The sequence below is a fragment of the Schistocerca cancellata genome, chromosome 3, assembly GCF_023864275.1.
Source record: "Schistocerca cancellata isolate TAMUIC-IGC-003103 chromosome 3, iqSchCanc2.1, whole genome shotgun sequence".
NCBI lineage: Eukaryota > Metazoa > Arthropoda > Insecta > Orthoptera > Acrididae > Schistocerca > Schistocerca cancellata.
In genome coordinates this window covers 388,655,369-388,785,912 of record NC_064628.1, presented here as the reverse complement: position 1 = coordinate 388,785,912, position 130,544 = coordinate 388,655,369, and the positions used below count along the sequence as shown (strand labels likewise).

Here is a 130,544-nt window from a genome sequence, read left to right as displayed (position 1 = left end):
GGTGAACCTACAAAAGTAATAAAAAATGATTACATGCAAGTACTTGTAAAATACTGATGAAACCACTACATTACTGAGAGAGAAAATGATTTACTGTATCACTTAGAACCATCAGGAGACACAAGACTCCGTTCTCATCTGTTTTCATTTTCAAGTGACAGCAACTATTGAATGCTAATGGTAGTTCCACAGGGTACAAACAATGATATAGGCCTACTTAAAACAAACAGTACTTTGTATGTCATGGGGAAAATCTTTTGCAGAACTGGAAGACTGATTCTTTATCTGTGTATTGCAGAAAGCTTCTGATAAAACATCTTGTGAAACACCATTTGGCAAGCTACTACCTTTACTCCTTTCATTATTCACTCTCACAAGTTGAATAGACCACTATGAAACTATACGAAGCTACAGATATTAATATGAATGTTTTTTACATCCCAAGAATTTTTTTGGACTGAAATAACTTTGTCCGACCGGAGTGGCCGAGCGGTTAAAGGCGCTACAGTCTGGAACCGCATGACCGCTACGGTCGCAGGTTCGAATCCTGCCTCGGGCATGGATGTGTGTGATGTCCTTAGGTTAGTTAGGTTTAAGTAGTTCTACGTTCTAGGGGACTTATGACCACAGCAAGTGAGTCCCATAGTGCTCAGAGCCATTTTTTTTTTTTAAATTACTTTTCTCCTTTCCAAATGCCAGAAGACTGTAGAAGATTGTTTCCCATGTGCTTCTTTGAGAGCTCTAATAATAATAATAATAATAATAATAATAATAATAATAATAATAATAATAATAGGCCTCCGGTATGTTCTGCCAGTCGTAAAAGGCGACGAAAAGAACAAACCACTAATATGGCTAACCTCCCTTTTAGTGTGATTACTTGGTTCGGGACAGAACTAAAGAAGCCTCGAGCAAGCGCCTTCATGGTTGGGGACGACGCTTGAACCCTATGCCTGCCCACAATGGTAACGAAACTGCTAGCCAACTGGAAAATGATTTAAATCCAAATAGAGGTGTTTTGCAGGATATACTTCCTGCAACCACCCTGGAAGGAAAAGAAAGACAGAGGATGAGATGGTCAGATGAAGTTAATCGACACCTCATGTTCTGTTATTACCAAGCAACAAACCTAGGAACCAACACAACTGGATACAGATCACAAGTATACACAACATTTATTACCAGATACCCAGAATTAAAATTTTTAACAGAAAGACGACTAGCTGATCAGATCCGTGTAATAATAAAAAATAACAGGATACCCCAGTCAGAATTAGAAAACATCAAACAACAAGTACAATACTGGAACAAAATAATGCGCAATCAGAAGAAGAAGAAGAAAATACAATAATGGACTCACACATCCCAGAGCAAACAAAAAAAGAACAACACGCATCAATTAAACAATCAGAGGAAAACAAAATCTTAAGATAGCCACCAGAACAAGCACAAATAGAACACGAAGTGACACACATGTTAGATGTAGAAGAGAAATTTCAGCTGACATATATAGAATACAAAGACACAAATACTGACATTAGACCATTCTTGCATAGACCGCCAAATAACCCACAAGTCGAAACAACAATAAAAACTATCAACACAATCATACACAACAAAATAAATGAAAACACAACTATGGAAGAGTTACAACTACTGGTTTATATAGGAGCACTCACTACACTAAATATACACACTAGGCAGAGATCACACCCAACCAACACACAGAAGAAACCTACAAAACCAGCATGGCAACACAGGCTACAGATCAAAATAGAAAAACTGAGAAAAGACATCGGACAGCTAACACAATTTATAAGAAATGAAATGTCAGAAAAAAATAACGAAAAAGGTTAGGTAAAATCTCACAACAAGAAGCGATAGAGCAATTAGATGAAAAGAAGCAGAAATTACAAGCCTGGGCCAAACGACTTAGAAGATACAAAAAAAGTGAAAATAGAAGGGAACAAAACCAAACATTCAACACAAACCAAAAGAAATTTTACCGGACAATAGATAACACATACATTAAAATAGACAATCCACCAAGCATAACAGACATGGAACACTTCTGGAGCAACATATGGTCAAACCCGGAACAACATAACAGACATGCACGATGGATACAAGCAGAAACAGACACATACAAGATGATACCACAAATGCCTGAAGTGATAATTGTGCAACATGAAGTCACCCGAGCAATTAATTCTACACACAATTGGAAAGCCCCTGGAAAAGATAAAATAGCAAATTTATGGCTAAAGAAGTTCACCTCAACACATTCACATCTAACTAATTTATTTAACAGTTACATTGCAGACCCATACACATTCCCTGATACACTTTCGCAAGGAATAACTTACCTGGAACCTAAAGATCAAGCAGACACAGCAAACCCAGCATAATATCGCCCCATAACATGCCTACCCTAATTCAGGAGTTAACCTTTCCTCCAAACCTCTCTCCCAATCCGAAACCTCTGTCCTATCCAAAGGCCTCACCTTCAGCCCCATTCCCAGATTCAACCAAACAGCCCTCGTCAAAGATTTACTGTCCTACACCCGTACTCTCTGCTGGAAGTATCACTTTGCCATGAAGAAAAATGATCCTAATCCTACTCCTAATGATCCAACTCCCCAAGACACTATCCAATTTGAACCATGCCTGGAACAGTTCCGTCCTCCGTCACAGCAGGACCCACCTCCTCTTCCTCAAAATCACGCTCTCCTAACCTTCCAGGAATTTCTGACTTCCAGCCTTGCCTCTCAATCCTTCTTAAAAACCTTAATCCTACTCCCAACATCACCACTGCAGAAGCCCAGGCTATCCATGATCTGAAGGCTGACCGATCTATCGTCATCCTTCCGGCGGACAAGGGTTCCACGACCATGGTACTTGATCGTCGGGAGTATGTGGCTGAGGGACTGCATCAGCTTTCAGACAACACCACATTCAAAGTTTGCCAAGGTAATCCCATTCCTGATGTCCAGGCGGAGCTTCAAGGAATCTTCAGAACCTTAGGCCCCCTACAAAACCTTTAACCTGACTCCATCAACCTCCTGACCCCACCAACACCCCGCACCCCTACCTTCTACCTTCTTCCCAAAATTCACAAACCCAATCATCCCGGCCGCCCCATTGTAGCTGGTTACCAAGCCCCCACAGAACATATCTCTGCCTACGTAGATCAACACCTTTAACCCATTACATGCAGTCTCCCATCCTTCATCAAAGACACCAACCACTTTCTCGAACGCCTGGAATCCTTACCCAATCTGTTACCCCCGGAAACCATCCTTGTAACCATTGATGCCACTTCCTTATACACAAATATTCCGCATCTCCAGGGCCTCGCTGCGATGGAGCACTTCCTTTCACGCCGATCACCTGCCACCCTACCTAAAACCTCTTTCCTCATTACCTTAGCCAGCTTCATCCTGACCCACAACTTCTTCACTTTTGAAGGCCAGACATACCAACAATTAAAGGGAACAGCCATGGGTACCAGGATGGCCCCTCGTACGCCAACCTATTCATGGGTCGCTTAGAGGAAGCCTTCTTGGTTACCCAGGCCTGCCAACCCAAAGTTTGGTACAGATTTATTGATGACATTTTCATGATCTGGACTCACAGTGAAGAAGAACTCCAGAATTTCCTCTCCAACCTCAACTCCTTTGGTTCCATCAGATTCACCTGGTCCTACTCCAAATCCCATGCCACTTTCCTTGATGTTGACCTCCACCTGTCCAATGGCCAGCTTCACACGTCCGTCCACATCAAACCCACCAACAAGCAACAGTACCTCCATTATGACAGCTGCCACCCATTCCACATCAAACGGTCCCTTCCCTACAGCCTAGGTCTTCGTGGCAAACGAATCTGCTCCAGTCCGGAATCCTTGAACCATTACACCCACAACCTGAAAACAGCTTTTGCATCCCGTAACTACCCTCCCGACCTGGTACAGGAGCAAATAACCAGAGCCACTTCCTCATCCCCTGAAACCCGGAACCTTCCACAGAAGAACCCCAAAAGTGCCCCACTTGTGACAGGATACTTTCCGGGACTGGATCAGATTCTGAATGTGGCTCTCCAGCAGGGATACGACTTCCTCAAATCCTGCCCTGAAATGAGATCCATCCTTCATGAAATCCTCCCCACTCCACCAAGAGTGTCTTTCCGCCGTCCACCTAACCTTCATAACCTCTTAGTTCATCCCTCTAGCTCCTACCCTTGTAACCGCCCCCGGTGTAAAACCTGTCCCATGCACCCTCCCACCACCACCTACTCCAGTCCTGTAACCCGGAAGGTGTACACAATCAAAGGCAGAGCCACGTGTGAAAGCACCCATGTGATTTACCAACTGACCTGCCTACACTGTGACGCATTCTATGTGAGAATGACCAGCAACAAACTGTCCATTCACATGAATGGACACAGGCAGACAGTGTTTGTTGGTAATGAGGATCACCCTGTGGCTAAACATGCCTTGGTGCACGGCCAGCACATCTTGGCACAGTGTTACACCGTCCGGGTTATCTGGATACTTCCCACTAACACCAACCTATCTGAACTCCGGAGATGGGAACTTGCTCTTCAATATATCCTCTCTTCCCGTTATCCACCAGGCCTCAATCTCCACTAATTTCAAGATGCCGCCACTCATATCTCACCTGTCATTCAACCTCATCTTTGCCTCTGCATTTCCGCCTCTACTAACATCTCTGCCCTGCCTCTGTATTGTATTTGTATTTGTATTTATTTATTTATCCTGTGGATCAGATATTGTACAAAGTACAAATGATATAGGACAAGTCATTTTTCTTAACAAATATCATTTAAAAAATGTACACAGAATTGTTCATTGATGAATATAGTAACTTCACATACAGAGAATACAAACAATTTACATGGGGAACTAAGAAACATGTAGGCAATGTAGTGCTACTTTAAATTTACACAAATAATCACTGAGATTACAGAATAGATAAAATGTCAACTGGAAACACAACAGAAGGACAATGTCATTTAAAACCACATTAAACATGAAATTAACATTGAGATTTCACAGACAATTAAGTTTTAATACTAATAGAATGTGTACTTGTACATAAAAAAAGCGAGTTGAAAAATTTTGGGAAGTGAAACTGAAACATAGTTGCGTATAGTAGAAATTAGGTTATTATTTTACCTACAGAATGTTTTACTCTAATCACAGTATTTTACAAAGGAACTGTATAATTTTTCATTTCCAGGAATTCTTGTACTGAATAGAAACAGTGCTTATTTTTAAATATTGGATCTGGAGCAGTTTTTATTTGTTCTGGAATTTTATTGTGTAATACGACACCCAGATGAGTTATATATTTTTAGTATGATGATGTCCTTGAAAAAATTTGATGGATATTAGATTGCCCTCTGGTATAATGAGCGTGTATATCATGTCGGCTTGTGTCTGTGTATGTGTGGATGGATATGTGTGTGTGTGTGTGTGTGTGTGTGTGTGTGTGTGTGTGTGTGTGCGCGCGCGAGTGTATACGCGTCCTTTTTTCCCCCTAAGGTAAGTCTTTCTGCTCCCGGGATTGGAATGACTCCTTACCCTCTCCCTTAAAACCCACATCCTTTCGTCTTTCCCTCTCCTTCCCTCTTTCTTGACGAAGCAACCGCGGGTTGCAAAAGCTAGAATTTTGTGTGTATGTTTGTGTTTGTTCGTGTGTGTATCGACGTGCCAGCGCTTTCGTTTGGTAAGTCACATCATCTTTGTTTTTAGATATAAATTATTTAACAGTTACATTGCAGACCCATACACATTCCCTGATACACTTACTCATGGAATAACTTATTTGAAACCTAAAGATCAAGCAGACACAGCAAACTCAGCTAAATATCGCCCCATAACGTGCCTTCCAACAATATACAAAATATTAATTTCAGTCATTAGACAGATATTAATGACACATACAACACAGAACAAAATTGTAAATGAAGAACAAAAAGGCTGTTGCAAAGGAGCACGAGGATGTAAAGAGCAACTGATAATAGACGCAGAGGTGACATATCAAGCTAAAACTAACAAAGGTCGCTGCACTACACATACATTGATTACCAAAAAGCTTTTGATAGTGTACCCCACTCATGGTTACTACAAATATTGGAAATATACAAAGTAGATCCTAAATTGATACAGTTCCTAAACATAGTAATGAAATATTGGAAAACCACACTTAATATACAAACAAATTCAAATAATATCACATCACAGCCAATACAGATTAAACGTGGAATATACCAAGGAGACTCATTAAGTCCTTTTTGGTTCTGCCTTGCTCTGAACCCACTATCCAACATTCTACATAATACAAATTATGGATACAATATTACTGGAACATACCAACACAAAATCACACATTTGCTATACATGGATGACCTAAAACTACTGGCAGCAACAAATCAACAACTCGACCAATTACTAAAGATAACAGAAGTATTCAGCAATGATACAAATATGGCTTTTGGAACAGACAAATGTAAGAAAAATAGCATAGTCAAGGGAAAACACACTAAACAAGAAGATTACATATTGGATAACCACAGTGACTGCATAGAAGGGATGGAAAAAACAGATGCCTATAAATATCTAGGATACAGACAAAAAATAGGAATAGATAATACAAATATTAAAGAAGAACTAAAAGAGAAATATAGACAAAGACTAACAAAAATACTAAAAACAGAACTGACGGCAAGAAACAAGACAAAAGCTATAAATACCTATGCCATACCAATATTTACCTGCTCATTTGGAGTAGTGAAATGGAGTAACACAGACCTAGAAGCACTCAATACACTTACACGATCACAATGCCACAAATATAGAATACATCACATACATTCAGCAACAGAGAGATTCACATTAAGCAGAAAGGAAGGAGGAAGAGGATTTATCGACATAAAAAACCTACATTATGGACAGGTAGACAATTTAAGAAAATTCTTTCTAGAACGAGCAGAAACTAGCAAAATACACAAAGCAATCACTCATATAAATACATCGGCTACACCATTGCAATTTCATAACCACTTCTACAACCCTTTAGATCACATAACATCAGCAGATACGAAGAAAGTAAATTGGAAAAAGAAAACACTACATGGCAAGCACCCATATCATCTAACACAGCCACACATCGCTCAAGATGCATCCAACACATGGCTACGAAAAGGCAATATATACAGTGAGACGGAAGGATTCATGATTGCAATACAGGATCAAACAATAAACACCAGATGTTACAGCAAGCATATTATTAAAGATCCCAATACCACAACAGATAACACAACTAATCGAAATATCCATACCCAATACAACAAATACACAGAAGAAAACAGGAGAAAAAATTGAAAAATACATCCAAATGACTGAGGAAGTCAAGAACATGTGGCATCAGGATAAAGTTGACATTATACCAATTATACTATCAACTACAGGAGTCATACCACACAATATCCACCAGTACATCAATGCAAAACAGCTCCATCCAAACATATATATACAACTACAGAAATCTGTAATTATTGATACATGTTCAATTACCCGAAAGTTCCTAAGTGCAATGTAACATATAACATACAGTCATACCACACAATATCCACCAGTACATCAATGCAAAACAGCTCCATCCAAACGTATATATACAACTACAGAAATCTGTAATTATTGATACATGTTCAATTACCCGAAAGTTCCTAAGTGCAATGTAACATATACCGTACAGTTAAAAGGATGTCACGCTTGATCAAGGTCCCCGTCACTTTCCAGTTTTAACCAGACATAACGTCTGAGAAAGGAAAGAGGTAATAATAATAATTTTCAGTAACTGTTTTACAGTTGGGAATGTATTTCCAGATTACTTCTTACTTTGGAGCTACATAGATCATAATCACTGTTCGGATAGGTCCTTGATTGATGCAACCTGCCAAACCCTCTTGCTTTTCTTTGTTTTCCCTAGTTACTTGTTAGATTTCTTCCATGACAAATGTCCTCCTCTGCATTTGTACTTACTGTCTACCACATTGTGTTTCAATAATATGTAAAATACACAAAAGAAGGGAAAGGCAATCATGCAACATAGCTTGAGGATAAATGAATATATGCTCAGGTCAGAAACATCACGGGTTTTCTTGTGTGATTTGCTGTTTGTTTGATATGACACAAGATCATCATGTCAGTTGAAAATTATGAGTTGCATCTAAATGGCAGCCTCCAAAATTACTACCATGTTGGTAACATAGTATTACATTTCCCCTCTGCTATAATGCACAATACCACTTTAAATCTCTTCCATCTGTGTTTTGGTTTAAGAATGGTGTGTCCACATGTTTGAACTGTGATGTACTATCTTGTGGAATTCCAGTAACCACCTTGCTTCGTATTATGCCTCTCTGTTAACCACTGAATTGCTTGTGACACATATGTGTACTGATTTACACATGCTGTCATAACTATGTACATGTTATGCAGCAAGGGTCAATAGTGCCAGTGACTGAATGTTGTGGGTTTAGGTTTACGATAGAATAGAATCTGTATTGTCACATGGCATGTTATATACAATCATTTGATTGAAACATTGGTGACTCATCAGTGAATAATTCTACGCCTGTCTAAATATACCTTAAAACAAGATACATTAAAATAAATCATATGGATGCTCCCAGAAGCATAATTACATGTTGGATTCCTTTCTGTTTCTTAAAATTTTCCACAGTGGTTTAAAATGTTTCTTTTTAAGAATTTTCATGTTTGTTTCTCTAGTTTATAAATATGGACATACTTCAGAAGAGCACATACTTCTGTAAAAGTATATAGTCTGCTTGTGTCTGTGTATATGCGGATGGATATGTGTGTGTGTGTGTGTGTGTGTGTGAGTGTATACCTGTCCTTGTTTCCCACTAAGGTAAGTCTTTCTGCTCCCGGGATTGGAATGACTCCTTACCCCTCCCTTAAAACCCAAATCCTTTTGTCTTTCCCTCTCCTTCCCTCTTTCCTGACGAGGCAACCGTTGGTTGCGAAAGCTAGAATTTTGTGTGTATGTTTGTGTTTGTTTGTGTGTCTGTCGACCTGCCAGCACTTTTGTTTGGTAAGTCTCATCATCTTTCTTTTTATATATATATATATATATATATATATATATATATATATATATATATATATATATATATATATGTCTGTGTATGTGTGGATGGATACATGTGTGTGTGCGAGTGTATACCTGTCCCTTTTTCCCCCTAAGGTAAGTCTTTCCGCTCCCGGGATTGGAATGACTCCTTACCCTCTCCCTTAAAACCCATATCCTTTTGTCTTTCCTTCTCCTTCCCTCTTTCCTGACGAGGCAACCGTTGGTTGCGAAAGCTTGGATTTCGTGTGTATGTTTGTGTTTGTTTGTGTGTCTGTCGACCTGCCAGCACTTTCATTTGGTAAGTCACATCATCTTTGTTTTTAAATATATATATATATATATATATATATATATATATATATGTGTGAATGATGAGTTCAAATTAAGGGAAACATTCCACGTGGGAAAAATATATTTAAAAAGAAAGATGATGAGACTTACCAAACAAAAGCGCTGGCAGGTCGGTAGACACACAAACATACACACAAAATTCTAGCTTTCGCAACCAACGGTTGCCTCATCAGGAAAGAGGAAAGGAGAAGGAAAGACAAAAGGATATGGGTTTTAAGGGAGAGGGTAAGGAGTCATTCCAATCCCGAGAGCGGAAAGACTTACCTTAGGGGGAAAAAAGGACAGGTATACACTCGCACACACGCACATATCCATCCGCATATACACAGACACAAGCAGACATTTGTAAAGGCAAAGAGTTTGGGCAGAGATGTCAGTTGGGGCGGAAGTACAGAGGCAAATATGATGTTGAGAGACAGGTGAGGTATGAGCGGCGGCAAATTGAAATTAGAAATTAGCGGAGATTGAGGCCTGGCGGATAGCGAGAAGAGAGGATATGCTGAAGGGCAAGTTCCCATCTCCGGAGTTCTGACAGGTTGGTGTTAGTGGGAAGTATCCAGATAACCCGGACGGTGTAACACTGTGCCAAGATGTGCTGGCCGTGCACCAAGGCATGTTTAGCCACAGGGTGATCCTTATTACCAACAAACACTGTCTGCCTGTGTCCATTCATGCGAATGGACAGTTTGTTGCTGGTCATTCCAACATAGAACGCTTCACAGTGTAGGCAGGTCAGTTGGTAAATCACGTGGATGCTTTCACACGTGGCTCTGCCTTTGATCATGTACACCTTCCGGGTTACAGGACTTGAATAGGTGGTGGTGGGAGGGTGCATGGGACAGGTTTTACACCGGGGGCGGTTACAAGGGTAGGAGCCAGAGGGTAGGGAAGGTGGTTTGGGGATTTCATAGGGATGAACCAAGCGGTTACGAAGGTGAGGTGGACGGCGGAAAGACACTCTTGGTGGAGTGGGGAGGATTTCATGAAGGATGGATCTCATTTCAGGGCAGGATTTGAGGAAGTCGTATCCCTTGTGGAGAGCCACATTCAGAATCTGATCCAGTCCCGGAAAGTATCCTGTCACAAGTGGGGCACTTTTGGGGTTCTTCTGTGGAAGGTTCCGGGTTTCAGGGGATGAGGAAGTGGCTCTGGTTATTTGCTCCTGTACCAGGTCGGGAGGGTAGTTACGGGATGCAAAAGCTGTTTTCAGGTTGTGGGTGTAATGGTTCAAGGATTCCGGACTGGAGCAGATTCGTTTGCCACGAAGACCTAGGCTGTAGGGAAGGGACCGTTTGATGTGGAATGGGTGGCAGCTGTCATAATGGAGGTACTGTTGCTTGTTGGTGGGTTTGATGTGGACGGACGTGTGAAGCTGGCCATTGGACAGGTGGAGGTCAATGTCAAGGAAAGTGTCATGGGATTTAGAGTAGGACTAGGTGAATCTGATGGAACCAAAGGAGTTGAGGTTGGAGAGGAAATTCTGGAGTTCTTCTTCACTGTGAGTCCAGATCATGAAAATGTCATCAACAAATCTGTACCAAACTTTGGGTTGGCAGGCCTGGGTAACCAAGAAGGCTTCCTCTAAGCGACCCATGAATAGGTTGGTGTACGAGGGGGCCATCCTGGTACCCATGGCTGTTCCCTTTAATTGTTGGAATGTCTGGCCTTCAAAAGTCAAGAAGTTGTAGGTCAGGATGAAGCTGGCTAAGGTAATGAGGAAAGAGGTTTTAGGTAGGGCGGCAGGTGATCGGCGTGAAAGGAAGTGCTCCATCGCAGCGAGGCCCTGGACATGCGGAATATTTGTGTATAAGGAAGTGGCATCAATGGTTACAAGGATGGTTTCCGGGGGTAACAGACTGGGTAGGGATTCCAGGCGTTCGAGAAAGTGGTTGGTGTCTTTGATGAAGGATGGGAGACTGCATGTAATGGGTTGAAGGTGTTGATCTACGTAGGCAGAGATGCGTTCTGTGGGGGCTTGGTAACGAGCTACAATGGGACGGCCGGGATGATTGGGTTTGTGAATTTTGGGAAGAAGGTAGAAGGTAGGGGTGCGGTGTGTTGGTGGGGTCAGGAGGTTGATGGAGTCAGGTGAAAGATTTTGTAGGGGGCCTAAGGTTCTGAGGATTCCATGAAGCTCCGCCTGGACATCAGGAATGGGATTACCTTGGCAAACTTTGTAAGTAGTGTTGTCTGAAAGCTGACGCAGTCCCTCAGCCACATACTCCCGACGATCAAGTACCACGGTCGTGGAACCCTTGTCCGCCGGAAGGATGACGATAGATCGGTCAGCCTTCAGATCACGGATAGCCTGGGCTTCAGCCGTGGTGATGTTGGGAGTAGGATTAAGGTTTTTTAAGAAGGATTGAGAGGCAAGGCTGGAAGTCAGAAATTCCTGGAAGGTTAGGAGAGGGTGATTTTGAGGAAGAGGAGGTGGGTCCCGCTGTGACGGAGGACGGAACTGTTCCAGGCATGGTTCAATTTGGATAGTGTCTTGGGGAGTTAGAGCATTAGGAGTAGGATTAGGATCATTTTTCTTCGTGGCAAAGTGATATTTCCAGCAGAGAGTACGGATGTAGGACAGTAAATCTTTGACGAGGGCTGTTTGGTTAAATCTGGGAGTGGGGCTGAAGGTGAGGCCCTTGGATAGGACAGAGGTTTCGGATTGGGAGAGATTTTTGGAGGAAAGGTTATCTACTGAATTGGGGTGTTGTGGTTCCAGATTGTGTTGATTGGAATTTTGAGGTTTTGGAGGGAGTGGAGCTGGAAGTGGGAGATTGAGTAGATGGGAGAGACTGGGTTTGTGTGCAATGAGAGGAGGTTGAGGTTTGCTGGAAAGGTTGTGAAGGGTGAGTGAGTTGCCTTTCCGGAGGTGGGAAACCAGGAGATTGGATAGTTTTTTAAGGTGGAGGGTGGCATGCTGTTCTAATTTGCAGTTGGCCTGTAGGAGGATGTTCTGAACAACCGGTGTGGATGTGGGAGAGGAAAGATTGAGGACTTTTATTAAGGATAGGAGTTGATGGGTGTGTTGATTGTCTGAGTGGATGTGTAGGTGAAGGATTAGGTGGGTGAGGGCAATGGATTGTTCGGTTTGGAACTGGTATAGGGACTGATGGAAAGAAGGGTTGCAGCCAGAGATGGGAACTTTAAGTGTGAGGCCTTTGGGGGTGATGCCAAATGTCAGACAAGCCTGAGAAAGGGGCATCTTAAGACCAAGAAAATCTTTGTTCATTTTTCCAGTGCTTGCCTTTCAGGAGTGAAAATGTTGAAGATGAGGTGTGTTGGTAAATAAGTGTCAGAAAATTTCCTATCTGCTATCACTCCACTTCAAAAATTTACGTACTGATGAGAACCTTCTGCTGTTCAGAGGCTGCTTTGATTTCAAGCAGTATATTTTGTTGTAAAGAAGTCAGTTTGGAATAAAAGATGTTTGTTCTCTGTCATTGTAAAACAAGGCTTCTTAGTTCATTTGCTTGTGATGACTTATATAGTTACTATAGAAACTCATTTAGAAAAATTAGTTACAAAATTATTTAAAAAATTTAATGTGGTAACCACACTTTTCGAAACTTAATTTTGAATGAGTACACATACTGTATTTTAGCAAGTGGTATATAATTTCAGATCCAGTGCAGTACTAACTATTATTTGAGAAATTCAAGTGAGCCATCACAAAGAATGAGCGAAGTCAAGAGATCGGAAGAATAAAAACTTGATATGGAGGGCGCTTTTCAATCATTGTTGAATCATCTTGAAAAGAAAGCCACATTGTGGGAAGATGTGTCATTTACAGCAATAAAAACAAGCAGAAGGAGTCATGGTATTGTTGTAATCAATATGATGTGGGAATACATTGTGTACCATATTTCAAAATGTACCATTCGTGAAATAATTTAAGAGGGTGGTTTGAAAAGTTCTTGGAATGGAATAAAAAAAAAGTAATTACATAACTAAAACTTTTTTTATCTTTCAATGTAGTCTCCTTGTAGATTAATGCACTTGGTCCAACACTGTTCCAATGCCTTGATTCCATCTTGAAAATGAGTTCCCTGCAGGCCTGCAAAATAGTTGTCAACTCCAGCTATAAATTCCTTGTTTGAAATGAATCTTCATGCACCAAGAAAAATTTTCAGTTTTGGGAAGAGATGGAAGTCTGACAGAGCCATATCAGGTGAATAAGGTGGGTGTGGCAACAATTCATACCTTAGTTCATGTAATTTTGCCATGACGACAGCACACGTTTTTGATCCAGCGTCAAGAGGTGCAGCCCTCACCTTGCAGATAATTTTTTTATTTCTAATTCTTCACTTAAAATGTGATATACCCTTTCAGATGACATCTGGCAAGCATGAGCAATTTCATGCACTTTCAGTCGGCGATCCTCTATAACCATTTTGTGCATTTAAGCAATGATTTCTGGAGCAGTGTCACATCTTGGCTGACCACTGTGCATATCATCATCTAAGCTCTCCCAACCAAATTTAAATTCATTTGTCCACTTGGCAACAGTTGAATGTGAAGGAGCAGAGTCCCCCAGTGAATTCTGGAAATCAGCATGAATGTCCTTTGCTTTCATACCTTTCTTTATGAAGTACTTAATCACTGCTTGAATCTTGATTTTTTTTTTTCCCCATCTTCACGAATCACTACATGGGAACAAAAACTGAGCCAAGTCACCGCCACAGCTCTCTTCCAAGAGCACTGATGTGGCACGTGTTTACAGTCCAATGAATATCACGTGAACAACTCATTGCGTGCGCGCTGACCTCTCGTGGTGATTACGAGAACTTTTCAAACCACCCTCGTACGAAATATAACTTTTTATTTCAGTGTAAAATTTTGTTAACATTGATAAACAGGTGCATAGACATACCAGTGAAGAGAATTTAGTGTGAATAACCAGCACAGCTGAGACAGGCATAAGGTGAGCCATGCTACATAGAGCAGGCACACCATTGGCATGATCTCAGCAGTGAAAATCTCTGCTCACGTATTCCATATACGTGCATATAGGGTATAGTTTACTAGGCACCAGTATGGAACTGTATAGAAGGCATTCTGGGGAAAAAAAATTGTGAGAGAGTAAAGGCTGCAACAGGCAAGTGGGATGAAAATAGGGATGTCTGCTTGTGTCTCTGTATATGTGTGGATGGATGTGTGTGTGTGTGTGTGTGCGCGCGAGTGTATACCCGTCCTTTTTTCCCCCTAAGGTAAGTCTTTCCGCTCCCGGGACTGGAATGACTCCTTACCCTCTCCCTTAAAACCCACATCCTTTTGTCTTTCCCTCTCCTTCCCTCTTTCCTGATGAGGCAACAGTTTGTTGCGAAAGCTAGAATTTTGTGTGTATGTTTGTGTTCGTTTGTGTGTCTGTCGACCAGCCAGCACTTTCATTTGGTAAGTCACATCATCTTTGTTTTTAGGTATATTAATAGATATATGGTCATACATAAAATTATTTTCTTCAATAAATTTTTATATTTTCATTTCTCTCCATGGAGCTTACATAATTTATCATTTTTGCTAGCAAGAGCCATTTGTTGTTTCAGAAATGAAGAACAATGTAAATTTAACCACATGTCTAATGACATCACAAAGGAGTTGACAGACACATCACTGAAGTGTAATAAGAGCAACTTTCAATCACCAACTATCCCCAAAGCTAAAACAACATTTACTTAAAGATTTAACTAAACCAGGACCTTTGACTTCATATACTCCAGTACAAAAGTTAGAATACAGATTCAGAAACTGAGAGAAAACACTTCCCAAAGCACAAAGAAGTAAGTAGTCTTATGTAACACAACCACTAACACTTAGTGAGAACTTCCAAGGTTACAGGCGATTAAGCAAATGTTCAACTAGTAAAGAAAGAACTTATTGAACTCAAAAAGTCTCTACAATCCAACCCAGAATTATTTTCTCTATTTATGATTGATGAATTGGAGGCAGCCCTTAGCCACACAAATGTAGAAAAGCTGCAGATGGAGCTGGACGTCAGCATGAATTTTTTGTGCACAGTGGAGTTACAATGCGAAAGGGGCTAGTTGCCCTTTTCAACAAAATTCTTGACACTGGAACATTAGCAGCAAAATTTAAGAGAACAGTCAGGGGAAAAAAGGAGCAGCTGCAGAATACTTTTGCCCAGTATCTCTATTTAGCTATGCTTACAAACTCTTGGGGGAACAATGATATTAAAATCAAATACAAGATCAAGTTAATTCTGTGGAACCATCTGAACAAGAGGAATTTAAATGTTGTAGAGCTGCTGCGAGCAAGTGCTCTCCTTGACTATTCATGTAGTAGCAACTAGAAGAAACTCAAGACTGGTGCAGTTTTCACTGACCTAATTTCATGGTGCGGTATGAAGGTCTAATATTAAAATGTCTGAAAACAGTACCTTGCAAAACTCTAGATAACCTCTTAAGCAACATATTGAGTGATTGGCAGTTTAAAGTACACCAAGGCGGAAAGAAGAGCTGATCATGTGTACTGAATGATGGCTTCCCCTGAGGCTCTGTTTTTGGCCTGGTGTTATTCAATATCTCAATTCAGTTCAATTTAGTCTCTTTATTCATCCATTAACAATATACATTGTATGGATGTAGTCAATTATAATATAATTTCTAAAATTTTATTTGTTTCAAAAACTTGGATAATCAATACAAATATTTTATATCAGTATATTATAAATAATATTACTTTTCCGTATTCAGATATTCTTCAATGTTATAAAAACTATGGTTAGTAAAATTGTTTAAGATCTACCTTGAATTTATGAAATTCTTTAATTTTGTTTATTATAGCAGGCAATGCACTAAAAGTATTTTAGGCTGGTAATTTACACTTTTTCGGTAGAATGCTTCTTTTTGGGTGTTTCTGTGAAAATCATTTCTGTTCCTCATTTTATTTATTTATTTATTCCATATGATCTAATGATACACAGTGTGTTGCAGATGTCAGAAAATATCAATTAACATTGTTAACATATATTAACATACAGTATCCTAATGTATTATATTGCAAAGATTGGTTAGGTTTACTTCACTCAAATTGCTCAATGTTTTCAATTTAACACAAATAGTAAGATTTCTGTTCCAAGTATTCATTTATAGAGTAAAAACAGTGACACAACTACTATGACTTCACGGCTTTGCTAAATTTTATATTGTCGTCGATGGACTTGATACTAGTGGGAAGATTATTGAACAATTGGAGGCCCATGTGGAAAGCTCCCTTTTTACACAGTTGAGTGTTTGTACGTAAAACATGTAGATTAGAGTTTTTCCTGGTGTTGTGTTTATGTATTTCATTATTTTTACGACTCTGGAGTCATTTGGCACTATGTGGTTTCTGAAAAATTTTAGTCTCGAGAATGTATAGGCAAGGCAGTGTAAGGATTTCCAACTTTCTGAAGCTGGGTTTGCAGGAGTCTCTTGGTTTGCTCCCAGTAATAATCCTTGCTCTCTTCTGTATTTTGAATGTGCTCAGGGCAGTTGGAGAATTTCCCCAGAATATCACACCATATTTTAGGTGGGCTTATATGTAAGTACACTCAATGCATAACAGCCAGTACTAATTGTGGCATTACATTTTCCTGTATGTGTATTCCATTTCAGGTTATCTTGAACCCACAGACCCAGGAATTTGAAAACAGTGTCAGTATCTATTGGCTGATTATTTATAGTGACAAGTGGCTGAGAAGAATTTGTATTTTGGGTTGTGTGAAAGTTCATGTAAGATGTCTTTTTGGTGTTGGTAGTTAATCTGTTGATTTTAGCCCAGTTGCTGAGTTGTTCAGTGGCCAAGTTTACAGCTTTTTGCACAGCCTTTGTATTCTCCCCTTTGAGGAGTACAGTTTTGTCATCAGCAAATATTGTTTTGTGTGCATCTACATTCAGGCTCAAGTCATTAATATACAGGAGGCAAAGTAGAGGTCCCAATACTGAGCCCTGTGGTACATCTTGCTTTACAGTTTTATTAATTGATAAAATTTTGGTTATTGAGTTGGTTTGGCTATTAGTGTATTTCATGCTGACTCTCTGCATCCAATTGGTTAGGAGTGAACCAATCCAATTGTTTGCAATTCCTCTGATACCATAGTGTTCTATTTTTTTCCAGCAATATTTTGTGGTCAATAGTGTCAAAAGCCCTTGACAGATCCAGAAATATGCCTGTTATGGGTTGTTTTTTATCTAATAGATCTAATAGTATATTTATGCAATCATATACTGCAGTTTCAGTAGATTTGTTGCTTCTGAACCCATGTTGAGCTGTTGTTGTTGTTGTTGTTGTGGTCTTCAGTCCTGAGACTGGTTTGATGCAGCTCTCCATGCTACTCTATCCTGTGCAAGCTTCATCATCTCCCAGGAACTACTGCAACCTACATCCTTCTGAATCTGCTTAGTGTATTCATCCCTTGGTCTCGCTCTACGATTTTTACCCTCCACGCTGCCCTCCAATACTAAATTGGTGATTCCTTGATGCCCCAGAACATGTCCTACCAACCGGTCCCTTCTTCTGGTCAAGTTGTGCCACAAACTTCTCTTCTCCCCAATCCTATTCAATACTTCCTCATTAGTTATGTGATCTACCCATCTAATCTTCAGCATTCTTCTGTAGCACCACATTTCGAAAGCTTCTATTCTCTTCTTGTCCAAACTATTTACCGTCCATGTTTCACTTCCATATATGGCTACACTCCATACAAATACTTTCAGAAATGACTTCCTGACACTTAAATCTATACTCGATGTTAACAAATTTCTCTAATTCAGAAACGCTTTCCTTGCCAATGCCAGTCTACATTTTATATCCTCTCTACTTCGACCAACATCGGTTATTTTGCTCCCCAAATAGCAAAACTCCTTTACTACTTTAAGTGTCTCATTTCCTAATCTAATACCCTCAACATCACCCGACTTAATTCGACTACATTCCATTATCTTCGTTTTGCTTTTGTTGATGTTCATCTTATATCCTCCCTTCAAGACACTATCCATTCTGTTCAACTGCTCTAAGTCCTTTGCTGTCTCTGACAGAATTACAATGTCATCAGCGAACCTCAACGTTTTTATTTCTTCTCCATGGATTTTAATACCTACTCCGAATTTTTCTTTTGTTTCCTTTACTGCTTGCTCAATATACAGATTGAATAAAATCGGGGAGAGGCTACAACCCTGTCTTACTCCCTTCCCAACCACTGCTTCCCTTTCATGTCCCTCGACTCTTATAACTGCCATCTGGTTTCTGTACAAATTGTAATTAGCCTTTCGCTCCCTGTATTTTACCCCTGCCACCTTTAGAATTTGAAAGAGAGTATTCCAGTCAACATTGTCAAAAGCTTTCTCAAAGTCTACAAATGCTAGAAACGTAGGTTTGCCTTTCCTTAATCTTTCTTCTAAGGTAAGTCGTAAGGTCAGTATTGCCTCACGTGTTCCAGTATTTCTACAGAATCCAAACTGATCTTCCCCGAGGTCAGCTTCTACTAGTTTTTCCATTCGTCTGTAAAGAATTCGTGTTAGTATTTTGCAGCTGTGGCTTATTAAACTGATTGTTCAGTAATTTTCACATCTGTCAACACCTGCTTTCTTTGGGATTGGAATTATCATATTCTTCTTGAAGTCTGAGGGTATTTTGCCTGTTTCATACATCTTGCTCACCAGATGGTAGAGTTTTGTCAGGACTGGCTCTCCCAAGGCCGTCAGTAGTTCCAATGGAATGTTGTCTACTCCGGGGGCCTTGTTTCGACTCAGGTATTTCAGTGCTCTGTCAAACTCTTCACGCAGTATCGTATCACCCATTTCATCTTCATCTACATCCTCTTCCGTTTCCATAATATTGTCCTGAAGTACATCACCCTTGTATAGACCCTCTATATACTCCTTCCACCTTTCTGCTTTCCCTTCTTTGCTTAGAACAGGGTTTCCATCTGAGCTCTTGATGTTCATACAAGTGGTTCTCTTATCTACAAAGGTCTCTTTAATTTTCCTGTAGGCAGTATCTATCTTACCCCTAGTGAGATAAGCCTCAACATCCTTACATTTGTCCTCTAGCCATCCCTGCTTAGCCATTTTGCACTTCCTGTCGATCTCATTTTTGAGACGTTTGTATTCCTTTTTGCCTGCTTCATTTACTGCATTTTTATATTTTCTCCTTTATCAATTAAATTCAATATTTCTTCTGTTACCCAAGGATTTCTACTAGCCCTTGTCTTTTTACCTACTTGATCCTCTGCTGCCTTCACTACTTCATCCCTCAAAGCTACCCATTCTTCTTCTACTGTATTTCTTTCCCCCATTCCTGTCAATTGTTCCCTTATGCTCTCCCTGAAACTCTGTACAACCTCTGGTTCTTTCAGTTTATCCAGGTCCCATCTCCTTAAATTCCCACCTTTTTGCAGTTTCTTCAGTTTTAATCTACAGGTCATAACCAATAGATTGTGGTCAGAGTCCACATCTGCCCCTGGAAATGTCTTAAAATTTAAAACCTGGTTCCTAAATCTGTGTCTTACCATTATATAATCTATCTGATACCTTTTAGTATCTCCAGGGTTCTTCCATGTATACAACCTTCTATCATGATTCTTAAACCAAGTGTTAGCTATGATTAAGTTGTGCTCTGTGCAAAATTCTACCAGGCGGCTTCCTCTTTCATTTCTTAGCCCCAATCCATATTCACCTACTACGTTTCCTTCTCTCCCTTTTCCTACACTCGAATTCCAGTCACCCATGACTATTAAATTTTCATCTCCCTTCACTATCTGAATAATTTCTTTTATTTCATCATACATTTCTTCAATTTCTTTGTCATCTGCAGAGCTAGTTGGCATATAAATGGGTTTCGTATCTATCTTGGCCACAATAATGCGTTCACTATGCTGTTTATAGTAGCTTAACCGCATTCCTATTTTCCTATTCATTATTAAATCTACTCCTGCATTACCCCTATTTGACTTTGTGTTTATAACCCTGTAGTCACCTGACCAAAAGTCTTGTTCCTCCTGCCACCGAACTTCACTAATTCCCACTATATCTAACTTTAACCTATCCATTTCCCTTTTCAAATTTTCTAACCTACCTGCCCGATTAAGGGATCTGACATTCCACGCTCCGATCCGTAGAACGCCAGTTTTCTTTCTCCTGATAATGACATCCTCTTGAGTAGTCCCCACCCGGAGATCCGAATGGGGGACTATTTTACCTCCGGAATATTTTACCCAAGAGGGTGCCATCATCATTTAATCATACAGTAAAGCTGCATGCCCTCGGGAAAAATTACGGCCGTAGTTTCCCCTTGCTTTCAGCCGTTCGCAGTACCACCACAAGGTCAGATCAGTCAATCATCCAGACTGTTGCCCTTGCAACTACTGAAAAGGCTGCTGCCCCTCTTCAGTAACCACACGTTTGTCTGGCCTCTCAACAGATACCCCTCCGTTGTGGTTGTACCTACGGTACGGCTATCTGTATCGCTGAGGCACGCAAGCCTCCCCACCAACGGCAAGGTCCATGGTTCATGGTTCATGTTGAGCTAAACTTAGTAAATCATTTTTTTTTTTTTTTTTCAATGAAGTCCATTAGTTTTTTGTACATTATTTCTTCAAAAACTTTAGAAAAGCAAGATGAGGTTGAGATAGGCCTGTAGTTATTCTTTATTACCACCTTCTTTGAAGACAAGAATTACTTCAGGAAGTTTCAGAGCTTCAGGGAAAGTACCTACCTGGAAAGAACAGTCACAGAGGTGAGTTAATGGTACAGCAATTGTGTATACACAATTTTTGATTACAGCTGCTGGGATACCATCAATTACAGCTGAATATGAATTTTTGAACTCTCATTTTCAGTGACTTTGGTTATGAACATGATTATTTTATGTTGAAAATTCCTGGTGAGTTTTCAGAAAGCAGACACATTCATAGATGTGTTAGCTTCCTAAGAGTCATTATTTTAAATTCTTTAAATATTTCCCTTTATCAAACTCTACAGGGAGCCCCTATCATTACTCTAATAGACCTTTTTTGAAGTCTGAAAGCTTGTTTTGCCATACATGTACTTCCCCAGATCACACCATATCTAAGCAAACTGTTCATATAAGCAAAATGGGCACACAGCAATGATTCAGTGTTGCAAAATTCCCAAAGCATTCTTAGCACATAGCAGCATTTACTTAGTTTTTTACTCAAAACTTCTAGATGCTTTTCCCATATCAAGTGCTCATCCACCCATATAGCTAGGAATTTTGTGCATGGAGCTTTTGCAATAACATAGTTCCCTAACTCAGCTTTTGGTCTTCTTCTAGCTTTACTTTTAATATTACTGAAATTCATCAATACCGTTTCATACTTATTTATGATCAAAGCATTATCGCTAAACCGTTTTACCATCTCATTTATTGGCCTAGAGACGCTCTGCTGTAGATTATACTCAGTGTATCCTTTTATAAAAATGCTAGTGTCATCAGCAAACATCACCGTTTCTGCAACTGTCAGATGGTTTGGTAAATCGTTTATATATACACAAGAACAACAGTGGGTCTAACATGGGACCCTGGGGCACACCATAGCTAGTTTTTTTGAAATCTGAAAGATACTCTTTGCCTTCATGACTTATTTGTACTTTTTGTTGTCTAACGAGGAGAGAAGAAATGAACCATTTGAAGGCAAATCCCTGGACCCCATAAAATTTTAGTTTCATAAGCAACACGTCATGGCTGACTAGATCAAATCCTTTAGATAAATCTAAGAATATGCCACAGCTTAATTTATTCTTGTCCAAGGCATTTAGGACCATTTTCATGAATAGGAAGACTGCTGTTTCTGTGGATCTATCCTTTCTAAACCCATTTTGAGCATTAGTCAGTATTTTATTTTTATTCAGGAAGTCAGCTAGCCTTTCATACATTACTCTTTCAATTACTTTAGAGAAACCTGACAATAATGAAACTGGCCTGTAATTATTAATGTCAGTTGTACTATCCTTTTTGTGAAGCGGGTTTATTGTGGAGAGTTTTAGTTTTGGTGGGAACACCCCTGTCCTGAAAGAAGTATTAATAATGTCAGTTAGGTGAGTATCTATAGTGGTAGAACTATGTTTGATTACCTTGTCTGGAATTCCATCAATACCAAAAGACATTTAATTTTTTAGTTTATTGATACCATTTCTAATTTCACATTCTGTTACTGGGTACAGAAACATAGTCTTTTTACAAGTTGGTACTTTTATGTTTTTGTTGTTTGAATTGCACAGACTTTTAATCAGGTTCGGTGCTATGTTCACATAATGTTCATTGAGTATATTGGCTATCTGTTGAGCATATTCTATCACTTTACCCTCACTTTTAATTTTGAAATTATTGGTCTTGGTTTTACATTTTCCTATCCTATTGTTTATAACCTTCCAAATTGATTTTGATTTATTGCTTCCCTTGTTAACGTTTGAATCATTGCTTAGCCTTTTCGCTGCCTGTAAAACTTTCCTGTGGACCCTTCTATATTTCCTATAGTATGGTTTTATTGTTGTATTTATTTTAGCATGTTTGCTTAAGTTTCTAAGGCTGATTTTTAATCCCTTGTGTTACCCATGTGTTTGACTCCTCACTGCCTTTAATTTTTTAAAATGGGAATGCTGCATCATGGCAATATTTATAATCAGTGAGAAAACTGTCATACTTTTTGTGTACATCATCAGTTTGTTCTATGCCCCACTGCACCCTTTTTAGCATACCATTAAAAACCCTTATGTTGTTTGCATTAATAAATCATCTTTGTACGTATTTTTTAGTGACTGTGCATTTCTTATGGTTCTCATTCCTTATCATCATTTTTAAAGCCAGTCTATAGGGCAGACCTTCTGAACTTGAGCTGCCAGAAATTCCAATATGCAGATGATATTGTAGTATGATATCAGAGTCAAGATCTTTCTGAATGTGAAGAACACCTTACAAACAGCCTCACTAAACTCTTCAATATTTTAAGACATGATAACTTAGACTTAATATTTCTTTTCCACCTCTCTAATTATTTAGCATCAGCACATAGTTTGGCCCTCTTGGCATTGTCAAATACAATGATAAGCCAAAATATCTTGGTATCACTTTAGACAGAATGCTGGCATATCATAAACTTCTTTCCAGCACAGCTAATAAGTTACAAACATAAGTAAAGATTGTGAGCAAGTTAGTAGGTAGTATATGGGAGTAAATACAGACCATCCACAGGGTGAAACTCTCTACAGCAGAATATTTTGCATCAGTTTGGCTCCGCAGTGCTATGTGAAGATAGTTGATGTTCATTTGAATGCAGCCACGAGAACCATTAATGGTGCAGTAAGATCTACACTTATGTGCTAGCTATCAATACTATTAGACATCTGTCCATTTCACCTTCAGCACCAGGTGGCTTTCTACAACCTTTGCCAGCAAACATCTAAAAATAAATCAACCTTAGTCACAAAGATGTACTGTCAATGCCTAGCAAGCATCTCAAAACCAGAATCCAAATGCTCTCTACTAGATCCAACAGGGACGCTGAATGGAAACATAACAAGTCACGAAAACCCAGAACCATGAACGTATTAAGAATCTACATGTTTAGTTCCTTCACCATCTTAGGGAGGAGTGGATACAGCTTAACAGATACTGGACTGGAGAAGGTATGTGCAAATACAGTATCATATATACAAGTCAGGCTCTTGCACTGTTAGTACTTCTGACTGTGTTGTTATTCAGACAATGAGTCACACTGTGAGAGTGTTGTAACAGGTGTTTCCTTGGTGATATGCATGAAACATCTGATAGGGTACTCTACTGGATTGAGTCTTCTGACATTTGTGTGTAGTCTGTACAGTTCAATGTTTATACAGTGTAAATAATTGCACATGTGTACTTTGTAAAATATCTTCCACTCCATTAATCTGTCTGGTACAGCAACTGCATTTACAACCAAAACTGTTTCTAATTCAAACGTGTATTTTTTTATTTTAATGTGTATTGAAATTGTTGTAGTAACTGATACAGATGATGATGATGATGATGATGATGATGATGATGATGATGATAAATGAATCAAACTGCACTTTAAATTAGGGAGTATGATCCAGGATGAAATTATTTTTTGTTTTATGATACTTCTGGTGCAACTGAAATGTTATTATGAATAGAAAACATGAAGTTCTCTCATGGACTTTATTTACAGAAAAATCAAACTTATTTATTACACAACAATATAAGCTTTTATTCTGGTCTGCAATATTACCTTAATTTTTGAAAAAAATGTTACATGTTGTCAGATCAAGAGAAACTAATACAAATAAACAGTAGTGTGATAAGATGTTAACAGTTATCTACACTGCCTCTCAATGTATACAATGAATACTATGAAAGTACCACTAATTACATGCAGAAGGTTCAGTATTTGGTGGATCCATCACCATGAGCACATCAATACGGCCATCTTCAGGTTTCTGGCGGACATTAAGAGAGCATTTGTTGCTTATTGCTCTTTTCTCTCGCTGGTCAGCCTACAAAAATAATATAAAATATGAGTATATATAAGTTCTAGTAAAATACTGATGAAACCAGCTTATAATTGAGAGAACTGTTATGAAACAGTTGAGACTCTATTCTCTACTGTTTTTATTTGTAAGCAACAGTAACCACTGAATACATAATGGTAGTTCCATCATTTTTACAATGGAAATAACACTGTCAGAAGGTACAACTACTGTTTAATTCTGTAGCCATTCTAGGGAAGGCAGATGTGTTTGATGTACTACGGGTAACATAAGCAGCGGCATATACAAAATACAGATGTATGACATTATGCGTGAATTTCCCAAATGATCATAAATTAATTCCAACAGTGTAAGAAAGTAGCCATAAACTGCAACTCTGTACAAGGCACAAACAACAATGTATCTAAAGGGATCCAACTTCCTAGTGTCACATTATCATCATAAAGTTGCTTCAGCATGTCATATCTTGTGAATTACTTGCACATGACTGAAATCCTGATACTTCTTGTTGAATGACACAAACTGCCAGATAAAATAATGTGTGAAACAATATATATCAGTAATCAACCTTTGATAAAGGACTGTCACAAGATGTCCTCAGTGCAATATGAATAATGAACAGAGTAAATATAATTACTTACCAAATAATTGAGACATTTGAAAACAAGATTAAGAATGTAATCAGTCAGGATAATGTAGCCATGGAGGCATGTGTATGTAAGTGAATTGTGTTTATTTGTCTCATAATGAACATAATCTAAGTCACTTGATGCGGGTACGGGAGACATGTCAAATTGTGGTAAAATTTCACCATAAACAAAGAACAGCTGATTTTAACAGACAGCATAATAATAATAATAATAATAATAATATACAATTTTGCTATACATACATACATACAATAAAATCTAAGATTTAATTACCCCTTGCTCAAATGATCATTTCATCCTCTATGAATTATTTTATTGAATAGTACCATTTCTCCCACAGAATCTGCTGTAGCCTCATTTTTAACACTTCTGGCTTCATATTAAATATATTTTTGCTCATTAACTTGTTGTATATTGTCATCCCCATATAATGTGGGGTCCATGCATATAATTTCATCTGGTGTATGGGTAACATAAAATTATTTTTATTTCTTGTGTTATATGTATGGCTAAAATGATCCTCCTCAAAAAAATTTTTGTCTGCTATGTAGGAAGATTATAATTTCAGAAATGTATATGGAGGGAACAGTTAGGATTTGCAGTTTCTGAAATAATGGGCGATAAGACTCTGTTTGCTGTCCAGTACACATATATCGGACAAATTTTTTTTGCAATTTCAGTATTCGAGATACACTACTTGGACTTCCCCAGAAAATTATCCCATGTCTAATGACAGATTCAAAATAGCTATGATAAGCAATTTTTCATGCACCCAAGTCAGTGGAATTTGCTAGTATTCGTATTTCAAATGCGAAACTGCTTAGTTTATTTGATAGGAAGTCAAAATGTGTATTCCAGCTTAAGTTCCTGTCCACATTTAGTCCCAGGAATTTGACTGTGTCAACTTCTTTCATAGGTTGATTATTATGTTGTAATTTAAGTTCCACACATTTCGAAAGTTTGGTTTTGAAATATACCACATTGATTTTTGCAATGTTCATTTAACTGGAGCCAGTTTTCTAAGGTATTCAGTGTGCTTACAATGGAGCTCAGAATTTTTCCTGCATCATCATCTTCAGTTAAAACAGGAGTATTGTCTGCAAACAGAACAGATGGGGAATTTATATTTATGGGTAAGTCATTTACATAGAATAGGAACAGGATTGGCCCCAAAATGGAGCCTTGAGGCACATCTTGTGATACTGTACTCCATTTAGAATAATAGTTTACTGCATCTGAGGTGATAGTTACCCTTAGTTTTCTGTTGTGTAAGTATGACGTTAGCCAATCTAGGGCATTGTGCTCAATCCCTAATTTGTAGGTAAGCAAGTCATGGTTCACATAGTCAAATGCTTTTGTGAGATAGCAGAAGATGACTGCAACTTTACTGCTCTGATCCAATCATTTGCCTATCTTTTCAACAAAGTTGTCCACTACATGCAAAGTGTTTTTACTTGGCTGAAATCCAAATTGGTTACTTATAATAATATCATTTTTTCACAATAATGTTTTTGATCTGTTTTGCAGCGACTTTCTCTAACACTTTTGACAGTGTTGGAAGAATAGAAATAGGTTGATAGTTTCCCATGTCTTCCCTCGCCCCTTTTTTGAACAGAGGTCTGACTTCGGCATATTTCAAAACAGTGGGAAAGCATCCCTGTTCAAAAGAATGGTTGAATATTTTAGTTAGGGGAGGTGCTATTTTGCCACACACTGCTTCAATCACTTTAGTGGGTATCCCATCCCACCCAGCAGAGTTTTTAATTTTTAATGATAATATAACATACTCCACATCCTTTATTGGGACTTTTTTTAAAATCTGTAAGATACTGTACTCAACACCCTTGAAGAAGAATCCTGCCTAAAGTTAACAATATTCATATTCTTATCATATCTGTGCTTATCAAAGACTCAAAAGTTCAACCATTTGGTGAAGTGTTACTTTTACTCCTTCCATTATTCACACTCACAATTATGATAGAGCACTATTAAAGCATATGAAGACACAAAATTTATTTAATAGGAATATTTGTAAGACCCTAATACTTTCTTCAAGTTTAAATTATTTCTCTCTTTTTCCATGCCAAAAGAGTATGGAGTATTGATTAACATGTGTTTTTCTTAGAGCTCCAGCAATAATAATGATTTCAATAGTTATTTTAGTTAGGACTATTTCAATCATTACTTAAATTACTACTTACTTTGGGGCTATGTAGGTTGCAGCTACTGCTCTGATCCATTCTTGATTCCTACAACCTGCCAGTTGTAAGGTTACTGTACTAAGCTACGTGTTTCTTTGGAGTTCTTTGGATTACGTTTAGAGTGAAGTTGAGTCTAGCAGCTAGCATGTTGTCTGGAGCAGTCTTATAGTTAGAACACAAGTATTGTACTGTACAATCACAATATCAGAATTTCCACCAACCAGCTTTTATTCCGCTTCTCCAAGACGGGATACACCAAGACAATGAATGAATTAGGAATCAGTAAGATCACACTTAACCACAGAACACATTACAGCTCAATCTAACAGTTGAGCATACAATAACACAAACATTTGTCTGGCCAAAGGCCTGGCACGCCAGCTTATACAAAGCTGTTTTGCATGTGCCACAGCACTTGCTGTGCCGCCTCTGGCAATGCAAGGTGGCCTCTTCAGGCCGGCTGTGGAGGCATGCACAGATTGATTACGCACACTCACTCCTGTCCCCCTTGGGGAAAAGTGTCCACTGTGGAGATATATGAGCCTTCATCGGATAGGGACAACAGCTGGAGCAGATGTCATGTCATCACAGGAGAATATTGTGTGAAATGACTTAGATGTGAAGATGTGCAGTGCTCACTCCCCCAAGAGAGACCATAAGGGAGAAATGGTGATGGAGGGACTGGAACTGTGTCAACAAATGGGCAGGCACTTGGCAATGGAAGTGCCAGAGAAGACAGTGGAGGCAGTAGCAACAGGGGCTATGAAGACGGTGGCCTGGCACTGGCTACTCTGCCTGGTTGCAGCAGCATCCAGACCAAAGATGACGCAGGAGCTGTATGGGGCATGGGCTGCGTTATGAGGGCCGGTGCTGATGATGGAGGCAGTCATGGGAGAGTAGGGCTCTCTGGCCCATGGTCGATCACTTGTAAGCAGAGCTGGTTGTCGTGTCATGACATAGATCCATCAAAAATGCACATGATGCAGAAGCAGCAGCCTCAGCAGTGATGGGTGACCACTGGTATCCACTTAGGACAGCGCCCAAACCCTTAGGACCAGGCAGCGGAGCCTGGAAGGAATCGTGAGACGGGTAGTTGGAAGTTGGCCAGAGCAGATGGAGCACTGTACTGGGCTGCCAGCCACGAAGCAGCTCTGTTGGGCTATGACTGCTAACTGGAGTCAATCAGTAGAAACACGAGAAGCTATCAAGAGCTTCCTCAGAGAAGACAGATCTATTTTTTCATCTGGGTTTTGAACATATGGACCAGCTGCACCGCTTGGCTGAGGATAAAGCGAGGGGCCGTAACATGCCAGATGCTACTCTTTGTACAAAAATCTTCAAAATCTTGAGTCATAAAATGTGGACCATCATCCACCATGATGTACACGGCAATCTTTCTTAGCAAAAAATCTTTGACAGGGCCATGGCCACAGACGCTATGGATGTGGACGAGCAACAAAAATGTAAGGGAATTTTGGGAAAGCTTCAACTACCACAAGTTAAAAGGAGTTCAGGATGCGCCTGGAAAATTGAGGTACTAGAGGGGGGGCATGCGGGGGGTGGGGGGAGGGGTAGCAGACCACAGGGAAAGAGAGGCCCATCTTGCTACTTGATGGGTGACACAACACGTGTCATCTCATTGTCAATACACGGCCATAACATGTGGTGGCAGCCCAGCAATTTTGTACGAGAAACAACCCAGTGGTTCAGATGGAGAAGGCGGATGACATCCCACTGCAATGTGGATGTGATCACAACCCTAGTTCTGTACAAAATATAGCAAAAATAAATAAGACTATGATCACCTGTAAGACACCTTTTTTTTGTCTGGTGCGTCACATGATCGCCATTCCAACTGAAAATTATGATTCATCTTTTGGATCTGCTGCTCTTTTCTTTCTTTCTGTGTTTGTAGTTATTATTGAATGTGGGTTCTGCCTTTTATGCAAAAACACTGTTTTTTCTTGTTACCCAAACATGTTTTGCTGATCTGTGTCATCATCAGTTTTGTTTATTGAAAACTGAAAAAGTGAATACATTTTAGGGTGTAACTGATCGAACAAAGTGAGACTGAAAGAAAGTTTTCATTCACCTTTGTTCTTACCAATATTTTACATTATATGGTTTCGCAGGACCATCTGTATGATGCCCTACACTGACAGCTTGTCATCTGCAAACCAAATTATGTAAATGTGAATTTCATCAGTGAGTTAACAAAAACCAAGGGATGTGTTAACTTGCTGATGAAATTTGTATTTACATTGTTTGTTTGCAGATTACAAGCTATCAGCGCAGGACACCTTACAGATGGTCTTCCAAAAACATATAATGTAAAATCGCAGGAAGAACAAAAACAAATGAAAACCTACTTTAGGTCTCACTTTGTTAGATCAGTTACATCCTAAAATATGTTTACTTTTTATAGTTTTCGATAAACAAAATCCACTACCGCTGGCACAAAGAAGCCAAACATGTTTGGGTAACAAGAAAAGGCAGAACCTATATCCTATAATTCTCTAATGATCACCATGTTGGTAACATAATTTCACACATCCGCCACTCTCTCTCTCATCTCATACCATTTGACTATAAATTTCTGTTGATCCACCTGTTCATAGTTTTAGAAGGGTGGTTCACACTTATTGAGCACCCAGTATATCATGAACAGCAGCGGCTCTACCATACCACCTAGAGGAACTCCAGATGACACCTTAACGTCTGATGATGCCTCTCCATTCTTGTTATGTAAGAGTGGTCAATAGCACTAACAACATGAATGTAAGATACATACATACATTTCAATGTTTTATTGCAACACAAAAACTCAAAGCGGCCTGTAACACTCCATGTAGTTGTTACTCATACTCATAATTAATCAATGATTATAATAAGTGGGTTTGAATTTCTCTAATAGTTGAACTAGAGAAATTAAATCTCATGCAGAGGGCTGGTAAGACATCAGTTTTTCTTGTGTAACATTTGCAAGTGGTATAAGGCAAAGGATGTGGTAGAAGGATGATAGAGGTAAACAATGCATTTTCCTCCACCCTACATGGTAGCCAGCTGAGTACAAATGTTGAATAATTCAGCTTCTATAACTATCCAAAACATTTGCTAATGAAATAGGTGGTATATTAAATCATGCATCCTGTCAACATAATCATCTCTAGTGTCAGTCCATAGAGGTGTTGGAGCAGATGTGTAGAACATATCTGGTTACATACCTTTGAAATGTATTGTTCTTTAAACTGCAACATTTCCTGCAAGGCCTCCTTCATGCTCTGTGTGTGCTCAAAGGCCTCAAAAGCCGCAGATGCTTGTCGTCGTTGTTCTGCCTTCAGTTCTGCAACCTGCAAGGCGAATGAAATGGTCCAAAAAAATAGGTCTGAATTTCTCTAATATAAAAAAACAGAGAAATTACATCTTGTACAGAGTGCTACTACTTTTCTCATTCAACATTTGACAGTGGAACAAAGAAAAGTACATGGTAGGGAGATGACATTGGTAAATAACGTATCCTCTCCCATACTATAAGGCTTGTCAGTTACTTTCATGCTCCATGGATCATTTGCACTGCATTAATTGTAATGATGTGAAAGGAGCCATTATACATTCATATTACACATTCATATGTAAATATGGCTACATGCTGGCCATTTACAAGTTTTCTTTTTAACTACAGATGTTAATCAGTAATTTCTACCACCACATTTTACAATAACAGAAATTCTTCTACAGCTCACAAGGAGTCACCAAGGATAAACTTTTTCAGTTTGATTTCAAATTTAACTTTGCTGTCTGTCAGACATTTTATATCAATGGGTAGATGATTAAAAATTTTGGCAACAGCATTATACAAATCCTTTTTGCACTTCAGATATTACCAATGTGGAGTAATTTCATTTTTTTTCTGCATTGTAGTTATATACATTGTTGTTCCCTTTGAAGTGCAGTGGACTGTTTACAACAAACTTCACGAGGCACTAAATATACTGTGAAGCAGTAACCAAAACTCCTTAAACAGCTGTTTTAAGGATGGTTTTTGGTGAGCACCACATATTATTCTTACAGCACATTTCTGAGCAATTTAGACATACCTTAAAATGTGTTACTCCGGAACATTATCCAATACATTATTGAAGTAGAATATGGAAGATATGCCAACTTATTGATTTGTTTGCCCCAAGATTTGCAATAATTCTAAGTGTAAACATGACTGAACTGAGTTGTTTGAGGAGTTCCATGATGTCCCCCCCCCCCCCCCCCCCCCCCTTGAAATGCTCATCAATATGGACAACAAAACTTTTTTGAAGTTTCAAATTTAGTTATTATTTCCTCACCATATATTACACATATCATTTGTGCAGTACTTATCACTAGATGTGCAGACCTGAATATGTTGTTTCTTTTTGAAAATGAGTATGGAAATGTTTGCAGATAGCCACAGAACAATACTTTCAAGAACATTATAGTATTTACTATTTCTTCTGTTGGTGTATGTATGTACTAGTGTCATCTGCAAAATAATTAATTTTGCTTGTTGTATATTAGATAGAAAGTCGTTTACATACACTCCTGGAAACTGAAATAAGAACACCGTGAATTCATTGTCCCAGGACGGGGAAACTTTATTGACACATTCCTGGGGTCAGATACATCACATGATCACACTGACAGAACCACAGGCACATAGACACAGGCAACAGAGCATGCACAATGTCGGCACTAGTACAGTGTATATCCACCTTTCGCAGCAATGCAGGCTGCTATTCTCCCATGGAGACGATCGTAGAGATGCTGGATGTAGTCCTGTGGAACCGCTTGCCATGCCATTTCCACCTGGTGCCTCAGTTGGACCAGTGTTCGTGCTGGACGTGCAGACCGCGTGAGACGACGCTTCATCCAGTCCCAAACATGCTCAATGGGGGACAGATCCGGAGATCTTGCTGGCCAGGGTAGTTGACTTACACCTTCTAGAGCACGTTGGGTGGCACGGGATACATGCGGACGTGCATTGTCCTGTTGGAACAGCAAGTTCCCTTGCCGGTCTAGGAATGGTAGAACGATGGGTTCGATGACGGTTTGGATGTACCGTGCACTATTCAGTGTCCCCTCGACGATCACCAGTGGTGTACGGCCAGTGTAGGAGATCGCTCCCCACACCATGATGCCGGGTGTTGGCCCTGTGTGCCTCGGTCGTATGCAGTCCTGATTGTGGCACTCACCTGCACGGCACCAAACACGCATACGACCATCATTGGCACCAAGGCAGAAGCGCCTCTCATCGCTGAAGACAACACGTCTCCATTCGTCCCTCCATTCACGCCTGTCGCGACACCACTGGAGGCGGGCTGCACGATGTTGGGGCGTGAGCGGAAGACGGCCTAACGGTGTGCGGGACCGTAGCCCAGCTTCATGGAGACGGTTGCGAATGGTCCTCGCCGATACCCCAGGAGCAACAGCGTCCCTAATTTGCTGGGAAGTGGCGGTGCGGTCCCCTACGGCACTGCGTAGGATCCTACGGTCTTGGCGTGCATCCGTGCGTCGCTGCGGTCCGGTCCCAGGTCGACGGGCACGTGCACCTTCCGCCGACCACTGGCGACAACATCGATGTACTGTGGAGACCTCACGCCCCACGTGTTGAGCAATTCGGCGGTACGTCCACCCGGCCTCCCGCATGCCCACTATACGCCCTCGCTCAAAGTCTGTCAACTGCACATACGGTTCACGTCCACGCTGTCGCGGCATGCTACCAGTGTTAAAGACTGCGATGGAGCTCCGTATGCCACGGCAAACTGGCTGACACTGACGGCGGCGGTGCACAAATGCTGCGCAGCTAGCGCCATTCGACGGCCAACACCGCGGTTCCTGGTGTGTCCGCTGTGCCGTGCGTGTGATCATTGCTTGTACAGCCCTCTCGCAGTGTCCGGAGCAAGTATGGTGGGTCTGACACACTGGTGTCAATGTGTTCTTTTTTCCATTTCCAGGAGTGTATATGAGAAATAATACCAGACTTGAGATTGAGACTTATGGAGCTGAGAAAGTTATTTCACCTATGAGAAGAATTTCCCCTGCTTATATTTTTTGAATTATTAAGTGCAACTCTTTGCATTCTTTTGATTACATATGACAACATCCATTTGTTGGCTACACCATCAAATCAATAAAACATAGGTTTATCTCACAGAGCACTGTGATTCACAGAAAATACAAAAAATTGCTATTTTGTTATTTAATGATTGTAAATTTTGTTGAGTGAATGTGCAAATGCCATTCTCAGGTGAGCAACTTGTTTTAAATTAAAACTGCAATTTACAAAAGATATTATTGTTCCTCAGGCATGAAACTATTCTAGAATGCATCACTCAAAAATTTTGGAAAATGATATCTACGGTTAAATGATCAGTAGTTACTGACATATCTCTTATCATGTTTCTTATAGAGGGATTTGACAATGGCTTATTTCAATATCTCCAGAAAAATGCCCAAGTTAGTGATGCATTAAACACTTCACTTCAGAAAAGTCAGCATGGCTGCAGGTGTGACTGATTTGGTGTCTGTGTGGTTGTGTATGTGAATGTGTTTACTGTTGCTAGAAAAAGAGTGAGAGCCCAAACGATAGTGTAGATACTGTATTCTGTTGAGTGCTTCTATGTGCCACACATCAGTCAGCTATAAGTGATTGGTTGCCTTTCCTTCATTTCATGTATTATTCCATCCAGGAATTTCCATTGTTGTTATATTTTGACAACAAAAGTCCGTTAAATTCTGAGAATGGCATTGTAAGCTGAAAACTGGTTAAATAAATAAATTAATGCCATAGAACATACACAAAACAGTAACTGTTTATAAGGCTTACTTACGCAGCTAACATTCATCTGGTGAAATTGAGTATTGCAAAGTGCAGAATGATCATGATTATCTGGCTGAGGATTATCAGGTTTGTGTATTATCCGTGCATAGTTTGGTGATTGTTAAAAAATTAAGCCTAACATAGTCCGTAATTATTACAATGAATATTTTTGTTAAGAATGTAAGAGATTCAAGTTTCACCATCAGAAGATAATGTGGACCTGTCCCATTCTTGGACATCGCTGAAGTATTTTTACAGTGTTTCTCATTTCATCTTCAGATAAATGGAGGGACTCTACCCTTTGCAACGTGTCCATGGCCAAATTACAGTCTATGTGTTTGCCTAGTCCTTCCCCTAAAAACTGAAGGTTGATGATTTTCAACTCACTTAAAGCTGTTAGTAAAAGAAACTGATTCAAGTTATCTTCTGAAACAGTCCCCATCAGAATTCTTGTTCTGTTTTGACACAAAATGAAGGCAAACTGTTAAACAGGAGGAGTGCACTGTTTATCATAATTTTCCAGCTGGCAACACGTCTCTATAATGTTATATAGCTCCTAAAAAGTATAACTGATATTGAATATAGACCTGTAGTATATTTTTGTTGTTGTTGAAGTTACAGATGGTTTACATGTTCCAGGAAGATGGCAAGTAAATGCAAATGTGTTGTTCTAACATTCAAGAAGAATTTAGAAGTTATACAAAACTTAGAAAAGTGAGAATCTGCAATATAACTTTGCCAAAATTAAGGAATAGGCATACAAACAGAGAGAAAATAAAAAGACAATCTGTTAAGTTCTGAAACCAAAGCTGAAAGCCAAACAGGACCCATCACAGTATACAGGCCAGCAAAGTTCATCTTTACATGCAACTTGTGATTCAAGTAGAAGAGACCTCCATGTAAAGTCTGATGGTAATAGAGAAAGGAAAAGAGGTCCATAAAACTCTAAATACTCAAGGAGAATTTAACAGTTCATCAGGATGGCTTGCTATATTTAATGAACATCACTACAGGATTTGAGAAATTGCTGTTCAGGCTGAGAAACTTGGTGCTGACAAAATGCAGCTAATACTTTTTGAAGCAAATTCTACAATTACATCGAACATAACAGATTTCTCCCAGAACAGATTTGCAAGTGATGAAACTTTACTTTACTGGAAGGACGTGCCTGCAAACTTTAGCTTCCCAGACTGATGCTCATGTTAACTGAGGATTTTTTCTATCAGTACAGTCTTGGTTGCACATTAACATGAATAATTAGGAGCTTGCTACATTCATATTATGTGATACAGTTAAATAACAAATAAATCATTTGGTTCTGCTAAATTCATCAGTAGAGTAATAATTGGCTGCCAATAAATTCCTTAGGGTTTTCTTAAATTGTGCTTTATTACTGGCTAAACTTCTTATGGTTGCTGGAAAGTGCTTGAAAAAGTATACTCTTAAATAATAGACACCTTTCTGGACCAAACTGAGTGACCTGAAGTCTTACATTGCTTGTAATTATTCCATAAAATGCTGATTTAAAGAGAGAGATATACACCTGTGAGTAATTTTGTTAAGGACTGCACCAAAATATTCACAATCACTTGTGAGGTAGAATAATTCTGCGAAGAGTTACAGGAAACATTACTAAAAAATAATAATGGAGCATTTTCAAAGCAAAAGTGGGACAATGGGAAATTTTGGGCAGGATAATTAACAGATATGATAAAGGTCTTGCATTATCAAAATTTGCCAAAAATAAATACTTTTGTAGTTGGCACTTCCTTCCAGAAGAAAACAAATGGAAATAGAAATGAAAATAACTATATTTTATATGACACTAAGAAAACCGTATAAGATGGGCCTAAACAACTTAGGAATTTTAGGTGCTCAGAGCCTGGCAATGTTAACAACGATAGAAAAAACTTACTCATTACAAGAAATTTAAGAAGTGTATGCTATGATAATTTATTCCATAATTTGGAAGCACCAAATTCAGCATCTTGGGAGCAGAAAGATTATACTTACTTAAGCAAGAGGGATTCCCGTGTGGGGTTGCTAGTCCCCCATCGGGCGCCTCCCCGGGTGGTGGATTGGGGAATGCTCTCCAGATATGGGGGGTACCGAGGAAATAAAATACCCGGGGTGGACCAAAACTAGCACGGGTAGGGAAGACTCGTTAAGCCATGGTGAAGGCAAATCCCTAGGGGTAGAGTACCCCAAAATCAAGACTCCTGGTCCTCCAGGTTGGGGGTTGTGCAGAGGGCTACCAACCCACTCATGTAAAACAATGGCCGGTCAGGACACTCAAGGTATGCCTCGGAAACAGGACAGAATTTACTGGAACAGAAATTGGCAAAGTTACAAGGATTTCTCTTTTGGTTCGTGGAATGTCGGAAGTCTATACCGCCCAGGAAGCGCACAAATACTAATAAACGAACTAGGAAAATACAAGGTACAACTGGTAGCGCTCCAAGAAATAAGATGGCAGGGAACGGGATCAATGAAAATAGGAGACGGGACAATAATGTATGGAGACTGCGGTCAGCGCCATGAATTTGGAACGGGCTTTTACATTCATAAAACAGCAATTGACACAATAAAGGAATTCAAATCAATTAATAACCGAATATCACACATTACAATTCAGGCTCAGTGGTTTGATATTACATTTATAAATGTTCATGCACCCACAGAAGATAAGGAAGATGACGTGAAAGAAGAATTTTATAGTCAACTGGAACAGACATATAATTCAATAAGCAGACATAATGTAACAATAGTGTTAGGAAACTTTAATGCCAAAGTAGGAAAAGAAGAAATCTACAAACCAACCATTGGGAATTACAGCTTACATGATGAAGGTTCAGAGAATGGTGTGTGACTCATAAACTTTGCAATGGCAAATGGCCTCACATTAAGCAGCACAAAATTCCAACACAAACGCATTCATTTAGGGACATGGATATCACCAGATGGAAAAGTAGTGAACCAGATTGACCATGTCGCCATCCAAAGACGATTTCAAAACAGTATTAAAGACGTTAGAACTTTTAGGGGAGCAGATTGTGAGACATCATATGTTAATCATAGCTCAAATGAAAATAAAGCTAAAAAAGAAACAAAGTACAAATAGGGTTGAAATTAAAAGGTACGATATAGAAAATCTGGCAGAAGGAAAAATAAAAGAAAACTTTAGGAAAGAAATGGAAATTAACATATCGGAATCTAGACTGACACATAGTGACCAGCAAGACGTGGAAAGTAGATGGAGACACCTCAGAAACAGTATTCAAGATGTAGCTTCCAAAACTATAGGTAAAAGAAAACGAACTAACAAAATCTGGTTTAATATAAAGTGCCAAGAAAGAGTACTGGAGAGGCAAAATGCGAGGAAGGCATGGTTACAAGACATGGACAATATTACACTAAAGGAGAGATACTATAAAATCCGCAAGGAAACACAACGAACTCTAAGACAAGAGAAGAGAAAACACTACAACAACATGGTAAGAGAAGCGGAGGATGATTTCAAGCATCACAGAGCAAGGCAGATGTACCAGAATATAAAAAAGTCCTTGGGAAAATTCACTAAAAGGGAACAGTTTATAAAGGACCATAATGGGAAAACACTTACAAACAAGAATGACATACAATAAACATGGAAGACATACTTTACACAGCTGCTCAACTGCAATGATCCACAATATTACTTTACATTTGAAGAACCAGATACAGTTGATATACAAGTCACCACACCATCAGTAAATGAAATAAGACAAACAATAAAGAAATTAAAGAACAACAAGGCCTGTGGGGAAGACCAGGTATATGCTGAGCTTTTAAAAAATGGAGGACCACAATTGGAAATAGAACTACATTCCTTAATTGAAACAATTTGGGAGACAGAAAACATACCGGCCGATTGGAAAACTGCAATTATATGCCCCATCTTTAAGAAGAATGATCCCCTTGTCTGTGATAACTACAGAGGAATTGCCCTACTCGATGTCACGTATAAAATTTTGTCGATGTGTATACTACACAGACTGATTCCCATAACCGAAGAACTGATTGGGGACTACCAATGTGGTTTCCGCACTAACAGATCCATTTTGGATCACTTATTCACATTGAGACAAATAACTGAGAAGGCATGGGAATTTAATGTAGATATCCATATTCTATTTATAGACTTCAAGAAGGCCTATGATAGCATACACCGACAGACACTCTTAAACACCATGAAAGAATTAAAATTAATCAAATTAGTTAAAATGTGTTTGGAAGAAACCATATGCAAAGTTAAGACACCTGCAGGAGAGACTGAAAATTTTAAGGTGTACACTGGACTGAGACAAGGGGATGCCATCTCACCTATTCTATTTAATATTATCTTAGAGAAGATTGATAGAGAATTCACCAAAACTAATCCACAAGGGATCCAACTGCAGGGACAGAACATTACTAGACTTGCTTATGCAGATGATGTAGCCTTAATAAGCACTTCAAAAGCTGAATTAATCAGGATGATGCAAAATTATTACAAAATAGCTGAGAAAGCTGGACTTCATGTGAATGAAGAAAAGACAGAATATCTAGTCATAAGTAAAAAACTCCAAAAGAATACACCACTGACCGTAAATGGCCTCACTTTCAAGGCAGTTGACCACTTCAAGTACTTAGGGAGTCTTTTTAGCAGAGACAATAGAGCAGAAATAGAAATAGATGCCCGTCTAGCAGCAGCTAATAGAACTTTTTACAGCTGTATCAAAATTTTAAGGATGAGATCACTTAGTACTGAATTCAAAATCCGCTTTTATCAGTCAACTATTGTACCAGTAGCATTATATGGATGTGAAGCTATTACATTCAGGAAAAAAGATGAAGAAAAACTGTTGATATTGGAAAGAAAAATACTAAGAAAAATATTTGGACCAATCTTCGATGAAAATGTCATGGAGTGGAGGATAAGGAAAAATGAAGAACTATGGGAGCTGTACAAACATAGTACCATTGTGGAAATGTTAAAGAAGAGAAGACTGAACTGGGCTGGTCATGTAGCAAGGATGCCGGAGAACAGACTACCCAAAATAGCATCCACTAAGAAATTAGAAGGAAAGAGAAGAAGAGGAAAACCTCGAATTAGGTGGATGGAGAATATCCGGGAAGATGCAGCTAGGATGGGCATCAACTCTGATTGGACAACAATTTCCCTGGATAGAAATAATTGGAAGAGGCTCGTAGAGCAGGTGTATGGTCGATAAGGCCTTAGCCACGTGTAAAGTAAAGTAAAGAAAAAAGTAAGCAAGAGGGATTTTTTAACAAAGGTATTAGGCAAACAGTAATACAGTTTTATCTGTAATTACTGGAATTGAAATAAGATCCAGGTGGTTGAAGATAACTATTAAAAAGAAGGCATGACCTTCAAAGAAATACAGAACTGTCTTCAAGAGGGATCGAGAAACTACAATGAATTTTGATTTGATGGAACAACGGTACGAAACGATCTAAAGGAAGAACTGTCTCACAAATTACACTGGAACAAAACTAAAGGTCGAACTTTAAGGCATAAAAACCACTGAAAATTTATGAATGGAAAAATAAAGGGGGGGGGGAGGGGGGGGGGTCAGCACAGGCAAATAAAGCCATGGGAAACACCTTGAAACAGTCATAGCCGCAAGGCAAAACACAGTGTAGAGCTACATGTATGTTGAATGAACCTGCATCTAGAGGATCGAAACAGACAAGAATAATTTGCATGAGCAGAAGGGGAGCGATCCAGAACCAGTATTGTCATACCAAGCTCTATGCACAGTAACAAGAAAAAGAAGTACATAAATTTAAATTTGAATAGATGTATTGAATATTGAAGGTCTGTTTATATTAGTGACAGTTAAAATTCATTAAGGACATGTCTACTTTCCAATTTATTTTCAATCACTCTTTCAAAATTTTCCTCTTTATTATTTAAGCAGCAAATTTTTATTCAGTTTTCCAATATATATATATATATATATATATATATATATATATATATATATATATATGGGTTTTAAGGGAGAGGGTAAGGAGTCATTTCAATCCCGGGAGTGGAAAGACTTACCTTAGGGGGAAAAAAGGACAGGTATATACTCGCGCGCACACACACACACACACACACACACACACACACACACACACACACACACATATCCATCCACAAATATACAGACACAAGCAGACATTTGTAAAGGCAAAGACTTTGGGCAGAGACGTCAGTCGAGGCAGAAGTACAGAGGCAAAGATGTTGTTGAAAGACAGGTGAGGTATCAGCGGCGGGAGATTGAGGCCTGGCGGATAACGAGAAGAGAGGATATACTGAAGGGCAAGTTCCCATCTCCGGAGTTCTGACAGGTTGGTGTTAGTGGGAAGTATCCAGATAACCCGAATGATGTAACACTGTGCCACGATGTGCTGGCCGTGCACCAAGGCATGTTTAGCCACAGGGTGATCCTCATTACCAACAAACACTGTCTGCCTGCGTCCATTCATGCGAATGGACCAGCAACAAACTGTTGTTACACTTTCCACCTTCTAATACCATGTCACCCGCACAACATCCCCACAATGACCCCATTAAGTTTTATCTACATTCCCTCTGCAAGCATGCCTTCGCCCTAGCCAGATTACGCTCCCATATTTTATTTACTCAGGCTTGTCTGACATTTGGCATTACCCCCAAAGGCCTCACACTTAAAGTTCCCATCTCTGGCTGCAACCCTTCATTCCATCAGTCCCTATACCAGTTCCAAACTGAACAATCCATTGCCCTCACCCACCTAATCCTTCACCTACACATCAACTCAGCCAATGAACACACCTGTCAACTCGTATCCTTAATAAAAGTCCTCAATCTTTCCTCTCCCACATCCACACCGGCTGTTCAGAGCATCCTCCTACAGGTCAACCACAAATTAGAACAGCATGCCACCCTCCACGTCAAAAAACTATCCAATCTCCTGGTTTCCCACCTCTGGAAAGGCAACTCACTCACCCTTCACAACGTTTCCAGCAAACCTCAACTTCCTCTCATTGCACACAAACCCAGTCTCTCCCATCTATTCAATCTCCCACTTCCAGCTCCACTCCCCCCAAAACCTCAAAATTCTAATCAACACAATTTGGAACCACAACACCCTAATTCAGTAGTTAACCTTTCCTCCAAACCTCTCTCCCAATCCGAAACCTCTGTCCTATCCAAAGGCCTCAACTTCAGCCCTACTCCCAGATTCAACCAAACAGCCCTCGTCAAAGATTTACTGTCTTACACTCGTACTCTCTGCTGGAAATATCACTTTGCCACGAAGAAAAATGATCCTAATCCTACTCCTAATGATCCAGCTCCCCAAGACACTATCCAAATTGAACCATGCCTGGAACAGTTCCGTCCTCCGTCACAGCGGGACCCACCTCCTCTTCCTCAAAATCACCCTCTCCTAACCTTCCAGGAATTTCTGACTTCCAGCCTTGCCTCTCAATCCTTCTTACAAAACCTTAATCCTACTCCCAACATCACCACTGCTGAAGCCCAGGCTATCCGTGATCTGAAGGTTGTCCGAGCCATCGTCATTCTTCCGGCAGACAAGGGTTCCACGACCGTGGTACTTGATCGTCTGGAGTATGTGGCTGAGGGACTGCAGGCAGAGCTTCAAGGAATCCTCAGAACCTTAGACCCCCTACAAAACCTTTCACCTGACTCCATCAACCTCCTGACCCCACTGACACCCCACACCCCTACCTTCCACCTTCTTCCTAAAATTCACAAACCCGATCATCCCGGCCGCCCCATTGTAGCTGGTTACCAAGCCCCCACAGAACGTATCTCTGCCTACGTAGATCAACACCTTCAACCCATTACATGTAGTCTCCCATCCTTCATCAAAGACACCAACCACTTTCTTGAATGCCTGGAATCCTTACCCAATCTGTTACCCCCGGAAACCGTCCTTGTAATCATTGATGCCACTTCCTTATACAATAATATTCCACACATCCAGGGCCTTGCTGCGATGGAGCACTTCCTTTCACGCCAATCTCCTGCCACCCTACCTAAACCCTCTTTCCTCATTACCTTAGCCAGCTTCATCCTGACACACAACTTCTTCACTTTCGAAGGCCTGACATACCAACAATTAAAGGGGACAGCCATGGGTACCAAGATGGCCCCCTCGTACGCCAACCTATTTATGGGTCGCTTAAAGGAAGCCTTCTTGGTTACCCAGGCCTGCCAACCCATAGTTTGGTACAGATTTATTGATGCCATCTTCATGACCTGGACTCACAGTGAAGAAGAATTCCAGAATTTCCTCTCCAACCTCAACTCATTTGGTTCCATCAGATTCACCTGGTCCTACTCCAAATCCCATGCCACTTTCCTTGACATTGACCTCCATCTGTCCAATGGTCAGCTTCACACGTCCGTCCACATCAAACCCACCAAAAAGCCACCCATTCCACATCAAACAGTCCCTTCCCTACAACCTAGGTCTTCATGGCAAACGAATCTGCTCCAGTCCGGAATCCCTGACCCATTACACCAACAACCTGAAAACAGCTTTCGCATCCTGCAACTACCCTCCTGACCTGGTACAGAAGCAAATTACTAGAGCCACTACCTCATCCCCTCAAACCCAGAACCTCCCACAGAAGAACCACAAAAGTGCCCCACTTGTGACAGGATACTTTCCAGGACTGGATCAGACTCTGAATGTGGCTCTCCAGCAGGGATACGACTTCCTCAAATCCTGCCCTGAAATGAGATCCATCCTTCATGAAATCCTCCCCACTCCACCAAGAGTGTCTTTCCGCCGTCCACCTCACCTTCGTAACTTCTTGGTTCATCCCTATGAAATCCCCAAACCACCTTCCCTACCCTCTGGCTCCTACCCTTGTAACCACCCCCAGTGTAAAACCTGTCCCGTGCACCCTCCCACCACTACCTACTCCAGTCCTGTAACCAGGAAGGTGTACACGATCAAAGGCAGAGCCACGTGTGAAAGCACCCACGTGATTTATCAACTGACCTGCCTACACTGTGAAGCTTTCTATGTGGGAATGACCAGCAGCAAACTGTCCATTCACATGAATGGCCACAGGCAGACAGTGTTTGTTGGTAATGAGGATCACTCTGTGGCTAAACATGCCTTAGTGCACGGCCAGCACATCTTGGCACAGTGTTACACCGTCCGGGTTATCTGGATACTTCCCACCAACACTAACCTGTCAGAACTCCGGAGATGGGAACTTGCTCTTCAATATATCCTCTCTTCCCGTTATCCACCAGGCCTCAATCTCCGCTAATTTCAAGTTGCCGCCGCTCATACCTCACCTGTCATTCAACAACATCTTTGCCTCTGTACTTCTGCCTCGACTGACATCTCTGCTCAAACTCTTTGCCTTTACAAATGTCTGCTTGTGTCTGTGTATGTGTGGATGGATATGTGTGTGTGTGCGAGTGTATACCTGTCCTTTTTTCCTCCTAAGGTATGTCTTTCTGCTCCTGGGATTGGAATGACTCCTTACCCTCTCCCTTAAAACCCACATCCTTTCGTCTTTCCCTCTCCTTCCCTCTTCCCTGACGAAGCAACCATTGGTTGCGAAAGCTTGAATTTTGTGTGTATGTTTGTGTTTGTTTGTGTGTCTATCAACATGCCAGCTCTTTCGTTTGGTAAGTCACATCTTTGTTAACAGACCTCTCAATTGTTGAGTTATATTTTTTGAAGATAAATGCTCCATTTTATCGTTAGAAGAAACTAATGAGGCCTTTGTTGCATTGCTTACAGGTCTGTGAGATTGGAACTATTAACAACTTGAAGGAGCAAATTAAAATTAAATAATGCCTACAAATGAGATGTGCCAGGAATGCGGATTTCAGCAGTTAAGGTAGGAAGCTGCTACGCTGTATGCTTATATGGCCACACTTGGCACCGTCTCTCTCACAGTAAATAATCTCTTTTCCATCCAATTAATATTCTTTATGGAAAATGTGTTTCTATAGGAAAGATGAAAACTTGTGTAAAGCCGACATTAGAATTCAAAATAATTCATTCAAATTCTGTAAGGTTGTATCAGAGCACAATCAGATTCATTAATGACTATGCTTATAAATCTGATGTAATTGAGAGGTACCAATACAAACAAAATTTTGTTTTTGAACAACTTTTTTTTCATTATTTTATTAAACTTTGTTCACAATGGAATCAAAGGAAATGGCCATTGTTGAAAATTCATTGCCAAATGCAATATGCCAAGATGGCGGAAATCCAAGCTTGGCAACAGCTGAAAGTAACCTGCCACCTCTTGAATTGGCCAATGGATACCAAAACAACCAGGTTGGTGTCACACTATTAAAAAATGATGACACTGGTAATATAACTAATCATGATGTCACTTTTATGACACTTGATGAGACAATTTCTCAGTTCTGACTGGGAAACATTTTTCAAAACAGTGAAACTGAAGCGTATGACAGCGAAATTTCCTCTGACTATTTGCTCACTATGTCATGAATGCAAGAGCAGGAAACAGTTCAAAACAGCAATGTTCACACTAGTGACACCCACAATTTGACACAACTCATGCAATTAATAACACAACAGCATACAAAACAACAGGAACTTCAGGAAAATATAGGACAACAGTTTTCACAGCAAAATCAGGCATTTAACAATTTCAAGGACATTATTAGTCAATGGTTCAGTGAAGTGAGCAAACTATACACACTGAATTATCTGGTAAGTTCACAGAGCTCGGTAATCAATTAAAACAAGAAATAATTACCAACATGTCCCGCAATATAAATACATTAACGGAAAAAGTAACATCCATAGATTGTAAACAGGAACAACTTGAGGGTGAGTTACAAAATCTTAGTGAAGCATATTCTCAAATTCAGGAGACTCAATCCCGAGTGGATGCATTGGTAAAAAATGTCACGAACGCAGTAAGTGAGCTGCAAGACATATGCAAAAACCTATCTAAAGAAATATGCAAGTTGAATCTAAGAGTAGATCAGTTAAGTTTAGATGCAGAATTTGCCCCCCCCCCCCCCCCCCAAAAAAAAAGAGAAAGAAAGAGAGAGAGAGAGAGAGAGAGAGAGAAGTTATGTACAGATGTGAAATAACTGAAAAGCTGAAATCAGGATGCTGGATAAGGGCAGCACCCTTGCTGAAAAGGTAGTGTCAGAATGCAAAATTTATGTAGCTACTGTTGAAGAAGCCCTAAAAGAGAAGGAAAGTCAACTTCTAGTTAAAATAGACTTGGGTTTAAATGAAACAGACGAAAGGTTACAAGGCAGTGTTGCCAAAACTACTGACATTCCAAAACAACATATGACAGAAAACAAACTTGGGCTTTTAGAGAAGTTAGATACCTTGACTGGTTACCCACAATATGGAGTTGGCCTGTCAAAGGAAAATAGCGAAGGTAACACAGTGCAACAATGTTTGCCAGCAGTTGCACCTGTCGAGCAAGCACACTTGCCGTGCGCTACCCCACAAACGAACATAAACACACCTGTCACTGACAGTGTGGCATGTTTGTCAACATTACCTGCAAATGATGGATTACTTAATCATCAACGATTTCCAATATTTACTTCTGGAGGGAAAAGAACACACCCTGTGGTCTTTATCAGAGCATTTCACACAAAATGTTTTACTGCATACCTGGACTGAAGCCCAGAAAATTATATTTATTGTTGGATACACACAGGGTGACATTCTGCTATGGATTATAGACATGGTGAAATATTGCCCTATTATGAACACTTTGAGAGAGCATTTCTGGATAATTATTGGTCTGAGACTGTACAAGAGAGGCTCAGATGTGAAGTATTCAACCCAGCTCCATTCAGTAGCAAGTATGGCAGCATAAGGGGCTATTTTGAAAAATATTTGAATAAAACCAGATATTGGACGAACCTAGTATCTCAAGTAGACGTGCTGAAAATTTTAAAGAACTGTCTTCCTGCCACATTACGGAAAAATTAATTACTATCCCAGAACATGACATTGAATACTTCTATCTGTACTGGACTCAACAGATTTAATATACAAAGAGAGACCAGTACAACCAAAGCCTGTTAATACGCCAATAGCGACACAGAGATTTACGGACCAACAAGTAAACAATGGATTCATAGTACAACACGGATGGCAACATTCCCCCCCCCACAGACCTATGGTAATGGTAATGGTAATCACAACAGCTATGGAGAAAGCTGTAAATACAAAGGTAGATATAAAACAAATGGGCAAAAATTTAGCAAAAACAATTACAATGGGCGAGTAGCGTATGGCCAGCCTGTACAATATGTGCAGACGCAAGCTACTGGGAATAATCAGCCGATCGCTTGGGTTGTGCAAACTTACGTGTGGTGATGCTTTAGATGTAAGTTGTCATAATGATGTTTCTAATGAAGTTTCTGGAAAGTCTGATGTTCATGTGGATGTGGTTAGTGAAAATGTTATTGTGAGTGATGTTGGTGATGTTAATAGAGTTTGTAGTGTAAGCTCAGGTAATGATGATGATGATGATGATGATGATGAAGTTGATGTTAGGGATTATGATGATTATGTGCTAGAAGATTTTAAAAGTGAATTGGATGGAATATTATATGTGGAAGTCAAGGAGGATGTTATTAGTAATATTGTTGAGAATAGCAGTGCCAGGAACTCTAATGACATGCCACATGAGAATCAGTTTGTATCAGTTCAGCTTAGTAATACATCAGGAGACAGGGGGTTGATTGTGCCGATGTGTCTGATATTATTTTGAAATCCGTTTGGGACAAATTTAAGATTACAACGATGACAGTGAAGTTAAGATCAAATTAAAGGAAATTTGTGAACCAACTTCTTCTTCTTCTTCTTCTTCTTCTTCTTCTAAGCCAAATGAAATCGTCAGACAAGATACTAGTCAAAACATGTAAGGTAAATAATAACTCAAAAATTACAGTAAATTCTAGTATATGTTTGAAGAAGGTATTGCCTAGTAAAGAAAACATGAACATGGAACAGAAGTTTGATGATATAATTGAAGATCTTTTGTATGAGGAACACGAAGACAGAGAAAACTACTATTGGCAGTCCCTACATAAAAATTAAAGCTGTAGGTTGGGAAGGATTTTGTTTGATTGGCACAGGGAACCCTATTAGCGCCTTCTCAAGCAAATTAAAAGATATAATTAAGCATGATCCTGATTTTACTGAATTACCAGATGTTGGAATAAAAATTAATGGAGCAACCGGTAGGCTGAGCAAAATTATTAACAGACAAGTGTTGTCGACCTTCAGTGTAAATGATGTACAGTTTACTCAAGAATGTCGTGTAATAAGTGATCTGAATGAGAATATACTGTTAGGCTTGGAATGGATATTGAAAGCTAAAGCAGCATTTGACTGGGGAAACAGATTATTTATCTTTAATTACCCTAAGACAGGGGTAGGATCCAGCCAGCACTGACATGTCAATTCAAAACTGTGCTGATAGAGGTATTGAAATTAGGGAAGTTATCTTTTCTAAAGACAGAGGTTATTGTGTAGAGGAAATTACTGAAGATTATGATGATGGAGATTATGGAGACATAGTTCAAGAAAAATTAGGTGAATCAGATGAATTGAACCAAGAACGGAAGGTAGAATTAGAAGAATTATTGTGGAATTACTATGATGTTTTTGATGACAGACCTGGTTAAATAAGGACTATCAGTATAAACTCAGATTAAAACTACATGAGTATTTCTTCATAAAGCCATATGGGGTACCTATTGCAAAAAGAAAGGATGTAGAAAAGGAACTTCAAAAGATGGAAGAGTGGGGCATCATTGAGAGAAGTAAGAGCCAATACAACAACCCATTGGTAGTGGTAGCAAAACATGATGGTAGTGTTAGGCTCGTGCTTGATTCAAGACACCTAAATAAGTATCTGGATAGAGAAACTGATCATCCAGAGAACATAGAGGAGTTACTACATAAATATGAAAGAATGAAATACATGACTAGTTTAGATCTCACTTCAGGATTTCATCAAGAAGAATCAGAAAATGATTCCAGAAAGTATACTACCTTTTTGTATGGGGGAAGATGTTACCAGTATTGTGTAGTACCGTTTGGCCTTAATGTTTCAGTACCAGAATTGATTACAGCTCTTGCCTTCCTTTTGGGAAAAGAACTTTTGTCAAAATTAACTGTCTATGTAGATGACATTTTGATTACTGGAGAAACTTGGGAGGAACATATTAATACTTTGAGGGAGGTTTGCAATAGATTAAGAAAAGGGGGGGGGGAGGAATGTCACTTAAACTATCTAAATGTAAGTTTGCTGTGAAAAAAATGAAGTTTCTGGGCCACAGCATTACTGAGGAGAGTATTTTGCCAGATTCTGAAAGACTGGAGGCAATTGTGAAATTCCCAATTTCTAAAACCAAGAAACAATAGAAGTCATTTTTTGGGATGTGCAGTTACTACCAAAAATTCATTAGTACCCAAGCTTTGAATGTTCCAAGTCTCAACAGATTGTTGAATAAAAATGCAATGTGGGTTTGGGGTCATGAATGTGAAGCTGCCTTTGAAGAAACAAAATCACAATTATGTAACAATTTGTCCCGATTTGAGTTTACCCTTTTGCATTATGGCAGATAGTAGTGATTATGTTCTAGGGGTTCACCTTTTCCAAGAAGTAGATGTAATTGGGAAAATAGAACGCAGGTCTATCGCTTTTGCTAGTCGAACTTGGAAAAAACATGAGAAACAATACAATGTTACAGAGAAGGAACTTTTGCCCATTTACTGGGCATTTCCTAAATTCAGAAATTATTTATTGCAACATCAGGTAGTTGTCTACACTGACCATAAGGCATTAATTTATATTCAAGAATGTAGGTTACATCATGGAAAGATTACCAGGTGGGCACTCTTGTTACAGCAGTGTAACTACTCAATAAAATATCTTAGAGGGTCCAATAGCGTAGTTGCTGATGCTTTGTCTAGGCTACCTGTGGGGCAGTGACTTTGAAGATAACAGTGGGGAATGTGAAAAGGAATTTAAAATTATGTATTTAAGAGGGATGGACAATGAACAAGAAATCAGAGACATTTGTAATGACATCCGCTGGAATCAGAACCACAATGAGAACTGTAAACTGGCCAAAAGTTTTTTAGGATAAAGAGGACATGAGAAAGTGGCAGATTATTAAAAAAATTACAAAATTCAAGAGAAACCGTGTAGATAGTGATGTATGGAAATTATGTTGGCCTGATAAATACATCAATGTACTCATTAAATATATTCATGAAAGTTTTGGCCATTGTGGAATTCAGAAGTGTATCCTGAAAATCCAAGAGAATGTATACTTTAACAATATAGCCAGGAAAGTTAGAAGAATTTTGACAGGTTGCGACAGGTGCCAAAGAGTAAAAGTATCCAACCAAACTAGTAGAGGATTGATGCAGAACATCTTGCCAAAAGAACAATATGAGTTAGTTGCTGTGGACTTACAAGAAGCATTACCGAAGACCAAGAGAGGCTATTGCTATATTTGTTAAGGTGGATGTGTTTTCAAAATTCATTAAGTTATACCCTCTTCACAAAGCAAACAGTAAGAGCACTATTTCAAAAATCAGAGGGGACTATTCTAGCAGGGTAGGAAAACCTCAGAAAATTTTATCAGATAGTGGGACTCAAATTGCTTCTGGACCATGGAAAGCTTTTATTGAAGACGAAAGGATAAACCACATTCTTATTTCAGCCTATCATCCATCAGGAAACCCTTTGGAGAGATACATGAGAGAAATTGGGTGATTCTTTAGAACATACTGTAATATTAATCATGGTAGCTGGATTGACTATGGTGAGAAACTCGAAGATGTTATGAACAGCCTGCAGCATTCCTCAACAGGTTTTTCACCTTATGGAATACAGTATAATAGCAAACCACCACATCCAATTAGTGATTTCATTGATTTCCCAGTCTGCAAACCATTAAGAACTCAAGAGAGAGAGGAAATTGTAAGAAAAACCATGAAATCTCAAGGTGACATAAAGAAATGTAGACATGACAAAAGATTGAATCCTACACAATTTAAAATTGATGACTTAGTCCTTGGTAAAACACAAGAGAAATCTAAAGTGATTGGTGGTGAATGAAAAAAGTTTTTTGACATATACATTGGACATTCAAGACAGCCCACATCTGAATGCTTACCATCTAGTCTATCCAAGTTCTGGCGGACTGTTTGGCCTATGAAATGTGACCAAACTGAAATTATATTAAAAAATGTAATAAATATTTTATAATAGATGTTTATAGAAATTTTAAATGCTTTCATGATGTATTTTTACCAGGATATATTGTATACTATGTTATGTTATATATATTTGTTCCTCAGGGGAGCATAAATTCTTTGTATGCTAAATGTTTGGTGGACACTGGGTCCCCTAGCTGGGCAATTGCCATGTTTCATTTTCATATGCTAGCATTGCATCTTACACTTATTCTCTTATCCTGTATAATCAATTTTCTCCAACTGTCAATCTATCCTCTCTTAGCTTTAAGAAATTCTTTAAATTAATCTTACTTTTAAACAAATCTTTTAGAATAATTCAAACTTTGTGCAATTACATGTAAAAATTTCTGTGAACCTGTTTTGTTCTTGACAACCTATCCACAAAAGACTAAACCGTCCTTCACTCATTCCTAACTAGACTTGACGACTGTATACTGTGTACTAATAGCGGACTGTGCTATTGCAGCCTATTGTAGCCAGCAGTATACAAGAAAGCCATGCCAAGTATCAGATAGGGACTGAAAATTAGAGTGTGCCGCTAAGGTGTACCAGTCTTCAAGAAAGAAGACACCATTCCTCAAGAAAAGGTGATGCCAAAGATATGTAAAAAAATATTATTTTTGTGTGGGTTTGTAAAGAAGGGACATCATCCCTTCCGTATTTCATGTGAAAGTGAGACGGGAGGGGGGGTTGTGTAATGAAACAGGTTGTACTGGGTCATGTGGAGTACCCAATACAGCAGGTTTCATAGTATGCGATACACACTAAAACAGATATGGGTAGTGTATAAGGACAATTAATGAATGAGGTAACCTACTGCAACAGTGTGAAATAGTGGTAACAAAAATGTTAAACTGTGTCACAGACCAATTAATGCATGTTTTTAATCAGGCAAAGTAATGTACAGTTAGGATAAGTCATTACCACATTGCTTTGAAGTTTGGGATGATTTGAAGAGAAAGAAAAAGTTCTGGAATCAGTGTTAATAATGGATAAATGTTAGTAACATTTTTCATTCAGTTTTGTAATTATAATTCAATTTGTAAAAATTCATTGTTTAGCATAATGCAAATTAACTGTGTAAACCAGTAATTTTAGAAAAGCTTAACATTTGTGTATCTTTGAAAGGCAGGACAGCATATTCTTACAGAAATCACCAACTAAAAATCTGTAATTAAACTCATAATTAATGTTTCTGGAACATTCTGTAGAGAAATTCTGTGCAATGTCCACATATTACGAAAACTAGAGAAGATGGAGACATATACTGTCTCAGAAAGACAATTTGTAGCACAAATAATGTTAGAAGAATGATTCATTAATCTTTTGCAACATGATTTAAAGCTTTTGGGTTGTACGTAACTGTTCCGCATTTTAGCCTTCAAATGTTGAAAAAAGCTCTTTGGAATGTTTGAATGGTAATTTTGACATTGTAGAAATATTACCAGCTCAGAACTGTTTCATAAAATCACATAATTAATTAAATTATGGAAAGATATTCGAGAATGTTCTGGACTGAATAATAAGAACCTAATTGTTAACTGTTTGTATGTTTCAAAATTGCACTTGTAAAAGATCGTTAATTTCGGAAATATCATTGTACTTGTTTTAATTTCTACTAAAACTCTGTAATGTCAGAATTTGCTGGGTTAACTTATTGCAATTGTAACATCAAACATGAAATAACATAACAATGTCAAAGAATGTAATTGTTAAAAGATGTAAAAATACGCCTTGCCAAAAAGGCTTGAGAGGAGAGCAGTTGGAGTACTAGCTGGCATGTTCTGGTGCCTGTAAAGTTGTGACAAATAAACATTTGTTGTTAACAGATTAATTGGTGTACATCTGGTAGTAACACAAGACTTTCTGCAGTGAAGTTATCGCCTCCAAAAATGTAAAACATGCTGTGCTTCTGGATCTGATAACGTTTTACCATCTAATAGAGCCTTTACTCACATGCTTTCCAGATTCATTTGATGTATGTGTGGCTTTACACTGCACTTCACATGACAGCTATGCCTGTTCCAAGGTAATTTGCACGACTTTATTCGCCTGTGCTGACCTTTCCTTCCCCCCCCCCCCCCCCCCCCCCCTCTCTTTATTTTTTCCTTCATAAATTTTCTCTGGTTTTCATCCTTTTAAATTCATACACTTGGTTTTGTTCCAGAGTAACTTGTTAGACTGTTCTTCCTTTAGATGGTTTGTTGGCATAGTTCTGAATAACCAACCTACCAGCAGGTGATATGTATTTATTTGATGGTTTCCCATGAGAGTTAATTTACTTTTTTAATTTAGTGCAGCTTAGAAGCATGCTGCTTAATTTATAATTTCATATAATTACGTCCGTGCTAAGCTCTTCTTTTAGGTAAATCTGAGGAAACTTTAACATGGTGAAAAGAGTTATTTGTAATAAAAATAACATGATAGTCTCTTTATATAATGGAATTTAATTTACATAATGTTATGCAAAAAAACAAGTAACACACATTATTTTTGATATATTTGGTTGATGTGGTAAGAGAAGTAGCAATCAGCATCTGGCATTTGTTTTCACTCCACATTTTTTTCATAAAACTATCAGATAAAACAACAAATAACTCTCACTCACTTGATTCAAAAGGTCTTCATATGCCTTGTGTGTTAGATGCTGTACCGTCTGGTTCAGTGTTTCCAGTGGGGCCATAAATTTTTGTTCCAGAGCATTTCTGTCCTCAACCAGTTCATGCTTCAAATCTAAAAGCCAACAAGATATTTTGCAAAGAAATATAAAAAAAATTATACAGACAAGATTGTAACAAGGGCTGTAAAGTGTGACAACCAAACTATCAGTCGCCCACTTAAAAGGGCTAACTGGTGGCTCTTGTATGCTGTAGATAGAGTAGAACCTTCTGATATACCCTCCCACCTACAGCTAAATATACAACTACAACAGTGCTACTAATTAAAGAAAATTTCCTAGAAATTTTGGTTATAAAAGGAAAAGTAAGTAGCATTATTGAACACTTTGCTGTTGAAATTGGCTCATTGTCACAAGTTGTGAGAGGTAGAGGTCTTAATGCAAACTATGGGGTGACAGACCAGTTTGTGTGTTGCGTAGACATTTTCAGCATAGATCATCATAGACAACTGCTTCATAGCTACCTCACAAAAAGTGCCTCAAAACTGGCTCACGACATTCATTATACTTTTATACATTTACAGTGAAAAATTAAATGTTTACAAAGTTTTAAGTGTGTCAGCCAGCTCTGCATGAACACAGAAAACATCTAAAATATATTTCACACTAATATTAATTTTTTCCCTCTAAAATTGGTGAAAGTTTACATTTAAACAATCACCTTAGAAATTTTCATATTGTAAATATCTATGTCATTCTTGAAGAATCATGTTTTCCAAGATCACTAACAATTCTTTTTATTACTATGGCTGGTTTCGACAGATCTATACTGTTATCAGTGGATCTTGTAACATTATTAGATGTACATTCTTGTTACAACACTGAAAGTCACATAGTGATGTTGTATCAAATTGTAAAAAAAATTTCAGGGAACATCAGCATATCACAAATAAAATAACAAGAAATGAAAACATATGACACGTGCTGATGTTCCACCATATACTAATCATTTGACACCACAATGACGACTTAGCTGGCATAACATTTTCACAGATCATTTGTGAAATGACAAATTTCACTGCACTGTATAATGGATATATTCATTGTACATCCTACATTGATTTCTATGATTATTTCATGCAGTGTTGCTTGTCTGTTAGCATTGACAACTCTACACAAATTTCACTGCTCTCAGTTGTTAAGTGGAGGCCGTCGGCCACTGTGTTGACTGTTGTGAGAAGTAATGCCTGAAATGTGGTCTTCTCAGCACAACTCTTGACACTGTGCAATCAAAATGCGGGATTCTCTAACAATTTCTGAAATGAAATGTTCCATGTGTCTAGCTATAACTACCAAGTTAATTCCCAATGTGCAGCCATAATCACACCTTTTCACATGAATCGCCTGTGCACAAATGACAGTTCTGCTAATTCACTGCCCTTCTATACCGTGTGCACATGATACTACCACCATCTGTATATGTGCATATTGCTATCCCATAACTTTTGTCATTTCAGAGTACTGTGGCCTGATGAGTTGCCATCTTGCCTTTTTTCAAATGCTCAGTGGTGTCAAGGCCACCAATGACCCAATGAGACACTGAGGCCACATAGTGTGGTGAGGTAATTTCAGTTCGGAGATGGTTCTATGATGTTTTGGGCGTATTTTTCACACCATCACTTGGACTCCCTCATGCAAGTTACCATAAATGTGAACCAGGACGTTTATTTCAACAATTTTGTTGTCCTTTCTCTTCTGTCTTTGTGATGAGTACGATGGGGACACTCACGTCTTCTAAAATGACAACAGCCAGGTTCACAGAACTGCTTGAATACTTACCTCATTTGATTAACTCTAAGACATCCTGGCACACCTTGACTGTCCCACTAAACCAACTGATTGTAGTCCCATAGAACATTTTTGGGACTAATTGGACAGCAGGTTTATCATAAATAGTAATTGACATTTGATAGCTCCATCAGGTTACATCAATGAGTGGATTCAACTGAATATGGTGTACCCAAAGAAATTTGCAGACACTCCTCACTGAATGGAGGCCATTATCAAGGCTAGAGGGCCATGTTACACGATGCTAACATGATGTCTGCTCAGCAGGAGGATGGGGTGGAGAGGGGCATGCGACTACTTTTTTCTCTGGTGTACTTATCAGATTGAAAAACATATATAGAAAATAAACAAAGGGAAGGTAGAAGGATATGTAAAACGTGAAATATTGACTGATGAATCATTGTTATTATTTTCATACTTATAATAAAAGCTATATTTCATCATGATGTTCTTATGTAGTTGAAGGAGGACAAATGTTTTGTTTCCATTGCACCCTGTGATTTTTTTGTATGTTCAGAAAACTCAGTTATTTGATAGAAAGGTACAACTTTAATCATTGTGACCAAACACAATGCTGCCCTAATATTCAAATTGGTGTCCATGAAAATTACAGAACCAAACCACACATGACTAAAATTGACTTCGTATTACATATTAAGTATATCCACAATACACAAATTATTAGGGTGACAGAACTGTATATTATTTGGAACTTAGAAATCAATATGATGTGAAGCACCATATTCAGGTTCATTTATTTATCTGTCCACCTGTAAACAATATAAATTCTATGAATGTTGTCAGCATATTAATATACACTCCTGGAAATTGAAATAAGAACACCGTGAATTCATTGTCCCAGGAAGGGGAAACTTTATTGACACATTCCTGGGGTCAGATACATCACATGATCACACTGACAGAACCACAGGCACATAGACACAGGCAACAGAGCATGCACAATGTCGGCACTAGTACAGTGTATATCCACCTTTCGCAGCAATGCAGGCTGCTATTCTCCCATGGAGACGATCGTAGAGATGCTGGATGTAGTCCTGTGGAACCGCTTGCCATGCCATTTCCACCTGGTGCCTCAGTTGGACCAGCATTCGTGCTGGACGTGCAGACCGTGTGAGACGACGCTTCATCCAGTCCCAAACATGCTCAATGGGGGACAGATCCGGAGATCTTGCTGGCCAGGGTAGTTGACTTACACCTTCTAGAGCACGTTGGGTGGCACGGGATACATGCGGACGTGCATTGTCCTGTTGGAACAGCAAGTTCCCTTGCCGGTCTAGGAATGGTAGAACGATGGGTTCGATGACGGTTTGGATGTACCGTGCACTATTCAGTGTCCCCTTGACGATCACCAGTGGTGTACGGCCAGTGTAGGAGATCGCTCCCCACACCATGATGCCGGGTGTTGGCCCTGTGTGCCTCGGTCGTATGCAGTCCTGATTGTGGCACTCACCTGCACGGCACCAAACACGCATACGACCATCATTGGCACCAAGGCAGAAGCAACTCTCATCGCTGAAGACGACACGTCTCCATTCGTCCTTCCATTCACGCCTGTCGCGACACCACTGGAGGCGGGTTGCACGATGTTGGGGCGTGAGCGGAAGACGGCCTAACGGTGTGCGGGACCGTAGCCCAGCTTCATGGAGACGGTTGCGAATGGTCCTCGCCGATACCCCAGGAGCAACAGTGTCCCTAATTTGCTGGGAAGTAGCGGTGCGGTCCCCTACGGCACTGCGTAGGATCCTACGGTCTTGGCGTGCATCCGTGCGTCGCTGCGGTCCGGTCCCAGGTCGACGGGCACGTGCACCTTCCGCCGACCACTGGCGACAACATCGATGTACTGTGGAGACCTCACGCCCCACGTGTTGAGCAATTCGGCGGTACGTCCACCCAGCCTCCCGCATGTCCACTATACGCCCTCGCTCAAAGTCCGTCAACTGCACATACGGTTCATGTCCACGCTGTCGCGGCATGCTACCAGTGTTAAAGACTGCAATGGAGCTCCGTATGCCACGGCAAACTGGCTGACACTGACGGCGGCGGTGCACAAATGCTGCGCAGCTAGCGCCATTCGACGGCCAACACCGCGGTTCCTGGTGTGTCCGCTGTGCCGTGCGTGTGATCACTGCTTGTACAGCCCTCTCGCAGTGTCCGGAGCAAGTATGGTGGGTCTGACACACCGGTGTCAATGTGTTCTTTTTTCCATTTCCAGGAGTGTATATGATACATTCATATAAATACATAAATATACGAGGGCAGTTCAATAAGTAATGCAACACATTTTTTTTCTTGGCCAATTTTGGTTGAAAAAACCAGAAATTTCTTGTGGAATATTTTCAAACATTCCCGCTTCGTCTCGTATAGTTTCATTGACTTCCGACAGGTGGCAGCGCTGTACAGAGCTGTTAAAATGGCGTCTGTAACGGATGTGCGTTGCAAACAACGGGCAGTGATCGAGTTTCTTTTGGCGGAAAACCAGGGCATCTCAGATATTCATAGGCGCTTGCAGAATGTCTACAGTGATCTGGCAGTGGACAAAAGCACGGTGAGTCATTGGGCAAAACGTGTGTCATCATCGCCGCAAGGTCAAGCAAGACTGACTGATCTCCCGCGTGCGGGCCGGCCGTGCACAGCTGTGACTCCTGCAATGGCGGAGCGTGCGAACACACTCGTTCGAGATGATCGACGGATCACCATCAAACAACTCAGTGCTCAACTTGACATCTCTGTTGGTAGTGCTGTCACAATTGTTCACCAGTTGGGATATTCAAAGGTTTGTTCCCGCTGGGTCCCTCGTTGTCTAACCGAACACCATAAAGAGCAAAGGAGAACCATCTGTGCAGAATTGCTTGCTCGTCATGTGGCTGAGGGTGACAATTTCTTGTCAAAGATTGTTACAGGTGATGAAACATGGGTTCATCACTTCGAACCTGAAACAAAACGGCAATCAATGGAGTGGCGCCACACCCACTCCCCTACCAAGAAAAAGTTTAAAGCCATACCCTCAGCTGGTAAAGTCATGGTTACAGTCTTCTGGGACGCTGAAGGGGTTATTCTGTTCGATGTCCTTCCTCATGGTCAAACGATCAACTCCGAAGTGTATTGTGCTACTCTTCAGAAATTGAAGAAACGACTTCAGAGTGTTCGTAGGCACAAAAATCTGAACGAATTTCTCCTTCTTCATGACAACGCAAGACCTCACACAAGTCTTCGCACCCGAGAGGAGCTCACAAAACTTCAGTGGACTGTTCTTCCTCATGCACCCTACAGCTCCGATCTCGCACCGTCTGATTTCCATATGTTTGGCCCAATGAAGGACGCAATCCGTGGGAGGCACTACACGGATGATGAAGAAGTTATTGATGCAGCACGACGTTGGCTCCGACATCGACCAGTGGAATGGTACCGTGCAGGCATACAGGCCCTCATTTCAAGGTGGCGTAAGGCCGTAGCATTGAATGGAGATTACGTTGAAAAATAGTGTTGTGTAGCTAAAAGATTGGGGAATAACCTGGTGTATTTCAATGCTGAATAAAACAACCCCTGTTTCAGAAAAAAAATGTGTTGCATTACTTATTGAACTGCCCTCGTATATAATGTGTGTGTGTGTGGGGGGGGGGGGGGGGGGGGGGGCGCGTGCGTGCGTGTGTGTGTGCGTGCGTGCGCACGCGAGAGAGTGTATACCTGTCCCTTTTTCCCCCTAAGGTAAGTCTTTCCGCTCCTGGGATTGGAATGACTCCTTAAAACCCAAATCCTTTCGTCTTTCCCTCTCCTTCCCTCTTTCCTGATGAAGCAACCATAGGTTGCGAAACCTTGAATTTTGTGTGTGTGTTTGTGTTTGTTAGTGTCTCTATCAACATACCAATGCTTTCGTTTGGTAAGTTATATCATCTTTGTTTTTAGATATATTTTTCCCACGTGGAATGTTTCCCTCTATTATATCAATATATATAATCATATTTCTAAAAAGAAAGATGATGAGACTTACCAAACAAAAGCGCTGGCAGGTCGATAGACACACAAACAAACACAAACATACACACAAAATTTTTGTGTGTATGTTTGTGTTTGTTTGTGTGCCTATCGACCTGCCAGCGCTTTTGTTTGGTAAGTCTCATCATCTTTCTTTTTAGAAATATTTTTCCCACGTGGAATATTTCCCTCTATTATAATATATATAATCACATACACACAAGCAAATGCATACATTATTTGATTTACTAGCTATGTCTGTACATCATATTTTATTGTTCTATTGAAAATATTGTAAAATGCCTCTTAATCATAGCAGTTAATCATTACCATAGTTGCCAACAAAATTTAGATATCATTTCAGATAATCCTTGACAGTATACAAACACTTCTATATCACACAATTTTTAAGGTATTCCTGAAGCTGATGGTGAAGGTGAAGGTGAAGGTGATTCCTGAAGGTTGATGATTCCAAGCAACTGTTGCTTGGAATCATCAACAATGCCATCCCCATCCCTGCCTCGACATGAGCAAACTGCCAGTGTTCATGGATCAGACTATAGTTGAAGCATGATATGAAACTTCCTGAAAGATTAAAACTGTGTGCTGGGCGAAGTCTTGAATTGGAGACCTAAGTCCCAAGTTCGAGTCTTGGTGTGGCACACAGATTTCATCTGCCAAGAAGTTTCATATCAGCACACACTCCACTTGAGAGTGAAAATTTCATTCTGGAAATATACCTCAGGCTGTGGCTAAGCCATGTCTCTGCAATAGCCTTTCTTCTGAGGGTGCTAGTCTTGCAAATTTCACAGGAGAGCTTTTGTGAAGTTTGAAAGGTAGAATACCAGGTACCAGCAGAAGCAAAGCCATGAGGTGGGTTATGAGTTGTGCTTGGGTAGCTCAGTCCATAGGCACTTACCCACAAAAGCCAAAGGTCCTGAGTTCAAGTATTGGTCCAGGACACAGTTTTAATCGGTCAGAAAGTTTCATAAAAGAGCACATTCTACTGCAGAGTGAAAATTTCATTCTAATTGCAGCGTCTTAACCTCGCACCTCACATGGCTGAACATGAATAAAAGTATGAATATTTGATTGTATTCTGAGGCTCTGACTTACTGTTTTACAGTGCAGCCATTCATCACTCTGCTGGGCATACTATCTTTTTGCATCATCTGTTGTCAGTAGATCCTTTTTGGGGGCAATGTATAAAAATAAATGTCTTATTCTGTCTACATCCAATGGCAACAGCAGTATTCTATGCAAGTTGTAAAATTTAATCTTCTACTATCTGGATATTTAACACATAGCTTAAAATATTCCCAGCAATGAAAACATCCAGATCCATAATTCTGGTCAACTGGTGACTACTGTCACCATAACAGTGACAGGGAACCATTTGCCCTTGATGGTGTCTTCTATCAGTCCTAGATAGTTTACAATCTGAACGTGATTGATCAGATACTACTCCAGAATACCTTTCTGAATGTTGGCTGTTGGTGATATTAACATGTCATGTTCCTGTTCTAATTCACAGAATATACCTGTAAGCTGTATTAGCTGTTCGTTAACAGTGATCAAAATTACTGCTCTCTGTAATTGTGCGTTTTGTGCTATTCTCACATTGTACTGTGTGTCTACTCAATTGCTTCACTCCCTGCATGATCATTTCTCCTTTTTTACATTATGGAGCTTACCAGTTGATTAAAACTAGTTAAAGTTGCTTTAACTATGGTCATCAGCCCCTTCAAGAGTCTGAGTAGCTGTTTCTGATCCCCTTCTAACACATCTATCTTCACCTTGGAGTGCGTGGTGTCTTCTTCATCTAACATGCCGTACAAGATTTTACAGATCTTCTCCACCAATTTAAGATTCTTCAATTCTCTGTATAGGATTCACATCATGCCAATTGTCCAATTACACCTTGTGCTTTTTCAGTTTTTCTTACATGCCAATGTAACCCAAGTTCCGCACTACTGCACCCTTGTTCAATTAAGCCAACTTATATTTACAATATCCAATTGCTCACCTTGTAACAACTTCCATGTATTCAAATTTTTCCTTTGGCTGTAGCAAAATTAAAATAACTCACAATTCTCCAAGTTACACAGTAAAGTCTCACTTTTCACATGTCACAATATAGTCCGGGTGCCAATTGTAAATTTGCTGTCTGTATACACAGTTCTTGTCCTTTGAGTTCAAATTCAATTAGTAGCAGAGTAATACTGATGATGCAGTACAGTGCAAACATCTGGAATTAGAAAAATTCTTTCAGTCTGTTGGCAATAAGATACTTATTTCTTATGTCCCTTTCTTAGTACTACTGTGAAGGGTCTCCACAACTGTGTATCTAACTTATGCAACTTGCCTCATCAGGAGCTATTGTCAAAGAACTGACATATTTATAAAAATGTTTTGTATTCGCATCTTACCATAATATTCTTTGTTGCTTGTTTTGCATTTTGAATGTGCCTCAGAGCATTTCTTGCATGCACTCTTTTAGCTCTACCACATAATCATCAAAGTTAAACCTCAGTTGCTGGATCCTTCTGTTTTATCTTCAGATTGCTACACACTCTTCCAAAGCCCAATTCATCCCATCACACTGTCTGTTGCCGTATTCTACATGTAAACTGCATATGGAACCTAACTTTCCAAGTTGGTTTGAGCTCTATTTACATGGTGTCGCAACAACTCTATTAATGTTTTGTGTGACCTCTCTAATGCTCCATTTGTTTGAGCATTGTAGCTAGCATACTGTGGCTTCATGATTCACACCATTTTGTACATTCTCTTCAGGGCTTCACCCATAAAATTACTTCCCATGTCACTTAATGATACTAAAGGTAATCCATACCTCAGTACATTTTTTTAAACTACCACACAGACTACTACATCAGCATCTTTCCATTCAGTAGGTTCATAAACTTGGTCAGTGCATCCTGAAGCATAAGAATATACTTATTTCCTCAGTCTGTCTGACCTACTATTTTAATATCAGGCCTCCCAAAAATGAGTTCCAGTGTCTTTGCGATCTGTAAATGTACCTTTGTGTGTCCCCTATGGAGTTTATTCTTCTGACAGCTCTCATATTTCCAGATATATCCTTCTGTATCTTTCTTCAACCTAGTATCTCAAGTAGATGTGCCGAAAATTTTAAAGAACCGTCTTCCTGCCCACATTAGGGAAAAATTAATTACCATCCTGGAACAAGACATCGAATACTTTCTATCTGTACTGGACTCAATAGATTTAATATACAAAGAGAGACCAGTACAACCGAAGCCTGTTAATACGCCGATAGCGACACAGAGATTTACAGACCAACAAGTAAACAATGGGGGAGGTTCAAAAATAAGACGTATGGGTACTGCATGCTCTATGTCAAAATCCAAAAATCAGAAGTGGCCATATTTTCATCTCTGCTTGCTCATCATCAATTGGCTTGTGAACAACACTGGCCATTCCTATCCCGTATTGTTACTGGTGATGAGAAATGATGTCTTTATCATAACAGCAGAGGAAAAAAAGGAATGGCTGAGCCCAAACTCCCTGTACAGTGTCATGTGTGCATTCACAAAAGATAATGTTATGCATCAGGTGGAACAGCCATGGTGTGGTGTACTACCAATTGCCTTCCTGAGATGTAACCATCACTGCTGACATTTGCTGTCAACAACTGACATTTGCTGTCAACAACTTGCAGACACAGTCCAACAACAGCGCCCAGGAAGACTGTGTGAAGTGATGCTACTGAACAATTTGCCCACCCACCTTTTGCTAGCACTATACAGGAATTGAGTTGGGAAGTCAGTCCACACCCACCTTATTCATCTGATCTTGCATCCTCAGATTTTTAGCTTTTCCCCTCTCTATCTAACAACCTTCAAGGACCTCCCGTTCCAGATGAAAATGCGCTCTGAACATGGCTTGACAAGTTCTTTGCTTCAGAAGCACGTGATTTCTACAGTTTCAGAATTGAAAAGTTACCCCAATGTTGGCAGACTGTTGTAGATAGTGAAGATGAACATATTATTGATGACTGAAGTCTCTGTTACGTGTATATGTTGTGTTTATTAAACTTATGGAAAAAGCTATGAATTTACGCAACAACTCAATACATCAAATAGTTGTAGTGTCAGCAGTTCCTGCCAAAAAAAGTTCATTCCCCATATTTTTGGATCATGCTTCATAGATGTAGAGCTCAGTTAACTTACAAAAAGTGCTCAAAGTGGTTCTTATTCTGTTCTAAGCAACACTGCATCTTCCTGACTATAAGATGCCCAGTCTGTTATTTGTATCTATCAAGGCCAAATGCCTCTCTAAAACTAGCTGTGCTGAAATAATAACAGTGATCTGATCAATATTTATGCTGCACAGCTTAGAGTGGGCATCTCACTCCCAAGGAACATGCACCTAAAGACTAAAACTGGGACCATGTGCCTGCTGGTACATGCCCTATCAAAGTCACCACATTTCCATTCACAAAATCTATAGATATAAAAAGGATTCAAAAGGAGACACTAGCATCATTGAACTGCAAGGCTTAATGTCTCTAGTATGAGTCACAATACACATTCCTAACATTTTTAATCACATGTACTGATATTCACTCAGGTTGTTTTTACTTTTCAGATGTAAAAATTCCTTCTACCAATCTTTGCCAACAACTCGCTTCTAAGGTTGATGAGTTATCAATCCTGGGCATTAACACTGTAACATTTAACGAATTTATTGAACTTCTCATGGCATGTAGGAACATATTTTCCAACCTTGTCCAACCTCCAGCCATGATTCTCTACTACTCCTTGCCTTCTGTGTCACCCATAAAGATGGTGACAAACTGAGCTTCTCGATCACTGGGGGTTCCCCCGGTGGCAGTGCTGCTGTGCTACACCACTACGTGTAAGGTATAGATATTGATACTCAATGAGTAACTATATCTGTAACCTTTCACAGCACTGATTTCCAAATTTTGTCACAAATCTTTATTGAATAAATCTAATTTTGTAGTATACCTCCAACTGACAAATACATGAGTTTGATATCCATGGACCATGGAGGCCATTCAATAGTGTGGCCTACCCCATCTGACAATCCATTAATCAAAATTTTCATTTAGAAAGTCTATCGCAATAACTCCAGAATGTGGCGGTGGTCCATCTTACTGCCAAAATCAATTTTTCCTTCTGGCTGCAAACATTCAAAAAATGGACATTTCCATGTGGCGCTATTAGCCCACTGAAAATACCTGCCCGTACATACATGCCAGGAGATTTTAACTTTTCCCCCATGCCACATGGGTATTCGTAGAACCCCAGTGGGCACAGCTGTGTCTGTTCACTCTGCCATTCATATTAAAAGTGGTTTTGTCAGTCTGAAGAATGTTTTTGTAAAACTCGTGTCAGAAAATGTAGAACTTGCAGAATTCCATATGCTTCTCCAGATCATCTTCATTTAGGCCTTGAAGGAAAGTAGGCCTATAAGTTCTCAATATCAATTTTTTCTGAATCCTTTGTAGGCTTGTTCTTGCTATTTCAAACTCCTTGGATGCTTTTTCTAATTAATAATATACAGAAGATGGGCACTGTTGTGACCTGATATATGATATGGATCCCAACATTGCAATGAGCAGCTTGATCATTGGAAAATTCTTTTAAAAAAGCAGTCATTACCTGCTAGTTCACTCCTGAAGCCAGATACTACCACTTCAAATTCTTTTTGAAAGTCCAATATGGAAGCTGTTTTCTCCTGCAATACCCTGCAAGTGATAAAAAGGAAAGTTCCACATTACTTACTCTTGAATTTGTAAGCATAAGTATGCAAAGACTTACATAGTTATGTACCAGTGAGGGTTAACACAGTCACCTAAAGCTGTTTCCAACACAATATTTTGAATTTACAGTTAGTGACAACAAATGTGGTAAGAGCTGTCAACTGACATGACCTAAACTTTACTGGTGCAAGGAAGTGTCAAAAACAAGAGATTGATTACATAAAAATGTTTAATGTGTTGTCAGTAATAAGAATAACAGAGAAACATCATATCATCATGACACATAAGGTGAAGATAGGTTCCATTTGGAGATCACTTATGTCACATTTTGATGATGATTAAGTTAGACTTGAATTAGACACAAATATACCAGATAAGTACGTAGAATTAAGAATCAGCAGAATTCCCACAAAAAGCTGTAAGTACAAAACAGCAATGAGCACTAAATACATTCATTTTATCTTATTGTAATTTTGGACACAGTCCCCGTGACTGCAGAAAATGATAATGCAGTAAGGATGGGTCTGCCTTTTTGAAAGTACCAGGTGATCAAAAAGTCAATATAAATTTGAAAAAAGAATAAATCATGTAATAATGTAGATAGAGAGGTACAAATTGACACACATGCTTGGAATGACATGGGGTTTTATTAGAACCAAAAAAATACAGAAGTTCAAAAAATGTCCGACAGACAGCGCTTCATCTGATCAGAATAACAATAATTAGCATAACAAAGTAAGACAAAACAAAGATGATGTTCTTTACAGGAAATGCTCAATATGTCCACCATAATTCCTCAACAATAGCTGTAGTTGAGGAATAATGTTGTGAACAGCACTGTAAAGCATGTCCGGAGTTATGGTGAGGCATTGGTGTCGGATGTTGTCTTCCAGCATCCCAAGAGATGTTGGTCGATCATGATACATTTGCGACTTCAGGTAACCCCAAAGCCAATAATCGCATGGACTGAGGTCTGGGGACCTAGGAGGCCAAGCATGACGAAAGTGGCTGCTGAGCACACAATATAAAACCCCATCATTCCAAGCATGTGTGTCAATTTTTACCTCTCTATCTACATTATTCCATAGTTTATTACGTTTTCAAATTTATACTGACTTTTTGATCACCCAGTATATAATTATTGTTTTGCTTTAATACACAAACATGTTCCACAACAGTTGTGGCATCCTTAGCGGGCTTTTTTCTTTTCTTTTTCCTTTCAGTATATGTTTGTGTCATGTGGCTATCCAAAATCTAGCCCAATGTCTAAATTAATACATATCATCATTACTATATTTGGCTTGTCCTGAGCTGTGACTAGTTTGTATTTGTGAGCCAAACATGTTTTTGTTTAGCTGAAATGACATTTTCTCCAGCTCATTTGTGAATCCTGCATCTTGTTATGTTGGTGTGGCTTGGGGACAAGTTTCACTGTATAATGACATAAATTGTGCAGTGAAACATTTGTCCAAGTCACAAAAATATAACAAGATGCAGGATTCACAAATGTGCAAGAGAAAACTTCATTTCAACTACACAAAAACATGTTTCGCATGCAAATATAAACCTGCCACTGGTCAGGACAAGCCAAATATAGTAATGATGATAGTGTATTAATTTAGGTATGTGGGAGGATGCTGCAACTGTGATGAAACATGTTTGGGTATTAAAGCAAGCCAGTAATTGTGTACTTACACAAAGGTAGACACATTCTTAATTCGTTATTACATTAATTTTTTTTTTATAATCCTTAGTTTTACTATTTAAAGTTCCGAGTTCTTATGATCTGGTTCAGGTTTCACTCTCCCACATCCGGCCATCCTGATTTAAGTTTTCCGTGATTTTCCTAAATCGCTCCAGGCAAATGCCGGGATGGTTCCTTTGAAAAGGGCATGGCTGGCTTCCTTCCCCATCCTTCCCTAATCCAATGAGACCGATGATCTCGCTGTCTGGTCTCCTTCCCCAAACAACCCAAACCCAGGTTTCACTCCTTCCCATCACTCCACCTTTCCCTAGACGCACAGTCCAATACTATTTTTTAATTATTTAAGACAAAATAGGAGAACCATTATTTTGAAATCCTGAAATCCATCACACCTTTGTACACAGCTACATACAAACATATTTCGCTGCTTTTCTGCCAGTCAACTGCACTGCCATTTTTCTCTTTCTGATTCATTATCAAACACAAAAGTTCTTGGTGAAAAAAATGGCACATTTTGGGGTACAATCAAATTGAAGAACTAGTATACAGTGACTTGTGGGGACTGGATAGTGGATTCTCTTCTTATGATGATGACTTACAAATTTCCATTTAAGAAGGAAATTGCATTCAAACCATATGAATATTTCAGAATATATAGGAATTAGAGTCTCTGTCTCTGTAGCTGAGGGGTCAGAGTGTTTGACTGTCATACAAAAGACCCAGGTTCACTTCCTGGTACTGGCAGGGATTTTACCATGGTGAAACTGGAAAGGGGTGCACTCAGCTTTGTGATGCCAATTAAGGAGATATTTTAGTGAGAAGTCGTAGCTCCTGGGAAGCTGATTATGGCTAACTACACACTTTTCACGGTGCATCAGAATGATGCCATTGACAGATGACAATGGGCCAGTCACCACTGAATGGTCCATCATGGCAATGTCAAAGGATGCAGAGCTGGAATATAGGAATTAGTGTAGAACTCAAGGCTCTGAGCCAATATTCAATAGTTGTGGAGCTACTGAGAAGTATTTATATATTAATCAGTAGCAGCAGAGCTGAAAGCAGCTTAAATAACTGAAGCTCAGTACGATCACAGAGCCTGATGGAGTCACTGTGTTTTATACAGAATTTTTAAGTCAAATACTTCCATTCCTGACAATAATTTACTGTAAAACCCTTGACAAGAAATCTGTTCTCCATAATGAAAAAGGTGAGTAGACCATATTTATCTACAAAACTGGAAGTATAACTGGTCTCTAGACTACCATTCTATATTAATTAAACAAACTTACAGCAGAACTCTTGAATGTATGTTGATTTCAAACATTATGATCTACAGGGAACAAAGTAATCTTCTCCATGGAAATCAGCAAAAGTTACAAAACCCACAGGCATACAAAACTCAACTCACACTCTTCATACATGGCATTGTCAGTGCATTAGATAGCAAAAACTATGTTCATCAATGTTTCTAGGCTTCATCATCATCATCTTCATCATCATCATCATCATCATCATCATCTTCTAAGACTGATCATGCCTTTCAGTGTTCAGTCTGGAGCATAGACCCCCTTATAAAATTCCTCCATGATCCCATATTCAGTGCTAACATTGGTGCCTCTTCTGATGTTAAGCCTATTACTTCAAAATCATTCTTAAGCGAATCCAGGCACCTTCTCCTTGGTCTACCCCAACTCCTCCTACCCTCTACAGCTGAACCCATGAGTCTCTTGGGTGACCTTGCTTCTCCCATGCGTGTAACATGACCCCACCATCTAAGCCTGTTTGCCCTGACTGCTACATCTATAGAGTTCATTCCCAGTTTTTCTTTGATTTCCTCATTGTGGACACCCTCCTGCCATTGTTCCCATCTACTAGTACCTGCAATCCTCCTAGCTACTTTCATATCCGTAACCTCAACCTTATTGATAAGGTAACCTGAATCTACCCAGTTTTTTCTCCCATACAACAAAGTTGGTCGAAAGATTGAACGGTGCACAGATAACTTAGTCTTGGTATTGACCTCCTTCTTGCAGAAGAGAGTAGATCGTGGCTGAGCGCTCACTGCATTAGCTTTGCTACACCTCGCTTCCAGCTCTTTCACTATGTTGCCATCCTGTGAGAATATGCATCCTAAGTACTTGGAACCATCCACCTGTTCTAACTTTGTTCCTCCTATTTGGCACTCAATCCATTTATATATCTTTCATACTGACAGTACTTTTGTTTTGGAGATGCTAATCTTCATACCATAGTCCTTACATTTCTGATCTAGCTCTGAAATATTACTTTGCAAACTTTCAATCGAATCTGCCATCACAACTAAGTCATCCGCATATGCGAGACTGCTTATTTTGTGTTCACATATCTTAATCTCACCCAGCCAGTCTATTGTTTTCAACATATGATCCATAAATAATATGAACAACAGTGGAGACAGGTTGCAGCCTTGTCTTACCCCTGAAACTACTCTGAACCATGAACTCAATTTACCGTCAACTCTAACTGCTGCCTGACTATCCATGTAAAGACCTTTAATTGCTTGCAAAAGTTTGCCTCCTATTCCATAATCTCGTAGAACAGACAATAACCTCCTCCTAGGAACCCGGTCATATGCCTTTTCTAGATCTATAAAGCATAGATACAATTCCCTGTTCCACTCGTAACACTTCTCCATTATATGCCGTAAGCTAAAGATCTGGTCCTGACAACCTCTAAGAGGCCTAAACCCACACTGATTTTCATCCAATTTGTCCTCAACTAATACTCGCACTTTCCTTTCAACAATACCTGAGAAGATTTTACCCACAACACTGATTAAAGAGATACCTCTGTAGTTGTTACAATCTTTTCTGTTTCCATGTTTAAAGATTGGTGTGATTACTGCTTTCGCCCAGTCTGATGAAACCTGTCCCGACTCCCACGCCATTTCAATTATCCTGTGTAGCCATTTAAGACCTGACATTCCACTGTATTTGATGAGTTCCGACTTACTTTCATCCATCCCAGCCGCTTTATTGTACTGCAATGTACTGACCATTTTCTCCACTTCCTCAAATGTGATCCTATTTCCATCATCATCCCTATCCCATTGCACATCGAAATCTGAAACATTACTGATCGTATTTTCACCTACATTGAGCAACTCTTCAAAATATTCCCTCCATCTGCCCAAGGCATCAACAAGTTTCACCAGCAGTTTTCCTGACCTGTCCAAAATACTTGTCATTTCCTTCTTACCCCTCTTTTGAAGACTGCTAATTACACTACAGAATGGTTTTCCAGCAGCTTGATCCAAAGTCTCCAACCTGTTTCCAAAGTCTTCCCAAGATTTCTTCTTGGATGCTGCAATTATCTGTGTGGCTTTGTTTTTTTCTTCAACATAACTTTCTCTGTCTACCTGAGTTCTAGTATGTATCCATTTTTGATATGCCTTCTTTTTCCTTTTACAGGCTTCCTTGACTGTGTCATTCCACCAAGCTGTTTGCTTCATCCTACCTTTACACACTACTGTTCCAAGACATTCTTTAGCCACTTCTAGTATTGTGTCCCTGTACCTTGTCCACTCCTTTTCCAATGACTGTAATCGACTACATTCAACTAACTGGTACCTTTCTGAGATCACTGTTATGTACGTGTGCCTGATTTCCTTATCCTGAAGTTTCTCCACTCTTATCCTCCTACATATGGACCTGACCTCCTGCATTTCCGGCCCTGCAATTTCACTGCAGATTAAATAGTGATCAGTGTCATCAAAGAATCCCTTGAATACACGTGTGTCCCTCACAGCCTTCCTGAACTCCTGATCTGTTATTATGTAGTCAATGAGAGATCTGGTTCCCCTGCCTTCCCAAGTATACCGGTGAATGTTCTTATGTTTAAAAAAGGAGTTTGTGATTACTAAGCCCATACTGGCGCAGAAATCCAAGAGTTGTTTCCCGTTCCTGTTGGCCTCCATACCCTCTCCAAATTTACCCATAACCTTTTCATACCCTTCTGTTCGATTTCGAATCCTGGCATTAAAATCACCCATGAGCAGAACACTGTCCTTGTCCTTTACTCTAACAACTACATCACTGAGTGCATCACAAAAACTATCCATCTTATCTTGATCTGTCCCTTCACAATGTGAATATACTGATACAATCCTAATTTTCTTGCTAGACACTGTCAAATCTATCCACATCAGTTGTTTGTTTACATACCTTATAGCAACAACGCTGGGTTCCATTTCTTTCCTGATGTAAAGCCCTACACCCCATTGTGCTATTCCTGCTTTGACTCCTTACAGGTAGGCCTTGTATTCTCCCACTTCTTCTTCTATCTCACCCCTTACCCGAATGTCACTAACAGCTGAAACATACAACCCCATCTTACTTGCAGCCTCTGCCAGCTCTACCTTCATCCCAGAGTAGCCCCCATTGATATTAATAGCTCCCCATCTCGTTACCATTCGTTTGCCGAGTTGTATCTTAGGAGTCCCTGGTTTGTCAATTAGAGGTGGGACTCCGTCACTTCCAAAAGTCCGAGGTATTTTGCTCTGATTGTTGCCAGCATCATATTTAAAATACCAGGGAAGTAGGTTGCTAGCCTTACTTGCCCTGTGTCCCATTGAGTTTTACCCCTAACGGTTGAGGGACTAACCAGTGGATTTAGTAGTCTTTGCCATCTGAGCACAAAGGTGACCATGACTCAGAATATGTCCGAGATGCCCAGCCTTATTCCAAAGTAACTGGTATCCCGACTGTCAGGACCACTTACTTGGCCACTCATACATTGCCCGTGGTTCATGAACTAGGACATGACAACAGGAACCCACACCATGAACCAGGCTTATGAAAAGTTTTTAATTCACTACTACATTGATCAGTGAGGCTTATAAAGAAAATGTTCGTACCAAATATAAAAGTTTAAACATATGAAATTGTAAAGGGATGCTCTTCTGTAACATTACCTTTATTTAACAGACGTTATCGACACCAAAAATACTTTCTACCTTTTAAACAGGTTAATATTATCTTAGCTGTTTAACTAAAAGAATTTCACATGTTTTTGTGTACTATGAATTATATTTCAGGTTAAAATGTGTAAAAAGAAATTAATTTATTTTCTTTGTCTGTATCAGTATGTACTAACTCTGTATGTACAGTTATAATTACTCTTCTTTTAGAAACATTTGAAATTATGAAATATCTGACACACTTAAAATTCCTATTATTAATTATGCAATCTGGTGATAATTATTAAATTGAATTCTGGATTCATTTGTAAAAGAATAACATAAACTGGTGAATATTCATTTTTCAAGAAAGTTTGTAAACTCTTTGGAATATTGTTAGTGTCACAGAATAAGTTAGTAGTGAGCATGCCTCTGATGCAGTTGGCTGTTACGGGCTTTCCAGAAACAATGATGTGGTGTGGCCCTCTCAACTACATACCCTCAGACTCAGAGTTGCAATATTAAAAGTTTTGGCTGGTTTCGTTGTCTAGGGGCTGGGATACGTAGTTGCTGCATTACAGGCCAAATACTGCTGAGTCTACAGTATATGATAAGAATACACACATGAATTGAATGGTCGAAGGTTTCTATCACTTGGCAATTGCAAATTATGAATGTAACATATAAATTTATAAATGAAAGATTGCAATTAAATAAAATCTGCAGGTACTATCTTACTGACTTTAAATGACAAGTATGATAGTAGAAGTACTTTTGAGAATGCGGTATATTTCTACAAAACACTTATTGGTGTCGACGGTCCAGCAATTAAATAAAATATAAGTTGAATAACAGGGAAACAATAGATTCCTATTCCACATAATTAATTATGAACAACAACATAGCTCGTGAGATATTCGCTTCTGAACATATACTACATCTTCACTGCAGAAGCCACGGAAATCGCACTAGAGCACAGGTCAGCACTCTGAAATATTTCTATCCTCCACGACCACGCGCAAACTGCTCTCTTTCCGCCGACCGTCTGTCACGCCATACCGTCCCGGACTCTCCCCGTGTCCTCTGCTATCCAATCGCACTACACTCTTCCTAACTGCCCCTTGTCCTCTCTTGAAATGATGCTCTTCTCCAACTTCCACCCAGTATCCCCATTCATGAGCACTGTGATTGGCTAGAGCACTCCCTCCATGTCTCAAAGCCAACACATACTCACAAATGTATTGAAACACATTCAAAATACTGGATTTACATTTAAATAACATGAAATTAAATAAACATTCCTAAGTCTGGACCATAAACATGCTCTAACATACATTATTAAATACATAAACAAATTAAATAAACATACACTCCTGGAAATTGAAATAAGAACACCGTGAATTCATTGTCCCAGGAAGGGGAAACTTTATTGACACATTCCTGGGGTCAGATACATCACATGATCACACCGACAGAACCACAGGCACATAGACACAGGCAACAGAGCATGCACAATGTCGGCACTAGTACAGTGTATATCCACCTTTCGCAGCAATGCAGGCTGCTATTCTCCCATGGAGACGATCGTAGAGATGCTGGATGTAGTCCTGTGGAACGGCTTGCCATACCATTTCCACCTGGCGCCTCAGTTGGACCAGCGTTCGTGCTGGACGTGCAGACCGCGTGAGACGACGCTTCATCCAGTCCCAAACATGCTCAATGGGGGACAGATCCGGAGATCTTGCTGGCCAGGGTAGTTGACTTACACCTTCTAGAGCACGTTGGGTGGCACGGGATACATGCGGACGTGCATTGTCCTGTTGGAACAGCAAGTTCCCTTGCCGGTCTAGGAATGGTAGAATGATGGGTTCGATGACGGTTTGGATGTACCGTGCACTATTCAGTGTCCCCTCGACGATCACCAGTGGTGTACGGCCAGTGTAGGAGATCGCTCCCCACACCATGATGCCAGGTGTTGGCCCTGTGTGCCTCGGTCGTATGCAGTCCTGATTGTGGTGCTCACCTGCACGGCGCCAAACACGCATACGACCATCATTGGCACCAAGGCAGAAGCGACTCTCATCGCTGAAGACAACATGTTTACATTCGTCCCTCCATTCACGCCTGTCGCGACACCACTGGAGGCGGGCTGCACGATGTTGGGGCATGAGCGGAAGACGGCCTAACGGTGTGCGGGACCGTAGCCCAGCTTCATGGAGACGGTTGTGAATGGTCCTCGCCGATACCCCAGGAGCAACAGTGACCCTAATTTGCTGGGAAGTGGTGGTGCGGTCCCCTACGGCACTGCGTAGGATCCTACGGTCTTGGCGTGCATCCGTGCGTCGCTGCGGTCCGGTCCCAGGTCGACGGACATGTGCACCTTCCGCCGACCACTGGCGACAACATCGATGTACTGTGGAGACCTCACGCCCCACGTGTTGAGCAATTCGGCGGTATGTCCACCCGGCCTCCCGCATGCCCACTATACGCCCTAGCTCAAAGTCCGTCAACTGCACATACGGTTCACGTCCACGCTGTCGCGGCATGCTACCAGTGTTAAAGACTGCGATGGAGCTCCGTATGCCACGGCAAACTGGCTGACACTGACGGCGGCGGTGCACAAATGCTGTGCAGCTAGCGCCATTCGATGGCCAACACCGCGGTTCCTGGTGTGTCCGCTGTGCCATGCGTGTGATCATTGCTTGTACAGACCTCTCGCAGTGTCCGGAGCAAGTATGGTGGGTCTGACACACCGTTGTCAATGTGTTCTTTTTTCCATTTCCAGGAGTGTATATCAAAGGAATAGCAAGCAAAAGTAGGCCAGTAGCCTAATGTCTCTGTGCTTTCTAAAACACAGTAAATAATTGACCAATTTCTTCATGAATAGCATATATCAGATAAAACAAAGGCATAGATGAATAAATATATTTATAAGCATGCTGCTACCATTTTTTCATGTAACTGTGGAGTACTTACGGCATGAGAGGATCGATAGTAATCGGCTATTTTTACCTCTAATAACTCATGTACTACTCAAGTTACATGCCTGTAATTTATACCAATTTAGGTTTACACTAATAGCTTTTGAAAGAGACATTGATTGATGAAATTGGATGAACCGTTTGGATTTTGGAAATTCGTTGCTGGGGGTTACTTGTATAATTTGCTGTACGATACTAAAGTTTAAACTAATAAAGATATCGAAAATCTGATTACATCATCAGAAGCTTTGTGCAAATGACAGTAATGTACTTGTTTCTTTTTGAGGTATCATGATTCATCTGGCTACTATTAATTTCTACACGAACTGTGAAATGTCTGCCATGATGGTTTCACAAAGTCTGTCATCTTTGGCACTCTCAGTATACAAGTCTCTTTCATTGACACAGTGTCACCATTGAATTCCCAGCCATGCAGTTCAGGCTGGACCCCTCTTGCTTTGGCCAACGTCCAGTACCATGTGGTCAGCCTGAAGAGCAGTCTGTGCCCGCTGAGCGGCTCGTGCAGCCACACCAACTCCGAACTTAGAATATTTTCAGGGCACCACAACTCCCCATTACCTCACAATGTGTTTTTAATTTTGGCAATAACAATGTAATTTTTGATTTAAAATTGGAGATTGTAAAGACAGTGTGACATAGAAAAATGTAAAGAATAAAAAAATTACAGAAGCATAAATTATGGAGCCGACTTACTTCAGAATTATGATGTCATTTGGAACCTACAACGTCAAAAATTTCAGCCTCAAGAATCAACCCACAGACGTGAAGGATTGGATCCAACTATGAGAAAAAGAATGTAAGTAAAAAAGTTCGTTGTGAATCTTATTCCTCTCAAAGCTTATTAAAAGAGTAAATTATTTTGAAGAGTGACAAACAACAAATTTTGTGAGACAGGGTAAGATTACAATTGGTGCCTTCATCGAGGATCGATTTACTGATAATGAAGTTTTGTCTGTTGCAGAAGAAGGGAAAGTAATTTGTGTCATTGCAGTTTATATATAAATGAAGTTGCAATCACTTGATGAAAGAAGACCGAGGGCTGCCCAACAAAGTTGTATCAACAGTGACAAAATACTACCAACAATGACGGACCAGATAAATTGAAAGAGGACTTTACATCTACAACAAGGGACATAAAAAAAGGATAGATAAGTACAAACTACTTGTGAAATTAATTTGTATATAGAAACATGAGATAGGTAACAAAATGACTAGAGATGAGGGTAGTAGTGATGTAGAAGTGAAAGCTGTAGGACCAAGCCAGGACATGTTTGAACCAAGTGAAATCACAGTCAGCAAAGAAACAGTAAAAACTGATATCATGCAGTTGATTTTGGCAAAACTAGAGGAAATGCAGACAGATAACAGTATCAAATTTAGTGCAGCAATGATCAGCTAACTGAAATAAGAACTGAAAACAATAGTAAAATGGGCAGAGTACAATGCCAAATAGACCAACATAGTAATCAGGTTTTGCAGCTAAAAAATGGGTTGACGGAGGGATTAAAAAGTGTGAATGGAAAACTTGATGTTTTAGAAAATAAATTTATTGTTTTGGAAAATGAGTTTACTGCTGAATATGCAAGATAACAAATGAAGAATATTAATGCTGTCAGAGTTGAACAGAAGGCCAAACTGGAAAAAATGGAAAAGAAGTTTAGTAGTCTAGATCAAAAATTTTTAAATGTTGAAAACAATATGCAAACTAATGTAAAAATTTTAGATCAAAAAATTTCAGCAGTTCAGGAAAATTGTATTCACAAAAATCTGTATTCAAACAATGGTAATGCATGGTCCAACATTCCAATCAAAAGTTTTCCATCAGACAATTTACATCCAGTGGATTTTCTGCACCACTGTAGAGATAGTTTTGTGTCAGGCATGAGTGTCAATCAAAAAATTAAATTTGTTAAAAGATGTCTTGAAGGCGAAGTTCTGTCTTGGGTAAATTTAAATTTAAGTCAGTGGGAAAAATATCACAGTTTCAAAAAAAATTTTTTAAATAAATTTTGGTCAGAAGCTGAACAGGGGAGAATTAAAAGCAAATTTTTGAATGGTCCTAATTATAGGAATAGGGACAGTAGTCTGAAAGAATTTTGTAAGAACCAGCTTAAGAAATTAACATACCTTGACAAACTATTTGCCCAAATGACACTGACTGATGCACTCAAAAGGAGATTACCAGAAAGGTTGCAATGGGATTTAGTACGCAGACCTGACAATTGTCTTGAACAATTTTTACAATATGTTGACAGGCTGGATAAGGCAGTAGAAAGACATATGTACCATAATAATTGGGATGATGGAGACCACAATGGTAATAACTACAGAAACAGAGATAATGCTAATTCTATCACGATCAGAATGTTAATAGAGACAGAAATTTTGTAGATCAGCAGAATAGGAAAAATGGGGATAACTATCAGCAGCTTAACAGGAGAAACAATCATAGAGGTAATTACTCAGGAAATGGCAGTGTGCCTCAATGAAGGGCTACAGTTTTGGGATGAGGAAACACAACAAACACAGGATCCCTAATTTACACTTGCAATTAGACAATAATAACAGTGTTAATAATGTGTCACAGGTATCTGAAGTTGAACAGAAGAAATAGCAGATTCCTCATTTATGTTATGATCAAAAGTTTTCGGATACTAATTTTAATTATAGTGATGTAGGTGCTAATCACAAACCAGAATGTGAGAGTAATGAGAATTTTGATGTAGAATGTACTAATAATTTCTCCTCTTGGTCAGAAAACAGTGCTATTGATGTATGTAAATCAGATGATAACTGTATTGGATCTGAATTAGGTGGTAGTTTTGGTGTATATGTGAATGAGAGCCATGAAATAACTAAGGCTATTGAGTCTGACACTGGTAGCTTATTGCAAATGAATGTAGATGAGGTAAATGACTTTGATGGAGATCAGACTTGTGTTAATGCTGTTGTTGAAATAATTTTGGAAGAATATTATGAAGATGATGATGAGTATCAGGTATTTGTAGAATTTAAGAACAATGAAGTTTTAGTTATTTGTGAATGATGTTGACAATACAGATAACATAAGTGATGTATGTGATGATGTAAGTGAGAGTCAAAGTATACCAGTCCAGTCAAAGCAATTTTTTATTAAAGTCATACAGAGTAATGATCCAAACAGTAAAGGTGAGTTATCTGTAAGCCTAGAGAGTAAAGGTGAAAACTTTTTGAAGTTTGTTTGGGACCAGATTGATGATAACATAGATAAATGTGTGTTCTGGAATAAGTTAGCTGTGGTTAGACAAAATTTGTATCCAAATTGGTAAATGAAGTGGAAGAAGATATAAGTAGGAAGTGTAATTTTGACAGTAACATATTTTGTGTTCCGTCTGTAATAAGTGATGTCAGTTGTGCTATAGAATTGTTTCATTGTGTTCAGTCTTTACCTGACAATATGAGTAACCAAAGCAATGCTATGATACCAATAAAGTTGATAAATCCTGCAAAGACAGTGTGGATGCAGCATTTGATGAAATAGAAAGTGATCTTTTGCATGAAGTGAGAAGATGATTCAGATTTTGGGTGTCCTTACATTAAGATTGAGACTGATCAGTGGGAAGGGAACTGTTTGATTGAGACAAGATTAAGTATAGTAAGAATTTTGTGGAAATGTCCATTGTATGTGTAAAGCTACTGGTAAGCAAAGCAAGTATGTAAAATTTCAAGTACTGATAACATTTAGTATAGATGACAAAACCTTTGAACATGGATGCATAATGACCCCTAATCTAGAAGAAAGTATACACTACATTTGTAGATTTATAATACTATATAATTATGTTTTGTTTGTCATGAATTTAGTATGTAAGATGATGTGATTTCTAGAGTTTTGTCTTATCTATTGACTGAGATTAAATCTATTTACAGAGTCATAAGACTATATAAAGGTGTATTGTTTGTCAGGAATGTAGTATGTATGATGATGTGATTTCTAAAGTTTTGTCTTATCTATTGACTGCAGTAAAATCTATTATACACTATATAATTATGTTCCATAATAGATTTGTGATTTAGAATTTGATACATATATGCCATGAGACTAAATGAGTAGATCCTTTAACAATTTTGAATTGGGACAATGTTCATAATTTGTACTGCAAAAATTAGGGATAGTATCTTAGTATATCTCTGTGTATCACCTTGTTAGTTCAATTTTTTTTTCTTTTCTCATTGCACTTAGCTCTGTTTATTAAAGTTTCAAATGTGATCACTTTTTAATCCTATCTGATGTAAATCCTACGTAATTGCTTCTGGAATACAAAATAGGGAGAGCATATGCCGTGTGATGTGAAGAAGGTGTTGAACAGCATATTTAGTACACAAAACAATGTCTCAGGATTTGATGTGAATGCTAAACAGGAAGTTACCTATCTGTTGGAGCATGTGATGAGAACTCTGGGGAGGAAACTGAAAGATGTGGGCAGATCCACTCCCTACACTGCTGAATGGCTGTACCTGGCTGGACCAGTCGACTTAACAAGAGATCATAGGTGCTGGGTAATGCACTCAAGCATCTGTCAACCACATCAGTGTAGTGACTGAGATCTGTGTGCCAAGACTGCCAAAGGCAGTGTTAGTCTACATAAATGTATGTTTTTTCAAGTATGGGATTAACTTCCCAATACATTATGTAACTTTAAATAAGTTTTTTTTTATCAATTGTAAATGACTCGTCTACACCTTTATGTATGTAGGTTAGTTTGTATGGACAATTAGCAAACAGTGTAGACAACATTTATTAGTATAGACAATATAACAGGATGTATACATGCCTGCATTCATACACTGATTTTGGTCCTCAAGCTACTTGATTATGTCACCACTCAATGATATTTAGACTCTGTGTACCTGTATTTATCCTGAGTAATGAAATGTTGTATCTGATTGGAAGTTGAGTTGTGGGCAAAGTCATGTTTAACTTTGTTTTGGGTATCCCTGGTCATTGAAACTATGTGTGTATACTGAAGGAGAGGGTACAACCATTGATTGAGGCTTGATGCTTCTTACAATTACTCTTTGCATATGATTGAACTTATTGATATGATTATGAGCTTTATTCATTTTGTTGTGTCAAAACATGTTTTGCTGGTTAGTACCAGGTGTGGCTTGGATTCATGGGTCAGCCCCCACATCGTAAGCTTAGGCCCTAATATTTTTCATTATTTTGTCCTTTTATGATTCAACATATCCTTAGATACTCTGGTTTATGTGGCTGACTGATTTTGAGCTATAATCCTACTCAAGATTGAGTATATTCCTCTGGTCTGTACCCGTTGTCGTGAGTTTTTCAAGTCTGCTCACTCGCCGTTTTCTTCTCTTTTGAAGGTTTTGAAAGTATGATTTTAGAGATGTAAACTTACAATTTGTAATTCTAGTAATTTACCTTGTCTCTGTATTTATTTCTCTGGTTTAGTGTTGCAATGTTGTAGTTTTGACTTTGTATCAACTGTCTTGTGACAGAATGTTCCTCAGATCTGAAAATCTGAATGCCATGTACTGAAATATGTATAGATTATGACTTGTATAGTAGATATTTTTCTTGTGTTTTCTGTAATATGTTATGCATCAGATACTTCTAGACATCTGTATTCTATCTTTTGGCATTACATTGTACACTGTTTGGCACACCTTATAGTGTGTCACAAAATATTGTAAACACATTGTTTTTGAATTTTGTGAAGGGGATATTGTAAAGAGACACCCTCCTCCAACATTACCTTTATTTAACAGAAGTTGTTGATACCAAAAATACTTTCTACCTTTTAAACAGGTTAATATTATCTCAGATGTTTAACTAAAATAGTTTCATATGATTTTGTATATGATGCATTATATTTCAGGTTAAAATATATAAAAAGAAATTCATTTATTTTCTTTGTCTCTATCAATATGTACTAACTGTACATACAGTTAAAATTACTCTTCTTTTAGAAAAATTTGAAATTACAAAATATCTGGCACACTTAAAAGTCCTATTATTAATTAGAAAATCTGATACTTATTACTAAATTTAATTCTGGATTCATTTACAAAATACTAATGTCATTTGTCCCCCCCCCCCCCCCGCTCCCCCCTGAACCATGGACCTTGCAGTCGGTGGGGAGGCTTGTGTGCCTCATTGATACAGATAGCCATACTGTAGGTACAACCACAACGGAGGGATATCTGTTGAGAGGCCAGACAAACGTGTGGTTCCTGAAGAGGGGCAAGCAGCCTTTTCAGTAGTTGCAGGGGCACCAGTCTGGATGATTGACTGATCTGGCCTTGTAACATTAAGCAAAATGGCCCTGCTGTGCTGGTACTGGAAATGGCTGAAAGCAAGGGGAAACTATAGCCATAATTTTTCCCAAGGGCATGCAGCTTTAATATATGTTTAAATGATGATGGCATCCTCTTGGGTAAAATATTCCAGAGGTAAATTAGTCCCCCCATTTGGATCTCCGAGTGCGGACCACCCAGGAGGGCGTCGTTATCAGGTGAAACAAACCTTGTGTTCTATGGATCGGAGTGTGGAATGTCAGATTAACAGGCAAGTGCACAGCATGAAGAGTGTGGGTAGCGATCTCAACAGCACGCCAACCCTCCTTCCCCCTCCAGGATTCGGGCGAGCTCGCTTCCTCAGTGCTCACACTACGACAGTGGTGACATCTGCACGCCATCGTGGGGAACCAGATAAGCCTCCATGACATCTGCCATGACAACCGACACCACACTGCAGTGCTCCACATCGGACACAGCCAACAGCAGGAGCTCTACATCACCCCCGCCTAACGCAGCCTGGCCGCTGTGTTGGTTCCACGCCAACTTCGGCGACGCGGCCAGGAAATGTTGCAGCCCTTGCACGGCAGGAAACGTAGCTCGCGACACACCTTAGGCGCAGCATCTCATGCACAGGAAAAAAAGACACCTAACAGCAGCAACAGCATCTAACACGGTAAGTGCCGACGGTTGTCTATTCGCTCTTGACCTCGTCTCAGGAACTAAATTCCTCGTTGAGAGTGGTGCTGATATGAGTGTAATACCTCCAGCTCTCACACCTACTGTGTTAACTTCCTCGCCCAGACTGTTCTGTGCGGCTAATGACTCTCATATCAAAGTGTTAGGTACGGCGCAGTTAATGCTCAAACTGTCAACAAACTTGAAGTTTTTGTGGACTTTTCATGTGGCACAGGTGACTTGTCTGGTCTTAGGCATTGACTTTCTGCGACACTACAAATTTTCGCTAGACATTCCGCGAAGTACATTAGTCCACCAACCTCCGCAAAAGACTATCGTCCTCATGGGCACTGCATCTGTATCACCCATTCGGTCAACAAACATTGACATTTCACTATTGCAGACCGAATGTGCTCTTCTTGCAGCCAAGTTAACTAGTAAAAGTTGCGGTGTGCTACTACAACAACAAGAAATCAGTGAACTCAAGCAAACGCAGGCCAAGCTCACCTCCCTTATCGAGCGTACCGAACAGACATTACAGAGCATGAAATCCGAACTCGCCTCACCTCGAGGTATTCGCTCTTCGCACAAAGCGGCGTGTGCTCAAATCACTGACTCATTGCACAAGAGTTCAAATGCTAATGACGCACCCCGCGGCGCGTGTAGCATGTTATCAATCACGAGCGGTGCATGTCACAAACTCAATACGACTGAGGGCCCTCTGGTCAGACACTGACCACGACAGCTGAATCCACACAAACTCAAAGTGGTGAAAGCAATCATCTCGGACCTGTTAAAAGCAGGCATTGTACTCCCATCCTCCAGTGACTGGTCATCACTGATTCATCTCACCCCAAAGAAGGATGGTTCATACAGACTCTGTGATGGCTATAGACGTCTCAATGACCACACAATCATGGACAATTATCCAGTACCGAACATTCAGGACTTTGCTTCTCAGTTGACAGGCGCTAAAATTTTCAGTGTGGTAGCTGTGAGAAAGCGTATCACCAAATACCAATGTACGAACAAGATATCCCTAAAACGGCCATTACCACACACTTCGGCCTCTTCAAATACATTTACATGCCTTATGGATTGAAAAATGCTGCCCAAACCTGGCAGAGGTTCTTAGATACAGTGTTACGACCCCTACCTTTCTGCTACACGTACCTGGACGACATTTCGATCTTTTCTTCCTCTCGGGAGGAACAAGAGCTTCACATCCAGGTGCTGTTCGACACATTACAATCCCACGGTGTGATTGTCAACAAAGACAAATGCAAACTGAGACAGGATTCTGTTGTTTTTCTGGGACACATAGTTCAGCTGATGGTATCCAGTCTACACAAGAGAAAATAGACATTATCAAACAGCTCTTGATACCAGAAACATACAATGAACTCCGCTACTTCTTAGGAATGATCAATTTTTTCTACCGCCACATTCCAAGAGCCGCCGAACTACAGGTCCCCCTCACAGACGCATTGCGTGGGCCACAAACGTCAGGCGACAGGTGCGTGCCGAGGACATAGGTCATGAATGCGACTTTCAAAAAACTCAAAACCGCACTTGTGGAAGCCATCACGCTTGCCCATCCACATCCAGATGCAACACTTTCGCTCACCACGGACGCTAGTGAAATATCTATCAGTGCAGTACTTCAACAACATAGAGGAGAGGTGGTGCAACCTCTTAAGTTCTTTTCAAAAAAACTTTCTCCCTCTCAGTGCAAATGGTACGCTTTTGACAGAGAGCTCTTAGATGTCTATGAAGCCATTAGATATTTCCGTGAAGATGTTGAGGGACGCCCCTCCATGATATTTACAGACCACAAACCTCTCGCTCAAGCACTCACGAACCCTCCACCCGACCCACCTCCTAGGAGGATCCATTACTTCGACCTCATTTCACAATACAAAACTAATGTACAATACATTCGGGGATCCAACAACATAGCTGCTGATTATTTCTCCTGGATCTCAGGCATATCTTCCTCAATCGACTTCGACGCTCTTGCTCGAGCGCAAACAAATGATGACTCCTTGGTGAGGCTTTTATCTGACAATAATCACTCTCTGTGCCTGGTGCACAAGACGATCCCTGGCACATGCTCGGAACTATGGTGTGACACTTCCACTGGCGTACCACGCCCCCTCATCCCCTCCTCTTTGCGTCGCTCAGTGTTTGACGCACTGCACAGTCTCGCCCACCCAAGCATTCACGCAACTACGTGCATCATCGCCGAGCATTTCGTATGGCCTTAACTTCTCAAAGACTGTCGTGACTGGTGTCGCACTTGTATTTCGTGCCAGCGGTTCAAAGTCGGACACCACTGCACACCCCCTCAGGCATCTTCCGCTCTCCTTCTGGCAGACTCCGCCACACCCACATCGACATTGTCGGCCCCCTTCCCCAGGTGTATGGTTACCGATACTTGCTTACTTTTATCAACAGAACAACTAGATGGGTCGAGGCAATACCATCGAATACCCCGTGCTAATTGAGAACATACGACAGAAAATACGAGTGCAGAGAGCACCCGCTCCGAAAGCACACACTCCGCCTAAAACATTCGTGCACCAGCGTTTAGCCACGTGTGAAGCTGTGATGCTTAGGGGCGATACAGTGCATGCCGCCATGCAACCCCCATACACAGGCCCTTACAGGATACTTAGGTGCTCGTCGAATACATTCGACATCTGTATCAAAGGCAAACTCTCGACAGTGTCAGTGTCTCGACTCGAGCTGGTGTGGGTCACTGCAGACAACAACACCTCCAGCGACCCAACGCCACCGACCACGACGGACGACGACCTCCACACTGCCGCCTCCTCAAGGGACGACACACCGGCCACGCCCCCTTCCCCAATGCCGGGGACCGTCACTGGGCAGAGTCCGGGGTCCACACCCTTCACCCACCCTCTCCTGCTATGCCTGTCACACACTTCTCACCCGACATTCAACAACCCACTACCGTCTCCATCGATGTCTACATCTGTATAACTACCACAAATCATTCTCTCTTAGTCATCCACACTCCCCCCCCCCCCCCCCCACTCCGCCGATGATGACACCTTCCAACTTTCCATTCTCCACTCCTACTGATCCCCAATTCCTTAGATCCTTCCCTGATTCAATCTTTCATTGACGCCACGGGGACACTGTATGTGTTGTACACCGTGTCTCCGTCTATTCCCCCCCCCCCCCCCCCCCCCCTCTGTCAGCTCACAAACTGGTCACTGCATACTCCCACTGGTGTGGCACCGTGATTACATTTTTCCATCCAAAAGGGGGGGGGGTACTCTGTGGTAACACTGACGTGCCATAACATCTCTGGCGTGCAAAAACTCTTTGGGCCAAGGCGGTCATTATGTTCTGTCTATGTGATACTTTCGATGTGTAATGATGTATATCTGAAGTGTGACAATAAATGTGCTCATTGTTTTAACAAGTGGATCAACGGGTTGTTATTTATAGCGATAAGGACCCAAACACCCACACTCTCTTTCAAATTCTAAAGGTGGCAGGGATCAAATACAGGGAGTGAAAGGCTATTTACAATTTGTACAGAATCCAGATAACAGTTATAAGAGTTGAGGGGCATGAAAGGTACGAAGAAACATTTGTAGAGACACAGAAATTCAACATGTACTATTACCATCATATGAAAGGGCAAGCTCTTACTGTAAAACTGCTTCAAGGGGGTGGAGGATCATGCATTTATATCAGGAAAAGTAACACAGTTCAAATCAAGACATGACTTCACTACAGTAAGAGAAATTAATTTTGTGTGTGTGTGTGTGTGTGTGTGTGTGTGTGTGTGTGTGTGTGTGTGTGTGTAGATCCCCCAGTGGAACTGTGGACACTTAATTAACAAAAGTTCTAGTCTCAAGTACAAAGTTCAACATAATTCTGTGTGGGGACATTAACATTAACACTAACATCATAAATGAATCCAGCAGCACCCTCATAAATATCCTTCAAAGTTTTGGAATGTCCCTATTGGTCAATACTGCAACAAGGGTTGCTACAATGACCACTTCAGTAATTGACCATGTGGCCACAAATATGAACAGGGAAAATTGTGATGTAGCTGTAAAAGGTCTCTGACTATCAGATCATCTCAGTCAAATAACAACAGTAAAATCAGGCATCAAATCATTCCCTAAACTACAAGCCTACAAATGACATCTATCAGAAATCAAAATAAAAGATTTTTCAGAAGAACTAGCAAAACAAAGCTGGGATGAAGTGTATAGGGAAACCAATGTGAATATGAAATTCTCTAAATTCTCCACATGATTTAAACTGAACTTTGAAAAGGCATTTCCAAAAGTATGCATGTCTGTATCAAAATCTCACAAAAACAGGTGGATAACCGCACGTATTAAGGAGTCCTCCCAAACACTTAAATACCTCAGTTCCATGAAAAAGAGTCTCAATGATCCAGAATTCTGAAATTTCTATTTAGATACAAAAAGATCTACAGGAAGGTGCTGATTGCTGCAAAAAAGTCATTTAATGAAAAAATAATATACAAATGCAGAGAATAAAAGCAAAGCAATCTGGGATGTTATAAAAAAGGAAACAGGGAGAGGAAAACAAACACAGAATAATATACTGCTAAGGGAAGGGGATAAAGTAATAAATGATCCACAAGACTTAGCAAATGAGCATTTTCCAAGTATTGCAGAGAAGTTACAGCAAAAATTCCCCAAAACAAATATAACACCTGTAAATAATGTTGCATTAAATACAATGATGTTACTTCCAATCACAGAGAATGAAGTCAATAAAACTGTTCAAAAACTAAAACATAAAAAGTCAGTTGGCTTAGATGAAGTACCAATGTGTGTACTGAAACAATGTAGAGAGATTATACAAGGGCCCTTAACAAATATAATAAATGAATCCTTAACATCAGGGCCATTTCCAGAGCAGTTAAAACAGACAAGAGTTGTACCTTTGCTTAAGAAAGTTAATGCAGAAGTCATAGAAAATTACCGGCCCATTTCCCTGCTGTCACCATTCTCAAAAATAATAGAAGCATATATGAAAGACAGATTAATGAATTACCTGAATGAATACAATCTTTTAAGCGAATCAGAGTTTGGTTTCCAAAGTGGCAAAAATACAGAGTCAGCTATAGTAGAATTTACAAAAGTTGTACTTGATGCTCTTGACAAAGATGAGTGTGTCACAGGCATATTTTTGGATGTTTCTAAGGCCTTTGATATAGTCAAAGACAAGACTCTATTAAATAAATTAGAAGCATTAGGAATAAGAGGGGTAGCTAATGACTGGTTTTGATGATATCTAACAGATAGTGTGCAAAGAGCAGAGATAACACATACTTCAAATAGATCTAAGAATATTGTAAAACACTTATCAGAACCAAAATACATCAATGTAGGGGTTCCACAAGGTAGCATTTAGGACCAATACTATTCCTGATATACATCAATGACTTTCCCAGCAGTGTTACTCATGGCGAAAAAATTCTGTTCACTGATGACAGGAATATTATAGCCACTGAGAAAACAAGTGAACTCCTTATAGAGAAAGCAAATGAAACTCTCAAGGAAGTTTATGATTGGTCATGGGTGACTGGAATTTGGTAGTAGGAAAAGGGACGGAAGGAAATGTAATAGGTGAATATGGATTGGGGCTAAGAAATGAAAGAGGAAGCCGCCTGGTAGAATTTTGCACAGAGCATAACTTAATCATAGCTAACACTTGGTTCAAGAATCATAAAAGAAGGTTGTATACATGGAAGAAGCCTGGAGATACTGACAGGTTTCAGATAGATTATATAATGGTAAGACAGAGATTTAGGAACCAGGTTTTAAATTGTAAGACATTTCCAGGGGCAGATGTGGACTCTGATCACAATCTATTGAACTGTAGATTAAAACTGAAGAAACTGCAAAAAGGTGGGAATTTAAGGAGATGGAACCTGGATAAACTGACTAAACCAGAGGTTGTACAGAGTTTCAGGCAGAGCATAAGGGAACAATTGACAGGAATGGGGGAAAGAACTACATGAGAAGAAGAATGGGTAGCTTTGAGAAGTGAAGTAATGAAGGCAGCAGAGGATCAAGTAGGTAAAAAGACGAGGGCTAGTAGAAATCCTTGGGTAACAGAAGAAATATTGAATTTAATTTATGAAAGGAGAAAATATAAAAATGCAGTAAATGAAGCAGGCAAAAAGAAGTACAAACGTCTCAAAAATTAGATCGACAGGAAGTGCAAAATAGCTAAGCAGGGATGGCTAGAGGACAAATGTAAAGATGTAGAGGCGTATCTTACTAGGGGCAAGATAGATACAGCCTACAGGAAAATTAAAGAGACCTTTGGAGAAAAGAGACCACTTGTATGAATATCAAGAGCTCAGATGGAAACCCAGTTCTAAGCAAAGAAGGGAAAGCAGAAAGGTGGAAGGAGTATATAGAGGGTCTATACAATGGCGACATACTTGAGGACAATATTATGGAAATGGAAGAGGATGTAGATGAAGATGAAATGGGAGATACGCTACTGCGTGAAGAGTTTGACAGAGCACTGAAAGACTTGAGTCGAAACAAGGACCCGGGAGTTGACAACATTCCATTAGAGCTACTGACAGCCTTGGGAGAGCCAGTCCTGACAAAACTCTACCATCTGGTGAGCAAGATGTATGAGGCAGGCGAAATACCCTCAGACTTCAAGAAGAATATAATAATTCCAATCCCAAAGAAAGCAGATGCTGACAGACCTGAAAATTACTGAACTATCAGTTTAATAAGTCACAGCTGCAAAATATTAATGCGAATTCTTTACAGACAAATGGAAAAACTGGTAGAAGCCGACCTCGAGGAAGATCAGTTTGGAAGATCAGTTTGGATTCCGTAGAAATATTGGAACACGTGAGGCAATACTGACCCTACAACTTATCTTAGAAGCTAGATTAAGGAAAGGCAAACCTACGTTTCTAGCATTTGTAGACTCAGAGAAAGCTTTTGACAATGTTGACTGGATTACTCTCTTTCAAATTCTGAGGGTGGCAGGGGTAAAATATAGGGAGTGAAAGGCTATTTACAATTTGTACAGAAACCAGATGGCAGTTATAAGAGTTGAGGGACATGAAAGGGAAGCAGTGGTTGGGAAGGGAATGAGACGGGGTTGTAGCCTCTCCCTGATGTTATTCAATCTGTATATTGAGCAAGCAGTGACGGAAACAAAAGAAAAATTTGGAGTAGGTATTAAAATCCACGGAGAAGAAATGAAAACTTTGAGGTTCGCCGATGACATTGTAATTCTGTCAGAGACAGCAAAGGACTTGGAAGAGCAGTTGAACGGAATGGATAGTGTCTTGAAAGGAGGATATGAGATGAACATCAACAAAAGCAAAACGAGGATAATGGAATGTAGTCGAATTAAGTCGGATGATGCTGAGGGAATTGGATTAGGAAATGAGACACTTAAAGTAGTAAAGGAGTTCTGTTATTTGGGGAGCAAAATAACTGATGATGGTCGAAGTAGAAAGGATATAAAATGTAGACTGGCAATGGCAAGGAAAGCGTTTCTGAAGAAGAGAAATTTGTTAACATTGAGTATAGATTTAAATGTCAGGAAGTCTATTCTGAAAGTATTTGTGTGGAGTGTAGCCATGTATGGAAGTGAAACATGGACAATATATAGTTTGGACAAGAAGAGAATAGAAGCTTTCGAAATGCGGTGCTACAGAAGAATGCTGAAGATTAGATGGGTAGATCATAAAACTATTGAGGAGGTATTGAATAGAATTGGGGAGAAGAGGAGTTTGTGGCACAACTTGACTAGAAGAAGGGATCAGTTGGTAGGACATGTTCTGAGGTATCAAGGGATCACCAATTTAGTATTGGAGGGAAGCGTGGAGGGTAAAAATCATAGAAGGAGGCCAAGAGAAGAATACTCCAAGCAGATTCAGAAGAATGTAGGTTGCATTAGGCACTTGGAGATGATGAAGCTTGCATAGGATAGCTGCATCAAACCAGTCTCTGGACTGAAGACCACAACAACAACAACGACAACAACAACAACAAGATAAATTGGTGGATATTCATTTGTTAAGGAAATTTGTAATTTCTTTGGAATATTGTTAGTTCTGCAGAATGAGTTAGTAGTGGGCATGCCTCTGATGTGGTTGGAAGTGTTTCTAATTTTGGCAATAACAATGTAATTTTTGATTTAAAAGTGGAGATTGTAAAGACAGTGTAGCATAGAAAAATGTGATAGAATAGAAAAATTACAGAAACACAAATTATGGAGCAGGCTTACTTCAGAATTATCATGTCATTTGGAACCTACAAAGTCAAAAATTTCAGCCTCAAGAATCAACCCCCAAACATGAAGAATTTGAGCCAACTGCAAGAAAAGAACATAAGTAAAAAAGTTATTTGTAAATCTTATTCCTCTCAAAGCTTATTAAAAGAGTAAATTATTTTGAAGAGTGACAAACAACAAATTTTGCGAGGGAGGGCAAGATTACAAATTACACAGCACTTTGTCTGGTACAAAGTACATCTACATCTACATCTACATTTATACTCCGCAAGCCACCCAACGGTGTGTGGCGGAGGGCACTTTACGTGCCACTGTCATTATCTCCCTTTCCTGTTCCAGTCGCGTATGGTTCGCGGGAAGAACGACTGTCTGAAAGCCTCTGTGCGCGCTCTAATCTCTCTAATTTTACATTCGTGATCTCCTCGGGAGGTATAAGTAGGGGGAAGCAATATATTCGATACCTCATCCAGAAACGCACCCTCTCGAAACCTGGCGAGCAAGCTACACCGCGATGCAGAGCGCCTATCTTGCAGAGTCTGCCACTTGAGTTTGTTAAACATCTCCGTAACGCTATCACGGTTACCAAATAACCCTGTGACGAAACGCGCCGCTCTTCTTTGGATCTTCTCTATCTCCTCCGTCAACCTGATCTGGTACGGATCCCACACTGATGAGCAATACTCAAGTATAGGTCGAACGAGTGTTTTGTAAGCCACCTCCTTTGTTGATGGACTACATTTTCTATGAACTCTCCCAATGAATCTCAACCTAGTACCCGCCTTACCAACAATTAATTTTATATGATCATTCCACTTCAAATCGTTCCGCACGCATACTCCCAGATATTTTACAGAAGTAACTGCTACCAGTGTTTGTTCCGCTATCATATAATCATACAATAAAGGATCCTTCTTTCTATGTATTCGCAATACATTACATTTGTCTATATTAAGGGTCAGTTGCCACTCCCTGCACCAAGTGCCTATCCGCTGCAGATCTTCCTGCATTTCGCTACAATTTTCTAATGCTGCAACTTCTCTGTATACTACAGCATCATCCGCGAAAAGCCGCATGGAACTTCCGACACTATCTACTAGGTCATTTATATATATTGTGAAAAGCAATGGTCCCATAACACTCCCCTGTGGCACGCCAGAGGTTACTTTAACGTCTGTAGACGTCTCTCCGTTGATAACAACATGCTGTGTTCTGTTTGCTAAAAACTCTTCAATCCAGCTACACAGCTGGTCTGATATTCCGTAGGCTCTTACTTTGTTTATCAGGCGACAGTGCGGAACTGTATCAAACGCCTTCCGGAAGTCAAGAAAAATAGCATCTACCTGGGAGCCCGTATCTAATATTTTCTGGGTCTCATGAACAAATAAAGCGAGTTGGGTTTCACACGATCGCTGTTTCCGGAATCCATGTTGATTCCTACATAGTAGATTCTGAGTTTCCAAAAACGACATGATACTTGAGCAAAAGACATGTTCTAAAATTCTACAACAGATCGACGTCAGAGATATAGGTCTATAGTTTTGCGCATCTGCTCGACGACCCTTCTTGAAGACTGGGACTACCTGTGCTCTTTTCCAATCATTTGGAACCTTCTGTTCCTCTAGAGACTTGCGGTACACGGCTGTTAGAAGGGGGGCAAGTTCTTTCGCGTACTCTGTGTAGAATCGAATTAGTATCCCGTCAGGTCCAGTGGACTTTCCTCTGTTGAGTGATTCCAGTTGCTTTTCTATTCCTTGGACACTTATTTCGATGTCAGCCATTTTTTCGTTGGTGCGAGGATTTAGAGAAGGAACTGCAGTGCGGTCTTCCTCTGTGAAACAGCTTTGGAAAAAGGTGTTTAGTATAGGCACTGAAATAATTCCTGGTGTGCCCTATGAGAGCATAATAGTATAATCGCTGTTCATGTTATACATTAATGACTTAGCAGATGGTATTAGTTGCAATCTTAGACACATTGCACAGATGATACAGTTATTTATGAGGAAGTTCTATCCAATAAAAACTGCAGTAATATTCGTTAGAGCTTGACAAGCTATCAGAGTGGTTTAAAAACTGCATTTCTGTCCATTGAAAGAGAGAGTTGCCAAAGTTCTGCACTTGACGAAATATGTAAAAGTGTAGTATCTTTTGACTGCAGGATTAATGAGTCACAAATAGAGTCTGTCATGTTACAAAACATTTAGGAGAAACAATGGGTAGAGATATGAAGTGAAACACCCACATAGGACTGGTTGTATTTACATCTACATTCATGCTACACAAGTCACTGTACGGTGCATGGCAGAAGGTACCTTGTTCCACTACTAGTCACTTCCTTTTCTATTGCACTCACAAATAGAGCAAGCAAAAAATGACTATCTATATGCCTCAGTATGAACCCTATGGTACGTTAAGATAATGGCCGGCTATTAGTCAGTGGTAGGCTATTGGGAAACTGCAGTTTGTATTCAAAAAGAAATTGCATACGAAACCCTTGCACTGCTCCACACTTGAATATTGTGCAAATGTCAGTTCCCCCTTTACCCAGCATCAGGCCATCAATTCTCTCATGTAGCTTTTCTACTCCAGTTTTGTTCCTAACATCTTCATTTCTCATTCTGTTTCTTCAACATATTTCTTAGGAATTTCATTTCACTAACTTGAATTCTACACTCCTCTTTACTTGTCACTGTTCAGGTCCCTGATGCACGAGTTAGCATGGGTGTGAAGTATATCTTCTACAGTACTTCTGTATGCTTCAAGGCACCTACCTTCCCTAGTCCAAGTTCCTCACACACTGGTAAAATGCAGTCCTCTGTTGTACCCTTTAGTTAACTTCTGCCTCCATTCTTGCATTCTTTATTATCAAACTTCCCAAGCATTTAAAATTATCCACAATTTCAATAGCCTGTCCTTTCTATCTCGCCTTCTGTCTCCTCTGGTTACCATTATAGTCTTACTTTTCTCCACACTGCATTTCATTCCATATTTCTTGATGTTTTCATTTAAGACATCTATTTGTTCTTGTACATCCTTACCATTGGTTCCTCAAGCCATGATATCATCAGCAAATAGCCATAAGATCATCTCCCTTTCCCTATGAACTTCTTTTGTCTCTTTCATGACTTCATCCATTGCTGTTATAAATAATAATGGTGAAATCACACTTTCTTGTCTCAAGCCCATAACATTCATAAGTCAATCAGTTCTTCTAACTTAGGTCTGGACACAGGTGTCGCATATCTCTTGAATAAGTTCAATTGTCTGTTTTCAACTCCCTTCCTCCCAAGTTTTCCATACATTTTCTCTGTGGACACTATTGTGAGCCTTCACTAACCAAGACAGGTCATCACCAGATTTTTCCTATACCCCAATGTCTTTCCAACAACTGTCTCCCACTCAGCTAAAGACTGGATCTACTGTTGTTCTACCATGTCAAAAGTCATACTACTCCTCTTCTACCACATTAATATGGAATGGTATTGCGTAAGTGTATGGGACCCATGTTGGATTAGACTTACAGGGAACTGAGCGTAGACAGTAAAGGGTGGTGCAAATTATCATAGGCTTTTTTATCTGGAACAAAAAGGTGATAGATATACTGAAAAATCTAAACCAGCAAGCAGCTCACTGCAACTTGCTTAGTAAACTTCAAAATACATATTTCTGCACAGAAACTATTCATCAGCCCTGTCTGTATCTATCCTGTGAAGATCAAGCAGACAAACTTAGACAAGTAATGACTCAAACAGAGGCATACAAGCAGCCATACTTTGCACACCCCACACTGAATGAAATGGGAAGAAACTTTAATATAGGGTGCAATAAAAAATAACCCTCTGCCATGACATACACAGTAATTTATAGAGGGCAGATGTAGATCTGAAAATACCACAGGAGGTGATGCAACCTACTTCACAAGAACATCCTGTCCATGCAGACGGTTAATGTATTGTGGGGGAGGGGGGGGGGGGGGGGAGATTTGCAAGGGATGAAATCTGTTGCAGGAACAATCTGTCTGATCATGTGACTGTCTCTTTGTTCACCTACAGTATCCTGCATATGATCTGCCCATTTAGCACAACAATGCTCCATTCCATCACACTCAAATTCTGATAAAACTGAGAACCAGTTCACAGGAATGAGCATGCTTGGGTGGGCCTCAGTCATCTTACCTCAAACCTATGGAGCACACCTGGGACGCTACTGATCAGGACATGCACACCTCAGATGCAACTCTAATCTCTCTCCAATAGGAGCAATATATACGTAGTTCTAATACACTCCCAGATTACTGAATTAGTGCTGATTCTTGAAACTTTTGGAGCACGCTTTCACAAGATAGCTTGTGTCCATCTTCAAAGATCTGCCCATTAGAGATTCTCAGCTTCACCATGCTACTCCCCCCACCCCCTCCCCTGTGTATTTTGACATTCTCTCTGTTATTCTCCATTTTGGTGCCTGTATGGTCAGTGAGTGACTGAATAAGTGATTTCAAACTGCATACTGATTTTATGTAAGACCAAAAACTTTTAGTGTTTTTCATCAGATCTGTTGACAAAAGTTTACTTTCAAAGTAACTGTTCATTTGTCTCACTGTTCTTCTTATGCTGATCTTTGCTTCCTACAGCTTTTGTTTATCAACTATGTTTTGAATTCTCTTGGATATGTGATAAATTTCTCTTTGTCTATACAGCAGTTTTCTAACACAGCTATTAAACCACAGTGGGTCTTCCCCATTTCTTAAGATCTTGCTCAAAACATACTTGTCTAAGGGATACTAAATGATGGTTTTGAACTTTTGCCATTTGTGCCCCACTGTCACTGACACTTTACACAGATGTCTATCAACTGTCTGTATACTGCCAAAGTGAAGGCCTGCTTAATACAAATATTACAGTTACTTGGAATTTAGATCCATGAATCCAAATATACAAATAAATTATAAGAGTGATGAATGAGGCATCCTTTTAATTTGTTTTTGAATATTTGAGGATATTTAGTTTCATTTCTGATTTTTACCAGCAATCTCTTGTAGAAAATACCATTCGGGACCCTAGGAAGAGATTGCATGGCCTATATGAAAAAAATGTTGAACAATATTTTTCCCATTGGCTGTACACATTTATCATAAATGCCAGAATTGCAATTTTGGTTTTAAGCAGTTATGAAGTAGCTTTGATGCTGAAATCCAGGAAATGTCAATGAGGCAAAAAGAGATAAAATGGATATGAGCTTATTCGGGTTTTGTCGGAATGATATACTGATGCACATAATGAACAACTGATGAGTGACAGCGTATGCTGATTCTATGCAACAAAATGAAGTCTTAATTTTTGTTTTTAAGCCCCTAGAAACTTTTAAGGCATTTGGAACTGGTTACCTAAAAACATAAATGTGATTGTGTTTTGAAACAAAAGTTATTTTAGTGAATGCAGCAATGACAATGAAAATGATCAACTTTTCACTGTTTATAAATTACATTCTGATACAAGCATACAGATATATTAGAGCGCTTATGAAACTGAGAATAAAAGTTATTAGAAGTAATGCTAAAATTGATTATAGTAAGAAAAGTTCTCATACCCAAATATGCAAAAATTAAAATTGAAAATAACTCAGTCTCAAGTAACAGGAAACTGAAATGGTCTGGATCAAAACACAGCTCCAGGAAGTTTGCAAAATGAAAGACTGACTAAACTATGAAACATTAAAACTATACATCAGTAAGCCATTTACTATTTTTATTACAATTTGACAATACATAGGAATTAGTTTGTCATCTTACTGCAACAAGGTAACATGATGTTTTGAACCTTTGAGTTATGTGTATGACTCTTGTCTAGTTCGATATGCTCTATTCAATGTTACAACTGGACACCTCTCTGGACTTACTGCATTTCAACAAATAGGTATTAAACCCAGGGAGTATTTCTGTGCTACAAACAGATATCTTGAGTTGCCAAGTAGAGCTTTAACAGGGATTGCCGATGAAGAGATAACTATAATACTACAAGTAGATAACTTCAGTTACTTAGCTGTAATACTTCACTAGCATACTATGTTGGTAATATAGCAAAGAGGTGAACTATTCCTGCATCAATTATGTACTGCATGCATCCCACGTTTTTCACTTAAAATCTTACAAGTATTTTCACAAAAATTCAGAATAAAAAGTTTTTAGGACCATTTGTATGGGTTTAGGAATCTGCAAGCAGCTAGCAGAAATTATTTTGTACTTTGTAGTCCAAGCGAAAGACTTGGTACATTAAATATCAATTTTTGTTGAAATAATTATTTTCCTCTTTTATAGTCTTGAATGTGTGAAATTTTTCAATCGATTTCAAACATCTTGATGAAACTACAACAGGTTTATTTCAGTTTCTCTTCTTCTGACTCGATAATTATATTGCTTCCTTCTGCAAATACCTTGTGAAAAGACCATGAAGATAAAAACTACAGATATTCAAGTACATAGAGAGGCTTACCAGCAACCATTTGCGACTGGAATGGGAAAAGGGTGAAACGGCAATGATGCACAAAGTACTGTCCTCCACACACCAGACAAGAAACAAAGTCAGTACTACACTGTCATCTGGTTCTAAGCTATGTTGAAAGTTTCAAGTCTCTAGCTCATTGGAAAGTTAGTTTAAAATCAATTGCAAAATTTGAACTGAACAGACAAGGAAGTGACCAAACAAAAATGAGCTAAAAAGAGTCAAAAAAGTAAAGTAGCCTGCTGATCAGACAACTATTGTCAGAAGTGTAAGGACGAAGGATAACAAACCTTAAGTCGAAGCCATGAGAAATTATCAATTGGAAGTATTGTCTGAATCACTGCATGGCTATGCAGAAAGAAGATGTGAATATGAAGCCAGTCAAACAGCAGAGGATGTGATGGGTAAACTTCACAAAACGGCATCTATTTGTTTACAATTCAAAGAACACTTTGTTGAAGTGTTTAGAGTTCTGGGCTGTAACAAGAAAAGTCAACATGATCACATTGTCAGACACCAAATCTTTGTACACATCCATCCTGGCTATAACAGAGAAAAAGTGCAATGATTTGACACCCCTGTTCAAGTCAGTGCTTCCTGCACTTAGATCAGAATATTGGCCATATTACAAAAACCTATTTCATCATGAAGATTCAGAAAGATGTAAATCATCATCTGAAAATCTGTAAATGACTTCGGGCAACTCCAATTGTTTTTGAAACAAAAAAAGGCGAAAAAGTGAATGAATTCCTGAATATTCAGCATTATTGTGTATGTTTAAAACAATTTTGCATATTTCAACATCACTGTGTATTTTTCTGCAAATAAATACTTTACTATAGATAGCAATTGGCTTATTTTGGAAATAACAAGTAGGTAACTCACCATGTGGACCAGTGCAACAAATACAGGTACTATACTTTTCAAATTAAATACATCAGATCAGAATTATTTCAAACATAGTATAGTGAAGCTTTAAAATTCTGTTAAATTTTCAAACATATTTCTTCCAATATATTTGCTGTTATCTAGTTGTTGTACTAAGGTGATGAACTAATAAACAGATAGTGAAAGAAAGGTAAATTGCCTCAGACAGAAATGAGTAGAAATAGATTGGCATAATGCTGGGCCTTTTTTAAAAAATGCCAATCCATACACTTTATAAAAAACTGGTAAATATGAAAATTGACATTACAGGAAGGTGAAGAATAATTACTTTAAAAAACCTTCAAAAAGGAATAAGATACAAAAAATAAATAAATAAAAAGAAAATAAAAATATCCCAGGTAGACATGCAAGAAAATGAAATATACAAAAATTAAATAAAAAATAAAAATGAGAAAATATCAGCAACAAAAACTGGCAATAGAAATACATTTTGAACATGCCGTTTATGCATACGACACTTCACACTATTTGTGTAGTGAAAGGAAAGATGATCGTGACAGAGTAATATTAAGCAAGGAGATAGTTGCAGAACATATACTGTGCACAGGTGTGCAGGTATTAAATGGGAGGTGTAAAATATGAGAAAACAGCAAGATGTGATGACAAATAAATGGCTTCACCTGCTGTGGGTGGGTCCTTTTACGTTTTGGCATCGTAGCTTGATCATCAAAGAGCAACCACACTCTCCAAGAATGAAAATAAGAAAGGATGGTTTTGTGACAAATGAGATATATTGTAATCTGGATTCTCATGTTGAGCCTTCAAAGCTTGTGTTGTATAAAAAGTTGTGTTGTTCTTTAATTCATGAGTCACTCAAATGATCTGTACACCCACTCAAGAAAATATAAAAGGATATTAATGGATGTGCTTTTTCATGATGTAAGTATAAGTTATCTTCTTTTGCTCCCATAACAGCTACAGAATGTGAAGAAGTCAAGCTTCTCCTCAGCTACACATGGGATTTTAGAGGCAATGATTAGCAGGACCTCTGCTTCAAGACAATCTACTATGGTGACCGGATTAAAAAGAGAAAGATAAATACACCAGAGGTTACATCGGGTGACAGATCTCATGAAGTGTTCTGATGCAGCTTCAACTACAAGGAGTGACCTAGAAGCTACGTAACTCCCTAGATCAACAAAAAAATACTCTCCTTTCTCATTTACAACAAGGCACATAAACAAAAGAAACTGAAAGCTTCTTTGCAAACAATAATATTAAGACTCTAAAAAAAGAGCCAATTCTAAAATTTCATCAAGAAAGACAGTCTACCGGTAAATGTTTTACTCACTGATAGGGGGAAAAAATCTATCAATGTACACTGAAGCTATGTGCACAAGTTAAAATACACAGTAAAAATGAAATACCCAGGTCCACTGTTAATCAATAATTGATCAAGACAGCCAATACATGCTCATCCATGTAGCACACTGAAGTTTTACTTTTAGATCTGAAGATTTATTGAGAGGATTGAAACCAGTTATGTAAAAACATTCATGCGATTGTTCCTTGAAACAATAATTATTTCAACTAGTATAGCAATAATGCTTATTTACAAACAATGAAGACAGAGCACTTCATAAAATATTTGGTAGCTGTCTCTTAATCAGGTGCTCATGAATGAATTTGTATAAACTAACCACATGCCTTGTGTTATTATCCTGCTTGTTCAAGGCTGCTTTCATTTCTGCAATGTCATCTTCAAGCTGTTCCAAAATATTTCTGTGATTTATGAGAGCATGCTCTAGCAGCTTAGTGTCTTGTTTTAACTGCTCTAACGTCTCCTTTACATCAGAATCAATTATAACCTCTCTTCTCTTCCTGTAGACAGCTTCATTGGATCTGTTTTAAGAGAGAAATCAATTGCTTCAAAATGTTTGGTGATATAAACATAGACACATTTTAAATATTTGTAACAAGTAATGTTTTCCTTAAATGCTGTCAAGTGAAAGGGGATTCTCCAGTTAAAGTAGTTATTATAGGAAATATGGTTCAGCATGTGTGTGGCTGGGAAACAGAATGCTGGAAATTACACTAGGACAAAGGACACTGCCACATTATCTGCGTGGGAGAAATCACAATAACCATTCCGCAGGGGTTCAATTAGGGACTTGTTACTGTTCTTGCTCTCTGTTAATTATCAACTGGAGACAGAATTAGCCCTTTTAGCAGATAAGAAAAACATTATTGTTGGAACATACAAAGGAACACTGACACCAAAACTAGTAAATTACAGTTTTATAAATATTTAACAATGGGTTCTGAATGTTGAAAAACTACAGCTCCTACAGTTCTGTATTGTCAAAAATACTCCACCTCCTATTAACATAGTGTACCAACAAAAATTAATTGAAAGGATATAAAGTTAACAAGTTATTGTGTTGCATATTGGTGAAAACTTAAACTGGAAAACTCATATAGAATACCTGCTAAAATGTTTTAGATCACACATTTTAACCATAATTCACATCTGTAGGGGGCATAGAAACCAATAACTTCTATTTTCAATCACTGATGTTCTATAGGATAATTTTCTGGCAGCAACTTATCACTCAATGGAAAGAAGTTGATTGCACAAAAAGGAATTTGAATTATCTGTGGTGTTCACAAAAGTACATCATACAAGCATCTGTTTATGCAACAATGAATATTAATCACAGCCTATTAGTGCATCCACACAATGCAACAGAATTAAAGGATCACTTTTTTGAAACCCTATAATTTTGTCCCATTCTGATGAGTAACTTTTTAAATTTGGCACAAAGGTGCCTACAACCCTCCTCTATAATGGTGCATGACCACGGAACTATGCAATGTCACTTTCAGGATGAAAGATGCTTCAGACAGTAGGGTGTCGACACATGCAAGAAAAGCCACAGGTCAGAAGTTCATGTGAGTTGTAAGGTGGATTAATCATGTCACAACGGCATAAAATTTCACAACAATTCTGTCTGAAGCCACTGTGGATGTGCCACATGTCAGGGAGGTTGTCACACCTCCTCTTACCCACATTTCATCCCTTTTTTTGACGGGGTCAGAACAGTGATACCCAGTGCTGAAACCACATGGTTTTCTTATGAGTGGCTGAAGAAAAGATTTCGGACACTTTGCTTCTCAGAACTGACACGAAAAAGCCTCGGAGGGTGGCATAAAGAGCATCAATAAAGCCACTCCGTTCCATAGGGCATTGACACCAACACTCTTCACCATCTAAAATGACAGTTCTCAGTGCAATGAGCATCAGGATGATAATCTCGATAACCTTTGGTGTCGCTATTCTGACATCTGTCGCACAGATATCAAAAGAAAGGGTGAACGTGTTTAAGAGGAGGTGTGATGACCTTCCCAGCGTGTGACACATCTACAGTGGCTTGCACAGAACTGTGGTGAAATTTTGTGCCAGTATGACATCATTAACCACCTTACACATCACACAAATTTCTGAGCTCTGGCCTTTTTTGCACGCATTTACACCTAGTGCTTGAAGTGTAATTGAGCCCAAGGGCAATGTCACAGAGTGCCAAGCTTTTGCACCATCAGAGAGGAAGGTTGTGTGCACCCTTGAGGCAAATTTCAAACTTCTATGTCACAATGGAAGACAGTTACGTGGTTTCAAAAAAGTGATCCTTTGATTCTGTCGTGCAGTGTATTTACTGAAAAATCTGTTGTCAGCAAGACATTGCAGTCTGAGAGTAATGAGGACGTTCACAAATAGAATACTAGAAAGGAAAATGATCTGCATTTCATTCTACAGAATCTAAGACTGACACAGGAAAGAGTAAAGTGCTGAGCTATAAAACTCTTTAACATTCTCCACAAGGAAGTGAAATGTCTGACAGACAGAAGTATTTTCAGATGTAGTGTCGTGGTTCTGCCTGCTTTTAATTTCTTCGTTAGCTGAAGATTGTTCTCGGTGTCAATTTACTGGTTGAAAAATGGGTTGTGTGGATTCCGACACTGACTACTTTAAATGATGTAGCCGACATATGCACAGTTATGGTTTACAGTAATTTAATTTCACTGTTCACAACCCCCTAATAACACACAGTTATACAGCCAGTGCACTATTGTTTAAGTTTTGACAAGCCTCACTAATAGTTATCAGGCGGAACTCCACATACTGCTACAATAGTTTCTTGTTGAACATCTACGAGCAGTAAAACCTAACCACGAAGTCCACAGATCTTGAAGAATAATCAGGTATATATGGAGCAGACACTGTCACTGTTTTTACACACAGCCTAATTCTTTAACACTTATTCCACAGTTAATTTGAAGCATTGTTGTTGTTCTAACCAGCACAGGTTACTCATCAGAAACTTGGCCATGGACTGACTGTCTTGTGACCAAAACTTGGGCCCTTATATATCATCACAATAACAGGTGCTGAAACTACACATTGTTTCAAGTGAAATTTACATAAATTACGATTAAAACTTAACTCATTAAATTGATTGAATACATCAAAAAATTGCTTCTTTTTAACAGTTTCTTCTACTACAAAAGTTAGGCCAAATTATTTGTTTAAATCATGAAATTAACAAATATAGTTCTGCAAACAATACTTCTGACAAGACTGTTAATTACTTTGGAATTAATGAAGGACTGGCTTTGCTAACATGTTTCCGACTATAGGCAAATAGATACTTCAAGATTACTAGCATTTCATCTTCCAAACGTTTATAATCAGTGCAGGATTTATATTTGTTTATATGCCAACAATAGAATTTAAGTTAAGAAACAATTACTGATTTCACCGTATGATGAAAGGTACCAACTATGAATAGTCAAAATAAATTAGAAAATCAATTACATACGTAAAACTAAGCACAAAATTAGATCTGGTGTTATTTACTTTAAAATTGAGGTCCAACCTTTCTCTTTTGTGGAAATGCAGATCATATTCACATATGTTAATGGTAAATAGTTGAAACAAAATGAATTTAAGGAGGCAGAGGCAAAACAAGAGGGGAATTAAAATTATCCCAGCTTGCTTCATCACAGTAGGGTGCAGTTGTTTCTCCTTAACAATTCCTGTACCACAGAGGAATTCTAGAGTATTGAGTACAAGCTTTTGTTCAGTTGACATGTTCCACATCACTTTGTTTATCAAGAATATAATTTATTGAACATAGATCTAACTACCTCCAGGAGGCAGTGATGGATTTAGGTTGGTTGGGCCCTGAGTGAAGCAAGAAAAGTATGTATTCATGCCATCTTCTCATGGTGGCACACTAGCAGTTTTATGCAAGAGATTTCCCAGTGGCCCTGATGTAATAAGCTGAGGGCTTCCCACCATAGAGCCACTGAGACCGTGACACAGGGAGTAAACCCTTCTGTTGATAGGAAAATAACATCATCTGAAAGGGTGAGGCAATGCCGTAGCACATAAAATTTCTGAAGCAGGTTCGATGCCTGGCTCAGTGCCAGTAGAGCCACCCGTGCTGTATTGTGCATACAACCTGTTGGAGTACCAGATCCATTGCCACAGCAGACCACACAAAAGGAGCATGTTTCTGAACTAACAGATGTGATGGGTAGGTGATAGTAGGCACTCTAGGAATAAACTTGTGACTGTATGCCACACTACCAAGGAATGCCAGAAGTCCTTATAAATTATATGGATGAGAGAAAGCTGTAATTGTGGTGACATGTTGTTCCATGGGGTGCATGCCCTGCTGGGAAATTTCTTGACCCAAATAAACACTGGAAGAATGGAAAAAGTGAAACCTGGCAAAATTATGTTTGAGGCCCACAGCCTGTAGAACAGTAAACAATAAATGGAGGTGACATAGATGATCCTCCAAGGTAGCACCCGTCAAAATCATATCATCATGACAGTTAATGCACTGAGGGGCAACAGACGTAACTTGGTCTAAAAAATATTAAAATGTGTCAGGTGCACTATCTACCCCAAACATTAGCTGTTGATACTGATAGAGGCCAAAAGGCTTATTAACCACAAGCAACTGTTTTGATGCCTCATCCATGGAATCTGAAGGTAAGCTTCAGCTAAGTCTATTTTCGAAAAGAACTGACCCACAGTCAACTTTGTGAGCAACTCCTCTGAGTGAGGCAGGGGATACGTATCAATGACTGCATTAGTAGTGACCTCAAAGTCATCACATAGCAGAAATTGACTGGATGGCTTCTTTACAGTCACTAAGGCTGTACCCATGCACTTCAGGAAATCAGTTTAATCACTCCCAATGATGTTAGGTGATGCAGCTCCATCTTAACCTTGTTGTGTAAAGCTACTGGCACTGGCTGTGCCCAAAAAAAGTGAGGGCAGGTGGAGGATTCGAGGGCGATGTGCACTGTGAAAGTGCTTGCACAACCTATCGCAGGGCAGACAAACCTGAAAACTCAGAACACAAGAAATCCAACACTTAATAAGGCATTTGGTTGGACACGGTGCATTGTGTCCATAATAGAAGAACCAAAAGTAGCAAAGGCATCTAGCCCAAACATACTTTCGGTACTCGTGTCATTAACTACCAAATACATAACGGAACAGACAACTAACTTGTAAGCTATTTCGGTAGTGAATGGCCAAGAATAGGAACCTGCAGTTTGTTGTAGCTTACCAGTCAATACTCGTGGTGTGGCAACAATGGGGACCCTAGCCTGGCAAACGTCTGAGCTGATTAAGGACATGGCGACCCCAGTGTTAACTTGTAGGATTAATGGCTTAACCCTCGCTTGCAATTCAATGAAAAGTTTGTTGTGGCCTACAGACAATGGCAAACATGATGATGGAACAGCGTGAATATCGGCGTTTGCTGATTCCAGCAATGGCTCCTAGAAAGGTAGAGATTGACGTATAACTGCTAAGTGACTTTTTTTACTTTTATAGCAAAAGGTCCATCACTTAGGGCTGGCTGCCTGCTAATGCTGTGCAAAACACGAGGGACATGAAGGAAGCAGTGTTCACTGTTCCTGCAGCTAAAGGCATGTTTGACTGCATCAGCCCAGTTGGCTTGTTTGTAGTGTGGCCACCTCCTCCTCCCACAGCACGTTAGGCTCCGTGTGCTGAGGATGCATACCATCAACAATGGTGACATCACTCCAACCCTCTAATTGGCAGCCTGCAGTGTTGGAGACTTTGAATGATTATGCAATGTTGAAAACCTCTTCTAACATAGGGTCCTCAAGCTGAAGGGCATGTTGATGTGCCTCCTTGTGTAGAGCCAAATGAATGACTGTGTCTGACAATGGTGTCCGCATAAGACTCCTGAGACTCACGAGTGATGAACTGACAGTTACAACTGAGGTGGTGAAGTTCGGCCACCCAAGTTCAATACGATTGCTGCTGTTGTTTATGACTTCGGTAGAATTCAACACCTGCAGCTACCACGTGCATACACTTGTGGTGGTAGGAAGACAGTGATTAACACATATCGTCAGAAGCAAGTGATGTTGGCTCTTGCAGAGGAGCTAACTGACACAGTGATACATACGAGGGGGATTCACAATAAGAAAACAGCCTTACAGACCTCCTTGTGGGCCACAGAATGACAGAATGGTGACAAAGTTGTTTCTCATAAGGATCCAAGACTTTTGATGAATTAATAATTTGGGGGAGGGGGGGGGGGAGGGAGGGAGGTTGAGCAAAGAGGATGGACGAACTACCGGCAATAGAACCTGGGTCACCGTAGCCAACAACCACCCCCAGCATGGCCATATTTGTCTGCTGTTGCTGGAGATGTAAATCGAGTAGATCCTCCAAGGAAGAGCTGAATGGCAGAAAAACCACAGGATCTGAAATACATGAAACTCCTACCTTCACTCATTAGCAATTTCCTTTTAACTAGGAACACAAGGAGACACATGGCCATAAAAGAAATACTATTTATTACACTGGAAGTAGTTACATGTATCAGCTACATTGCCAATGGAGGGCCCAGAGGTCCTTGTATGGCCCTATGAAGACACTGTGTCTGGTATCACTGGAATCATGTTGCATGTGCATGGTGGATTAGATGACCGCAGTTAGTGACCAGCCTGCCCCTAGTGACTACCTCAGTTAGCCATGGGCACGATGTCTGAATGTTGATGTGCACTATGCTTGCTGTAGTAGCCCGAATCACATCCGTGTTTGCATATTAGCTTCATTTTGCTTATCTTTAGCATCATGAGTGAGAATTCCAGCAGTGGACATGTCATTCCACACAGTGTCAAGAAAACACTTCATTAATCATGAAGGATCGCAAACTGATCATCACAAAGCTCGGAAGTAATAGTTGCAAGTGGAATTAAAAATTTACCAAATCCACTTTTAATGAAACCTGGGTTCTTATTTGTACATATAATTTATGTAGCACAGCACTCATTTTATAAAACTAAAACTAAACTCCTCCCGAACAGGCCATGAAGGCCCAAAGGTACTGACCGGCCGCCATGTCATCCTCAGCCCACAGGCGTCGCTGTATGCAGATATGGAGGGGCATGTGGTCAGCAAACCGCTCTCCCAGCCCTATGTCAGTTTCTGAGACTGGAGCCGCAACTTCCCAATCAAGTAGCTCCTCAGTTTGCCTCACAAGCGCCGAGTGCACCTCACATGCCAACAGCTCGCAGCAGACCGGATGGTCACCCATCCAAGTGCTAGCCCAGCCCGACAGCACTTAACTTTAGTGATCTGACAGGAACCGGTGTCATCATTGCGGCAAGGCCATTGGCACTCATTTTATATCTGTGCATATATAAGCACAAATTCAGTTGATGTGTCACCTATTGCTGAAGTATTGTTTTTGGGATCTGACTCATCCACATTTGTCACACCAGAACCACAGTGTTTGTCAAACAATACTTTAAAAATGTGTACAAAGCTCAGAGTTTTATTAAAGAACTTTGGAGTTGGCAATACTGTAGCATTCTAATCATAAATGAGCATGTAGAATGCAGAATCAGCTGTATATAGTTTGCATACGACATTTAGTGTACTTGTTTTCTTATGTACATCTGTGAAGAAGACAACAGTAACACATTATCTGTGTTGAGTAGTATTTATTAACTTTTCATAATCATTTGTGTATTTATCGAGCATTAGTTTCCCATAAGTTGAATTTGTTGTATAGTGCTGTACTCCTTGGCATGAGCAGTAGGTGGCAGCAATACTTAGTTTGTATAGAGTGCCCAATTTTGTCTTTTCATTATGTGCTATTACTCGGATGTGATTAATTTACAAAAAGGAATTACAGACATTGGCTACAACTAAGGTTGATTGAAATCAATTGGGAAAGTCGAAAATTTGTGTCAGACTTGGATTCAAACCCAGATCTCCTGCTTACTAGGCAGATGCTCTGACCACTAAGCCATCCAAACACAGAGGTCATCAGAGCTGCATGGGCTACCCAAGCATGCCTTTCATCAGACTCTCAACTTATCCACACACTACCAATGTTGTGACCCTTGCCCCTTATCCTCATTACTCTCCGCATTTTGTCTTTCCGCTCCCGGGATTGGAATGACTCCTTACCCTCTCCCTTAAAACCCACATCCTTTCGTCTTTCCCTCTCCTTCCCTCTTTCCTGATGAAGCAACCGTTGGTTGCGAAAGCTTGAAATTTGCGTGTATGTTTGTGTATCTATCAACCTGCCAGCACTTTTGTTTGGTAAGTCACATCATTTTTGTTTTTTTATATAGAAGGAAACATTCCACATGTGAAAAAATATATCTAAAAACAAAGATGATGTGACTTACCAAACGAAAGCGCTGGCACGTCGATACACACACAAACAAACACAAACACACACACAAAATTCTAGCTTTCGCAACAAACGGTTGCTTCGTCAGGAAAGAGGAAAGGAGAGGGAAAGACGAAAGGATGTGGGTTTTAAGGAAGAAGGTAAGGAGTCATTCCAATCCCGGGAGTGGAAAGACTTACCTTAGGGGGAAAAAAGGACAGGTATACACTCGCACACACACACATATCCATCCGCATATACACAGACACACGCAGACATTTGTAAAGGCAAAGTCGAGGCGGAAGTACAGAGGCAAAGATGATGTTGAAAGACAGGTGAGCGGCGGCAAATTGAAATTAGAAATTAGCGGAGATTGAGGCCTGGCGGATAGCGAGAAGAGAGAATATGCTGAAGGGCAAGTTCCCATCTCCGGAGTTCTGACAGGTTGGTGTTCGTGGGAAGTATCCAGATAACCCAGACGGTGTAACACTGTGCCAAGATGTGCTGGCCGTGCATCAAGGCATGTTTAGCCACAGGGTGATCCTCATTACCAACAAACACTGTCTGCCTGTGTCCATTCATGCGAATGGACAGTTTGTTGCTGGTCATTCCCACATAGAAGGAAGCACTGACTTCATTTTTATCCAGCAGCCACTACAAATTAAGACACAAAGGAATTACAGACATTACCTGTGAGTGGGCATTGATTTAAATTAATGGCGAAAGTTGAACTATTGACTCCGTCTCTTCCTTGTTAGTACCGTGGAAGAGTATTTCAGATATCAGTCTCGGAAAGACCTATTCCAAGAGGGTTATATGATTCCCTGCTGAAACTCAGGTTTTGTGTAATTCATCAGCTATGTTGAGAAAGTGATTGTTAAATACTGTATATATCTGACTTATATGGAATTGAAATATTTTTACTATGTACTGACTTCATATCCTTGTCCTTGTGCTACTGACCAGACACTTCCTTCATGAATGAGTGCCCTCCAAATAACGTTTTTAAGCACCTTACAGTGCTATTTGTAATGGGTTACTGTAGCTCAATTGTTACTACTTCTAACATTTTGATATAATTCCCACTTTGTTCTACATGATATCTTTATTCCACAAGTCAGCTACTCAGGCTGCCTTTTACTGCTAGTACCCTGTTTTGAACATTCTAATGTGAAGCAACTTTCAAAGAGCATGAAAAATGTGTTAAGGAAAGCATTCTATTTATCATCTATGTTATTAGCACTACAAACATCCTGCCACTCTTGTTCCTTAACAAGGTCCAAAAAACTCTCTATTGCCTTTGGATTAGCTTTTATACATAGTTTCCAAGTATATATAACATTTATTTGTGTGAAGAAACCTTTTAGCATTAAAATTTGTGCATCATGGTCTGAAAGGCTATTCATCCTTTTACTACCCAGAATACTTACTTCCCAAAGAACAATGAATAAAAATATTGTCCATGGTTGTGCTACGGTTTCCCTGCACCCTGGTTGGAAAAAACACAATCAGCATGAGATCATGTTTTTCCTGCATAATCAAACACAAAATTAATACTGAAGTCACCACATATCATTAATTTTTGGTAATCCTATAAAGTGAATGAAGAACCATCTCTAGCTTACGCAGAAATGCCCTAAAGTCAGAGTCAGGGGACCTATAAATAACTATACTTAAATATTTATTTTCACGAAATTCAACTGCCCTTCACAACATTCAAATAACTGTTCAGTGCAGTGCTTTGATACAGCTTACCAGCTGTTGAATAAGACTATAAAGTGATTAGAGGATATGGTACATGCTGAGATGTGTGTGATATTGTTCTAAATTAGGGGCGTACAGAATTCCAAGTACTGCCACAGGTTGCAAACCCTTCACTGCAACTGTGTAAGGTTTACGATTAAAAAATAACAAGTTGGTATTATGAATTGCAGCATCATGGTATGGAAGCAATGAGACCTTGGTAGGTTGCTGGAGGGAGTCATCGCCACATCTGCATAAACAAGTCACCTAATTCCTACAAATCCTGGGGAGGGTGGGTGATCAGCTCTGATGCCAAGTTCAGTTGTATTCCAGATGTGTTGGATTGGGTTCAGATCTAGTGAGTTGGGGGGCCAGCGCATCAACTGAAACTGACCACTGTGTTCCTCAAACCAGTTCCTCACACTCCTGGCCTTAAGACAGGGCACTTTTATCTTGCTGAAAAATGCCACTGCCATTGGGAAACATCATCATGAAGGGGTGTACATGGTCTACAACCAGTGTATGACACTCCTTGGCCATCATGGTGTATTGCACGACCTCCACTGGAGCCATGGTTGTCCACATAAATGTTCTCCAGAACATAATGGAGCTGCCATCAGCTTGTCTGTGTCCCGCAATATAGGTGTCAAGGAGCTGTTCCCCTGGAAGATGACCGATTCTTGCCCGCATACCTGCACAATGAAAGGGATTTATCAGGTGGTGTAATGCTCTGCCTCTGCGGCAGCATCCAGTGCTGATGGTCATGTGCACATTTCAATCATAGTTGTTCATGTGGTGTTAACAGTGGCACATGCACATGCACAAAGGCCCATCGTTAGAAGTGTGTGGTGCACTGTGTGTTCAGATACACTTGTATTCTGCCCAACATTAAATTCTGATGTTAGTTCCACCACAGATCATCACCTTTTCCATTTTACTTGTCTGCCCACCTTACAGTGTCCAACATCTGTAATGAGGGGTGGCTGCCCAACACCATGATGTCTGGTTTTGCTGTGTGTTGGACACTCACCACAGTACTCCTTGAACACCTGGCAAGTCATGAAATTTTCAAAATGCTAGTGCCAAATCTCTGGACCATCACAATCAAATGCAGACAGATTGCATGCCTTCGCCATTCTACACATGGACAGCACACTCAGTGATGTCAGATGCACCATGTGTGCATTTCACAGAGGCTGTCAAAGTGAAATGTGTCGGGATGTTAACAAAAAGAGTGCTCTTTCATCAGGACAATGCACCTTTGCACACATCTGTCACTGAGATGTGTGCCATTGAGTCCTGTGGCTTTGAAATGGTTTGACACACACTTTATTCGCCTGATTTGATCCCACTCGGGCTTTCATCTCTTCTTTAAGCTCAAGAAACATCTATATGGAACTCATTTTCAGTCAGATGAGGTCATGGTTGACGTAGAGGCCTTTTTTACCAGGCAGAAAGAAAAGTTTTACAAAGAGGGTATAACGAGCCTGCAGCACCAGTGGCAAAAGTGAGTGGCCCTAAAAGGCTACTATGTTGAAAAATGCCCATAAACATATGGTTTACTGACAGCCTTTGTTATAAGTGGATCAAGAAACAGATCTCAGATTACTAGAGCAGTCAGTATGACACATTCATCTCTGAAACTATGAAAACTGAGTGTAAACAGACAAAATTAAGAAGTATTGTACAATATGCTTTAGACAGGTATATGCTGAACAAGGTTGTGAGAGGATGGGAAAGACTAGGTGTGATTCATCAGCTGAGTCAGAAAGCTGTACTGAAAGCAAAGAGAACACCTCAAATTTAAATGTAATGAAAGTCTGGTTGACAAACAAAAAACTATCAAAGATCAAATATGCAAAAAGAGAACTGTGCATAATTTGAAAGTTAAATTCTATCTACCAAGCTGACAAAAAATTCTTAGAATTTTTGGTCTTATGTTACATCAGTAATGGAATTCAATCAATTAGTGACCACACTCGCACCAAAACAGAGAATGAAAGAGAGAAGGCTAAATACCATTTTCTAGAATTGTTACACTGGTGAAGATCCTTTCAACTGGAACTGGGGAATGAAATACAATAAAAGAAATTAGTAATTCAGAGTTCAAATTGTGAAGATAGTAGTGGAAAAAATTGTAAAAATGCAGTACCCAGCAGAAATCCCTAGATAACACAGGAGTACTGAATTCAAGTGCTGAACGAAGAAAACATAAATATACGGAAGGGGATAAAGATGGGATGGGCGGTGTGATACCGGAAGAAGAATTCCATAGGGGCTAACAGATAGAGAACAGTGACCTCTGTGGTGGCAGTGCAAGAATATGGATGATTTTTAATTTTGTTACTAAAACCTAATAACGATTTATGTACGAGTGCAAATCAGAAAGTCTTTGCCCCTCTTTTTTAGTAGCCAAAGCAAGGTACATACAGATAATAACACACACACACACACACACACACACACACACACACACACACACACACACACACCCTATTCTACATACTTTACACTTCTTCCACACACTCCCCACACCAGTTCACACTTCTCTCACATGCGTCACTAAATTTGAGATGCCTCTGTGGTAGGATTCATCCAGCTGATTATTGAAGCACCATCTGGCTGCTGTCTTTACTTCATAATTTCTTGTGAATTGCTGTCCTGCCAAGAACTACTTTAGGAGTCCAAAAACATGAAAATTGCTAGGGATAAGGTCCGAACTGTACAGTTGGTGGTCCAGAATCTCCCAGCGAACTGCCCAAAGCTTTTTGACAGTTCTGATATTGCCACAAGTGGTCTCGCATTGTTGTGGAGCAGAATCACATTATCCACATTGAGAATCCCTCAGCACCTTCGCCTGATGGCAGCCCTCAGACATGACAGTGTGGCACAATAACTGTCGGCATTGATGGTTGCACCTTGTGGCATGAAATCCAGCAGGAGCGATCCACAGCTATCCCAGAAGGCCGTTAACATTACTTTTCCAACAGATGCTGCTGAACAGAATTTTTTTGTCACAGGCGAACCTGGACGTTTCCACACCATGCTCTGCTGCTTGGATTCTGGTGAGAAATGCAGTATCCACATTTCATTATCAGTAACAATGCAGTCCAGGAAACCTTCACCCTTCTTGGAGTACTGTTCCAGATGATTCAGTGAAGACAATTCTCTTGCCTTTCATCATGTCATCCAACTACTTAGACACCCATTGACGTGAAATCTTCCAGTATCTTCCAGTAACGATGTCGTAAGCACTTCCATACAATATGCCAAGCTCCCAGGAAATGACCGTGATTTGCACACACCGATCTGCTTTCTCCACTGCATCCACATGGGAAATGTTGTCAATCAGTCTTGAATGGGGCCTCCCTGACCACTCTTTGTCATGCAAGACTGACTGCCTTTATTGAACTCACACCACCACCACCACCACCACCACCACCTCACAGTTCTCAAAGCAAGAAAGTTTTCCCTATACTTGGGCTGCATATCCCTGTAGATCTCGATTGGCATTTGTCTCTTGCTCCATAGAAAACGAATCACACTTCGTTACTCTAATGCCGTGGACATGTGAAGCACAACCAGCATCTTTAACAACTGACAGCAGCGCCGTGCGGCAGTGCTACCAGCAGATATGGCTGGCATGAACCAAGACAGACCCAATGCTGGGAATAGATTTGTTGACTTCCTATTTACAGCCGTAATGTGACTAAAAAAAAAAAAATAGGGGCAAAGGCTTTCTAATTTGCCCTCATATTATGAAGGGAAAACCCTTGTGTAATAGCCTACAGTATTTATTATTTTACAAACTGATGTTTGGCTGTTTCACCATTGTGTGTTTTTTCCTTTACAGTGCTTAAAATACTCTACTGAAAACCAATGAAACGATCAATTAACATACTTTATTCCTATAACTGACTCAATGGAACATCGGAAAGAGAATTATTTTATACATGACAAATCGCCTGTTGGCTTCTCCCTTTAAATCTTTGGACAATGTTTGTTCACCAATTTCCATGGTATTTTGCCAGCACAAGTGGTTGGCATTGCTGAAGGCTCACCCTCTATTGCTGGCAGTGAACCACCTTTTACAATGCCAGTGACTTTTGCTGGCTCAATGTCAGAAAAATGGTTTAAAAAAATGTCAGCTGAGGATTCCAAGATGGAGACAAATAGGCAATGTATCAACAAGTGGCCACTCTAATGTGGCAAACATGGTAACAATATCATGAAGTTATCAATGACAGGAATGATGATCATCCCAATACACTGGCCACGTGTAGAACATATATTCTGTAGGTATCTGTTAACATGATTAATCTTGTTTCCAATTGTATCATGTTTGTAATTACCTTATGCTCAACTAGGATACTTCCTGGCTTTCAAATAATTATTTTAACTAAATTTACTTTATTAGAAAATTCCACAAAAAATTGATGATATCAGTTGCTGAAATTGCTTAACTTAGGTATGTAGACGAATATTGTTCATTACTAAATCAACATTGAGTAGCTTGGAAATTAATTTTGTTCCTAAAAAATTAATGGCTTTTTAACTAATTGTTATCATCATGTAATGGATAAAATTTTATATAGAAAAACATATTCAACAATGCCTCATATTAGGTAAAGAGGATCTCTGTTTACTGTAGAACACTTTTCAAGTGTGAATTTTAGTTGTACGATTAATCATTTTTAAGAACTAACAATGTATCAAAAACATCTTAATTATTGTATAAAGTACACATCTAAAAAAAAAGTTTTGCATCACCTCGGTTCCAAGAGTTCCAGAACATGTACAGAAAATTGGAATAGAGATCAACACAAACATCGCGCCTACCCTTTTTTTCGCTCATGGAAACCACACATTGCATGTTGTACCACCATACAGCAAGACCTTCAGAGGTGGTGGTCCAGATTGCTGTACACACTGGTACCTCTAATACCCAGCAGCACATCCTCTTGCATTGATGCTTGCCTGTTTCTGTCATGGCATACTATCCACGAGTTTGACAAGACACTGTTGGTCCAGATTGTCCTACTCCTCAACGGTGATTCGGCATAAACCCCTCAGAGTGATTGGTGGGCCACATCATCCATAAACAGCCCTTTTCACTCTATCCCAGGCATGTTTGATAGGGTTCATGTCTGGAGAATATGCTGGCCACTTTAGTCTAGCGATGTCATTTTCCTGGAGGAAGTCATTCACAAGTTATGCACAATGGAGGCACGAATTGTCATCCATGAAGAAGAATGCCTCACCAATATGCTGCAGATATGGTTGTACTATCGGTTGGAGGATGGCATTCCCAAATCATACAGCTGTTACGGCACCTTCCATGAACACCAGCGGCATATGTCGGCCCCATATAGAGCCACCCCAAAACAGCAGGGAACCTCCACCTTGCTGCACTCATTGGACAGTGTGTCTAAGGCATTCAGCCTGACCGGGTTGCCTCCAAACACGTCTCTGACGATTGTCTGGTTGAAGGCATATGTGACACTCATTGGTGAAGAGAATGTGATGCCAAGCCTGAGCAGTCCATTGGGCATGTTGTTGGGCCCATCTGTACCGCACTGCACGGTGTCATGGTCACAAAGATGGACCTCGCCAGGGTCATCGGGATGAAGTTGCGCATCATGCAGTGTATTGCACACAGTTTGAGTCGTAACATGACGCCCTGTTGCTGCATGGAAACCATTATTCAACATGGTGGTGTTGCTGTCAGGGTTCCTCTGAGCCATAATCCATAGGTAGCGGACATCTGCTGCAGTAGTAGCCCTTGGGCAGCCTGAGTGAGGCATGTCATCGACAGTTCCTGACTCTCTCTATCTCCTCCATGTCCGAACAACATACATTGCTTTGGTTCATTCCGAGATGCCTGGACACTTCCCTCGTTGAGAGTCCTTCCTGACACAAAGTAACAATGGCGATGTGATTGAACTGTGGCATTGACCGTCTAGGCATGGTTGAACTACAGACAACACTAGCCGTCTACCTCCTTCCTGGAGGAACAACTGGAACTGATCGGCTGTCGGACCCCCCTCTCTCTAGCAGACACTGTTCATACAGGTTGCTTACATCTTTGGGCAGGTTTAGTGACATCTCTGAACAATCAAAGGGACTGTGTCTGTGATACAATATCCACAGTCAACATCTATCTTCAGGAGTTCTGGGAACCGGGGTAATGAAAACTTTTTTTCATGGTGTAAATACAACAGTGGAAGAGCCTGCCAAGTCTCAGGCTGAGGTTTTTTTTGTTAAAAGTTTTGTTATGTTTTACTGGGAAACTTAATTCTTTAACATAACAGCAAATGGAAATATCCATCTGCTTAATACACTTCACTATAAAAATGATCACCCGGGCAGAACTGAGTTACACTTCTTGATGAGATGTATTCACTCAGAGTAATTCTATATTTCATACACAAAAGTAGTGCTCTGCTTTTCTCACCGTCCTCTTCCTATTTATGTATGACTACTGGCTAAGGTGCCCAAATTGTATTACAGTAAGTCACTTTACAGCACCTACTAAAATATTACCGTTATGTCCTGTGACACACAGAGGCTCCCAAGATTGGAGAGTTACTTTGTAGCAGGGATAGATGTTTAATTTCGTAAATTATATGTCAGGTCTACTTAGTAGCCTAGATACTCAAGAGGTCATTTTCCTTTGTAAACAGCGCTCATGGTGGATTGCTTGTCATCGTAAATTTGTTCTATTTAAATAGAATTTGCAATTCAAGACTGCTATATAAATCCCATTATGTGTGTGTATTTGTTTATTTTGGTAGCAGCATAAACTGTCTGTGTTCATCTGTGTAAGCATGTGAATGGTGGAAGTCAGCCATTTTAAAGGTACTTACACAGAACAACAAATGAGATTGTCATACATGGAGAAAAGAACTGTTTGCTGATCGAAATCACCGATTGGTTACCGACTTTCTGACAATGCAGTTCCACGCATAGTGTTCCTGTGAAGGTATGGAAACAGCAAATGCCATGTGTGAGCCTGGAGGACAGATGTGACCAATTGCCATTATGCTCAAGTATCTTTGGGTTTGGTATCTCGATTATGTCAAGTTCATCCATACATCCACAAAGATGTGAACTACAGGCTTGTCCTGGCAGTGAAGGAACTGCAGAAAGACAGACTCTAAATTCTTGCCTTTTTTTATGGAATAATTAAACACAGCTACAGTGATTTATAAAGTGGATTTCTTGATACTCCATCCCTTCCAAAATTACAATGTGAAGGGCAGCCCTTTCCTCTGTTACTTTTTAGCAGATGAATCATTCACTTTAATCACATTATTTTGAATGGAATTAATCTGAAGAAATAAAAATATGGATAATCTTAAAATGTTTTTAAGTTGATTTAGGAAAAATTTTAATGCACATTTGGAATGGCATTAAGAAATTTCTTCCACTATCACAAAAAGCACACTTGATCTCTCCAAAATGAGGAAGTAGAGTCATTGGTTACTGGGAAGGTGAGTTACTTAGAGCTGGTTACAAACTGGTTACTTGCGAGTTTGTGCCTGGTAGTGCTGTGTGAAGAATTGGACTGATTCACAAATGAAGTGCTACCAAGTGTCCTGATTCTAACTCGAATCAGAAATGAGTTGCTTTTGATTAGCTCCATGTATGGATAATGTAAATATTCAGAATACTTTCCTCAATTCATTTATGTCAAACAAAGAATGCCCTATTATGAAAAATATCTTTTACTGTTTTAAAATTAGCATGAACTATATGTATTTTTGTTATTACACTTCATAATAATTTTGACAGCATTTACTCACAAGAGAATTTGTTTTATAACAGTCTGCATGAAATTCTGTTATGGGTCATGAGAAAAAATAACTGGCATACCTGTGTCGTAGTGCATTTACATCTTCCCAAGAGATCACAAAGAGAAGTATACACAGAATAGCTGTGTGTCTAGCATACATATGAATTTCCATGATATTGGCAATGAAAAACACATACACAAATCTTCCTGACAAACAGTTTCCCACTCTTTTATACTAGTTCTCAAAAACTTCCAAATTTTGACATGCAGCCAAAAACTTTGTCTCAGCAGTGCAGTTGACAAAACAAATATGGCAGTGGATGAGATTACTGCAGAGCTTCATGGTGTCTTACTCTGCTATCAGTAAGTCTGACAAAGGTCAAAGTTATCATAACTTCCTGCCCGAACAGCTGTGGTATCTGACACACTGAGCTTACGCATAAATAAAAATTACATCTGTAGGGCATGATCTGCGACATATAACAAGAAATTATGTAATGTTATATCAATCCTAGGAACAGCACAAATACTAGCAAACATTTGTTAGTACCATTTGTTATCTTTGAGACCTATTTTGTTTGCTTTTCTGTTTGAAATCTATCACCTCTTTGGAAATAATTCTTTTCCTCAACTCGAGCAAGGAACAGTAGAGTGAAAACTGGTAGGCTTTAATACTGAAGCCTCTTATCCTAGAATTTAAACTCAGTTATATGTTCTTTTGACATCTCAGTACTTAGCTCTAACATACTGTTTGTTCTACCATTCCTCCCTGCAAAGAAGTAACACAACAACCAATTAGGATGACTGTGGAGGCCCTGGCCATTTTCAGTATCACAAATATTGAATCCAGGATCACAGACAGATGTTACAACAGGCTTCTTACACACCATTTTCAGTTTTAGGTGAAAGATCATCAGGAACTGTGAGAATAAACTGATGACATTAAGCATTAATTTTCTTGAGTGGGAGGACATTGGAATGTGGCATTAATGACAAGAAACTTTTTGATCCTGTGATGACAAATTTGTAATAATTTTTGATTTTAAATTTCCTTACAAGTTGTACAGAATGGAAAGGGGTTGTGAAGAAGAAGAAGAAGATGAAAAACATTATTTCAGTGAACATTGGAATGTTAATCACTTTAAACAAGATCTGTTTCTACATCTACATCTACATCTACATTAATACTCCGCAAGCCACCCAACGGTGTGTGGCGGAGGGCACTTTACGTGCCACTGTCATTATCTCCCTTTCCTGTTCCAGTCGCGTATGGTTCGCGGGAAGAACGACTGTCTGAAAGCCTCTGTGCGCGCTCTAATCTCTCTAATTTTACATTCGTGATCTCCTCGGGAGGTATAAGTAGGGGGAAGCAATATATTCGATACCTCATCGAGAAACGCACCCTCTCGAAACCTGGCGAGCAAGCTACACCGCGATGCAGAGCGCCTCTCTTGCAGAGTCTGCCACTTGAGTTTGTTAAACATCTCCGTAACGCTATCACGGTTACCAAATAACCCTGTGACGAAACGCGCCGCTCTTCTTTGGATCTTCTCTATCTCCTCCGTCAACCCGATCTGGTACGGATCCCACACTGATGAGCAATACTCAAGTATAGGTCGAACGAGTGTTTTGTAAGCCACCTCCTTTGTTGATGGACTACATTTTCTAAGGACTCTCCCAATGAATCTCAACCTGGTACCCGCCTTACCAACAATTAATTTTATATGATCATTCCACTTCAAATCGTTCCGCACGCATACTCCCAGATATTTTACAGAAGTAACTGCTACCAGTGTTTGTTCCGCTATCATATAATCATACAGTAAAGGATCCTTCTTTCTATGTATTCGCAATACATTACATTTGTCTATGTTAAGGGTCAGTTGCCACTCCCTGCACCAAGTGCCTATCCGCTGCAGATCTTCCTGCATTTCGCTACAATTTTCTAATGCTGCAACTTCTCTGTATACTACAGCATCATCCGCGAAAAGCCGCATGGAACTTCCGACACTATCTACTAGGTCATTTATATATATTTATTTACATTTTGATTGCCAGAATTTGTGTCTACTCTTTGAGATCTGAATGTTTCTGAGAAGAAGCTAATAGCACAGCTAATTGCCAGTGGCACCCAGGCTGACCAAAGCTGTATCCATACTATCCAATGGATTTCCAGTAGTATAAGTTTATATTTTAGAGTAAAATCATCTGACAGCAGAACTACGGGATAAATATAGTAACAAATGGAACTGCTACTAGCTAAACAATACATTACAGCTTAGGCAAATCAGTAGATCCAAGAAAAGACTTATTTAGTATCTGTCATAACAGATGTAAGAAGATATGTAGACAAAAAGAATGAACTTCTAACATCAATAAACAAAAATGAAAGGATACCAGAAATTCCATAAAACAATCACTAAACTCAGAAATAAGGTTAGAGAAAAAAGTATAAGCTTACCAAGTATCAGAGCAGATTTGTGACTGGATTGATTAGCTCCTTGCATTTGCTCTTAACGGAAAAAAATCTACAGATCTAAAGATAACTTCCAGAGTAACCCAAGGAAGTATGATAGGACCACTACTGTTTACGGTGTGTATAAATAACCCAGAAGAATGTGTCAGAAGCTCTTTAAGACTGTTCACAGATGATGTGGTTGTCTATAAGAAAGAATTGATGCCAGAAGACAGTATTGATTGCCAACATTACCTACAGAAGACTGACAAACAATGCAATCTCTGGCAGTTGACTCTAATATAAATAACTGTGACATATTGCACATACATAGGAAAAGAAATCCACTGCTATACATCTACACTATTGATGACAAATTGCTGGAACAGTAACCACTGTAAAATATCTAGGAGTACCTATACAGAGTGACCTTAAGTTGAATGACCATATAAGACACATAGTAGGAAAAGTAGATCACAGACTGAAGGAAATGTAACTCGTCCATGAAAAAAGTGGCTTGCAAGGCACTTGTCTGACCGATTCTTGAGTACTGTTCATCAGTCTGTGACCCTTATATCAGGCAGGACTGATAGAAGAGACAGGGAAGATCCAACAAAGACTGATACATTTCGTCACGGGGTCGTTTAATCAGCATGTGTGTGTTACAGATACAGGTATGCTTAACGAACTCCAGTGGAAAATGCTGCATGAAAGGCATTATGCATCACAGAGGGGCTTGCTATTGAAATTTCGAGACAGTACTTTCTGGGATGGTCAGACAACATATTACTTCCTCACAGACACATCTTATGAAATGACCATGATGAAAAAAACCTGTGAAATTAGAGCTAATACAGTGGCTTACCAATAATCATTCTTCCCATGCACCATTTGTAACTGGAACAGGGAAGGCAGGGGATCAGCTAGTGGTCCTAGAAGTACCCTCCACCACAGACCATCAGGGGTTTGTGGAGAATTTAGGTAGATGCAGATTAACAGGAAATCCATTATTCTAGGGGGCTTCACAGCTTCTTGTGAAGCTTGTCGTCAACTGTCAGTCACAGTTGACAAACAACAGTAAAATTCATAAACACAATACTAGGAACAGGAATGAGTTGCACAGCTCACTACCCAGTCTTAGCATGATACAGAAAGAAGTGATATATTTGGCCACAGAAAGTTTTGGCCGCTTACCTAGCAATGTGAAGAAAATTAACTTTTAACATAAACTGAAATTATACCTGTTTGACAATTGCTTCTACAAAATTTGTTAATTGCCTCAATCACAAAGTTTTTTGAACAGTGTTATCGGTTTTGTCTACACAATAGCAAGCTTCAGTATCTACATTTGAAGTAGAAGAGAAACATTACTATCTCATACAATAAGAGATAAACAAAGGACAGAAAATATAATACAAGCATGATGCTGCACAGAAACAAGTCACAACCATGTAAAAATAATATAAGCCAGAATTGCCGCAACTGCTTCAATCAGACATATACAGGATGCAAAGTTGTCCTAGAGGTTGTGGATGCACACACAATGTACAGATGATTAAAGAAAGTAATTAAGAGGAGGTTCATGTATGCATGCATCAATGACCTGTAGGATAGCTTTGCATCCTATACATGTCTGGTTGAAGTATGCATGGCACTTTAAACTCACTTTTACATGGTTATAAAATGTTGCCGTGCAGCAGAATGAGAGGTATATCATGCTTACCTTACATTTTCTGTCCTTTGATTTTAATCTCTTACTGTAGTAGATAGTAACGTTTTTCTTTTACTTCTATTGTACTGCCTGAAGATGGCTATTGTATAGCTGACACCAGTAACTCTGTTTTTTAAAAAAAACTCTGTGATCAAAACAAATAAATAAAGATCTATGTACATCACATAATCAAACTCCAGTCAGTCATTTCTCCTAACTCCATAGAGGAATATCTCAGCGTGTAATAGTGAGGGGTTCACAATTATGATCTATGGAATACACAAATAACTAAGTACAACAATACAAAAAGGATAGATTGTACTCACCATACAGAGGAGGTTGTGAAAAGCACACAGGCACACTAAAAAAAAAGTAAAAAAAAATAGTAAAAAAAAAAAAAGACTGCTAGATATTATTAGCTATCAGACTGAATCCTTCATCAGATGTAGACAACACGGAACCCACACATATTCCCCAATGCCCAACTCACATATGTACGCCCACTGTTGTCTCTGGTCGCTAAAGACCGATAGCGACTGTGTCTGAGGCGAGCAGCGATCTTTGCCAGTATGGGTAGTGGAGGTATGAAAGGATAGGAGACAGGGAGGGAGAGGAATAGCAGGTCAGTTGTGGGGGTGAGGGGGGTGAGAGTGGGGGTGGGGGAAGGTGACAGTGCTGCCTGTAGGAGCGAACAGGGTTGTGGTGGGGCAAGATAGTGGGCTGCTAGGTGCAGCATCACGAGGCTGTGCCGGGGGAGGGGGAAGGGCAAAGGGGAGAGTAGTAAAGTAGAGAAGGGCAAAGAGCTACGCAGACACACTGCTGGGAATGATAGCAGGGAAGGTGATGGGCATGTGGAAGACAGGGAGTAGCTAAGGTTGAGGTCAGGATTTACAGGAATGCAGGATATGTTGCAGGGAGTGCTGCCATCTGTGCAGTTAAAAAAAGATAGTATCGGTGGGAAGAACCCAGACAGCAAAGGCTGTGAAGCAGTTGTCAAAATTGAGAAAATTATGCCAGCACATTGCTCTATGACTAAGCAATCTAGCTGGCTCTTGGCCATAGTTTGGCTGTCGCTATTCATGCAGACAGACAGCTTGTTGTGGTCACGATCACACAGAATGGGGCACTGTGGTTGGAGCTAAGCTGATAGATCACATGGCTGTTTTCACAGATGGCCCTGCTTTTGAAGGGGTGAGTGATGTCTGTGATGCAATTGGAGTATATGAAGTGAAGTAAGTATGGGACAAGTCTTGCATCTAGGTCTACTGCAGGAACACAAGCCAAAGGGCAGGGAGCAGGGGGCAGGGGGCAGGAGAGGAGAAGAACAGATAAGGGTATTGTGTATGCCGAGTGGACAGTGGAAAACCATTGCGGGAGGGGTGGGGAGGATATTCCTCAGTTTGGGGCACAATGAGAGGTAGTCAAAACCTTAGCAGAGTACTTGTTTATTTGCTCCAGTTCTGGGTGGTGCTGGATCGAGAGTGAGGTACTCCTTTGTTGCCAACAGTGGTATGTGAGATATTGTAGGTGACTAGAGACATAAGGCACAGGAGGTCTTTTTCTGGGCAGGTTGGAAAGGATAATTTCGGCCAGTGAAGCCCTCAGAGAAAGACCTTCATCCCACCAACACCAGCTTTTCTTAACTGCATAGCTGGTAACTCTCTGTGCAACATATTCTTCATTCCTGTGACACCACTAGCCCCACCCTCCACCCTCCAGCTCTCTCTCTCTCTCTCTCTCTCTCTCTCTCTCTCACACACACACACACACACACACACACCAACCATTGCACCTCCACAGCCCTTTCCTCTCCTCACACCCTTCCCTCCCCCTCACCACAAGCACTGGCTCCCAGTGTTGCACCTAGCAGCTCCCTATTGTATCACCACCATGTTCCTGCGCACTCACAAAGCAGCACTAACATCTTTCACCATCTCTACCTGCTATCCCTCCCCACCCCACCCTCTCTTGTGTCGCCGCTACCCATACTGGCAAAGATCACTGCTCATTTCAAAAAACAGTTGCTAACACTGTGTGATGACAGCGGCCATGCACGTGTAAGTTATACCTCTGTGTGTGTGTGTGTGTGTGTGTGTGTGTGTGTGTGTGTACACCTTGTTTGGTTTCTGCCTGATGGAGGACTTAACATAGTCCCATAGCTATAAGAATTCTTGATAGTCTCCTTGGGTCTGTTGCTGGATGCTAAAATCAACATGATTCAATTCAGCGATTCATCTGCCCACCAATTTCGCAGAGAACACCAATTTTGCAGAGAACACTGCTGCTGAGTCACACTGAAGACTGATGCTGAGGATGCAAATTGTTGTCCTGTATAAGCCTACATATCTAGCAGTGTTTTCAATGTGCCTGTCAGCCACTGAATGCCTTCTTTATGTGGTGAGTAGTGATGCATCCTTTCCATATTGTTATTATTCCAGCCTAGCTTTGCCATTGTTTAGCAAGTTTATTACAAAACAGGTGGCCAGTATTTGCCTTCAAAAGATGAAATGTGTGGTACTGCTAACAGTCACATTAAAATGTAATAGAGAGAGACACTACCTAAGTTTCAAATCTAACACTTTGTCTGTCATGGAGGAGAAGGAATAGGTTGGGAAAGGTTAAAAAAAAACAAAGGGCAGGTCACTCAGACACCAGGATGAGAAGCACCCACCTGTAATGAGGAGGAGCGTAGACAAAGATCTGACCATAATGGTCTAATGTTAACAATAAAATATGCAGGGCAGTTAGGCTCAGGTCATAACAGAAAAAAGTGTACAATAGAAACACAAACAAGGACTGTCACAGTGTTAAGCGAAAATGTGATGGAAGAATAAGAAGAAGAGATTTGCTAACCAAAGCAAAAAGTACTGTTAAAAATTGTCAGATAGTAGACTGCTCCTAAAGCTAAATAAATATATGAAATGTATGTCAAACACTGGAAACTCTAGATAGGAGGAATATCAACAAGGTAGGAATGTGTGTGTGTTGTGTGTGTTTTGTGGCCAAAAGCTGTTTGTGAGTGTCTTTTAATCATGCCTGTCTTTGTGGTAATTAGCAATCTGTCTTTTCCTTCAATTGTTGAAATGTATGTCATAGTGATTAAGACTCTACATAATGCTTTGACAATGAACAATGTGTCCTGATCTAGACACCAAAAATCTAAATGTGAATGTAACTGCAACATAAAATAATTAATGGTTGCTGATACTTTTGTTGTAAAATTGGAATTTACACACAAAAGGAGCCCTTTCTTAAACAGTGTACAGGGTGGCTACTGCCTGCCACTGAGGAGCATTAGTCTGAGCCTCCCACTCTCTCACTTTTACCGGCATCCAACTGGTTAGGATACGCTTCCTTCCTTGTTCCACATGTTTATAACTCTTCAGATGTGAATACCTTCTGTCCTGGAATATCACTTCTGGCATACCGTATCATAATTCATACGGGAATAAACCACTGTTTTCATTTTTCCTTTCGTACTCTTTAATTATGCCTGCTCCTCAGCCTATACTGTACATGAACAAAATCAAACAGTATTGTACGAGTTTTGATTTCCTCTAAAACAAGTGAGGCTGAAGTCAGACACAGAAAGGAACTAGTGATGGGTAATATGTCTGGTTAAATCAGCATGTGCCTGGAAGAGAATATTCCACCTATTTCGGAGGACAAGCTATAAGATATGTAGTAAACTACTCCAACACATTAATAAAAAGTAACATATACAGAATAGGCATTGAGAATAAAACCCTCCAAGAATAAAGCAAAAGGAGTGTTATTTCTTTAATGGCTTGGGACATTATATATATATATATATATATATATATATATATATATATATATATATATATACAAAGATGATGTGACTTACCAAATGAAAGTGCTGGCAGGTAGACAGACACACAAACGAACACAAACATACACACAAAATTCAAGCTTTCGCAACAAACTGCTGCCTCATCAGGAAAGAGGGAAGGAGAGGGAAAGACGAAAGGATGTGGGTTTTAAGGGAGAGGGTAAGGAGCCATTCCAGTCCCGGGAGCGGAAAGACTTACCTTAGGGGGAAAAAAGGACGGGTACCAGTTTGTTGCGAAAGCTTGAATTTTGTGTGTATGTTTGTGTTCGTTTGTGTGTCTGTCGACCTGCCAGCACTTTCATTTGGTAAGTCACATCATCTTTGTTTTTAGATATATTTTTCCTTCGTGGAATGTTTCCTTCTATTATATATATATATATATATATATACCTAAAAACAAAGATGATGTGACTTACCAAATGAAAGTTCTGGCAGATCGACAGACACACAAACGAACACAAACATACACACAAAATTCAAGCTTTCGTATCCCACGGTTGCTTCGTCAGGAAAGAGGGAAGGAGAGGGAAAGATGAAAGGATGTGGGTTTTAAGGGAGAGGGTAAGGAGTCATTCCAATCCCGGGAGCGGAAAGACTTACCTTAGGGGGAAAAAAGGACAGGTACACACACACACACACACACACACACACACACACACACACACACACACACATATACAGACACAAGCAGACATTTGTAAAGGCAAAGAGCTCTTTGCCTTTACAAATGTCCGCCCGCGTCTGCACATGTGTGGATGGATATGTGTGTGCGTGCGCGAGTGCACACCCGTCCCTTCCTCCCCCCAAGGCAAGTCCTTCCGCTCCCGGGACTGGAACGACCTCCTCACCCTCCCCTCCCCCCCCCCCCCCCCCCAAGGATACTTTCCGGGACTGTATCAGATTCTGAATGTGGCTCTCCAGCAGGGATACGACTTCCTCAAATCCTGCCCTGAAATGAGATCCATCCTTCATGAAATCCTCCCCACTCCACCAAGAGTGTCTTTCCGCCGTCCACCTAACCTTCGTAACCTCTTAGTACATCCCTATGAAATCCCCAAACCACCTTCCCTACCCTCTGGCTCCTACCCTTGTAACCGCCCCCGGTGTAAAACCTGTCCCATGCACCCTTCCACCACCACCTATTCCAGTCCTGTAACCCGGAAGGTGTACACGATCAAAGGCAGAGCCACGTGTGAAAGCAGCCACGTGATCTACCAACTGACCTGCCTACACTGTGATGCATTCTATGTGGGAATGACCAGCAACAAACTGTCCATTCGCATGAATGGACACAGGCAGACAGTGTTTGTTGGTAATGAGGATCACCCTGTGGCTAAACATGCCTTGGTGCACGACCAGCACATCTTGGCGCAGTGTTACACCGTCCGGGTTATCTGGATACTTCCTACTAACACCAACCTATCCGAACTCCGGAGATGGGAACTTGCTCTTCAATATATCCTCTCTTCTCGTTATCCACCAGGCCTCAATCTCCGCAAATTTCAAGTTGCCGCCACTCATACCTCACCTGTCATTCAACAACATCTTTGCCTCTGCACTTCTGCCTCGACTGACATCTCTGCCCAAACTCTTTGTCTTTAAATATGTCTGCTTGAGTCTGTGTATGTGTGGGTGGATGTGTGTGTGTGTGTGTGCGCGAGTGTATACCCGTCCTTTTTTTCCCCATAGGGTGGGTCTTTCTGCTCCCGGGGCTGGAGTGGCTCCTTGCCCTCTCCCTTAGGACCCGCATCCTTTCGTCTTTCCCTCTCCTTCCCTCTTTCCTGATGGGGCGGCAGTTTGTTGCGTGGGCTTGAATTTTGTGTGTATGTTTGTGTTCGTTTGTGTGTCTGTCGATCTGCCGGAGCTTTCGTTTGGTGGGTCGCATCATCTTTGTTTTTAGGTATATTGTTTTTAGGTATATTGTTTTTAGGTATATTTTTCCTTCATGGAATGTTTCCTTCCATTATATATATGTGTATATATATATATATATATATATATATATATATATACACACAAACATGCACACGGGACTCAAGCTTTCGCGGCCTACGGTTGCTTCGTCGGGGGGGGGGGGGGGGGGGGAGGGGGGGGAGGGATGAGGGGATGTGGGTTTTTTGGGGGGGAGGGTGAGGAGGTCGTTCCAGTCCCGGGAGCGGAAGGACTTGCCTTGGCGGGAGGAAGGGACGGGTGTGCACTCGCGCACACACACACACACACACACACACACACACACACATCCATCCACACAAGTGCAGACGCGGGCGGACATTTGTAAAGGCAAAGAGCTCTTTGCCTTTACAAATGTCTGCTTGTGTCTGTATATGTGTGTGTGTGTGTGTGTGTACCTGTCCTTTTTTTCCCCCTAAGGTAAGTCTTTCCGCTCCCGGGATTGGAATGACTCCTTACCCTCTCCCTTAAAACCCACATCCTTTCATCTTTCCCTCTCCTTCCCTCTTTCCTTACGAAGCAACCGTGGGTTGCGAAAGCTTGAATTTTGTGTGTATGTTTGTGTTCGTTTGTGTGTCTGTCGATCTGCCAGAACTTTCATTTGGTAAGTTACATCATCTTTGTTTTTAGGTATATTTTTCCTTCATGGAATGTTTCCTTCCATTATATATATATATATATATATATATATGAGGGAAACATTCCATGTGGGAAAAATATATCTAAAGAGAAAGATGATGAGACTTACCAAACAAAAGCGCTGGCAGGTCGATAAACACACAAACAAACACAAACATACACACAAAATTCAAGCTTTCGCAACCAACGGTTGCCTCGTCAGGAAAGAGGGAAGGAGAGGGAAAGACGAAAGGATTTGGGTTTTAAGGGAGAGGGTAAGGAGTCATTCCAATCCCGGGAGCGGAAAGACTTACCTTAGGGGGGAAAAAGGACGGGTATACACTCGCGCACACACACACACACACACACACACACATATCCATCCACACATATACAGGCACAAGCAGACATATACAGAGGCAATGAGTTTGGGCAGAGATGTCAGTCCAGGCGGAAGTGCAGAGGCAAAGATGTTGTTGAATGACAGGTGAGGTATGAGTGGCGGCAACTTGAAATTAGCGGAGATTGAGGCATGGTGGATAACGGGAAGAGAGGATATATTGAAGAGCAAGTTTCCATCTCCGGAGTTCGGATAGGTTGGTGTTAGTGGGAAGTATCCAGATAACACGGACGGTGTAACACTGTGCCAAGATGTGCTGGCCGTGCACCAAGGCATGTTTAGCCACAGGGTGATCCTCATTACCAACAAACACTGTCTGCCTGTGTCCATTCATGCGAATGGACAGTTTGTTGCTGGTCATTCCCACATAGAGTGGGGAGGATTTCATGAAGGATGGATCTCATTTCAGGGCAGGATTTGAGGAAGTCGTATCCCTGCTGGAGAGCCACATTCAAAGTCTGATCCAGTCCCGGAAAGTATCCTGTCACAAGTGGGGCACTTTTGTGGTTCTTCTGTGGGAGGTTCTGGGTTTGAGAGGATGAGGAAGTGGCTCTGGTTATTTGCTTTTGTACCAGGTCGGGAGGGTAGTTGCGGGATACGAAAGCTGTTGTCAGGTTGTTGGTGTAATGGTTCAGGGATTCCGGACTGGAGCAGATTCGTTTGCCACGAAGACCTAGGCTGTAGGGAAGGGACCGTTTGATGTGGAATGGGTGGCAGCTGTCATAATGGAGGTACTGTTGCTTGTTGGTGCGTTTGATGTGGACGGACGTGTGAAGCTGGCCATTGGACAGGTGGAGGTCAACATCAAGGAAATTGGCATGGGATTTGGAGTAGGACCAGGTGAATCTGATGGAACCAAAGGAGTTGAGGTCGGAGAGGAAATTCTGGAGTTCTTCTTCACTGTGAGTCCAGATCATGAAGATGTCATCAATAAATCAGTACCAAACTTTGGGTTGGCAGGCCTGGGTAACCAAGAAGGCTTCCTCTAAGCGACCCATGAATAGGTTGGCGTACGAAGGGGCCATCCTGGTACCCATGGCTGTTCCCTTTAATTGTTGGTATGTCTGGTCTTCAAAAGTGAAGAAGTTGTGGGTCAGGATGAAGCTGGCTAAGGTAATTAGGAAAGAGGTTTTAGGTAGGGTGGCAGGTGATCGGCGTGAAAGGAAGTGCTCCATCGCAGCGAGGCCCTGGACATGCGGAATATTTGTGTATAAGGAAGTGGCATCAGTGGTTACAAGGATGGTTTCTGGGGGTAACGGATTGCGTAAGGATTCCAGGCTTTCGAGAAAGTGGTTGGTGTCTTTGGTGAAGGATGGGAGACTGCATGTAATGGGTTGAAGGTGTTGATCTACGTAGGCAGAGATACATTCTGTGGAGGCTTGCTAACCAGCTACAATGGGGCGGCCGGGATGATTGGGTTTGTGAATTTTAGGAAGAAGGTAGAAGGTAGGGGTGCGGGGTGTCGGTGGGGTCAGGAGGTTGATGGAGTCAGGTGAAAGGTTTTGTAGGGGGCCTAAGGTTCTGAGGATTCCTTGAAGCTCTGCCTGGACATCAGGAATGGGATTACCTTGGCAAACTTTGTATGTGGTGTTGTCTGAAAGCTGACGCAGTCCCTCAGCCACATACTCCCAACGATCAAGTACCATGGTCGTGGAACCCTTGTCCGCCGGAAGAATGACGATGGACCGGTCAGCCTTCAGATCACGGATAGCCTGGGCTTCTGCAGTGGTGATGTTGGGAGTAGGATTAAGGTTTTTTAAGAAGGATTGAGAGGCAAGGCTGGAAGTCAGAAATTCCTGGAAGGTTTGGAGAGGGTGATTTTGAGGAAGAGGAGGTGGGTCCCGCTGTGATGGAGGACGGAACTGTTCCAGGCAGGGTTCAATTTGGATAGTGTCTTGGGGAGTTGGATCATTAGGGGTAGGATTAGGATCATTTTTCTTCGTGGCAAAGTGATATTTCCAGCAGAGAGTACGAGTGTAGGACAGTAAATCTTTGACGAGGGCTGTTTGGTTGAATCTGGGAGTGGGGCTGAAGGTGAGGCCTTTGGATAGGACAGAGGTTTTGGATTGGGAGAGAGGTCTGGAGGAAAGGTTAACTACTGAATTAGGGTGTTGTGTTACCAGATTGTGTTGATTGACATTTTGAGGTTTTGGAGGGAGTGGAGCTGGAAGTGGGAGATTGAGTAGATGGGAGAGACTGGGTTTGTGTGCAATGAGAGGAGGTTGAGGTTTGCTGGAAAGGTTGTGAAGGGTGAGTGAGTTGCCTTTCCGGAGGTGGGAAACCAGGAGACTGAATAGTTTTTTGAGGTGGAGGGTGGCATGCTGTTCTAATTTGCGGTTGGCCTGTAGGAGGATGCTCTGAACAGCCGGTGTGGATGTGGGAGAGGAAAGATTGAGGACTTTTATTAAGGATAGGAGTTGTGTTCATTGGCTGAGTTGATGTGTAGGTGAAGGATTAGGTGGGTGAGGGCAATGGATTGTTCAGTTTGAAACTGGTATAGGGACTGATGGAAAGAAGGGTTGCAGCCAGAGATGGGAACTGGCTAGGGTGAAGGCATGTTTGCGGAGGGAATGTAAATAAAACTTAATGGGGTCATTGTGGGGGTGTTGTGAGGGTGACATGGTATTAGAAGGTGGAAAGTGTAATATGAGGTTGAAATGAAAATGAAAATAACTGGAG

At 40.1% G+C, this 130,544-nt stretch overlaps 1 protein-coding gene, 1 long non-coding RNA gene and 1 other non-coding gene across 4 annotated transcripts; 1 reads left to right on the top strand and 2 right to left on the bottom strand.

The window, feature by feature from the left end:
• Positions 1-23,985: 23,985 nt before the first annotated feature.
• LOC126175104 (uncharacterized) lies at positions 23,986-52,951 on the top strand. The gene is made up of 3 exons (XR_007535524.1): positions 23,986-24,172; positions 44,547-44,646; positions 51,517-52,951. It is a non-coding gene; the product is annotated as an uncharacterized LOC126175104 (long non-coding RNA).
• LOC126175102 (uncharacterized) lies at positions 24,686-117,242 on the bottom strand. 2 transcript variants are annotated; one of them, XM_049921656.1, is made up of 6 exons: positions 116,959-117,240; positions 99,302-99,496; positions 65,181-65,266; positions 53,659-53,783; positions 31,109-31,234; positions 24,686-25,039 (listed from the first exon to the last, which is right to left on the bottom strand). In XM_049921656.1, the coding sequence occupies exons 1-6, from the start codon at positions 117,048-117,050 to the stop codon at positions 24,908-24,910; spliced, it is 756 nt and encodes a 251-aa protein (XP_049777613.1). In that variant the 5' UTR covers positions 117,051-117,240; the 3' UTR covers positions 24,686-24,907. The 2 variants fall into 2 exon arrangements, with proteins under 2 accessions (XP_049777613.1, XP_049777614.1); XM_049921657.1 differs by lacking the exon at positions 24,686-25,039 and adding an exon at positions 26,748-26,780 and having other exon boundaries at positions 116,959-117,242.
• Trnat-agu (transfer RNA threonine (anticodon AGU)) lies at positions 106,906-106,978 on the bottom strand. The gene has a single exon. It is a non-coding gene; the product is annotated as a tRNA-Thr (tRNA).
• Positions 117,243-130,544: the final 13,302 nt, after the last annotated feature.

Coding starts and splice junctions, on each gene's coding strand:
- LOC126175102 (XM_049921656.1), bottom strand. CDS start 117,050: ATGGAAATTCATATGTATGCTAGACACACAGCTATTCTGTGTATACTT. Junction 31,235..53,658: donor ATGAAGACCTTTTGAATCAA/GTGAGTGAGAGT, acceptor TTCGCCTTGCAG/GTTGCAGAACTGAAGGCAGA. Junction 25,040..31,108: donor AAGAACAATACATTTCAAAG/GTATGTAACCAG, acceptor TTATTTTTGTAG/GCTGACCAGCGAGAGAAAAG.